The following is a 144179-nucleotide window of genomic DNA, read 5'->3' as shown; positions in this document are numbered from 1 at the left end:
CTGGAGGCAGAGACACTACCCAGAGGAGTCAGCAGAAGGAGACTGGAAGCGCTTCCCCCTCATTCGCAGCCTCGCTGGGGCCAGCCAGCCAGAGCAACGAGCTAAGCACTGTGTGGCTGAACACACTAGGGGGGCGCACCGCGATCCTGGATGCTCGAAATGCTTAGAGAAGATTGACTTCAGTGGAGGTCCCCCAGCTTGGGTCTTGAAAAATTCGCTTGTCTCCTTAAACTGTCCTCCCTGTCCAAGGTGCCTCATGCTGGTGATTTCCATTTCTCTAGGGCAGGAAAACGCTCGAGATATATATGGGAATTCGCCCTAAACCCAGTCTATCAAAGAATATTCCTGGTCCTAACAAACGACCACAGAGGCATCTCTAATGGCTCTTCACTTGGCCAGTGGACACCCCCACTAATCTATTTGGGGAGAGCACTTACTCTCTTTGTGAAGTGCTGAAAATAGTGACTCAATCATTTTTTAGTGATTGTTGCTGTTTTAATGAAGATAGTTAGTTAACCTGGCCCTGCCTGATACCCCAAAACTGCAATAGCGAGTGTTCTTTATTGATCCAGAAGAGAGTGAAATCCCATGAATTTTGCAGAGGCCAGGGGGCCGCCAAGCCAAGGCAGCAGTGTTTCTTCTCAGGAGTAGCAGAGGTCTGGGAAGGAGGCAGCCCACGCAGGCTATGCTGGCTGTGAAGTTAGTGATCGGACTCTGAGGGACTCCGACATCCCATCCAGTGTCAATAAGCACACTCATCAATTATGGGGCCCAGTGCTTTCCTAAACATTCTACACATTTCCTCTTCCTACCAACCTGTAAGGTGGGTGTTTATGTCTCTAACTGACAAGGAAACCATCATTCAAAAGGATGAAGGAATTTATCAAGGGTCACATACTAGTAAGTTCCAGAACCAAGCCTATGAGCCAGCTGTGCATCAATTCCTGTGCTTACTTCTCTGTGGCTCTGACACTATAGAGATTAAACAAATCTGGTCTTAGAGGGGAAGGCTGGCAGGAGAGAACCAAAAGGGGTGCTTAATGGACTGTGGTAGAGGGTTATTGGTGTTTTGTGGTGGTGTGGTCTGGTAACATACATGTGAGGAGGTATGAATCTGTACCCCTAAATCATACACAGACAGTGTTGTAAGTCAACCTCACCTCAACAAAATAGTAATACAATTAAAAAAAAAAAGAACTATAAACTCAAAAAGTCATCATTTTGAAGATTAAATATAAAGGTAATGACTAGAAGTGCTGTGAAAAGTTAAGAGGATAGGGCGCCCTGGTGGTACAAGGGGTTAAGATGTAGCACTATGAAGCTGTCTGCAGCCTCTGCAGCATGAGTTCAATCCCTGGCCAGGGAGCTACCCACACGGCACAGCAGACCTCTCCTGACTCGCCCTCTGCTCCCTCAGCAGTGTATTTCAGTCAGTCTGCCTGTTCTGTTCCCCGCTCTGTCTCTGGTGAATCCTCTTACCCCCACACCTCTGGCCTGTACCCCAGCTCTTGTATGCAGAAATAAATAAATCTTAAAAAAACAAAAACAAAAACAAAGGGGTGATATTTGATTATGAAAGAAGTTGGCAATTCACCAGGTGGGATGGGCAAGACCAGGTGCCAGGAAGCCTGGAGGCCAGGTGAGCCGCCTTCTGTGGCTTGCTGGCACAGTGAGGCCTGGCAGTTGAAGAGGCTGGGAAGGAACAAGAATGAAGCAGGGAAAGGCGGTGAAAGCCAGGTAAGGAGTCTGGGCAGCATCTCATAGGAAGTAGAGAGGGGGGCGTTGAAGGTCAGGGTGAGGAAAGCAGGCTTGCCCTTCTGGCCCCAAGAGTGGGTGTAGAGCAAAGCCCAGGAGTGGTGAGAAGGTTGATGAAGCAGGATCTTTAATGGTGGGTTCAGTCTCTTCTGCTCAGACACTGCTTCTCTCCGAGAAGCCAAGGTCATCCTGAGTCTCGGGGGAGGGTAAAGTGCTATGAAGCGAAGACATAGCATAGAAGCTATTTGACTGCTGAGGAAAAATAAAACAATTCTTAACTATCAAATGCAGAGCAATGTGTGCAAATGTATCTTGCATGTGATATCCATCACCTTCTCAGACTCATTATACATGGTCATTAAAAATAAATAAAATAAAATAAAAATGCTCATTAATCATTTTTTTTTTATAGGAGCATGCTTTATTTATTTGTTTGCTGGTTTGTTTGTTTGTTTTGTTTATACAAGCACTGGGTACAGTCAGAAGCGCGGGAGGGTGAGAGAATTCACCAGAGCCAGAGCGGGGAGCAGAGCAGGCAGAAGGACCGAAGTACACTGCTGAGGGGAGCAGCGGGCGGCAGGAGAGGTCTGCGCGCCATGCGGGACCCTCCTCCGGTGGCCGGGGAGCAGCCGGGGATCGAACCGGCGCCGCAGAGGCCGCGGGTAGCTTCGCAACCCAGCGCTCAACCGCTGCGCCACCGGGGAGGCCCCTCTCATTAATCATTTTTTTAAAAACTCATTAGTAGTACATATTTTCTAGTTCTTTCCATTCCTCTTCAGTGCTCAGGTATTATTTCAAATGATGACAGTGATTGTTAGCAGCAGGAAAAATACACGGCTGGGAGTTATGCTTTCAGTTTTTCATTCAAAAATGTAATTTTTTTTCCTTGAAAACGTGAATTTTCAGCCACGAGGCAAATAAGCATTGGGAAATTATTGTCACACTGTCTGAAAGTCTAGGAAACCCATTTATAGGGAGGAAGGGATTCCCTACATTTGGAGAAAACCTGGACTCCCTGGGTGGTGGTCCCCACTGTTACAATCAGTTACGATGACAGTCGATCGCTGTCACTGCACAATCACAATACAATCACTGGCGAAGTTTGTTTGTTTTCTTTTTTAAATCCTGATGCCGGATCACATGGTAGGTCAATCTTATTCCAGGTCAGTTGGATCAGAGTCTTTGGGGGTGAGACGTGGGCACCTTCCAGGCACCTCTGAAGCAGCTCACTAACCTAGGGCAACTTCCAATGTGAATCCCCTGGAGAGAGTGTTTTGACTCTCTGATGCCTGGACCTGTCCCCAGGGAGTCTACCCCAACCCCTCCACAGAGGACCTGGGCATTTGTTTAAGGTGCCCAGGTTTGTCTGCTGTGCAGCCAGGACTGAGAAGATCTGACTAAACATCCTCCCTCAGTCCAATCAGTCCCGGCAAATGAACCAACCTTAAACCTTGCCTCTTCTACATCCTCTGCTGTTCCACTTGCTGCTTCCTTCAGCCAACCATAGTAAGATGTGAGGGAACCCCGTCCCCCGCTTCCAACTTACATGTGAATTGAAATCAGCACCACCTCAAACTATCAGCTGTTTATATCTGTGCCTTTATTCCTGTATTTAATTGGGGGTGGCAAGCTCTTTAGAAAGTTAAATCACGGCCCTCCCTGGTGGCGGTGGTGCAAGGAGTGGAGCACAGCACTGTGAGGTCTGCAGCCTCTGCAGCAAGCGTTAGGTCTTTGCCAGCCAGGAGCTACCCACATGGCACAGCAGACCTCACCTCCCCCTCCTGCTGCTCCCCTCAGCAGTGTATTTCAGTAGACCTGCCTGTTCTGTTCCCACTTTTTCTGGTGAGTCCTCTGGCTTGTACCCCAGTTCTTATATGCATAAATAAATAAATCTTTAAAAAAAAAGTTAACTCACGGATTGCAAGTGGCTGTCAGAAGCAAGCAGGAAAACACCAATAAATCAGCAGGCTCTCTTCATTTGAGTGCTTCTCTCTATTCTTGGAAATCCATAGAACTTTCTCATTTGGCTCATAGGCCACCCACCTGCAGTTAACCAGGCAGGCCAGGGACAGTGACCTGGAACAATTCAGGCAGTCTTCAAATGGGAGGTTGTCCGGAGGAGCAGGCATTTGAGGAACTGCGCACCTGTGTAGTAAAAGGAGTAACAGTTCACCTTTCAACAACATGGGTTTGACCTGCGTCAGCCGTCCATTGATACGTGGCTGTTTTTTCAATAAATACAGCCAACCCTCCATACTCCACAGGTTCCAAAAATGGTGACTGGTGGGGGGAATCGTGCACGTGAATCTGCACAGAGGGCAGGCAGGCTGCAAGGGACTTCAGCGTCCTGGGGTCCAGGGAATACTGTGGCTAATTTGGGGGAAGTCAAAAGATACATGTGGATTTTCAACTGCACATGGGGTGGTTACCCTTAGTCCCTCATCATTCCAGGGTCAACTGTACCTATCAACGACCTGAGTCTGTAGGGAAGGGAAGTGGTTCTCTGACGCTAAAAAAGCAGATTCTTGCCAGGCCTGGATCCAAAGCCAGGTGTCTGTGAATCCAAAGTTCCTTCTTTTTCTACCAGTTGTATTGGTATCATGTTGAATAGGTTTACAACTACTGTGGAACCAACAATGACTTGGAATTTAGAATTTAGGGAGTTTTACAAAAGTAAATACATTACTATTTCTGCAGCAAAACCTATTAATTTTTTCACCAAAGGGATCAAGAAACTTTCCATTAGCCTTTTATCAATTCAGGGCAAGATGTCCTGCCAAATGAGGACTTTTCGGGTTTTGTGAATTACAGATAAGGGATGGTGCAGATGAATGTCAAAGGAAAGAACTGAAAGCAATAATGAACAATTATTGGACAGTGAATGTTTGTCAGACATTTTGCAAAGCACTGGGCTTGCATAAATCTCACAATAACTTGATGAAATAAGTGCTATTATTATCCCCATTCTCAAAGTCAGAAAATTGAGGCATGGACAGATTAGGCAACTTACTTAAATTCACCTGACTTCATTCAATCAAATGAGTTCATTCATTTGTTCATTCTCAGTTTAAATTAAAAGCTTCTAGTTAGAAATTTCTAGAGAATTTTCATTTCTATTGAATGGTGGACTATTTTCAGAATAAGCAACAAGCTTTGGTTTGGAAGCTTTCTAGCTTTACATTTGTCTTCTCTTTTTATTTTCTGTCTGGCTTTAGCAGCAGCAAATCCACACAAAACAACTGTGGGCTCTTCCCTTAGAGCACTGTCTTGGAAGGTTCAAGGCAAAACTCCTGCCTGATTCAAGTCATTCATCTGTTGTTATTGGACACTCACAGTGCTGGCGTTTAACCAGCATTAGATCCACTTCTGATAAAGCAGAAAACAATGTGTGAACTTTTACCAAAGTCGTTTTGTAAAATGGAAGTTGGGGGAAGTTTTTCCTTAGAAATGAGATTTGGCCACACTGTGTTTTGCCTTTCACGTTTCTCAGCTTCCTCTGGAACAAGAGCCTTTGCCTTCCTAAAGGAATCCAGTGAGACTCACAGGAGTGCTTTCTACTACCGCATGTGATATATTTTTAGGATACACTTAAAGTACTCTTAAAGTTTTATTGAAAAGCATCCATGTTCCAACAATTGTTAAAATAGGAAGTCTTGAACTGCACACCACCACTCAAAATTCTAGAAGAACAATCTGCTTTGTTTAGTTACTCTTTCATTTTTTCCCCTTCAGAACGTAAAACTATTGTGCAAAACACATACTTAACCCTAGGTGCTGTGTATTCATCTTATAATTAACTGAATTTTATATCCCAGCGAATTAGAAAATTGTTGTTTTTCCATAAATGGTTCTTTGACCGTGTGTTGCTATTTTATTATCCTGAAGTGATGAAAATATTCAGATAAAAAGAAATTCAATGGGAAGGAGGGGTTATCTATAGAAATTTAGTCTTTGGGGAACTCCAAAACACACATTTATTTTTTTTAAAAAATGTCCTTATACTGACTTGGTTTGCCCTATAACAAACACAATCTGCTACTGTCTTTTTCACAAGAGTCCCCCTGGTCTTTAATGAAGTCTAAATGTCCCCAATTCTTGTACCTGAAAAAGCCATCCATTGATGCCTCACAAATCATCACTACAGCTAGAACATTTGGCCCAAATTTTGAAAAATATTGACTACATAGTAACTCCTCAACAAACACCAGCTAAATATCAGGGTATTCCTATTAACCTCACACCACAAGCCAGGCAATGAAAGAGGTAACTTAACTAAACCTTCACCAACCAATTTTATGACCTTGAGCAAGTCACAACACTTAATTTATTTGCTTAACAAATATTCATTGACTGTTAATCCATGCCAGGTACCATCCTTCCCTCTCCCCACTCCCTGTCAGGGTACAATGGGAGACAGGTGTAGTTTCTGTTCTTCCAGACCTTATAAATAGAGAGGTACCCCGCTTGGTGTACAGCAGAATCAAGGTTGCTGGGCCACTCCCAGAGTTTCTGATTCAGTAGGTGTGTGGTAGGAGCTGAGAAATTGCATCTAACAAGTTCTCAGGTACTGGTGCTGCTGTTAGCCTAGGAACCCTATTTGAGAACCACTGCCCTAAAAGGAATATAATACAATATAATAAGTTCCACTATTATAAGCAATCTATGGGGAGAAAGTTCCTTAAACACAGTACATACAAATGGCCAATAAGCTTATGAAAAGATGCTTAATCTCACTAACCATTAGAGAAACAAATCAAAACTACAATGAGACACCTTTTCACACCCATCAGGATGGCTATTATCATAAAAATTCCAAGGGGAAGCACATTAAGAGGGGAGGAGCTTTGTCAGATATGAAAACACACACAAGCCTTGGTAATAAAAAACAGAGTACATAAAAGGAAGAATTCTTGGAACAGAATCAAAGTGCAGTAATAGACGCAAGCTATAAATTTAATATATGACAAAGGTAACATCTCCAAACAGTGGAGTAAAGAAGAACTTTTTAGTAAAATATGTTGTGGTAACTGGGGAGTCATTTGTAATAAATTGAATTGAATCCATACTCCATATCAGATAGACCCAAAATGGACCAAAGATTTCAATGTAAGTAGTTATACCTCATAGTAGTTATACCTTATAAATATCTATTAGAAGGAAATAAGGCAAGTTCCTTTTTAGTTAAGGACTAGAGAGCCTTTCTAGTTGTGATTCAAAATTCAGAGAAGATTGACGTACAACAACATAATATTGGGGGCCTCCCTTGTGGCACAAGGGGTTAAGTGTCAGCACTATGAAGCAATTTACAGCTACTGCAGCATGAGTTCAATCCCTGGCCAGGGAGCTACCCACACGGCACAGCAGACCTCTCCTGACTCGCCCTCTTCTCCCTCAGCAGTGTATTTCAGTCAGTCTGCCTGTTCTGTTCCCCGCTCTGTCCCTGGTGGATCCTCTCACGCCCACACCTCTGGCCTGTACCCCAGTTCTTCTTTACATAAATAAATAAATCTTTAAAAAAAAAAAAAAAACCACAACAAAATATTGTAAGAACACCAAAAGCAAAATCAAAGGAGAGAGCTGGACAATATTTGTAAATTATATCACAAAGGGCTTATCTCCTGCGTGTGCATGCGCACATGCTTCTAGAAATCCAAATAAAAACAAAATCTAAGGACAAAAGAGATGGAGAGCTCCTGGAAGAAAGAACTATAAATCACCATTAAACATATGAAAATACAAGCATTTTCACTTAGAAGAAGAATATAAGTGTAAACTCTACCAGAAAAGACTGAGGAGAACTAGACACCCCCTGATTTTGTTGGTTAAAAAACATACAATCCCTTCTGGAGGGAAATCTGGCAATCTACCAAAAATAAGGTATATATGTTCCCTTTGACTGAGCGATCTCTCTTCTGGGAATATATCCTCCACAATCTCCGGAAGCATGAAAGGACATATGTATACGTTTACTGAGTGTGGCATAATTTGTAAAATTTGGTGACTATAAAAAAATCCATATAATTAGCAGTTAATTACTTGTTGAATAAACGAAGACACAACCATTGGGTTGATTATTATGCAGCTACAAAAAGGCATGTGGAAGATTCCTCACTAATGTGAAGAGATCTACAAGCTAAATCATTAAGTGATGAAAGAAAGGTATAAAATATTGTATAGGGTATTTCATTGAATGCATACAGTATATTATCTTTAGTGTAAAAGAGAAGCCATACACCTATTTCTTGCATTTATCTTCAATTGTATAAAGAAACATTGGAAGCATAAATAAGAAGGTAATAAAAATGTGCTCTTTGGGATGAATAATTCATTAATACTCAATTTCTCTAACGATATTAAATAAGTTTGAGTGAGTCGTGGGTTTTTTTGTTTATTCTTCTACATCCTGAATTATTTACTTTGTTTTCAGAATCAGTTAAGGATGCATTCAGCTACAAGTAATAAAATATTTAAACAAAGAGCAGTTTCTTTCTCATTTAACAAGAAATATGGTGATAGGTAGATGGTAGACATTGGATTAGGCTGGTATTTTTATTAATTCTTTTGAACTTTCCCTCCAGACCATAATATTATTGCCTTGATTTCAAATATCACCTTCAGAAAGAGAAAAAAAAGGACCAGATAGTGTCAGCCATTTTTGATGCCTTTATCAGCAAAGCAAAAGTTTTTCCAGAGGCCCCCAATAGGCCTCGCTAATCAAGTCATTTGGGTCCCCTTGGATTCTCCTAAGTGGCTTGGACCAGTGCCTCATCACTTAGAACTGGGCACTTGCCATCTTGAGTATATTTGGGGTTCTAGTGAAAGAAATGGAGAAAAAAAGGGTAGGTACAGTTTCTCTGTTACGTTGGTAGTTTTCCTCTTAAATCATTGGTTTTCCACTAAGATAAGAGCGAGGCTTCCCAAAAAGCTGGTGGGAAGTAGGCGGACACACACAGGACGAGGCTTATTGCGGGCCCGAGTTAGTCCTTCCTTTACAGAACCCCAGTATCAGTATACGGGGGTGGTTTTGTGGTCCCACTGAGTTCCCCCAGAGGAGAAGCCTTCTGTTGCAATCTGTTGTGGAGCAGTAATGGCCAGGGGTGGGGGTGGGGGGTGCATCCGGAGAGGGGGCGATGCATAAGGAGGATGAGAGCCAGACTGTTCCATCCCCAGACGGGGTATTAACCCACCAACCCATCCCTCTTCTGACACCCCCGAACCTCAAGACCATCCACCCCATTCTTGATATCTTTAAGGCAGTGGTTTTCAAATGCCTTCGGGTAAAGATGCCGGATTTAGCAAATAAACAGACCGTGTGTCCAGGTAAGTGAATTTCATAGGATCAACAAATAAGTTGCTGGTATGAGAATATTATAAAATTGCACGTGTGCCTGAAATTCATATTAACTGAGTGGCAAACCCATCCCCACAGGATATCTGGCAATGTCCCGGGACATTTTTTTTTTTAAATCACAACTCCAGAGGCGGGTGGAGCCCAGTGATACTGTTGAACACCTTGCAGGCCAGGACACCCGCCCCCCACAGAGAATGAACTGGTCCAAAATGCTGAGATCGCTCACTCTCAGGCAAAGCCTCTTCCTCTTAGCTTCTCCAGAAAAGAAACCTCCAGACTCCTGCTTGGCATTTTGTGCCCAGGGTGAGGCACATTCATTTATTTTTAAAGTCTCAGCATGATCTATTTTTCATGGTCACAGCAAAGACTCAAACACTCTTTCTTAGTTTTCTTCTCTAGCCAATCAGCCGGCCAAGGAGCAGCTGAGCAGCATAAGGCAGCGTTTGTATGGAGCTCCAGAACCCTTGGGCCACCCTGCAAATGCCCCCTGAGTCTTTTCCTGTGCAGCCCAAACTCAGAGGCAGCCTCACAAAGCAGCCCTGAAGAGCTGGGCCGGGGGTGGAAGGAGCCCGGCCCATCTCATTCAGGGGGTTCCACCTTCCTGCCTGGGGGCGGGCTCGGGGAGCCACACACAGCTGCCCTGTTCATGAAGAGACCCTTTCTTTGCAGGCCCCGGGCGGGAGGGGAGCGGGCAGAGAAGGTGGGGATGGTGGGCCGTGGCTGTTCATCAAACAACTCTTAAAAGAACAGGCGAGGAAGGAAGCAAGGGGTGGGGAAGGCTCGGAATGTTTTCTGGTTATGAGATGTGTGTCATTTGTGGGAGGTTATTTGAGGATAATTATCCCAAGCCCTATTCACAGTTGTCCTTGAGATGAATGCCAGGACATTAGAATTCAGGAGTGATCACTCCTTTTCTGCCACTACTGGCCCATTTCTTCCCTCTGCCCCAGGAGACCCCGGGTATCACTCACGTCTGTGTAGGTACAAACAGACCAATCTACCCATCCGTGTAGACCTCGATGGTCTTCTGGAAAAAATGAGGGGAAGGGTTTTTTCCTACTTATTATTTTTTTTTAATAAGGGATATGAAAACTTAAAAAAAAAAAAAGCAAAACTATTGCTGACTCAAAGATAGAGCCTCGGGTTGCTTTGCTTTTTTTTTTTTTTTGAGAATGTAAAAATAAAAATCCATTTAGGCATTCATTAAGTCAAGCAAGATGAGTCAGGCTTTTAGTTATATAAAAGCTTGGCTTTTATGAAAAATCTGTCTTTGCAGTTCTCTGCTTGGTGGAGAAAAGAACGCTAGGAGCCTGTGCAGACAGCTTTACGGTCACTGGAGACACCCCCTTTAGACTCAGCTGTGGCCTAGCATGATCTAAAAAAGAAAACCAGGGGGTGACAGGTGGGGGAGGTGGGGGTGAGTGGATGGAGGTGGCAACCCCTGTCCCTTCTCTCATCACTCATCTTTTGTCCATTAAAGTTGCTGAATTTACTGCCAAATGTTGGTCATTTCTACTGAATTTCACTAAAGTCTATTTCTCTCATCTTTGGAGAGTATGTTGAACTAAACCAAGTTATTGTTTTTTAAATCTGATCTTATCACCCACTGTAAAAGTGGTAGAGATAGTCATGCAGTAAAATTCAGAAAATACCAAAAGTAAAAAGTGGAGAAAATATCAGTTGAACCGCACACACTTGAACCCCTCCCGGGTTGAACACTCCACGGAGACAGCCCCTGCCTTCCACCCATTTCTTCTCAGGGTCTTTCTCTGGCTCAGTTTTTTTCTAAGCTTAGTTTCTCTCAGCTTGTGATAAATAGAGTATGAATATTAATGCATGAGAACCCTATTTAAACGAGGTGGGGACAGTAGAGAATGCCCACACGTGGAACCCAGCAGGCTGTGTGCCTCCCATGGGAAGGGAGACAGCGCCTCCTGTCGTGTCTCCCGCCCCAGAGGAGGTTTTCCTGAGGTTATAAAGGGGGTTGTTAGCCTTGACTTCAGTATGTGCACCCAGGTCTTCCCATGAACACGCACCCCAATTTGCCCTTTCTATTGTTCTATTTCCAAATAAACCCATTTGTCGCTGGAAAAACTGATGCAAGGTTACTTCTTGCTTTAAAGAAATAAGAACCGTCATTTATTAAGCACTTACTACTTGCCAGATGCCTCCCTAAGCACTTTCTGTGCACAATTCCTCTTAGAAACCCAAATAATCTAATGGAGAAGATACGACTATTGTCACTCTCCCTATTACAGATGAGAAACGGAGTCACTCCCTAGCCTTGTTCCTTCTTCCATTTAATATTGAGCATGACCCTGTCTGTGTCACTCCATAGAAGCATAGTTCTAGATGTTATCCAATATTTGGGATGCTAGAGCACAGCTTACAGGCATTCACCTATCGCTGGAAGTTTGGGTTACTTTCAATCTCTTGTGATTGTGGGTAATGTTGAATGTCTTTTATTTGTGATCATAGATCAAACAATGAGCTTCTTTGAATGACACTATTTTGGGCTTTAGATATTTCTTAGGCAAGAGGTCCAAAAGTGCAAAGAGAATTGCTAAAAATGTTTTTAAGGAGTTTTACATGTAGAGAGTCACATTGATCTACAAATAGGTCCATTTCTGTGTATCAGCAATGGAAACTATTTTTGAAAACCTTTGTAGTTGATTTCTTTGGAAAATAATTTGTAGTACATTGCTTGCATTTAATTTTACTTTATAAGTAAGCAGGTCATTTTTTTTTTTTCATACATTTGTTGGTCAGACAAAAATCTCTGTTGGGGCTTTACTGTTTTCCTAGTCAATTGCAATGAATAATTAGATAGTGAATATTTTGTCACATGTCATAGCCTCAGTATTGTCCTCAAGTTGCTATTTCCCTTTAATGTTTGATTATTTTTTTCATATCACTTGAAAATGTTTACTTAAACGTCTTGGTGTTTTTCATCGTGATGTCTCTCAGCCAAAGTTCAGACATTCCTCTTTTCTCTCATAACCTGTTCTTGACACTTATGAGAGACTTCTCAGTAGTATTTATACAAATTAAGGTTCAAAATAACACAGAGAGAAAAACAACAGAACCCTTGTCAGGCTTTCCTGCAGCTGATTGCTGTGAGATAAAGATCTTAAATCACCCAGAACTGATGGGTGCAGCCAGATCCAGGCATACTTCTGGTTCCTCCATTTCCCTGGCAAATCATCCCAGCATTTAACATTTCTCATTATATGATGGTGAAAATTCGCCACTACGGCTAATTTGAGACTCTCTGTCTGCCATGTGATCTATTTGCCTTTGTTCTGTTCTCTGCAGAGACAGAACAGCCAGGGATTGTTCCTTGGGCAATTATTCCTTGTGGGGAACACTTGCCCAGAGCAGGGTGTGCTCTCAATAAATATTTCTTGATTAAGGATGATATTTAAAATCTCTAATTAGAACTATTCTCAGGTTTCCTTTCTCCTAGTTAAATGAGCTAAATAACAACTTGTTTTTAACCCTTTGGGTCATCTCTGTGTTTCTCTCTCACTGACTCCAGGGAGCTCCCTGGGCTAAGAGAGTGAAATCTGTGTTGTCCAGTCACCCCTGCTTCAGAACTCTCTCAGGGGTGGGCTGAGAGTTGCCAGGACCCAGGTTGGCCCACCAGGAAGTGGTAGAGAGCACCTTTAAGCATCTTTTTTCTCTGGAACAGATACAGGCTGAAGAAACAGGGTGGACTGGACTCAAAACTGAGCTCTCAGGCCCAGGAGTGCCAGGCACAGGCAATAACTAGTTGTGCTCACAAGTTGACATTGGATTGAAGATTAACCAGTGTCAACAAAATCAAGTTGTCATTAGCAGTGAAAATATTTATCGTTGTCACAAGACAATCAATGAATAGTCTTATATAACTCTCAGAAAGATGAACATATTTTTTTTCCCCTCCAGAACAGAGTGCATCCTGCCCATGCCCCAAATACCCTAATATTAATCGTGTTATAAGCCTGCTTCTATGTCACCTTAGATGTGAACAATCTGATGGAAGAGGTTATCATTACTTTGGAATAAAGAAGCTGTCCCCTAGAAAAAGGATAAGTTTTGATTGATATGCGGTGTTTTGCTTCAAAAGTGGTGTGTGGGCCTCCCTGGTGGTGCAAGGGGTTAAGCACTGCACTATGAAGCAATCTGCAGCTTTCGCAGCACAAGTTTGATCCCCAGGTGGCCAGAGAGCAACCCACAGGGCGCAGCAGACCTCTCCTTACTCGCCCGCTGCTCAGTCTGCCTGTTCTGTTCCCCACTCTGTCTCTGGTGAATTCTCTCACACACACCCCCACCGCCACCCCCTGCATCTCTGGCCTGTACCCCAGCTCTTGTATGCATAAATAAATAAATCTTTAAAAAAAAAAAGTGGTGATTTGGCTTGTAAATAATCAGAAGTTTCTCTTCCAATGTTTGACAACCTTAGTCATCAGTAAAATCGAATTGAGTGATGTGAGAGCTCAGATAACTCTCTCATCTCCTAAGTAAAAGCCATTCCCAACATAAGCCAAAGGAGATCAGCACCTACAATCTGGTTAGGGCTGCTTATCCACAGATGGGAAAATCTCTGTTTTTAAAAAGTTTTAAGGGGCCTCCCCAGTGGCGCAGCGGTTGAGCGCTGGGTTGTGAAGCTGCCCGCAGCCTCTGCAGCGCCGGTTCGATCCCCGGCTGCTCCCCGGCCACCGGAAGAGGGTCCCACATGGCGCGCAGACCTCTCCTGCCGCCCGCTGCTCCCCTCAGCAGTGTACTTCGGTCCTTCTGCCTGTTCTGCTCCCTGCTCTGGTGAATTCTCTCACCCTCCCGCGCTTCTGACTGTACCCAGTGCATGTACAAACAAACAAACAAATAAATAAATAAATATACATGCCTCTTTAAAAAATAAATAAAAAAAAAAAGTTTTAAAAGTAGAATCAAGGAAAAGATACATGGTATTGCCACCAAAAAGATGGCCACTAGAAAACATGTACTCAGGGCCTACCTGGTGGTGCAGCGGTTGAACACTGGGTTGCGAAGCTGCCCGCAGCCTCTGCAGCACCAGTTCGATCCCCAGCCGCTGGGTGAGTATCCCACATGGCACACAGACCTCTCCTGCCGCCCGCTGCTCCCCTCAGCAGTGTACTTCGTCAGTCTGCCTGTTCTGCTCTCCGCTCTGGCTCTGGTGAATCCTCTCACCCTCCTGCGCTTCTGACTGTACCCAGTGCTTGTATAAATAAATAAATAAAATCTAAAAAAAAGTTAGATTTTTTTAAAAAAAGAAAACATGTACTCAGAATTAATCAAACCTATAAACTTTTCAAAAGTCTTATAGCCTTAAAAACATCAATTAGTTATATATTTCTAAAGGTACTAATGATTCGTGTCGGAATATACTACTTTTTAAATAGTTATGGACTCTGAAACCAGGCCAAAAATACCACCAGTATTGACTTCAAACAAAAGCAAGCAGTTATTTCACCAGTGAAATGGGTTTATTTAGAAACAACCACAACAAAGGCAATTTGTGAAGCACAGTCTCACAGCAAGAGATACTTCACACCCTCTTCTCATAGAACAAAAGCCTGAACTAGCCTAAACCAGCTTAAATAGATTTTAGATGGGCTGTTCTAACCGAAGTTTTCACTGGAGGAAACCAGAGTTTGATATAGTCTATGGCGTTCTCGCATTGGCTGACCTGTTGCTGGGTGGAAGACACTCTCCTTCCTCTGGACAGGGAAATAGCATCACATCCTAGTCAGAGATGTGAGGCATTTTGGATCCTGAGTCCCAGGGCAAGTTATGGTTAATTAGGCAGCTTTAGGACAGCACAGGCAGGGACTTACTTGAGTTCAAAGAGGCTTCCAGGGCCTCCCTTGTGGTGCAAGGGATTAAGAACCATACAATGAAGCCATCCTCAGCCTCTGCAGCACAAGTTCGATCCCCGGCCGGTCAGGGAGCTACCCACATGGTGCAGCAGACCTGTTCTGACTCGCCCGCTGCTCCCCTCAGCAGTGTATTTCAGTCAGTCTGCCTGTTCTGCTCCCCACTCTGTCTCTGGTGAATCCTCTCACCCCCTGCATCTCTGGCCTGTACCCCAGCCCTTGTATGCATAAATAAATAAATCTTTAAAAAAAGAAGCTTCTGAGATAAGGGCAGAGAAATTTGAGGCTAATAGGGACAGTAAATTTTAGGAGACCTTGGACAGGGGTGGTAAAAAGAGAAACTCTAAGAGCTGGGAAAAGTGGCATGTCTGCCTGGAGGAGTATGGCCCCTGGGAGAAAGAGCCAATCACAAAGTAGGATGATGAGATTTTAGAATAGAGAAAAAAAGTTTAAGTACCCCTAGACATGGCCCACAACAGCTTCCTTGCCCCTCTGAAGTGTGGGGTACTGGGAGTCCTTGATTTCTCCCTTTAAATAAACTTTTCTTTACTTTCTTAAACAAAGTTTGTTTCTCTCTGCTTGCTTATCTAGAATGTCTGCAAATTTCTTTTTTTTTAAGGCTTCATGGGACAAGAATCTGTGGTGGTTCAAGGGCTAAATTAACAGTGCATACTGCCTCCCTGGTGGCGCAAGGGGTTAAGCATCAACACTATGAAGCAATCTGAAGCCTCTGCAGCATGAGACCTATTCCAGGCCAGGGAGCTACCCACATGGTGCGGTAGACCTCTCCTGTCTCGCCCACTGCTCCCCTCAGCAGTAGACCTTCGGTCAATCTGCCTGTTCTGTTCTCCACTCTGTCTCTGGTGGATCCTCTCACCCCCCGCATCTCTGGCCTGTACCCCAGCTCTTGTATGCATAAATAAATCTTTAAAAAAATAAAACAAAAAACAAAAACAGCACATACCGGAGTCAGTCCTAGTTGCCAATTGTCCCAGTGTTGTCGTCTTTGGAGTCTGTAGGTTTGAGGTGCGGGGTCCTTGGGTTTACTCTGGGAAAGGTGTCACCAGAGCTTCCATTTCAGTGACATGCGGCGAGTTCCCCAGTTTCTTAGGGCGGGTTTCTTAGGGAAAGGAACAGAAGAATAAGGGAAACTTGCATAGGCACAAGCGGGCAGGAAGAGCTGCCCCAAAGAGACAGGTTTGCTGAGAGAGGCCTGCATGGTCGCAGGCGGGCGGCCTTGAGGAGAGCGGCCTCCGCTGAGGGAGGTCAGTGAAGAGAAGCCCGGCAGGTACAGGTCACAGGCAGGCAGGAGGCTGCTGCCCTGCAGAGGGAGAGTTGGTGACAGGAAGCACCTGCATAGGCACAGGTGGGCAGAAGGACTGCTGCCCCAGAGCCTGTGCAGAGACTGCAGAGATACAGTCTTCTCTTTGGGAGGGGCCACTCCTTGTGAGCCTTCAGTTAGATGCTGATTGTGACAACCCTGCAGAATCTGAAAGGGACCCAACCAGAGATTCCACAAAGGGCTCAATCTCCATGTCTTAACTTTTGGGGTCTGTTGGGCTCAGTCTCCATATCTTCACCCTCCGCTCTGTGCTCCACACTTCCCACAGTAGTCTGATACCTGCTTGGACCGTGGGCTTTGTAATCTGAGTATTGGCACGGAAGAGTCTTGGTGTCCATGGCTGTGTCAATGGCTGTGCTAATCCCTTCTACCCCCACCACCCTGCGTGAGCCAGGGTTCTGGTCTTGGGGCGCCTCCTTTTCTGTTTTTGTGTTCCTGTCCTCATCGGAAGCACTTGCTGTGTGGCCTTAACTAAGTGACTTAAAAACTGTGATCCTTCGCTTCCTTATATAGAAAATGAGCTTCTATAGCTACACCTGTTGTTCTTATCTGCCCAGCCTCTACTTTCCCTTTGACTTCTCATAGAATCTTAATTTTCTCTTGGGTGATCACTCCCTTCTTTTTTAGTGCATGTCCCTCAGACGGAGCGAGCTTACCTCTCCCCTCCACAGGGAGACATAAGACCCAATTCTGGCCAATTACCTCCTTTTAGCCTCCTGGCCCCAGTGACTACTACTTTTGATCACGTGTCCCAAACTAAGTCACTGTGGTTTGACCCCTATTTGCTAGACCCACTGGGAAGGAGACATGATTTTCCCATTGGTGTAAACCTAAAATCGCTGGCTGCCATCTACTGTGCTATTACCTAGAATGAGCCTCCCTGAGGATAAAACCAAAAGGAAGGAAAAAGAACTTAAGGCTCTGCATTTTACCATTTCTGATGTATTTTACACTGTATTTTTCAATAGTATTGAGACACAGGGAAAACTGGGGTTATTAGGCAGTTTTAGGGACAGTGCAGGAGGGGACCTCTGAAGAATTTAGGGAGGCTTCAGAGATAAGGACAAGCAAGGGAAAGTAACCCATTCCACTAGGAAAAACAAACATCCCAGGACCAAGGACAACATTGTTAATGCTGGTCCTGGTTTCCTTCAGGTGGTAAAGGGAGGCGGAGATTGGAGAAATGGAGAGTGGTTTAATTTATGGACAACTTAGAAGGGCAGCAGTTTAACTTCAATGCAGGGATGCCCATCCAGAGGACTGGGCCATAAAGATGAAGATGTAACAAATGGGGAAAGACAGACCTGCTAGATAAGGAATGTGAAGATCCCCCGCTCAGTAGCAGATGAAGTGAGACAGCCGAGAACTAACCAATCACAGAGAGACGGGTGGGGCTTTAGGATAATTAGGGGAAGAAGGTCTATATTCCCTGAGACACGACTCCACTTGGGCTTCCTTGCCCCTCCCTGTCCTGGTTCCCTGGCCTGGGAGTCCCACTTTATTTCTGCTCTTTTTCTCCTCAATAAACTTTTTTTTCTCTAAACAAACCTGCCTCTTCTCGCTTGCTGGCCTGAGCGTCTGCGAAGTTCCTGCTGCGGCTTCGTGAGACACCAACCCGTGGGGGTCTAGTGGCCGGGGCTCAGCGCTGCCCCTGCAGCCTGGGGTCCGTTCCTGGCTGGGAGACTAGGCCTGACAAATCCGGTATCAGTATGTAATGAAAATTCTCCTTTCTTTAAACCAGTTGCAGCAGAACTCCTGCAATTGAAGTTCTGATGATTACATACCAAATATGTAAAAGGTTTGGTGTGGTGTTTGGCACATATGAAAGCTTTAATAAATATTAATGCTGTTAGGATTTCTTCCCTAAAATGGATACAAGATAAAACTAAGAAAGGGGCCTGTTTGTTTGCCTTAGTTGACTATGTTGACATTCCCCCTCCCCCTCCCAGACCCCAGTTCAATATTTGGTCAGAGACAAAGGAGTTATATGGCTTAATTAAATGTTCCATGTCACCTTCATTGGACAATCAATGTAGACCCTCTTCCCACTCAAAATACAAGATCTCCAGAGAACGCTGCTAACATTCTGTGATGTCTGCTTTATAAGCATTTCTATCGGAGGCTAGGCCTCCTCCAGATGTGCGGAGCAGGCCTTCCCAAGACATATCACTCTGGCATGTGGACTATTTTAAGATAGCATCAGTTGGATCCCTGTAGGTTCAGAAAAAACTGTTACCATTCCCCTAACTGTCACGGAGCAGCCCTGATATGGAACGGGTGGCCTGGCTGTGGGTCCTCACCCGCGCGCTTACAAGGGACTTATGAATACTCCACTGCAGGCACACACAAAAGGTTCATAAAAGGTCTATTTACAAGGGAGAAGGGAATTAAGGAAATGTACAACTCAGGGAGAAAATAGGGAAATAAAGTCTTTAACGCGTCCTACCCGATCTGCCGACCTGGAAACCCAAAGGCACTCCCCGAGCTGGCCGGATGCTGCGAGCTGGCCTAGAGCCAAAATGGGGAACCCCCCCTCAAAGCCCACGTGTCTGGCTTTATACCAACCTGGCTGCTGAACCCCACCCTCAGGTCCCAGCCACCTTCCCTTGGGTGGGGATGGGATGTGGAGTTCCCAGTGTCTTTGGCTTTGGCCTGGGGTGGGGGTGGAGTCCACAAAGCCTGTATGGGATTAGCTTTAGGACAGCCTTTTCCCCTAATAATTCCCCCCTTTCAATTTTTGCCACCATTTCCATGGTGATGAAGATGGAATATATGGATGTTGGGACACAGTCTCAGATAGTAACAGGGTGGTCCCCAGGAAAGGGGGAGGTTCCAGGTTTCCTGCCCCACCCAAGGGAGGGTGGAGCTGAGCAGAGAGAAGAAGCTGCATAGGAGACTGAGGCAGGAAGGAAGCAGGATGGAGCCAGGAGGAGCCCTGGAGGAGGCACGTGGATCCGAGACACGTGAGGAAACTGCGCTTGCCTTGTGGTCGTGGAAGGGGTGACACAGATGTGGGTGAGACCCGTGGGGAGGGGACCATGGTGGGTTTTGTCTTGATTTTGATTTTGCTCTTTCCCCTCCAGACTTGTCTGTTGTTTCTGCTCCTTTTCTGTGGGTCCCCACTGGAAGGTGCTTTAGACTGTGGCAGGCTTTGGGGCCTTGCTCTGGGCCAGTCCTGCTTGGGTGGACTTTTACCCACGAGGGGACGGGTCACTTTGGGTGCTTCATTTAGAAACTAGATTCTTTGCCTTTTCTGTGTTGTTTCCTAGTTGTATGAAAGTTCCTTCCCACTAAAGTCTCATATGTTTTGTGTTGAGGCGGCGGATGGCAGAACCCATTTAGAATAGGCAGGTTTGCGGGGTCTGGGCTGCCCCCTCCCTGCCCTGGAACATAACCACTTAAAGATTTAAGGTTATCTCCAGAAATAAACTTTCTATTAGAGGAAACTACATGGCAGGACAAAACATAAGAGTCCCATCCCCGTGTCATGGGAGTCCCTACTCCTCCTTGATACCCAGGCCCTTATCCCATTCCTGAGCTCGGGATAAAACCCCCATTTTATCCCATTTACTTCAGAAATTTCATCCATATCTGTGTAATTAGATCAGATCCACCGCCCGAGTAATGTGTCTCATGTTTATCTGGCTGCTCCTCTGACCTGAGCAGAGCCCAGGAGGGGTAGGGGACATTTCCTCTCTTTGTCTACACTGTTTATGTGGACCTTTAAATCTGGAACATCACGCTTCTCACCTTGATGAGAAAGCCTCATTCAAAGAAAAGATTCTGCATTGTAAAAAAAGTGAAAGTGATCTATTCAATCTTCCAATTTAATTACACAGGAAATGTGTCCATGAACTTGGATGTGTCCATGAACTTGGTCGTGCCCAGCCCAGACTCCACCAAAGTGTGCCAATATTCAGGCCACACCTTTTGTGGCCCAGACACTGAAATATGACAGAATCCCAAACGCAGTGTGTTAACATCAGGATTTCTTGGTGGTCAATTTGTAAAGTGACATTCCAATAGTTTAGCTGTGGGCTTTGTTACTCCACTCTCGGTGGGCTGGAGTCAGATAACCACACACAATCCTTCCTTAGAATCCTGCTTTCTGCTGCCTCAGAAATAAACAACTAGCAGTGAAGAGCTTAGACAATTAGCTGGTGTCAAGAGGACAGAAAGCAAGAAAGAACAAAGAAGTCAATTTAGACAGAGGCTTTCTCTACTTAAATGGAAGAATGACCCATTTTCCTGGATTCTTGTTAAATCACTGTTGCTTGATTATAGAGTTCTCTGAAGGCAAAGGAAACTGAGATTGAATTCTCTTCTAGAGCTGTTCTTCAGCCTCTCAGAGCAGCAGAAGAAAGGAAACTGGAAGACAAGCACCATCCTGATGCCAAAGTCCAGAGGTAGCAGCTTTTGATTTTGCATGGCAATGCCCGAGGATTCCTTCCAGGGCTTTTAACCTTTCCTTGCTGGGAGTCCTGCGTAAAGTTCGAGTATTTTTGCCAAAAATATTTTAAACTGGCCCTACTATTAAGAAAAGAGTAATAGGTTATTGGCTATCAATCTTATTTAAGAAAAGACTACTATATTAAACTAAAATATTCAATACCAATTTTAGATTCCTGGGTCTAAGTTACCTCTCCTGTTTTTGTTTTTGTTTTGTTTTTAAGATTTATTTATTTATTTATATAAGCACTGGGTACAGTCAGAAGCGTGGGAGGGTGAGAGAATTCACCAGAGCCAGAGCGGGGAGCAGAACAGGCAGACTGACGAGGTACACTGCTGAGGGGAGCAGCAGGCGCGGCAGGAGAGGTCTGTCGCGCCATGTGGGACCCTTGCCGGTAGCCGGGGATCGAACCGGCACTGCAGAGGCTGCGGGCAGCTTTGCAGCCCAGCGCTCAAACACTGTGCCACCAGGGGAGGCCTTACCTCTCCTGTTAATCCCCAAGAAGCTCCTTTTAGAATATGGGCATGAATACATAAAAAACACAAGGAAAAATAACTCAAGTGAGTTTTAGTGGCCTGGGGTTAAGGGGCTGAACTGGATTGATCTACAAGTCCTATCAGAGCAAGAGTACTGACCCTCCCCTGGCCAGCTCTCCTTTAAGCCAAGCTTTGAAACAAACCAACTCAGCACTTAATTAACCCCCCTCTTTCCTTTGACCTTTAAAATGGACTGGATTGAGTGTAACTTTCTTCCGATGAATGATAGATATATTTTCTTCTTCTATTGAATTCTACAATTCTAGGCTTGACAGTGACTCACTACCTGACACTGGCCAGCCACTTAACCTCTGTGTCTGGGTGGCTGCACTTAAAACAGAAGATGTTAACATTGACCTAAAGATTCAAGGAAGAATGACTTATTAATGATTGAAAGCACTTAGGACCTATAAAACACTATAAAAATCCCTCTTGCGATAATATTCTGATAGCATAAGTATCATAGCCAATACCACAGTAGACGCGAATCACTTTGGTGTTCTGTGAAATGTAAGCAAAAGAGGATATCCCTTATGTACCACAAGGTTTTTGCCAAAGGGCAAATACATCAAAGTAAGTGGATGATTGCGAACTTAGTTTCTACTTATTTCCTTACGGCTGTGTGATTCAAAGCTGTCTTCCTGTGTCAAAGTCTCAGGCCTGCTCATTGCCTTTGGCCTTTTTTTGAGGAAGAAGACAGAAAACAAAGTTTGTGTTCTTAAACATGTTGGAGCAGAAAATGCTAAAAGGCCAGACTATGTAGCCAGACCTGTTCAGACTCTACTGGAGTAGGTGGAAGCGCTGGGGGGAAAGGAAGTCCTGAACAAACTCCACAAATAGGTTTTATGGACTCCACCCCCACTCCAGACCAAAGAAATCTGAGAGACCAAAAATTACAAATCCCATAATGTCATCACCACCGAAGGGAGGGTTGCTGGGAACCGAGGGTGGAGTTAAGCAGCCAGGTTTGGTGTATAACCACACATGTGGGCCTTGGGCCTTGGTTTATCGCCAGTTCTCAGCATGCTATTGGGATTCCAGCTCCGCAGAACCAAATTTATCTCCCTCTTTTTCTCCCTGACCTATTTCTTCATTTTTCCTTCTTTTGTAAATAAACCCTTTACTAACATTTTTGCGTGTGCCTGAAGTTGATTCTTATTAGAAGTGCCTTTTAAACACACAGGTGAGGACCCATTTTATATTGGGGCTACCCTGTAACAGTTGAAGAAAGGACAGGCAAGTGGGTGCTCTGTCAACCACCTTGATGTTTTGGAAAATGTAGGCGAACTATATATCTAGACCAAAAGAGGCCAGGTTAAGACAACACTTTAAAAAGATGGCAGCTGGGGAAAACTGAGTCGCTACATGCAAAAGAATGAAGCTCGACTACTACCTCACACCATGCACACAAACCAACTCAAAATGGATTAAAGAACTAGACAGACATAAGACCTGAAACCATAAAATACATAGAAGGAAATATAGGGGAAACACTCCATGACATGCACATCAAAGACATCTTTACAGACACATCACCCAAAGCAGTGACAGTGAAGGCAAAAATAAACTTCTGGGACTACATCAAATTAAAGAGCTTCTGCACAGCAAAAGAGACAATAACCAAAACAAAGAGAAACCCCACCGACTGGTAGAACATTTTTGCACACAACACTAATGATAAAGGACTGATCACAAAAATCTGCAAAGAGCTGATGAGACTCAACAACAACAAAGAAAAGAATCCAGTCAAAAAATGGGCAGAAGAGCTAAAAAGAAACTTCTCTGAAGAGGAAATGCAAATGGCCAACAGGCCTATGAAAAAATGTTCAACATCACTTGCAATCAGGGAAATGCAAATCAAAACTACCATGAGATACCATCTTACACCAGTGAGAATGGCACATATTAAAAAAACTAGCAACAACAAATGTTGGCGAGGGTGTGGAGAAAAAGGAACTCTTCTGCACTGTTGGTGGGAGTGCAAACTGGTCCAACCACTATGGAGAGCTGTGTGGAGATTTCTGGACCTACTAAACATAGAGCTTCCATAGGATCCAGCAATTCCACTCCTAGGTATTTACCCAAAGGACACAGAAACATCCATTCCAAAGAGCACCTGCACCCCTATGTTTATAGCAGCACTGTTTACAATAGCTAAGCTTTGGAAACAACCCAAATGCCCAAAAATGATGACTGGATCAAGAAGATGTGGTACATATACACCATGGAATATTACTCAGCAATCAAAAAAGATAAACTCATGTCATTTACAGCATCATGGATGGAGCTGGAAGGGATCATGCTCAGCGAAATAAGCCAGAAAGAAAAAGAAAAATACTGGATGGTCTCACTCATAGCAGGAATCTAGAAAACCTAAATAAGTGACCAGGAAAAAGACTAATCAATGTAAAGTAATAATCAAAATCAACAAGCAACTATAAACCAGAGACACACTATGGGAGGGGTGATTAGGGAGGGGTGGGGAGAGGAAGGACTAGAGTCAAAATAAGGGGGGGGGGCACAATTGTTTGGGTAATATAACCAAAATGAAAATGCATACATTGTACCAAGATGAAAAATGATGTAAGTATTATATAAAATAAAATATTAAAAAAAAGAAAAAGAAAATTTTAAAATAAAAAAATAAAAAAAAAGATGGCTGCTGTAAGGGTAGATGGAAAAGTTCCCCCGACCCTCTGGGTTCTTCCCGGGTTAGTCGAGCAATCATATTAACATTGTATAAATTAGTAGGAGAAAAGAAAAAATTGAATTTCATACATATGAGAATCTACATGGACATAAATTCTAAAGTACAATAAGACCGCATGAGTGTATTTATCCTGAGCCAAGGAATGAGTAGCTAGTCCCCTCTTCCAGGAGAGAGCTGGGGGGCTTATATGACAGAACTCAGATACTCTAAGTAGATGTTTGCCCTGCAGCATCTCCAGAGATAAACTGAAATCTGAGCATTACTTCTAAGTTTTGTTCTTCTAGGCAGTTAAGTGAATGGTAACAGTCTCTCTCAAATCTGAAGCTTAAAATAATCCACATGGCAAAGTGACACGTCTGGAAGGCCTGTTCTGGCATCTTGCAGAAGCCACAGTGCCCATGGCTCTTTTTTTGACTGCTCCAAATATATACAAAGCCCCATTCTCTCCAGCCTCTACACCTCCTGGCCTATCTATACCCCTCTGAATGTTTGGAGAACTCTTCCACTTTAGTGTTTTGGGGGAAGGTAGAGTCTTTGAGTAACGTAAAAATGCAAGATCCTTGAACATAGGACTGAGGCTTGTCAGACAGAGGCACCTGCCCTGAATTTTCAAAACAGAACTAGACACAAAGAAGGTACTAGAAAGAACTCCCTTTTTGTTTTTGTTTTTTCAGAAAAGGAAAAGGCCTTCTGGATATCATCTTTGGTGAATTGTCTGTTCAGAACTAACTAAATTAATAAATGCTAAATGGGCATTTATTAATTGGGGTTTTTTTTTCTGTTGTTGAATTGTATAGATTTTTTCACCTTTTTTTTCTGTGTTTCAAGATTTTTTTAAGTTCTCTGAACTTCAGTATAATTCTTAGATGACTGACATTGTTTTAAATACCTCTGGCATCCCCTCTTTGAAATATGTTTCACCAGAACCCCATACTTCTGTGTCAGGCCTACCATTCCTACTTTCTCTGTGGTGTGATAGGTATTTGTGCCCTTGCTTTTACACCCTTTCTAGAGTGTGAATTTATTGAAAGCAGAGACATGCTTGCTTGTGCTTTATCAACAGTGAATTCCCCAGTGGCATGAGTAGGTGTTCTAATTTTGAGAATATGATTTTTAAAATTGAGTTATAATATTATAATGATAATTTTTCACATGGAATTCATGTTTTGGCAACTCTGAGATGGATAATATACTCCATTTATATTTTTCATAATTTGTAGGAGGAAAAGATGGATGTTTCAATTGTAAACCAATTTTTAAAAATCTGTTGTATTTGTTTATGGTTCCCAGGGCCCTTGAAAGGAGTAGGGTAGGGACCCCATTCTCTCCTTGTTGGAAAGGAACAGATGTGTCCCCAATAAGAACTCCCCTTTGTAACCCGGTGCTGATGTCAAAGGCTGTTGCAGGTGGCGCCCCCTGGAGGGTGTCGCAGGTGAGGATGAATAGCCCCAGGCAAAATATGGACGGTATTGGTGGAGACTCAGTTAAGAAACACAAGGGTGTTGTGTGAGTTCTTTGTATATCTTTGTGATCAGTCCCTTATCAGTTGACTGGGGTGCAAAGATTTTTTTTCCCAATCAGTGGGGTGTCTCTCTGTTTTGGTTAATGTCTCTTTTGCTGTGCAGAAGCTTTTCAGTTTGATGTAATCCCAGAAAAATATCGGATGGTTTCACTCACAGCAGGAATACAGGGGAGCCAAATAAGACATCAGTGTAAAAAAACAGGAACAGTACAAAACACAACAAAGCAAAAATGGACAATTATAAACCAGAGACATCCTGCAGGGGAGCAGGAGGGAGAGGGGCCAGAGGGAGGGAGGGAGGAGCCCAGGGGACTGAGGTGATGGTGCGCACCGGGTGCCTTGGGGAAGGAAACTCTATGGGGACTCCACCTGAGGGGTTGGGGGGAAGCAAATATTGTTTAAAAATGAACAATGATGTAAAAAATTAATATATAAAAAAAGGTTAAAAAAAAAAAAAGAAATATAAGGGAGCCTCCCTGGTGGTGCAAGGGGTTAAGATGCAACCTATGAAGCTAACCACAGTCACTGCAGCACGAGTTTGATCCCCAGCCAGGGAGATACCCACATGGTACAACGGACCCTCCTGACTTGCCCGCTGCTCCCCTCAGCAGCGTATTTCAGTCAATCTGCCTGTCCTGCTCCCCACTCTGTCTCTGGTGAATCCTCTCACCCCCCACACCTCTGGCCTGTACCCCAGCTCTCTTTTTTGCTTTGATGGGTTCACGTTCTTTGGATACATGCCTAAGAGTAGCGTTTCTGGGTCATGCAGTATTTCCATTTTTAAAGTTAAATCCAGATAATTTTGCACAGTTTACAGTCCCACCAAAAGTGTAATAGGGTTCCTCTCTCACTGCATCCTCTCCAGCACTTGTCACTGGGGGTCTTTTTAATAGATGCTATTCTTTCTCATGGGTGGAAGGTTTGTGCTTTTGATCACTGTGCTTTTGATCTGCATCTCCTTTATTAAGTGATGAGGAACATTTTTTCACATTTTAGTTGGCCTTCTGGATATCATCTTTGGTGAGTTGTCTGTTCAGAACTAACTAAATTAATAAATGCTAAATGAGCATTTATTAATTGGGTTTTTTTCCTGTTGTTGAATTGTATAGGTTTTTAAAATATATCTTAGATACTAACCTATATCTTAGATACTAACCCCTTGTCAGTTACATATCATGCAAATATTTTCTCTCATTCAGTAGGATTTTTTTTAATACTCTCCAATCCCCTGCTATGAAATTTTTTTTAATTTCAGGTAATCTCAATTGTTTATTCCCTTGCCATATGGGTCAAGTCTCCCAAAACACCTTTATCATTGTATTCATCTGTATATTTTATTGTTGCAGGTCTTAGAGTTAAATCTTTAATCCCTTTGGAATATATTTTTGTGTATGAAGTTAGAGAGTTAATACAACTTCATTTTTTTAGGTGGCTCTTCAGTTTTCACCAGACCATTTATTATAAAATTGCCCTTTCTCCATTGGATAGTCCTGGCTCCTTTAGTATAGATTAGGTACTGATAGGTATGTGGATTTATTTATTAGCTTTTAATTCTGGCCCGTTGATCCATGTGTCTATTTTTTGCCAATACCATGTATTTTTAGGATTATTGCTTTACAGTAAAGTTGCTGTAGTGATGGAAATATTTTCTAGTCCTGTGCTGTTCAGTGCAGTCACCAGTGGCCACATGTGGCTACTGAACGCTGGAAATGTGACTAAGGTGACTAAGAAACTATTTCAAATTTCATTAATTATATTTTCATCTGTTTAGAGGAGTCAAGTTTAACTAGTACTAGGTATTCGATTTATTTATCACCTTAGGCAGGATAGTGCACTTCTAGAAGAAGACAGAAGAAGTTCTTTGTGATTTTGGCTTAGGGGAAGATTACTTAGGAAACAAAAACCAAATCACAAGCCATAAGAGAAAAAGTTTGATAAATAGAACTTCAACAAAATTTAAAGACCTCTGTTATTTTGAAAATACTCATATGACAATCCTCAGACAGAGGAAATACTTGCAAAGCATATACAGACACATGTTGGAGATATTGTAGGTTCGGTTCCAGAGCAGATTCTGATTGAGCCCTGAAGTGGGGCTGGAGACTCCTCATTTCGAATAAGCTCCAAGGCGCTGCTGATGTTATTGGTCCCAGAATCACACGTATTGGCCATAAAAAAAAGAATGCAATCAATGTTTTTTTAATACCTTTGCCGGAGGGGTTTGGTACTGTATCTTTTTCAAGGAGACTGATGAAACAGTACAAGGATGGGAGGATAAACATTAATAACAAATTGGATAATCTTTCAAGATGAAGTAATTCCCTAAACAAGTCTGGCAAGTAGTAAATTAACACCGACCGCTCATCGGGTGTTACTGAATACTAGTCACTACACCCTTCTTACCTTCATTTATTCCTCTTGAAGGGGGCAGGAATGGGCACAGTGCAGGTTTTCTCTGATCTGAGCAGATGGTGTTAAAGAGGAGAGAGTCCTGGAGCCCTCGGTGACTTTTCAGGCTTTCTTGGGATTTACCAGGTACACAGCAGGCAGGGGTGCTGGGGGGCTGGGAGGCCCCCCAGCAAGTTTTCACTCTGTCTGGGCTCCCCGGCGTTCTCTGGTGGTCTCTGCTTCTCTGCTCCTCCTGATTCTGCTTCCCTTTTGCTCACGTTCTCTCTGCTGGCGTCCCCGTGACGCCGTCCTTATAAGTCCAGTCTCTCATCACAGGTGCACTCACTTACGCATGCCCACACCCCACTCCAGGCACCCGCCATCAGGCATGCATTCAGGACCGCAGATCCATCATCAAGCCTAGTGGCGGGAGGGCAGAAAAGCCTGATGCTTTTTCATTTGCCCTACACCTCTCAACAATTTAGTAAAAATGGCCATTTTCAGTCCCTCCTTAAAGGTCAAATTCTGACACTCTACATGCTAAGAGTGTGGAGACTGGATTCTTGAGTCCTACAGTCATCCACATCACACTTCTATACACAGCCCAGCGATGATCACAAACTAGGTAGAACAAGAGTCAAAAATGTTTATCAATTAAATATATAGCAAATATATATATAGCAAATATACAGTGAAAGTGGACAAATTCTTGTTGAATAAAGCGAAAATGACATGGATCTTTTCTGTTTGCTTTTTGAGGGTGTTTTTGTTCCCACCCGTCTAGTGGAGTGTGGTATCAGGATGGCTGAATTGACATTTTATCAGATCGTATGAAACTTGTTGAAGATACTGATGAAAGGATATTAGAAAATGCTTGAGCTCCTATACAACAGATACCACATAAAGCTGTTTATGGAGCCAATAGAAGAAGGCAAATATTTTGAAGAGAGGCTAAGGGCAAAATATTAAACATACACCTGATGGCAGAACTTGATTATTCCATCTATGCACAGTCATTCTGACTGAAATTGTTCATTATTCTCTATAGCTCTCATTGAAGGCCGAGCCAGTCTTCTCAGCACATCATTCATGGGCGGTAGATGAGTGACAATAAGGTAGAGATGGTCAAATTTGGCCCACCAATATGAAGTGATAGAATATTGAATGATTCCACTTTATTTCTTTATTTCTAAGCTTGTAACCATCTCTTGTCTTGTTGGATTTTTCATGTAAAGAGCATATCCTGCCTTTAATTTTTTAAAAAAGAACATGTCCTATCTTTAATTTCAATAACTTAATTTAAATTACAACATACTTAGGAATACTCTCTTTTAATATGTGGGAAATTTATATGAAGATATTTTAATTGCTCTTGAGAGATTTAAGAGGTGACTTGAGGGCCTCCACTGGTGGCGCAGGCTGAGCGCAGCATTGTGAAGCTGTCTGCAGCCACAGCGCTGGTTCGATCCCGGCCGGTGGGTGAGGCAGACCTCTCCTGTCTCGCCCGCTGCTCCCCTCAGCAGTGTATTTCATCAGTCTGCTTGTTCTGTTCCCCACTCTGTCTCTGGTGAATCCTCTCACCCTCCTGCGCATCTGGCCTGTACCCTGGTTCTTGTATAAATAAATAAATAAACCTTTAAAAAAAATAATAACAGAGTGGCTTTAAAAAAATAAAAAATGAAAGGTAACTTGAATAAGTGGAAAGGTATTCACTGGTCTTGAATAGGAAAGTTCAAAATCATAACTTTTTGATTTCTTTTAATTTATAAAATTAATTTGATCCCTTCAAGAATATTAGTAGAATATGGTTCTTAGAAATGGACTTTTTCTACAATTCACTGGGAAGTTCTGAACGGTGAAATACCTTCCAATTAAGTGTGGTAGAATGAGATTCTTTACGTTCCTTTGAAACTTCCCTAAAATGACAGCTAAGGGGGGGAAAAAAGATGTGTGAGTTCACTAGGTCAGAGATTCCAAAAATAGGAGATAAAAATAGTAGCAATTTGGGGACAATGTGAAGAGGCTGGAGGAATTAATTTCCAGAGCTGAGAAAGCTGAGTGCCAGTGTCTACAGAAATCCTGCAATGTGGAAGGAGGCTAATTCATTGATTCATGTCACAGTCCCTAGAAAGTTCAGGAATCTGAGGTACCAGGTAACTAGAAAGGGAACAGAAGAAAATAAAATGCAACTCGCAGGTGTGCCCACATGCACACACGATGGTGTTTCAAGATATTAAATGCTGTGTTTTTTTTCTGGTTGTTTCCAACTTTTGCCTTAGGTTCAGAAAGTTGAGAGCAAAATGGCTGACAGATAATTTAAAGAGGGGTGCTGGACCATCCAAGTGTAGAGCAACGGCCTGGGCTTTGAAGCCAGGAGGCCTGGGTCCAAATCCTAACGCTGCCATTGCAGGCTTGTCACCTTGCAGGGGTTAGTACATCTTCATTTTCCTTATCTGCAAAATGAAGATAATCGAAGCCCTCACCTCCCGAGGTCATCATGAGGATTCAAGGGTACAACAGTTCATGGGAAGTGTTCAGCAGGATGCCTGGAACTGCAAAACTTCAGTGAAGTTAGCTATTATTATTATTGTCATGCATCATTAGGTCCTCACCCACCTTCAGGCATATAAAATGGAAAACAGTCTTCCAGGATAGTTGTCAAAATGCAGGTGTGTTTCCTGCACCCTTGCAGGGCAGCACTTTGCCCTCACCTCAAGATAAAGGGTCAGGACTTTGGTGGACTAGACAGAGAGTTTGTCCTGTGTCTCCAGGAGTCTCCAGGGACTGATATTCAGTATGAATGTGAGCTTGAATGTGGGATGTGGCTCCATGGGACTGAGGGCAGAGCAAAGAGACGTACAGTTATGTTGGAAATGCCCTCATTTCCAAAGTTGGGGCCTGGGGTAAGAATTCATCCACATTTTTCAGGTCTGTTGTGGCCCAAGGAAGGACAGTTGGCTACCAGTTTTCTTGGAAAAGATTTTGTCATATAGACTTTCTGCCAGGCTAGAGATGGTCTGTGCCAAAAAATGCTCAGACATACCAAGATGCAGAAGCTGGGGCAACTGCAACATTGTCAAAGGGACTGTGGTTAAAAGAATCCCCCCAAACTACATAAGTCTCCCACAAGAATTAGCATTTGGAAGCTGCTGAGACTCCGATCCTTATCCTTAAAGTACCTTGGAGGTCAAGGAGCAGGGTGCACGCACCTCAAGGGAGAGATTTCCTCAAGCATAGGCCCTCCCTACCCAACAAGCTTGAACAATCTTGCACCCAAAGGTACCTGTAAGTGGGAGAACTCGCACACCCCATGGGATGGACAGAGGCCTGAAAGGAGAGCTGCATCTGCAGAGCAAAGTGGCATGAGTGTTAATATTTAGAACCCCACATAAATGAGGTCAGAAGGCTGAAACACACTCACACAAGCGTGCATATACCAGCATCTACAGGACCCAGCATGCTTTGCATCTCCCACTGTTTCCCCTCCTGGTGGATCCCAGGAAGCAGTTGGTCCAGAGGTTGGATGGGTGGGGGTGGGGATGTTAGCCTTGGATGCTGGTGGCTCCCATCAAATTGTACTCGACAGCTTACGCTCTCTTCTGTGTTTCTCCCCCCCCAAATTAAACCATTTTGTTGTTAAAATGACTTGCTGCTTCTGTTTGAGCTCAATGATGGAGATTCTTTTTGAGTGAGAACATAAAGTCACTCTTTCAATATCTTTATTTTTTTTAAAAACGATTTATTTATTTATGCATACAAGAACTGGGGCACAGGCCAGAGGTGCAGGGGGTAAGAGGATTCACCAGAGACAGAGTGGGGAGCAGAACAGGCAGATTGACCGAAGTACAGTGCTGAGGGGAGCAGAGGGTGAGACAGGAGAGGCCTGCTGTGCCATGTGGGTAGCTCCCTGGCTGGGTGGGGAATCGAACTCATGCTGCAGTGGCTGAGCACAGCTTCATAGGTTGAGTCTTAACCCCTTGTGGCACCAAAGAGACCCAGTATTTTTCTTTTTCTCTCTGGGTTATTTTGCTGAGCATGATCCTTTCCAGCTCCGTCCATGTTGCTGCCAATGGCATGAGTTTGTCTTTTTTGATTCCATTGTGTACATGCACCACATCTTCAGGGACCAGAAAAAAGACTAATTATAAAAAGTAAAAATCAAAATCAACAAGCAACTATAAACTATAGATGGGGGGAAGGATGAGGGTCAAAATAAGGGGGGGTGGCAACTGCATGGGGAATATAACCAAGATGAAAATGCACACATTGTGCAAAGATGAAAGGGGATGTGAAAAATCAAACAAACCGCCGCTCGGGCGCCGTCCTACTCCGCGTGGCCGGCAGGGGCCGCTGCAGCCCCGGGCAGGCGGCCCACGCTCCGCTCCGCGGCCTCTAGCCCCGCCCCGGCGGCCTCTAGCCCCGCCCCCGCGCCCGGCCGCCGCGGTTCCGCCTCCGCAAGGTGCGTGTCTGCCCGCGCGAGCCGGGGTCTGGCGGCCTTCGCCGCGCTGCCCGGGGTCCCGGCCGCGCGCGCGCTCCCGCGAGGATGCGCGCGCCGCGCAGAGCGGACCCTGAGCTCCGGGGCGGGGGCGGTGGCGCGCCTCCGGCGCGCATGCGCGGCCCAGCGGCTCCCCCGCGTCCCGGGCGTTCGGGGCCCGCGACCCCGGCGCGGCCCTGGCGGGGGCGGGGGCGGGGGCGGGGCCGGAGCTGGCGGGGCCGCGGGCGGGTAGGCCGCTGGGCAGGGCGCGCCCCGAGCCGAGCGCCCCTTCAGGCGGAGGCGGTGGCCCCCGGGCACGGGTGGGGGCCGCGCCGGGCCCGCGCCGTGTGCCGCCCCGGGGGTGGGGGGGTCGGGGGGGGTCGGGGGGCGGCCTGAGGGAGGGGGCGAGCCTGGGAAGGTGGCGTCTCAGGCGGTCGGAGGCTGACGCGGCCGGAGCCTGGGCCGGGCCGGTAGGCGGGGAGGCGCGACCTTTGGGTGAGGCAAGGTGAAGGCCCCGCGGCCTGGGGGGGGGGGGGGCGGGCGAGCCTGCCCGGTGGACGGTGGGGCCCGCCGCGGGGCGGTTATTTTTTGAAGATTTATTTATTTATTTGTACCAGAGCTGGGGTACAGGCCAAATGCGCGGGAGGGTGACAGGATCCACTAGAGCCAGAGCGGGGAGCAGAACAGGCAGATGGACCGAAGCCCACTGCTGAGGGGAGCAGCGGGGAGACAGGAGAGGTCTGCCGCGCCCTGTGGGTAGCTCCCTGGCCCGCCGGGGATCAGACTGGGGCTGAGAGGCTGCGGACAGCTTCGTAGTGTGGTGCTCAACCCCTTGCGCCACCAGGGAGGCCCCTGTTTAGATTTTTTAAAAAAACAGTAAGTGGGAATGTTTCCTAACACTGAAAAAGCTACACAAGGAGGAAAGAATTTTGTAGAATTTGGATTAAAATGATGACTTCAAATTGTACTATCAGCAACCCTGAAAACAGACATCTCCATCTTCAGGAGAAATAACTGAAGACATGTATTAAGCACAGATGACAGCACAAGTAATCTCGTGCAGTATTTAGGGAGCTTTTAGTAAAGTTAGGTGGTACTGGGAGCTTTAGTTTTCAGAACTGTCATCAACATTTGCTACTTGGGGGCCTTCCTCGTGGCCTGTGGGTTGAGTCTCAGCACTAGCCCTGAGAAGGCCCTCCTGGGACAGCACCGTGCCCAGAGTTCCAGCCCTGCCACCTGGAGCCAACCCACCTGCCCCGCAGACCTCTTCTCCTTCCCTCCCTCTCTCTCTCTCTCTCTCACACACACACACACACACACACACACACACACTCACTCACTCCAGTTCTTTCATGCAAAAAAAAAAAAAGCTAGTTTGGTAATTATCTGTGACAATATCTTAAAGCCTTAAATGGTCTAAGAAAATGCCCCTTGATAATTATTGAAGCTGGGTAATGAAAACAGGATTACACTTTATCTTTGTATTTGTATAAATATTTTGTAATATGTATTTTTGAAATTTTCTGTTATTAAAAAAATCAGTCTAATTTGAGAACATTTTTATCATTTTCATCATATTTTCCATCACATTTTAGAACATTTCATCATGTAGTGACACTTGTGCAACTGATAAAACTAACAAAAATTAAACAGCGGGTAAGTAGCATCTCTTGTCTCTTACTGAGGTATTCCAGATAATTAGTTTTTCCAAAGAAACTGAAGTTTGTCAGAAGCTTAGCATGCTTACACGGGTTGAAAATCATGCCAACCCATTTGCCCTGTGCCTCTGATACAGCCTGGCCTGAGGGGTGATTTTCTTGAAGGCTGGGCATCACCATAGTGTCAGAGAGCAGCCCCCACCAGAAGGGGCTTCCAGGTTGCTGTGTTCCGCTGCTGCCCACCTCCCCATCCCCAGCCAGGGTGTAGGGCGTCTTTTTGGCCCTAGAGCCCTTGGACTCTGACGTGCATTCCCTTTCTAAACAGAACTGACTCCAGGCAGACGGAGGTGCCCCAGGTTGTTCTGGAAACCAGCGCTATACCATTTCCTTAACCTTTCGTCTTCAGTATTCCAAGCTTCTTGTCCAGCCTCTTTGACTACAGCAGAGTTTCCGATGGAAATCTGGCAAAACATTTGCTTCTTGTTTTTAAGTGAGGTTTATTGAAATACAGCTTACATGCTGTAAAATCCATCATTTTTATTATACAGTTGTCTGGAGTTTTGAAAAACTACTACAAAATAAAGACAGAATTTTCCATTGCTTTTTAAAGTTTCCTGACCCTCCATGTGTGTGTTTGTGTGTGTGTGTTTTAAGCAAGCAACTTCATTTTGAAATAACTTTAGTTTTGCAGAAATGTTGCAAAAATAGTACACACTTCCCATATACTATTTATCTAATTTCCCTTAAGGGTTGCATTTTAGCTGACGGGTGTGGGAGGACCTAAACTAGGATGTGTATATTGATACAGTACTGTTAACTAATTTGCAGGCTAATTTCAGATTTTGCCAATTTCCCTACTAAAATCTCCTTTTAGATTTTTGTTACGTTTTCTCACAATAATCGTCTTGTCTGATGTTGGTATTCTGTGCAATTATGTTCAATAGGAGCTAATTTGAGCTAATGCATTTTGGAGAAAAAAAAACCTACCCACCTGCTCCTCTCATTGTATCCTATCAGTAGGTAGATGAAGTCACTACATCTTATTACTGGTGATGTTAATTAACTTTGGTAACTTGGTTAAGGTAATGTCTGGTAGGTTTTCCCACTGTCATTATTGCATAAAACTAGTAATTCCTGTATCTTTCTTATATTAGCATTTTCTTCTTGTTATTGCCGAGCAGTATTTTATTGTATGCATGAACCACAATTTGTTTACCATTTTAAAACTGATGGTCATTTGGTTTGCTTCAGTTTGGGGGCTGGCACTATCTAATAGGCCTTCATGATTTCCTGTTGAACATAATTCCACAGAGCACCAACATCAGACAAGGCTGTGTGAGCACCGTGAATCGGCATAAAAAATAAAACAACTCCATAGTTAGGTCTGAAGCCAGACAAAAACAAGAACCTTGCTTAACACACACACACACACACACACACACACACAGTCTCTCTCTCTCTCTCTCTCCCCTATCCTGGCTAATATGAAGGCTGCAGTTTCTTCCTGACCAATCGTAGCTCTGATCTCCCTTTTTGGATAAGCTTCATTAAAACATTCAGTAGGCCCGTCCTGTGTTCCTGACAGCATCCAATCCAGAGCAAAGCCCCACTTCCATTACAGTCTCCCACCTCCCCACCACACCCCGGGTCCTGTAAGAAATCCTTCACACTGCTGCTGAGCACCCCGGACCCCCTCCTCGCCCTCCCCCCAAGCCTCAGGTGTGTTCCTGGCTTTTGGCTGGAGCTCACGGACAACGGAAACACACATAATGGAAATCCTGGCTTCCACTCTAGGTGCCTTGTATCCGCTATTCATCCCCATCTCTAATTCCTTTTACTGATTTCTTGTGAATTCTTTCAGCTTTTTAAACACAAATGCAAACATGTACTGTAGTACATATTGTATCTGCTTGCTTTCTGTTACAAAACCTTATTTCCACTTGACTTTTTCCTCTATTATGTTCTGGAAATTGCTGTCAAATCAGAATATTTTTTTTCTGGATTTTTCCACATTTGCATCTGAACTTTGGTGTGATTGGGTGAAGAAATCATCTGATTGACACTGACAGGCTGCTGAGCCTCATCTGCCAGCCATTTGTCTTTAACCTCTCTGAATAACCGCTTTGCTGATACCCTCACTTCTGAAGTCAACGAGCCATCTGCTTCTAGATACTGCAGCAAGCAGAAAATCACATTTAATTAGGCTTTGTTCATTTTTTATTATAATAAAATTCACCTGACATCTGGTTTGCTCTCTAACCAATTTTAAGTGCACAGTTCAGGAGTGTTAAGTCCCTACACATGGTTGTGTCCCAGCTTCCAGAACTCCTTTATCTTGCAAGAGACCCTCTCCATCTATTATTTTTAAGTACAGTTTACACGTAGCAGAATGAATCCTTTTTTTAGCATAGAGTTCTGTGGGTGTTAAGAGACATATGTTCACCACCACCACAACCAGCATGTAGGATAACTCCCCGCTCCTCCTACACTCTGCCCCTCCTGCCCCTCAGGAATCGTTCTTCCCCATGTTGGCAGCCAATGGTACATGTAAGTGGAATCATACATATATTGTTTTTTTCTTAAAGATTTATTCATGCATACAAGGACTGGGGTACAGGGCAGAGGTGCGGGGGGTGGGAGGGTAAGAAGATTCACCAGCGACAGAGTGGGGAGCAGAACAGGCAGACTGACTGAAATACACTGCTGAGGGGAGCAGTGGGCGAGACAGGAGAGGTCTGCTGCGCCCTGTGGGTAGCTCCCTGGCTGGGGATTGAACTTGTGCTGCAGTGGCTGCTGACAGCTTGATAGTGCTGAGACTTAAACCCCTTGTGCCACCTGGGAGGCCCCATGTGTGCTTTTTTATAGCAGTCTTGTTGCATATTGTGAAAATGCCATTGTTTATTGAACTAGATTTCTGCAGGTGTAATTAAAAATGGCCTATTTAGGGGCCTCCCTGGTGGCCCAAGGGGTTAAGTCACAGCACTATGAAGCTATCCACAGCCACTGCAGCATGAGTTCAATCCCTGGCCAGGGAGCTACCCACATGGTGCAGCAGACCTCTCCTGTCTCACCTGCTGCTCCCCTCAGCAGTGTATTTCAGTAGATCTACCTGTTCTTTCCCCACTCTGTCTCTGGTGAATCCTCTCATTCCCACACCTCTGGCCTGTACCGCAGTTCTTCTGTGGATAAATAAATAAATCTTAAAAAAAAAAAAAGGCCCAGTTAGAGGAAGAATTCTAAGATCTGTTATTAAATGTTCCTATTAAGGGCATTCATTATAATATATAGATGTCTATACATATATACTAGAAGTATTACTTTTTCTGATTATTTCTCTTTGTTTTTGTGATTTTTCTAAAGTCCATCTGAAGAATTAGTACTACAAAGAAAACCTGATGAGCCCCCTCCAGGCTGTCCCAAGGAGATTCATTCCCCAGCTGTTCTGTGGACTGAAGTCTCCAGCCTATACGAGAACCAAGATTCACCTAACAATGACTCGTCCAAGTTCAGGTAGGTCTTTCTAAGCACTGTCTCCTCCGGTTACTTTGAAGGACCCGACAGTCCCACGCTTGGAGTGGAATGTCTGCATCGAAGTGGATGTTGGAAGCTTTTAGAGAAAGAGACCCAGGCTGTTCTCTTCTCCTTCAGATCAAGACAGTTCAGAGAAAGTCCATTCAGGTGTCTTGTTGCTCCTCCTGGGATTAACGTTTTCGCTATTAACATTCGATTTGTCATTTCATCCCTCACTGTCTGCACAGAAAGCTGCTGGTTGTCCGGCAGGGTCATAGGCGGGCAAATTTTCTACTGGACAGAAAGGATTTGTATCTGCCTGACAACAAGCACAGGTTAACAAATGGACTCGTAGTCTGTCCGAGTTCAGGTTTCATCTGTTATCCACAAGTAGAACATTCCTATCTCAATTGTGGAGTCTGGCGATGCTATTACCATTCATTTACATGAAAATTATTTACCATTCCCAGACCCACAAAATCACCTTCCAAATAGGAACGGTGGACTTTTGGGTGGCAGGGGAATCCTGAATGGAGTCTACCACCTTTATCTGATGGATGATCCGTGGTGGGCCTGTTCAGAGTGCGTCAATGGGGCAGTGAAAGGACAGGCGGGAACACTTTTTACCTCCTTTTCGATTTCCAGATGCTTTATCTAACACTGCAAGTCTGCTCAGGTGTCATAACCTCTCCTTCCAACCTCGGGAACAGAAAAGAAACTAAAGAATGCATTTCTACTCAGCTGCCACCCCAGTGCTGCCGGCTGTGGTGGGCCCGGGAAGTGTGTGTCTGCCCTCGGCCAAAAGTGGGCATCTGGGTTTGGTGCCTCAAAACATGCTGGTGTGTTAGGAAATGTCTTCTTCAAAAAGATTTTGCACCACATTAACGTTATTTATACCTTATGTCCTGTTTTCAAAAAACAAACTTTGAGTTGACTTTTTGTGATTATACCTAAGAGTTGCTTAAAGTCGTACCTGCCTGGCAGAGAAGGGTGTTAGACTCAGCCACTTGCTCTGCTCCGGCCTAAGCTCCGCAAGACTCAGTTCCAAGTGAGAGCCCCGATTCTTGTCCCGGAAGGAGGACACACCCCACCTTGTGATCCACATAAAATGCTCAGCACAGAGCCTGGGACTCGGTGGCCCCTCGCTGCCCCTGTTGGTCTGAGACCAGGCAGGAGGGTGCCTGGAGGTGCAAGACAAAGCTTGGGGTCCCAGAGGACAACCCACAGTCTGCGTGGAGATCACCCACTGTCGTGCTGTTCTGTGTTCAGTTCCCTTCTCTGGCGGCGGTGTCCGAAGTCTGTGGTGACATCTTGTTGGAACCTCTCTGACTGGAGCTGTAAAGGAGAAGGTCCCCACATCACCACTTTTGGGGCATGTGTTTGTCACGGGGGACGGGTTCTTCCTCCCCCCTTAGCAGCGATGAGAAGGGGAGCTAGAATTAGCCAGCTCCCCACGGGGAAGGTGAATGGAGTTAGGGTCTAGGGTCCAGTGACCCTCGGCTCAGTCCTCACACACGTGCAAGCTTGTTTCCACTTTTACGTAGGAAGACACTGTCGTCTCCTGACAGCCTGGGGAAGCTGTGCACGTCAGGCAGCCGAGGGAACTGGGAGGGCACGGTCATTCATTTGCAGGTCATGCATTTGCAGAGACAAAGGTGGAGCTGGGGTTCCAAGCAGCCAGTGCTTTGTGCCCAACCCCCTTCTCTCTTGGAAACTGTACTCACACTGTGTACCCACACGCGGGGGGCGGGGTGGCGTCTACTGCTAAGGGGATGATTTTCATTTGGGTGTCCCATCATTGCAGTCCAGGGCAAATGTCAAAGTACAGACAGTTGCTCTGGGATAGAAATGTTCACATGGTACTCTGGATTGATAGAGATTTTCTTCTCTGTTTAGATATGGCCGATTTTCGGAAGTTTTTTGCGAAAGCAAAGCACATAGTCATCCTGTCCGGGGCAGGCGTTAGTGCTGAAAGTGGGGTTCCGACTTTCAGAGGAGCCGGAGGTTATTGGCGAAAATGGCAAGCTCAGGTTAGTAATGTTTCCAGAACATTCAAAAGCTCTTCTGAATGAAGCCAAGTTTGACTTGGAACCTACACTGATGCCTGAAACCCAGAGGGGAGGTTTTGAATGAACTGACCCCCTTCATCTTGTCGCTTTGCCTCTGACTAAGCGCTGGGCGGGCTAAGCAAAGCAGCCACTGTCCTTACTCCCGAGATACCCAGAGATACTGCATCTCTTCAGATAACAACTGACTTCTTGTAGTCATTAAAACAGAATCCGAAAACCTTCATTAGCATTATTCATTCACTTTTCTATGGAGGTTTAATATGTGCGCAAAATTTCACCAATTTTTTAAAAAAGGTTTATTTATTTATGCATACAAGAGCCGGGGTACAGGCCAGAGGTGTGGGGGGGTGAGAGGATTTACCGAGACAGAGCCGGGAGCACAACAGGCAGACAGAACGGAAGCACTGCTGAGGGGAGCAACGGGCGAGACGGGAGAGGTCTGCCGCGCCATGGGGTGATTCTCGCCAGCCGAACCCACACTGCAGAGGCTGCAGACAGCTTCACAGCGCTGCACTCAACAGCCTGCGCCATCAGGGCGGCCCTATCCTTGTTTTCACATTGGGGACATTTAAACCACCTTCTCGGAAGCCCTGGGTAGTCCCAGGATTGGGACACAGGCTGGTGGAAAGGCCCCGGTGTCTGCCAACTGCATGAATCTGCAACCGACATGAACCCAGGTTCATGGGCCGCCCGTGTTCCCAAGCGTGGCACTTCTGGCCCCCCCACCCCGTCTCCTCTTTCACCGCAGGACCTGGCCACTCCTCATGCCTTTGCACGGAACCCGTCCCAGGTGTGGGAGTTCTACCACTACCGGCGGGAGGTCATGCTGACCAAGGACCCCAACCCCGGGCACCTCGCTATCGCTGAGTGCGAGGCCCGGCTGCACAAGCAGGGCCGACGGGTCATGGTCATCACCCAGAATATTGACGAGCTGCACCGAAAGGCTGGCACCAAGAACCTTCTGGAAATCCACGGTAAGGAACCATCAGAGTTTAAAACACATGTCCTGTAATTTCCTACCTTGATCCACTGAATCAAAATCTGCATTTTTGACAAGATGCCCTGGTGTCAGGTGCGCACGATACTGGAAACATCTGCGCATCTCCTTGGGGAGGGGCGTCGTGCTGCCAGACAGCTGCCCAGCAGAGCAGCGGGAAGGGGGGGCTCTGGGGCATCAGCTGCGGCTTTAGCAGGATCAAGCTTAGGAAGCTGCCGCACTTACTTTCCCTCTGTCCCCTGCACATTTCTCCCCACTGGCATCTGCATTTTAGAGTCTACAGCTTCAGTCCCAAGGCGCGCATGTCTAGTTAGGGGATTTCCGTCGGTGACCCTGTGGGAATGTTGCTTGTTCTGTGTGTACAGTGAAGCGTCTGCTTGGGCTTGTGATCACCCTGGTGAGGGAAGCTGGACACTGTTTGCTTGGAGCCCATCTCTTTTGTGTCCCAGGAACGGTCGGTCCCCTGCAAAACTAACAAGTGTCTGGGGCACCTGCCCGTGACGGTTCCGGCTGCTTTCCTCCTGTCTTTTCTCAGTTCTCTCCGGTGTCAGATGGACTGTCATTTGCATCGTATAAGATGTATAAAATGGGGCAAATGCTTACCTTATAGAGTAGTTTCAAGGATTAAATTAGGTGATATAAACATACTGAGACTTTCTTTGGTTGCTGCAGGTGCTGAGGACTCTCTTCTAATTTAGGTAGAAATAAAAGATCTCCTATCCTTTTATCAAAGTGAGGACGCCATCCACTTTAAGAAGCATCATGTTTTTAATGTGACGCTAGCAAAGAAAAAGTCTGCCTAAACTAGGATTTTTTTTATCCCTTAGACTTGGGATTATATCTTTATAGAAAAGGCTCATTAAAAACATAGATTTTTAGAAACAGTCTCACTCTAATGGATTTCAAAAAACCAACATGAGTGAAGTCAAGTGGGTAAGGTATTTCTCACCGGCTAGCTCATCTGAACTCCTTCTGGATGACTTGAGGCACCGTGTTTGTTTCACACAGAATGTCAGGCTCTGTGTCTTTAAAGGGACTAGTGACCCCACATGTCCCAAAAGGGTGCCCCCTGTTATCTCTGGGGTTCCCTTGCAAGCTGTTGACATACATTCTACATGTTAGATTTTGGTCTTTCTTGATCTTAACCAAATGGAAGATATCAATGGAAGGCTCTGGAATAACAACCGGGACTTGTTTCCTTTCAAAGGGCCTGTCAGTGGTCAGCGGTGTGGCAGCAGAAATACCCAAGGGTTGCCTTTGTGCCGTCAGGCTGCTAAGAATAACAAGCAAGTCACCATGTTTGGGTCATCTGTGTTATCCTTCAAGGGACTCTAGTGAAGCTTGACAACCTCATAACATTCATCACCTGGCCAGCAACAATTGTAGGACACAAGAGAATTTCAGGGATGTTAAGATGGGGGAAATGCCAACTGAAACTGACAGAATAGAGACATTAACTCAGGAAACTGGAGCGCCCTGGACCAGAGAGGATGTCCTCAGCAGCACTTGCCTCTCTCCTCTCAGCTCTGTTTATTCTGTGCTAACCTCACTGCTCCCTGTGGATCTGCCTCCAGCTTAGGTAGCATTTGGCAGCTCCAGGCTCTTATCTCCCTCCTCAGAAAATGAAATCTCTAGATGGCCTTGCTTGGGTCACGTACCTCCCTTTTGACAACATACTTCTAGAGGGATAGAGTGCGATGATTAGACCATTCTGGAACTTGTGCTCAGGCCTGTGTTTTGGGATGTGATTGACAGCTCCATCAGGTTGGCATGGGGTGGAGGATAGGCTCCCTGAAGAATGCTGGACAGGATGGAGCAGCGGGTCTGCTGTGGAGCATGTGCGCCAGCACAGCGCCAGGCATGTGGTAAAGGTAGCTGGGGTCATTGCTGGTTAGCCCAGTACATGGTTGCTAGTTTTAACAATTATTTTCTTCATTTATTTGTTGACTGTTTATTCATTGAGCTGCTTTTGGATGAAAGATTCCAGCTGTGTTAAGTGAAAATTGAGACTTTATAAATTGAGATGTAAACATCACAAGCTATTGGACCTTTATCAGTCATCTACCTAGGAAAGCGCTGTAGGGGCAGGAGGGGCCAGAGCAGGGTCTGTGTGACCCGAGCAGACGGTTAAAGGAGGAGTCCTGGAACCCTCGGTGGCTTTTCCGGCTTTTACTGTCATTTGACCAAGTACACGGCAGGTAGGGGAGCCAGGGGGCCGGGAGGTTGGCAGGCCTCCCAGCCCCCGGCGAATCTTCATGCTGCCTTCCTGGGCTCTCCGGCCTTCTGTCATGGTCTCATTCTCTCTCTTCCGCTTCTCTTTCATCCTGGTTCTCTTCTTGCTGCTTCCGTTTCCGTGACACCACCCTTATAAGCCCCGTCTCAGCCCAGGTGTACCCACCTCGTATGCCCACACCCCAGTCCATGCGCCCGCCATCAGGCATGCGTTCAGGACTGCAGGATCATCATCCATGCTAATGGCGGGAGGGTGGAAAAGCCTGACAATCATTTACCCTACAAGTATGCCCTCGGTTTAAGTTGGCTTCTTTTACCCACTGGCCACTTCAGTTCCCCCTGGACACCCCTCCACGGCAATCAGCGAGTTCCTTAGACAGGTGATGGGCTGCAGTGTATGTGCTGAGGGTCGTGTAGTGCTGTCTCTCCAGATGGAAAGTCATGGGGCACCTGCCCTTAGCTGTCCTGAGGGTCGGCCCATTTGCTTAAGTGAATATGTTAAAGCTAAACTATTTTGTGCTTTTTAAACATGAAGGTGATTATTCTACCATGCTAAATTCTGGTCTTGCTTAACTTGTGTTTTTCAGGTAGCTTATTTAAAACTCGATGCACCTCTTGTGGAACTGTGGCTCAGAATTACAAGAGTCCAATTTGTCCAGCTTTAGCAGGAAAGGGGTAATTACACAGCACTACAGAATAAGTCCATGTCGTTTTCTCTTTGAAGTTGAACATTGATGGTGAGGAAATCAGACATTAATATAAGATTCCCGTGGCATTTATGAGAAATAAGATTAGACCTGGTACAACCACGTGATAAAAGACATTCTTGTTCACAATTTACAATGTTAGTTTAAAACCACAGGATCTAACTATGCAATATGATCCCAACTTTGTAGCTTTGTATTCACACACACACACACCAGGTTCATATACATGAAAAGAGCGTGCAATAAAGAGTTTATGTGGGCCTCCCTGGTGGCGCAAGGGGTTAAGCACCATACTATGAAGCTAACTGCAGCCTCTGCAGCACAAGTTCAATCCCCGGCAAGCCAGGGAGCTACCCACATGCACGGCAGACCTCTCCTGTCTCACCCCCTGCTCCCCTCAGCAGTGTATTTCAGTAGTTCTGCCTGTTCTGTTCCCCACTCTGTCTCTGATGAATCCTCTCACCCCCTGCATCTCTGGCCTGTAGCCCAGCTCTTGTATGCATAAATAAATCTTTAAAAAAAAAGTTAATAGTGATAACAGTGATTACTGGAAGTGGCAGAATGAAGAGTAATTTTGATTTTTTCTTTATATCTTAATGAATTTTCAACCTTCATAAGGAGCTTTGTACCTTATTCTGCCAGGACAATATGCAAACTTATTGGGTTATATTGTTTTTTTTGTGTTCTAATTACACTGATGACTTTCTTTTCTAATGTTACTTACTTCAGTGCTCCAGAACCTGAAGCTCAAGATGCTGGAATTCCAGTTGAGAAACTTCCCCGGTGGGTAAAATACTTTGATCTGTATTTGGTGTTCCAGATTGCAAAAAAGAAAGAAAGAAAGAAAGGAAATTAGGAATCAGAATTTAAATTATTTGGTGAGATGCCTCTTAATAAATGTGCAGATGCAAAAAGCACCTCTGATGTATGAGGCCCAGGGCCAAACTGGGTTGAGGGAACTGCTTCTTTCCAGCCTCATCTGTGCTTGTGTTCTGCTGGGATCATTTGTGAGCAGGAAGGGTTCTGTGGGCAGGTAGGGTTCTGGAGTTGTGCTGAGGAGCTTATCCAGCATGCATAAAGCACAGAGACTCGCACCCTGTAACGGCCCAGGATAGCTGCTGGCATTTTCTCTTCCTCCTACTCATCAGCGTTATTAATCCAGGGCTATGGGGACAGTAAAAGGTCTTGCAAAGGTGAAATTATAGGACCAGACAGAACTTTTGGAAACAAAAAAAAAAAGAAAGATTTTTGCATCACTTTTTCAAAACCAGGTATTATAGCCCTGCTTTCAAAAGCATTCATAGAGCACTAGTTCCATGTGATGGGGATGGGGATTACCTTGAAAAAAGATGTTATATGCTCAAATAAATATGGATACTCTAATAAATTTAAAGTATATTTGCTTTACTGCAGGACTTTGCAGAGCAGTTACTATACTAAAGTATATTGCTACTCTGTACAAAGTCATGTTACTATTTCACTGGCCTATTCAACCATGGAAATTTTTATTTTTCTTAATAAGGGTTTTCTGAAATTTTGATATGAAAGAATAGTATCTGGCGTGGGGAGGTGCCTGAATAGAGATTAATACAATGAAATTGCTTGGGGAGATAATTTTACAAGGTGTATAAAAGAGGACTCAGAGGTAGCAGAGTGAAAGCTGGCAAATTTTTTGTAATGGGCCCTGGACAACGTGGCTGTAGACAGAACAAGCGAAGGTGAATCTGAGAGGAAATGAAGACTCTGAATTAATGACATTAGGGGATACTGGTGTTTAAGGAAAATCCAGGCCCAGTGTTCTTTCCAGGTCTGGGAAACTGAGCGCAGTCCTTTATGCCCATGAGCATAAAGGAGTGACTGGGAAAGAGAAAGCTGCTTAGAAAGAGATTGCGCTTGGCTGAAGCATGTTTGTCAACAAATCAACCCAGCATATCCAGGCAAAATAAAAAATGTTACAAGGACAGTAAAAGCAGGGCTTCCTCTTTAGGACAAGCTCCAGTGGGCTGGGAGGGAAAGAATACAGGATAAGAAGGATCAGAGGTGACTGGATTTGGGGCGGCCTCAGGCCTTCTCTGCCCTGCCTGCTGACCTGGCAGGGCGGGCTCGGGGCTGGGTTACCTGTAACAGTTAATGTTCTCACAAGAAAGAACGCAAAGAAACAACCTAATCTCGAAGCTCAAAGATCTAGAAAAAGAACAACAAGAAAACCCCAAAAACAGTAGAAGAAAAGAAATAATAAAAACCAAAGCAGAAATAAATGAAATTGAAACTAAAAAAACAATCCAAAAGATCAATGAAACCAAGAGCTGGTTCTTTGAAAAAATCAATAAAATAGACAAACCCCTAGCCAGGCTCACAAAGGAAAAAAGGGAGAAAGCACAAATAAACAGGATCATCAATGAAAGAGGAGAAATCACAACGGACACAGCAGAAATCAAAAGAATAATCAGTAACTACTATGAACAGTTATATGGAAACAAGTTTAACAATCTAGAGGAGATGGACAAATTCCTACAACTCTACAATCACCCAAAGCTAGATAAAGAAGAAATAGAACACCTAAACAGACCAATTACAATTAGCGAAATTGAAATGGTAATCAAAAACCTCCCCAAAAACAAAAGCCCAGGACCTGATGGATTTACAAATGAATTCTACCAAACATTCAGAGACGAATTAGTGCCTATCCTTCACAAACTCTTCCAAAAAATTGAGAAGGAAGGGACAATACCAAACACGTTCTATGAAGCCAACATTACACTAATACCAAAACCGAACAAGGACAACACAAAAAAGGAAAACTACAGGCCAATCTCCCTAATGAACACTGATGCAAAAATCCTCAATAAAATTTTAGCTATCAGAATCCAACAATGTATCCATAAGATAATTCACCACGACCAAGTTGGATTCATTCCAGGGGCACAAGGATGGTTTAACATCCGAAAATCAATCAACGTTATCCAACACATCAACAAAAAGAAATATAAAAACCATATGATAATATCAATAGATGCTGAGAAAGCTTTCGACAAAGTGCAACACCCATTCATGATAAAAGCCCTTGAAATTCTTGGGATACAAGGAACATACCTCAACATCATAAAGGCCATCTATGACAAGCCAACAGCCAGTATCATTCTCAATGGTGAAAAGCTGAAAGCAATTCCATTAAGATCTGGAACAAGACAAGGATGTCCACTCTCACCATTGCTTTTCAATATAATACTGGAAGTCCTAGCCAGGGCAATAAGACAAGAGAAAGACATCCAAGGAATCCAAATAGGAAAAGAAGAAGTCAAACTATCACTATTTGCAGACGATATGATATTATACATAGAGAACCCCAAAAACTCCACAGAAAAGCTAATTCAACTCATCAATCAGTTCAGTAAAGTGGCAGGATACAAAATCAACACGCAAAAGTCAGTAGCCTTCCTATACACAAACAATAAATCTGAAGAAGAAGAAATCAAAAAGACCATCCCTTTTGTTATTGAAACAAAAAAAATCAAATATTTGGGAATAAATCTAACAAAAGAGGTAAAGGACCTATACAAAGAAAACTATAAAACACTGTTAAAAGAAATAGAAGAAGACACAAAGAAATGGAGAGACATCCCATGCTCATGGATTGGAAGAATAAACATTATTAAAATGGCCATCCTTCCAAAAGCAATATACAGATTCAATGCTATTCCAATCAAAATTTCAATGTCATTCTTCAAAGAAATAGAACAATTATTGATGAAATTGATATGGAATCACAAAAAACCCCGAATAGCCAAAGCTCTCCTGAAAAAAAAAGAAGGGAATGGAGGCATCAGACTCCCAGACTTCAAACTATACTACAAAGCCATAATCATCAAAACTGCATGGTATTGGAACAAGAACAGACATACAGACCAATGGAATCGAATAGAAAATCCAGAAATAAACCCACAGATTTATGGTCAACTAATCTTTGACAAAGGAGCAAAGACTATGCATTGGAGCAAAGAAAGTTTGTTCAATAAATGGTGCTGGGAAAACTGGGTCGCTACATGCAAAAGAATGAAGCTTGACCACCACCTCACACCATACACAAAAATCAACTCAAAATGGATTAAAGAACTAGACATAAGACCTGAAACCATAAAATATATAGAAGGAAATATAGGCAAAACACTACGTGATTTGCACATCAAAGACATCTTTACAGACACATCACCCAAAGCAGTGATAGTGAAGGCAAAGATAAACAGCTGGGACTATATCAAATTAAAGAGCTTTTGCACAGCAAAAGAGACAATAACAAAAACAAAGAGAAACCCCACCAACTGGGAGAACATTTTTGCACCCAACACTAATGATAAAGGACTGATCACAAAAATCTGCAAAGAGCTGATGAGACTCAACAACAACAAAGAAAATAATCCAGTCAAAAAATGGGCAGAAGAGCTAAAAAGAAACTTCTCTGAAGAGGAAATGCAAATGGCCAACAGGCATATGAAAAAATGTTCAACATCACTTGTCATCAGGGAAATGCAAATCAAAACTACCATGAGATACCATCTTACACCAGTGAGAATGGCACATGTTAAAAAAACTAGCAACAACAAATGTTGGCGAGGGTGTGGAGAAAAAGGAACTCTTCTGCACTGTTGGTGGGAGTGCAAACTGGTCCAACCACTGTGGAAAGCTGTGTGGAGATTTCTGGACCTACTAAACATAGAGCTTCCATATGACCCAGCAATTCCACTCCTAGGTATTTACCCAAAGGACACAGAAACATCAATTCCAAAGAACACCTGCACCCCTATGTTTATAGCAGCACTGTTTACAATAGCTAAGCTTTGGAAACAACCCAAATGCCCAAAAATAGATGACTGGATCAAGAAGATGTGGGACATATATACCATGGAATATTACTCAGCATTCAAAAAAGATAAACACATGCAATTTGCTGCAACATGGATGGCGCTGGAAGGGATCATGCTCAGCGAAATAAGCCAAAAAGAAAAAGAAAAATACCGGATGGTCTCACTCATAGCAGGAATCTAGAAAACTTAAATAATGGACCAGGAAAATGAATAACTATAAGAAAGTGAAAATCAAAATCAACAAAAAACTATGAACCAGAGACACTTTTAGGGGGGCGGGGGCGGGAGGGGAGGGATTGGGGTCAGAATGGGGGGCTGCAATTGTATGGGGAATATAACAACAAAATTTATAAAAAAAAAAAAAAATAAAATAAAATAACCAAATATATTTCAGCAAAAAAAAAAAAAAACAGTTAATGTTCTCACAGGTGTGAAGAGGCAGGCTGCGGGGGCCTGCTGCGACCTCATGTAGTGTGGTTCGGAGAAAACCTGGACCCTGATGTTCTGGAGGCGGTTGACAGAGAGCTGGCCCTCTGTGACCTGTGTCTGGTGGTAGGTCCCACTCTGCCCCCCAACTCGGGGTGTTCTGAAACCTAGCACTGGGCTGGATTGTGGTTTCTTTCCTGCCTCCTCCCTCCCCCATTTTCCTGCTTTCCTATTCCCTCCTCTCTCTTCTCCTACTGCTCCCCTCAACTCCTCTCCACTTTTTCCTCCTTCCCTCCCTCCCCGTCTTCCATTGAGAGGGCTTGTGGTGTCCTATAGAAACACTAAAAGCAATGAATTAATCTGAACATATAAAACCCTGCCAGACGGCGCCTCCCTGATGGCACAAGGGATTAAGATGCAGCACTATGAAGCTATCTGCAGCCACTGCAGCACGAGTTCCATCCTCACCCAGGGAGCTACCCACATGACACGGCCGACCTCTCCTGTCTCGCCCGCTGCTCCCCTCAGCAGTGTGTTTCAGTCATTCTGCCTGTTCTGTTCCCCACTCTGTCTCTGGTGACTCCTCTCACCCTCCCCCTACATCTGGCCTATACCCCGGGTTCTTGTATGCACTAATAAACAAACAAACAAACATTTCTTCTCCTGATAGTGTGGTCATTTGTCCCTTTCTGTTTGCTTGCTTTGCAGGTGGGCACCTCCTCTGTGGTTTATCCTGCTGCCATGTTTGCCCCCCAGGTGTCGGCCAGAGGAGTCCCAGTGGCGGAATTTAACATGGAAATGACCCCAGCCACGAACAGATTCAGGTAATGGGATAATCAGGGTGGGAGATGGAAGGGGGTGAGCAGGTATGACACGGTCATCAGACACGCTTACCTACTCTGATTGAAAAAAAAGATTTTTCTGGGTTTTTAATTTGTTCTGTAGTTGCGTTTGTGGAAGAACATCCTATCATTAACTTTAGACTAAGGTGGCTTTTTACAGGGGATTGGCCATAGGACTTTTTGGTGTTTTAGATTCTGCAAGTTCTTCTTTGATTCCATAGACTTTGCTTCCTAAGCCCAAGAGATCCCCAACCAGAACTTCCTCACTTGCCAGTCTCAGTGTGAGGCCTGGCCCTCATGACACTAAAAAGCTTCCCAGGTGGCGCCTAGAGCAGCAGGGGTGAGGAGCACCGCTCTGAGTCTTCATTGGGATAAAAGCGTGGCACACACTCTGCAGAAGCACTTACCCACCATCCTTTTCAGCTGAGCTCGCTGGCTCTTGTCTTAGTTGTGTCAGTGGTGGGTGGGGACTAGGAAAACGTCCTTTCAAAAATTTGCCTCCTCTGTAAAACTTATACTCTGAAAACTACACAATGTTGTTGAAAGGAATAAAGAAGACCTAAATATATGGAAGGACATCAGGCGTGCATGGATTGGACAACTTAGTATCATTACGGTGGCAACAGTCCCCACGTTGATAGAGTCACGCAGGCTCTATCAAAACTGCAGCTGGCTTCTTTGTTGAAATGGACAAGGCCCCGCTGAAAGGCATATGAAAATGAATGAACAGACAAAGCAGAAAGAAGAACGGAGCTGGGAAACTTAACACTTCTCAATTTCAGAGCTTAGTACAAAGTTACAGTAACTTCAACAGCGTGGAACTGTCACAAGCAGGCACATATAGGTTATAGAATCAAATTTAAATTCCAGAAGGAAACCCTCACATTTCTGGTCGGTTGACACCAAGATGACCCAGTGAGGGAAATCAGAATCTTTGCAGCAGCAGTGCCGAGACAGCCGGAGGGGCACATGTAAAAGAACGAAGCCGAACCCTTCGTGGCGTCCCGTACAAAAATGAACATAAAATGCTTCATGGACCTAAATGTAAGAGCTACAACTACACAATTTTCATACCATCAGAGTCAATGTTTATGACTTTGGATTAGTTAAAAGCCCTCCTCTATCAAAGGCACAAGTAACAGAAAAACAAATAGGTTGGAATTCATCAAAATGTAAAACTTTTATACTTAGAGACCAAAATAAGGAAGGAGAAAGACAACACACAGAGTAGCAGAAGATATCTGCAAGTCTAGTATTTGATAAGGGACTTATATCTAGAATCTGTGAAGAATTTTCACAACGCAATAATAAAAAGACAACTCAATTTAAAAAATGTGCCAAACCCTCAAATACACATTTCTCCAAATAGATGTGCATTTGCAATACAAGCACATGGAAAACATTTTCATCCTTAATCACTAAGGAAATGTAAATCAAAACCACACAAGATGCCATTTCATAACCACTAGCCTGGCTGCAGTAATAATAAAAAAAAGAACAACAGGAAACAAGAGCTGGTGTAGCAACCGGCCCCCTCCGCATGGCTGGTAGAAAAGCAGAGGTGCCGCTGCTGTGGAAGCAGCCTGCAGTTCCTCAAATGGTTCAATACAGAGTTACCTTACAAACCAGCAGTTCCCTCCTCGGCATGCGTGTCACCAAGAGAGATGCAAATGTGTCCATGGATGTTCACAGAGCATTATATCATATATACCATCATCATAAAAAAGTAAAAACAGCACAAATGTCCATCAATTGATGATGCATCAACAAAATTTGGTTTATTCTTACAATGGAGCGTTACTCAGCCAGGAAGAGATAAGGTTACTGATGCGTGCTGAGCGTGGGCGGCCCTTGGAAACAGTGTAGGGACACCCAGACCAACCAGGCAACTCTATAGAGACTGCGGATGGGTTAGTGGTTGTCTAGCGCTGGAGCCGGGAGGACGAGGAAGTGACTGCTGATGGGTATAAATGTCCTTGTGGGTGCTGAAAATGTTTATTGCAGTGGTTGTACAACTCTGCAAATAAACGAAAAATACCATTACATGATATTACATCTTAAGTGAATAAATTATGTGCATTATAACTCAATAAAACTTACTAGCAATTAAATTGTTTTATAACTTACTGAATAATGAACATTAGGCCTCTCATATGTGTTGTGGCTCATGTGTATAGTTGCTGATTTAGCATCATCGAAAGTAAGGTCAGGGGCCTCCCTGGTGGTGCAAGGGGTTAAGCACCACACTTTGAAGCAATCTGCAGGCACTACAGCAAGAGTTCGATCCCCAGCCGGCCAGGGAGCAACCCACATGGCACAGCAGACCTCTCCTGACTCCCTTGCTGCTCCCCTCAGCGTGTATTTCAGTCCGTCTGCCTGTTCTGTTCCCCACTCTGTCTCTGGGGAGTCCTCTCACCCGCTGCATCTCTGGCCTGTACCCCAGCTCTTGTATGTATACATAAATAAATTAAAAAAAAAAAAAAAAAAAAGGGAAGGTCAGAGCCAGATAACTGAAGCCGCCTGTCTGCTGGAATCCCCAGGAGTATTATGGACTTTCTAGAAAAGGCAATAAGCTCCATCCATTTCCTTTCTTCTCCTAATGTGGTTTATTTTTAGACATTTGATTTCCAGTTTATCTCTAATGAGTATGAAGAATTAAAAGTTTGTCATTTTAAACAAATAAAAAAATACACATAGGGAAAATGAAGACTATAAAAACGCGAGTGTTTCTACAACCTAGGATCACAGTTGCACCCCCTCCTCTCATGCCCTGCGCTGACCAGCGGGAGCTGCATCTGTCGTGTCTGGGGCTGGTCATGTCTTCGTGTGAAAGGAAGTTAAACTGGGTTGTTTTTCCTGTTAAGTCGAAGAGATTTGCGGTATGTGATGTGTGTCATTACCCAAGCGGAGCCTCTGAAGCCAGGACCGGCGTCAGCTGCTACTCTTTCAACCGCAGCTCCTCAGCCTCACGTCCCGAAAGCCTGTGATGTCCCCGGCCAGACAGACGACTTGCCAGCCAGCAGCTCTGATCCACGGACAGGCTGTCGATGGCTGCCTCTGGGAGCAGCCGAGGCTGTGTGATCACTGCGTCTAGGACTTTCACTGAGCAGCAAAGCCAGCAATGCTGTTCTCTCGGCGTCCTCAGAGCTGACACTTGGGACAGAGTGGTGCTCATCTCGACAGTTTTTCAAGTGGCGTGGCTCATTTCCACACACACCTTAACAGCGGTGGAATTCTCTTGCGTCTCGTGCAGAACAGATCTTGACTGAACTGCAGTCTTATCTAGTTCGTCCTGTAGGCCAAATTCAACCACCATCTGTATTTGTAAATAATGCTGGATGGGCGCTCAGCCACGAGCGTGTGTTTATGTTTTGTCTGCGGCTGCTTTTGCACAACAGAGAGGAGTATGTGCAACAGACACCATCTGGCCTGCAGAGCCTAAAATACTTACTCTCTGACTCTTTACAGGAAAAGTTTGCTAACCCCTGCCCTAGTTAATAAGAAAACACAAAAATTCGATTAATTTTTCCTGTTACTTGTATTTTTTCCTGTTACTGATCTTCTTTATTTCCTAAAAAGGTAACAGGAATGCTGGCTGCATTTTAAACTTGCATCTCACAAGACTCCTCAGACATCACACACGTTGTTTAGATTCTTTGCTCCAATTCTAATCTAGAGGGTCCAGAAAGGTAGTCTAAGGTAAAAGTAACTTGTGTGGGGAAGAACGGGTCCCCAAAGAAAGCTGTCCACCAGTGGAGTTTAGAAATCTAGGGAATTCTTAGCTAGAAATTTTGATTATATCTCTACTCACCAAGGGGGTGAAGAGGTTACTTCTTTTAAGTTAAAGTTGTCCATGTTGGCTGGGGTGGCCCACGTCCCTGGCTGGCCTGTCAAGGGAAGGTGGCTGGCCCCCTAGGTGGTCTATCAATCGTAAAAGTCACTTAAAGCAAAAAAAAAAATAAAACAGGTACATGTGTCCTGAACTCTTTTATTCTCATTTATAGCAGAAATGTACATTCACTGTTTTGGTTTTAGTTTTTCATGTAGAGCTGACGCCCTTGAGTAGGCATCTGCTGATTGGAACTCACCTTCTGTTTCCCTTGTTTGACTCAGAGTTCCTGGAGTTGTCAAATTTCCTGATTTATAAAGTCTCCCGGCCCTTATTTTATAAAACAAAACAGACAACTAAGAAAATGAAATCCTCGGGCCCCAGTCTAGACTTCTAGAATAAGAATTCCCAGGGCAAGAGGCGTGTTTATTTGGAGATTTTACAAGTGACTGACCCAGATGGTTCTTATCATCAGGAAATTTGGGGAAACACTGGATTACAGCCTCTGGTTTTGATATTTTTCTGGTTTTCTTTTTTTTTTTTTAAAGGTTTATTTTTACTTATTTATGCATACAAGAACTGGGGTGTAGGCCAGAGGGGTGGGGGTAGAGGATTCCCCAGAGACAGAGTGGGGAGCAGAACAGGCAGACTGGCTGAAATCCACTGCTGAGGGGAGCAGCGGGCAAGTCAGGAGAGGTCTGCTGCGCCATGTGGGTTGTCCCTGGCTGGCCGGGAATCAAACTTGTGCTGCAGTGGCTGTGGACTGCTTCATAGGTTGCATCTTAACCCTTGTGCCACCAGAGAGGCCCAGTTCATGAGTTTAGAGAACAAAATCCCCTCAGTACTTGAAACAGCAGTAATCACTTGAAGAAGTACGTTTTACAAGACTTCACAGCTTTTCTAGAAAAAAGCAGTTTCCTATTAACATTGCAGCTGGCTCTATGTCTCTTATTCCAGTCTGAGGGATGACAGGGCAGAATTTTACAGGCCAACCTACATTTCACCTTCTTAATCTCAATTGTAATTCTTGGTTTGTGCTTCTAGTAGCTGTACGTACCAAGAAACCAGGAGCACATAAATCTGGGGCTGAAAGGAATTTTTTACAACACTGTCACTCAGATATTGGACCTCCCTCCAAATTATAAGCTAAAATTACATCCTAACTTTGGATCCCATTTAGTTATCTGTGGATTGACAATTCTATCCGACCCTCTTCCAGTTTTACTGAAAGCAAGAATGAACGCGCCTCCTTGCGTGGGCTCATTACTGAGTCTTCCCAAACCATTTGTTTCCTCAGAGCTACATGAATATTTCAAACGTCCCTTTTATTTGCCACCTCATACATTTTCAAATTCTGGAATAAGGCACCATTGTAAGGTTGAAACGGGTGAGAGGAACAGCTCGCTTTTGTTAATGTGGAGGAGGGCGAATGTAGGTCTGTGCCCTTGAAACTCACTCTTAGAAATGAGAACACGTGGGATCGAGGAGAACATGCAGGTTCTCGAAAGCTCTGCTTGCCTGGCTGTAATTCTGGAAGGTCCTCAAGGCACCGTAACCACTGCTGGGGTGCAGGGCTTTTGAATGGCCAGTGGCCAGCATGCTCCAGGTGGCACGAGGCATGGCAATGCCATTTGTCAGGGCTGTCCATTCATGGCCCTCTCTGTCCAGAGAGCACAGCATTGAAGGCCACTGTGTTGCATCAAGAATGATATGAGTGGCCCTCCCCGGTGGCGCAGCGGTTGTGCGCTGGGCTGCAAAGCTGCCCGCAGCCTCTGCAGCACTGGTTCGATCCCCGGCTGCTCCCCGGCCACGGAGGAGGGTCCCACATGGCGCGCAGACCTCTCCTGCCGCCCGCTGCTCCCCTCAGCAGTGTACTTCGGTCCTTCTGCCTGCTCTGTTCCCCGCTCTGGCTCTGGTGAATTCTCTCACCCTCCCGCGCTTCTGACTGTACCCAGTGCTTGCATAAATAAATAAATAAATAAATCTTTTAAAAAAAAGAATGATATGAGTGATAAATTATATTGAGCCGATGTTTTTTTCTATTTTTGAATGTGCTCAGTTGGTTTTCTTATTTGTTAATAAGAAATAATACAGTAGAAAATTCTGCTCTTGTTCTGTAGTTAAGAGTTTTTTATTTAACCACCTCCATCCCAAGTGTTTTTCCTTGAAGGAAGCAGAAATCATTGATTTTACTTCTTTTTCCTCCATCTTTGTTCTTTTGCCTTCTCCTGCCTGTAAGTCATGGCTAGTCATGAAGTCATTGGATGGTGTGAGAGGCCTATTATTGGCTTATGGCCTACATGGTGCACAAGCTAATTTTCTCTTGTCCTTTGTACATATGAATGTTGTTTTTATGTACTATATTGGTTGTTTAAAACTTGCAATTTCCAAAAAAACCCCTTGCAATTGCAATTAATACATTAGTGACCCAATCACAAAATATACTTTATCATCATGTCTCCCCTACCCCTGGCAGTAAAATTCTTATTTACAGCACATAAATTCTAGGCCATTCTTCCCTAAGCTCCCTTGCACAGACCCAACCAACAGCGAGGTGTCTTGAGTTGGCAGAAACTCACTGAAAGAACCGGGCGCAAAAAATCAAAATAGCGTTCTTGGTGAGAATCTGGATTTGGCTCCGCGAGAACTAAGCAATGTATGTCCTGCTGACGGAGTCTCGCACTTTGCTCAGAACTGCTGTCTTGTCGTCCTCTTTCAGGTTTCATTTCCAGGGGCCCTGCGGCACGACGCTTCCAGAAGCCCTGGCTCCTCACGAATCTGAAACCATTTCTTAACCGCCCGGGAAAGGAAGACATGACAGCAGGTCCACGTCCTGGGTCACGGGGAAACAGCCTCGCGGCGGGTGAGCTGGACGCTGGAAGACCTAAGAACGCCCTGAGTCTCCGGCGGCAATTCTCACCTCGTGATGGTGATGAGGGCTTATGAGGAACCACGCGAACATGGCGGCGCCGCGCAGCCGGACCCCCCCCCCCACCGCCCCCGCCCCCGCCCAGGCCGTTACCTTCTCTCTCAGGCCTGTGGTGCCTTCGCGTTCGCCGCTGCTCGTCGCCGCTGCTCGTCGTCACCGCTCTCCGCCGCTCTCTGTCGCGCTCTTCCGTCTACGGCACCGCACCACACTGCACTGCGCCACGCCACGCCACGCCACGCCACGCCACGCCACGCACGCACGCACAAGGCGCCAGGCCAGTAGGCCGAGTGCGCATGCGCAGTGGCAGGGCGGACCCGTCCGAAAACCATCTCCCCGACATCCTGGAAGGGCGCGTCGGAGAGCTGCGGGGCGCAGGCGGACTGTTTGCTATGACCATAAACCTCAGGCACCTCTGAGGGTTGATTACTGGGAGGGAAAATTTTTTCGTCGTTAGGTTAGCTAAAAATGTGATGATTCTGACTGTGTATTTACTTTTTGGGCTATAAAAAGGAGATTTTGGTCAACCCCTGACGTCTCTGATTTTGGCACAAGTTTCAGTGGAAAATAAAGTCATTCTCTATGGCAGGCGATTTATTACAGGGGCCTTTCCGGCCTTCTTTGCCTGACTTGCGTCAGAGGGGGTGGCTCACACCAGGCCCGGAGGGAAGAGGAAAAGGCCACAAGAGAAAATGAGAATGAGGAAGAAGAGTGATGCAAGTACATGGACCCCACGGACAAGTGCAGCTGCCTGAAATGCAGCCCTGAGCCCGCAGCCGCAGAAGAGAGGGAGAGGTGACTGCTTCCTTCTCAGCGTCACCAACACAGGACATACAGTCCTTCTGGGTCAGCCGAGTGTTCCCAGGCCTTGAACCCTGAAGGGAGCTTTTCCCGGGGGATTTTAAAACGTGTGCTCAAGTTACCTTGAAGCTTGGAAATAGGGGAGCGCTACAGGTCTCCCCTCACGGCCTGCTACAGCACCCCGTATCCTTGGAACGTCTGCTGTCCTAGTGCATCAAAGGCTGGGAGGGAGGGGCGGCCTTCAGTAAAATGCCGAGAAGGTCGGTCATAGGAATGGCCTCTGCATGTCATGTCACACCCTTAGCTTTTGTAGGAATAGACAAGACATAGACACATAAGACTTCGTACTCTATTTGCAAATCATACTTTTTAATAAATCCCAAAGATGCTTTGCAAGCGCAAGAGACATGTTATGACCTGTGGGGGCTCCAAAGGACCAGTCAGGTACCCTTGGGGCTCGATTCACACTTTACATGGGTGGGAAATACATAAGAAGACTTGTAATCCTTATTATGCGGTTGTTGTGCAAAAATGCCATCATTTGCTTTCGTTGTGCTTCTCAAAGTGAACTTTATGCATTTCCCACGTTAGCAGTGGCGAAGCCAGCACACCATCTGAGACTGTCATTTCTAACTGATCACCGCCCAGTTAGTTCTGAAGTCTTTGCAGCTCGTCTCACACTTGCCCTTGGATACCAGAGCTGTTTTTGTGTTTTGTCATTTTTGTTCATATATGGCTTTATTGCCTTTAAATTAGGAATTGATTCTAAATCTGAGATGAAAAGAGAAACACACAAAATTTATGTGAGGGCAAATCATTTATTCCAATGCACTATTTGCCGACCATCACCATATGATACACATCGGAAATAAACGACTGCTAAGACAAGGGCCTCACCCTCAAGACCACGAATGGCTGTGTAAATGGCTACACGACGTGGAAACGACAGTGCAAGGTACCGGGGAGTATGCAGTTAGAGATGGGCATAGTGGGGCGAGGGTAGGACGGATGTTCGGGTGCTTCTAAGACTTGAGGAGCAGTCAGTCTGGGTGGGAGTTTTTCTGAGTCTCAACAGGACTCGCACACCCGGAGTGTGTCAGTGGGGGGACCGGCACGTGCACATGCATGGCAAGTGTGAGACAGCCTGGCTTGTTCAGAGAATGCTGAGTCACTTAGTCTTGTGCAATGAGTGGGAGGTGAGGAACCCATCCCCAAGGGCCGCGGATGCCAGAACTACGGGGGGTGGTGGGGGTGGGTGCAGTCTGTCCTGCTTAGCGTCCTGGAGCTGGAACCGGGACCGGTGCGGGGGAGGAGGCCTGGCGGGGCCCCGGCGGGGCCCCGGCGGAGGCGGTGTGGTCAGGGGAGACCGCGAAAGGGCCGGAGACACATTTGTCCTGAGGGTGGATTTAGGCCTGCGGCGGGAGGTCCAGCCAGGCGGAAGGAAACGCCCCCTCCGACTAGACCACGCCCCTTCGGCTAGGGCACGCCCCCTCAACGAGACCACACCCGCGGATGGACCACGCCCCTCAGGTTAGGCCACGCCCCTCGCTCAGCGCGCGCGCCCCGCCGGTCGGTGGCCGGCGCGCGCGCCGCTGTGGGGCCTCCGCACCGGCAGGGGGCGGCAGACCGGCCGCCGCGCTTCCCACGCACGCCCCGCGCGCGGCTGCTTCCGGGGCAGAGGTCAGCCGCGGCGCCGCGCGACCATGGTGCAGCTCCGGCCGCGGGCCTCGCGCGCCCCGGCGTCGGCGTCCGCGATGGTGGACGAGGGCCAGCCCCCCTCGGAGGAGGCGGCGGAGCACGGCCTGCTGCTCGGGCAGCCCAGCAGCGGCGCGGCCGCCGAGCCGCTGGAGGACGAGGACGGCGACGGGGACGAGGGCTCCGACGACGACGCCCCGGAGGAGCTGACCTTCGCCAGCGCCCAGGCCGGCGCGCGGGAGGAGGAGAAGCGCGTGCGGGAGACGCTGCGCAGGTTCGGCCCCGCGCCGGCGGGACGCGGCCCCCCTGCACCCCCCGATCCCCCAGCCCCCCGCTGACGCGGGCGTCCCGCTCCCCCGCAGGGACCGGGCCCTCCTGAAGGAGAAGAGGAAGCGGCGCGAGGAGCTGTTCATCGAGCAGAAGGTTCGCCCCCTCGGGCCTCGCTGCAGCTGGCTCGGGGCGCAGCCCCGGCTCTGCCGAGGGGCGGCGGGGGATGCGGCCGCAGAGGGCGGGGCCCGGGTGGCCCCGCGGCAGCCTCCGGCCTCGCGAGGGGCTTCTCCGCCGCTGGTTGCGGGAGAGTTGGACCACGCCTGCCCGGCGGGGTGTGGCCGCAGAGGGACCCGTCCCGTGGGCCGGGCTGAGCCCCTTCAACCTGAAACCCGGGCGCGGGGGCGGGGGTCCAGCGGGCACCCTGCATCGGCCGGATTGAGGTTCTTGCCCAGACCCAGGGCCGCCCTTGAAATCTGTAACTTCAGAAGCAACCCGGGGCTCATTGTCATGCTCCTCGCTTATTGTTGGTTTTTAAAATCTGTTTAAGAAAAGGAAGCTCCTTCCAGATACTATTCTAGAGAAGTTAACAGCTTCACAGACCAAGTAAGTAACGGATCTTGTATTATTTACACGCACCCCTCTTTGAACTACGGCTAGAAACATTGGAAGCCACGTAACTGAGGAAATGATAAGCCCAAATTAAGAAATGACACAGATTTCAGGATTTGGTGGGAAATGTGGAGGGAATTCCTGCAGATGACGCTCGCTTCGGGCTTCCCAGCCCGCGTCTATGTAGTAAGCTGCGCAGCGGTTGCACCGCGCAGATGCTGGCGAGTAGGTGTTTTGAAATTTGCAACTAAGGCAAACAGCACCCACTTACCCACAAGCTCCTAAAGCTCAACCTGTCCCACATTTACCTGCCACCAACCTGTTCCTCCTCCTCTGCCCCCATTTCATTTAGCAGCTTTGCCATTCACTGTTTACAGCCAAATGCTCTTCTTCTGTCCCAAAGAAATACAATTAAATTTCAACTTCTAAATATTTGGAGTCTCCCCCCCCCTTAATGCTTTTATTTCAGAAGTTCATTTACTTAGTCCAGTGATTATCAGATTTTCTGTAAAAGGACTTTTCTGAAAGTCCTCGGTCCTGAATACAGTAAACACAAACGTTTATTTGGTGGCAGAGTTCCTTTTCCCCTTTCATCTTTTCAAATCAACCTTAAATGCCACCTCTTCATTCTTTTAACTTCATTCATTCACTCATTACTATAGCTTTTCTGTGCTTTTGTATAAGCGTCTCATTTTTTTTTTTTTCCGGTTTATTTTTGTCTGTCAGACCATACTTACTGAGGCTAGAGTCTTTGTGTCCATCATTATGTCTCGTGCAAACTGTGGAATTAATCCTTTGTGATTTCTCCAAATAAACTGAGGCAGGCCTACCACCCTTTCCTTTGCATTTTGGATACTCCATTAAATCACTTTTTAACTCTGTTAACCATAATAATCTGCTTTCAGAAGCCTGTTACTATGCACTCAGATTTTCAGATCTGAGATACTTGCCTCCCGTATATACTAGCTTGTTGACTGGGAGCTTGATGGCAGTGCATTCACTGGGCAAGTGGCTTCCTTTGTAAAAAAGCCTGCGAGATACAAGTTGATATTTGTCATTACAGTTAAGTGGTTTTTTTGTTTGTTTTCTTTCATAGCATAAAGAAATCACCAGGAAAACGCAAAGAAGGTATGAGCTATTTTGATTTAAATAACTTCTCACTTCAGTGTTAAGTGCCTCTTTAGATGTTTGCATTTAAATGTTACTGGCCCGCAGAAAAAGCACAGACACAGACAGAACTGACCAAGTTTAGCTTGGATTTGTTCCCTATGTGTTACTACAAACAAAAATTTGAATCTAAATTGGTATGTAATAAAGATTTAAAGGGAACTGCAATAAATGATTTATTTTTGCCTAAATGCTAAATAAGATATAATTCCTTTTTTAGTTGATTTGCAAAAGAAAAACGAATGTGATAAAGGAAGCGACTCCAAGAAAACTAAAGTGCAAAAAGTACAGTCTGTTGGGTAAGGGTTGTCTTCTTTTCATATAGGATATAAAGGTGACCTTCTGAGTATTTATGTGGAAAAAATATAAGCAGTTTCAGATAGAACCCTGTAGAAAAATCAATTTTGGTATTTATATTAAAGCATTTGTTATACTTAAATGTGAGTTTTAGGCTGTTTCTTAATAAATAGCCCTGTAAGTTAGCTTTATTCATTATCTACTTTTACAAAATTAGGATTTTTTTTTGCTATTTGAGACAATAAACAAAAATAGTTTGAAAATGCCTAGACATGTCATTAATAACTTCATTCGCTTTGACTTTTTGTATTGTTCATCAGCCAGAATAAAAGCTACTTGGCTGTAAGGCTAAAAGATCAAGATCTAAGAGATTCAAGGAAAGAGGCAGCCAAAGCCTTCATACAGAATTCTTTATATGGTCCAGGAACCAACAGAACTACAGGTACTTCCTTATAGGCGTCTTTTTCTCACTTTTTGTTGTGAATAAGACCAAGAAAGAATAAGTAATTCTCTTTTCTAGTAAACAAGTTCCTGTCTCTTGAAAACAAGAGGTTACCAGTGAAAAAAGCTGCAGCCCAATTTTTAAATAATGCTTGGGGTAAGAGCCATCTACAGTCTCCTGACTTTGGTAGTTTTATGTATGTACTGAATAATGTTCTTTTTAAAAAGAGATAATTACTCAAATAGTTATGATAGATCATTTTTATATTTTTTTAGAAATTGTTTTTGAATAGGTCGGCATAGTATGTGTATCTAATGTACACTCTAATTCAGTCAACCTAATAATTAAATTCAAAATTGTGTAACAAGTAATCTTTACTGACATTCCAGTTACATTTTGAATTTTTTGCTGGGAATTCTGTAAATAACACTACACAAAACTTTCTGTTCTAGGAACCCAGAAAAAACAAAATGCCAAGAGGTTTAAGAGACGGTGGATGTTCAGAAAGATGAAAACTTCTAAGAAGTAAATCGAAGCTAAATGTATATAAAGAGCTTGTTATTCACAGGGTTCATTTTTATGAGAGGAAAAAACCTAATAAATCATTCCTAAATCATCCTAAGTGTCATCACATGCCTTGTCTGTGAGAGCTCTGGAACAAAAACAGATTCAAACAAATTTTTTCCTTTCTTTTGTATTTATGTGATGGACACAAACAATAACCCCATAACAGTAGTAGTGTTTCTTGTATCCCTCCCTGCCACAGCCCCCATGGGTATGTGGCAGGAACGGCAGGAAAAAAGTAACATCCAGAAAAAGTCTAAACTCTGTTCTCCAATGCCTTAGTCACTCGGATGTTTTGGTGCTATTGGTGAGACTGTTTTTCAGAATGTGGTACAAGAAGTAACTGGAACAGTACGATTATCTAAAGTTCAAGTCTTTGTGTACAAAATACAGTCAACGCCACATTTGCCAAGCCAAAGGATACAGTTAGCCAGCTTTGTTCTTTTAAAGTGAGACTGGAGGTTTGCTTCACTGGCAGAGTCACGTGAAAATTTCACGTAAAGATTATTTCTTTGTCTTTCATCCACAACATCAGGTTTGACCCCAATCCAGGAAGGCCAGTACCCTGAAGGCAGTCTTAGGCTGTGGACTCATTTATGCACTCACCTAATATAGAAACTCAATTGAGACTCCAGTATCTGTAGAAGTAAATTTTTAATGGCTGGTTAATTATATCACTACATTTTTATTGCAATATAGTACTCATTTAAGCACTTAAAAATGGAAGGTGTACAAAGATTAAATTAAGACACGGTAAATTGACTAAATATTTGGTTTTTATATAAATAAAGGTCATAACCACACTGTTGACATTTAATACTGTTATAATACAACAGTTAAACTTGTGAGTCTACAACAGAAGTCCTCTGTAGTTAAACAGGAAACAAAGTTGAAAAAGACCATGTTAAAACAAAACTACTGGGACTAACAGGTCGGGATTGTAAGTAGCAACAAACATATTCACTCAGCTCCTGAGTATTTCAAGTTTTACAGTACACATTAAAATGATTTCTTCCATCAACACTATAAATTCAAACTGTCGGATGTTTATGCATTTTGCAAGTTACACTGATTGGATGCTTAGATGGGAGCAGGGGTCCGAACATCTCCCAATTTGAAGTTTACATCACCCACATGCTAACACAAACACAACTTGTTCCACTTCCTTCCCCTCTCTCCCCCCAACAAAGGCGGCAGGATTTTTTGGTTTCTTTTAGGTAATTGTTTTAAAGGATTTGTGATGATCAATTTGAACGTCTGAAATTCAGTAATATTTAACTCTTAGACAACTAAGAGGTTAAAGATGGAAAATAATTTCTCCTAACACTAAGTTAGAAAATCATTTGCATCATGCTGTAAACTAGGAAGCAATGTAAAGCGACAAAAACCTGTCCCCAGTACATAATTAAAAAAAATCTAAATTTCAAATCAGCAGAGCTGGTCTACTTCCATGTTGACTATATGCCACAATATAAGTGTGAGCTCCTTAGATGCATAGCTAATGTAGATAGTCTTCCACTGTGGCAAATGCACAGGATCCAATTCCTGATCGAGCCATCAGTCCTAGACATTGTGTGGCCTGTCCCATTGCTAGGGCAAGTGGAGGTTGCTTTGGCAGATTGTGGGTTTCTGAGGAAAAATGATTAAAAATGGAAAAAGCAGTTAGCAAGGCCATTAAAAGAACAATTAGGAAAATAATGCATTACTTACAAAATTACCAGTGCCTATACTACTCTTAAACACCTAACAAATGATCAATGTTTTGGAGCTACTACTCTGACAAGGTAATACGGGTGCTGGATATTCAACTTCAAAAAATACGCTTGTAGAATTAAGCTTTTAAAGTATTACTCAAGAACTTTTCTGTATTAGCTAAGATGGGAAAAATTCAGACCCTTATCTGATTATTTGTAGGGGGGAATAAGGAATGCTTAGTACTTCTCTTCTATTTGAGCAATGTCAGTTGACATTGAAGGAAAAAGTACCAGGTTGTCAGTGATTATTTCACTGATGGATTCTTTCCCTTCTGGGGACAGGACCCAATGAAGCTAATCATTCCATGGTATGCTGGTATTACTTGGGTTGGTTGGGAGAAAAAACACGTATAATTTCAGAGGGGTTAATTCATAATTCGTAGGTGAAAAATTTTAAAAATTGCAAGATTTAAGTTTTCATGGTCCTACATACTAGAAATTTCTTTCTCAGACATTCGCATTACCAAAATTTGTTTTTAGCAGGGTTGAAAAATGAGTTATATGGTCAAAGTAGCCAAATTTATAGATGCTGGTAACTTCTTGCATGGAGATGTGCACATTTTAAGTTTATGTAGATTCCCGACTAATAAAACTACTAATCAACCTTTCATAAGCATAGCTGACAACAAAGGCTGATAAGGCTCAGTTTCTACTCTTGGTTACCAGGATGTACTGTGGTGGGAAGCTGCTGGGGAGGATGAAACAAAAATAAAAAGGGAGCAGGTTCTCTTGAAGGTACAAGAGAAAATAAATTGGGATAAATAACAGTAAGGAAAAAGTATGCAAGAAAAGGCAAAAAGACCTGAGAAAGTGTGGTTTGAAAAGTGGCCTGTGGGTTATGGTTATTCAAGTACTGCCTGTTCTTTGGCAAAGCAGTATTTAGCTGAATTTTGGTGTTGACAGAACATTTTTTCCCAATTCTAAGCAGTTGATAGTTTATTCTGTTAACTTGAATCGATTTAATTTTTAGACAAAAGCATATGATAACAGGGAATAAACACTGAAAAAGGAAACATCCTTTCAAAGATGTCTCGCGAAGGTTCCCAGGGAAGTAACCCTGCTCTGAGGCAAGCATCCAGGGGTCTTTACAATTTTATTTTAGCCCAGGGAGGCATCTACTTGTGAGCATCTTTAAGTTTTTTTGAAACAAGGAGTCTGTAATAATTGTATACAATTAAATAGTAACTTGAAGCATAATATACAGATGAAACTATAAAATACAGCCCAGAATAAATATGCACAATACCCACTGCAATTTCATGATTCTGGAGGCATTACATTTAGTTAACGTAGTAAGTTGAAGCACTATCCATAGCTGAGCCTACGTGATATATGGCACAACATGTAAGAATATATATACCTTGGAGATGATCCTAAGTAACTTAATATTTAAAAATTTAATTCCCTCGAAGGATCCAAGATACAAAAGTGGTCCTAAGAAAACTGATCCCATTTCTTTAAAAATTCTTTCCAAGTCTGAGTTACCTAAACACAAAGCAATTAGGGCTGCACGATTACCTATCATTTCAAAAAGATTACATGTATTTTCAAAAAGATTAAAAAATTGTAAATCAGAATTTGTTCCACAATCCCAGTATTGCTACTTAGTTCTCTGACTTTTGCCATTAGAGTTAAATGAATTGTATAATCAGGGAAAATAACATATTTACCAAAGAAAATTTGCAGTACTTACTATACACAAATTCTAAACTTAATACTCTAACACCAGATACTACTATTTTAGAACTTTAGTATTAGAACTTTATTACATGATGAGTTTAACATGGATTTTCTGAATACAAAGAAAGAGAGTAAGGCACAAATAGGCGTACTTTTAATTGCTTCCTTACGTGAAGTTCCAGCCCTGCGAGCCCTTTCCTTCCTGAACATCCTCTCAGCTCTCTGTGCGGCACTGCTCGCGTCTAGCTGAAACAGCCCGAAACATACTGCTAAAAGTCCCCGTATCTAATGGTCAGACAGCACACCAGGGACTTCTAAACAGGAGTCCCATTTTACCTCTAGAATTTCACTGTACAATCAAGCGAAAAATCACATCTATCTAAATTACCTTTGAAAAGAATTGCCCAGAACTTAGAAGTTTTATGTAAACAACTAACTTGATAGTTTATATACAAATGCACACAGTGAACAGTGACAGAATTCACAGTGAAAGTGTATTTGTTTTGTAAGCAAATACTTTCATGATACTCTAGTGAGCAGCCAAAGGAATGGCCACCAAGCAGAGGAACAGCAAATTCCAGTTCCTTACTTCATGCTCACCCGTGGCTAAGCCCATTTAAAGTGCTGCTCTCCAGCCATCCCTTGTATCTGGCAAAGGCTTGAGTTTTTACGCAACGTCAGGAGTTGGTGCCGACAGGGCACTCTCAAGTCACCTCGCAGTGCCACATGCCTCATCTTACACGGCGAGAGCTGGGACAGAGAAGGCTCAGGCCAGAAACACTTACCGCACATCCACACACAACTTGTTTTCCAGCCATCCTAAGATGCAACCTAAAGTACGGTTTTGTCTCCATCTGAATCCATTTGATTGAGAATTGCAATAAATGAAGTTTTCTACACTTCAAGGTAATTTTAAAAATGTAGACACCATTTTTCTTGTAATTGTAATACAATTACCAGCACAAATAACCACCTCAAATAGCGGAGAATCTAATGGAAGGTGTGTGTCTGTCTTCACTTACCTAATATTGCACTGTTTAGAGCTGAGCACACAGGTTCTCTCTGAATTGGGTCAAGTTGATTTCCAACTGGGCTGTTCCAAGGATCTGAATAAGCTAGTAAACTGAATGCATCCTGTTGAAAACAATTTGATTTTACATTGAAACAGTTCACAGTGCTCATCTTGGTTATAAGCTGAGAAGTAAAATAGCCTTTAAGGCACTAGACTAATTTAAACCATTTATCCCTATGACGATGAGGCTATGTATGTTTTAATAGCTAGAATATGCAGCAAAGCCTACATTCTCAATAGTCTTCCCCGATTCCTGCATATGTTAATAACATATACAGAATAGTTCCCACCCATCCCCCCATACAGAAGATGTAACTCCTGTGGAAGGCTGGGCTAATACTGGTTAAGGAAAAGAGGAAGACAGAATATTCAGATGCTTTACAATTTATCTCCTATCAGAGACATGAATTTGACATTATAAAGACAGGGCCTGCCTATATATTTTCTAAAACAGATGTGGGAACTGGGTAAATTGGACATCACTGGACATCATCTTCTTGAACTCAGTTCCCTTCAGGAACATTCCATGGCTCCAACCATTCTCAACACCTTTGTTAAAGTAACTGACATACAATCTTTCTTTGAAACAACTTTTTGCCTTCCTTCTCTGAGAGGTGCATAGGATAGTGGTTTCAGGCACTGGCTTCATGTTCAAACTGCATTACTAGCTGGCAAGTGGCCTCTGGCAAGTATCAACCTCTCTGTCAGCTTCATCGTTTGTTATAATGGCATCATAATAAAGCCAATTATTTCAGGGTAATAAGAGGACTGAGCTAAGGGAAGTCAGTGATGTGACAGAAGACAGTAAATGTCTTACCATTTTGTCAAAAGTCAATGTCCCACTTCAGAGTAATGAGAGAGAAAAACAGACACAGGACACCTTCCTAACTCCAAAGACATCATGGAGGGGTGAAGAGGAAACTAAATTAGTGAATTCAAAATTACTAAAGTATGGAAGATGGAATTCCTAAGGAATACTACCTCCCTGGTAAGGCTGCTCACATCCCTCTAGTCATCGATCTAACTAGTGTTCTGAAAGCAGAAGTGGAAGACAAGCTTCCTGCTCAGTTGTAACCTTGCCCTTTCTCAAATCTGCCTCTATATCTTGACAATTACAAAAGAAGTGCCCATTAAAGCAGAACTGTGCAGCTAGTCCGAGGCTCCAGGGATTATATATGCCTCTACACAAACATATAGTTCCCCATTGTCTTACACTGCTGAGTATTTCATGCACATTAGACTTCTTCCCTCAATTATTATAATGAAAGCTGTTTGAAGATAAAAATTATTATACTACAATGCAGGAGTCAGGGCCAAGGAGCCCATGGCAATCTAAAGTCTGGATATAATTTATAGTTGGGCATCTGAATCTATTAGTTCCGCTTTAATGTATTCAACTAACTCTAGAATTTGGCTGGTTGAATCTGGCGATATGAACCCGTGAACAGAAAAAACTCCACATATAAATGGACCTGTGCGGTTCAAAGTTGCAATGTTCAAGGGTCAGCCATATTTTGAATGCCCTGCAGCTATTCATGTGTTGGGTACAGGGAAGACACTCACACACCTTCTGATTATAAAATCTAATTCTGGGCCTCCCCTGGTGGCGCAGCGGTTGAGCGCTGGGCTGCGAAGCTGCCTGCAGCCTCTGCAGCGCCGGTTCAATCCCTGGCCACTGGGTGAGGGTCCCACATGGTGCGCAGACCTCTCCTGCTGCCTGCTGCTCCCCTCAGCAGTGTACTTCGTCAGTCTGCCTGCTCTGCTCCCCGCTCTGGCTCTGGTGAATTCTCTCACCCTCCCGCACTTCTGACTGTACCCAGTACTTGTGTGAACAAATAAATAAATAAATAAATAAATAAATAAATCTTAAAAAAAAATTTTTTTTAAAAAAATTAAGAAAAATTTTAAAAATTAAAAAAATCTAATTCTTATAGTATTTAGGATATTTCGTGCATTCCACAAAGCTACTAGGTTCTTCTATTCAAATGTACCGATAGACAGTAGCCAATGTCCTTAGATATTATCCACAGACAAACACAGCGATGAGAGTCTGTATTGTGCATTGACACTGGTTGGGGCAAGGTTTCAAGTGCTGAAATGCATCACTTCATTTCATCTCCACAATAACTTTATAAGGTAAATACTATGTAATGTCCACCTTACAGAGATGTTTCCAAAGAAAGAGACTGCGTCAGTAAGAGGTTAGCTCACAGAGGCAGTTACACTTCTTTTATTAAGATTAGTTTTATCATTTTAATTTACCAATCTGATATCATGAGGAAAAAATTCTAAAATTTTGTTCTCATATTTGCGTAACTATTGAACACACCTGCCAGACACTGAGGACACAAGACAGCAATCACTAGGACCTCATCCCTGTTTCAAGGACTCAAAGACCTGTGTGGAAGGCAGACAAGTAAATATGTGGGGTGGACTGTGTCACAAGACACAATCACAGAAATGGGCTCAGTTTACATGGAAAGTGAGGCTGAGAGAGAAGGAGGAAAAGCCTGGTTGAAACCTTGTATTATGCGTTAATTCTAAAGTGCCCCCAAATCACACTAAAATGCTGAATTTTTCCCAATAAGGCAGCGGAGTTTTAAATAAAGGATATGAATTAGAATCAAATTTAGAAATATCACACAGGAACACATGAAACACAGTTTAGTAGATTGAAGCTACATAAGCAAGAAAACTAATCAAACCTCATAAAGAGGAGAAAGATTTACAGTATCCAGTTCTCAGAAGTCAACACCTAGAATTTTATCTTTCCTTACAAATGGGATGAAATCAGCGAAACAACATTAATGTTTTAAATTCATGCTGTAAAACTTAATTGGTAATGGTAACCAAAGAAATGCAAATAAGCAATTTTTTTTTAAAATATTTATTTATTTATTTATGCAAGCACTGGGTACAGTCAGAAGCGCGGGAGGGTGAGAGAATTCACCAGAGCTAGAGCCGGAGCAGAGCAGGCAGAAGGACCGAAGCACACTGCTGAGGGGAGCAGCGGGCGGCAGGAGAGGTCTGTACGCCATGTGGGACCCTCCTCCGGTGGCCGGGAAGCAGCCGGGGATCGAACCGGCGCTGCAGAGGCTGTGGGCAGCTTCGCAACCCCGCGCTCAACCGCTGCGCCACCGGGGAGGCCCCAAATAAGCAATTTTAAGATAGGACAGTAAGGGCCTCCCTGGTGGCTCAGTGGTTGAGCACTGGGCTGCAAAGCTGCCCGCAGCCTCTGCAGTGCCGGTTCGATCCCAGGCCGCCAGCGAGGGTCCCACATGGCGTGACGGACCTCTCCTGTCTCGCCCGCTGCTCCCCTCAGCAGCGTATTTCTTGGTCAGTCTGTCTGTTCTGCTCCCCACTCTGGCTCTGGTGAATTCTCTCACCCTCCCGTGCTTCTGACTGTACCCAATGCTTATATAAATAAATAAATCTTAAAAAAAAAAAGGACATTAAACTAAGCAACCAGTGTGGATTTAACGTGGTAATGCCACTGGCATATTCTTTTATTACTGTTGGTTAAGTTGGTAGAAGGTTCCTGGAAAGCAAGAGTCACAATAATTATATCATTTGACTCCATAATTCTACTTCTAGGGCTTTATTTCAATGGAATAATTTTAAAGAAGAAAGATAAAGATCTATCTGTACAAAGGTGCTTGAGAAAACATTTGAATGAAAATAAATATAACATCTAACAGCAGATTTTATATCTCAAGCTGATATAGCAACATAATAGAATATTATCATGTAGCCATTTAGAAACAATTGTAAATCAAGCATAGAAACTAGAAATAAATCTTTATGACAATAAGACAATACAAAACTATGCCTACAACAAGTAGATAAAATACATGCATATGGATTTAGGCCAAAAAAAAGTTTCTGAAATATCAGTATTATGCATTAGTTTTTATTTTAGAAAAAAATATTAGCTCAATGGGAGTAATTTCTGAGGGAGTTGTGACTTCATTTAGGTAGGAGTCCCAAACTACTTATTTTGGCTTAAAATCTGCCTCAGTATCTAGGTGGGTCTGTTTCTGCTTCCAATGCTATTAAAATATTAAAAGCTCTTGCAGGCAGGGGCTGCTCCTTCATATCTGATGCTACATCATGCCTGCAGCAAGGCCTGGCCACCCTGCATGAGTTTAATAACAGCTGCTGAGCAATTTCAGGCAGTTCCCTTGGGAGTCACTAGCAGACAACAGGAAGAGGAAAGAACATCAGGGAAAACTAGAAAAGAGGTGCAGAGAAATCCCGGGTAGCTGCAGGGCCTGCTGTCCCATTTCACCAAGAGGGGGCTACTGAGGGTGCAGTTTGCCTACGAGTCCACAACTAGGGGACACAAAATACACACAGACACTAAGGTAAAGAACTAGGTAAATGTTTCAACTTTAACCAAATTATTCCCTTTATATGTGCATAGGATTCAGAAGTCTATGTAAATCCAAAAGAAATTAAAGATTAAAAAACCTCACTAGAATCACATGTGACCTGAAAGGAATAAAAGGAAAATACTTTATAAACCTCAACTATGGCAAAAAACCTCCGACAATTTGTATGTTTGTATGTATGTTATCCTCAAATTCTGTAGTCCTGTTTTTTAGGCACTTATAACTTCTATCTGTTGCTCAGTTTATCCCTATCGGGATCAAGGGAGGGAAGCAGCCCACTGCATTCAAGTTTCAAAGCAGTTGGCATTTGCTTAGAAGTGAAGAGATGCAAAATCAAAGCCATCTACACTCTTTAGATGAATGACATCTTCACATAATTCAATAAATAATCAAGAATTGACTTCCCTGGTGGCACAAGGTTAGTAAGCACAGCACTGTGAAGCATCCGCAGCCTCTAAAGCAGGAATTCGATCCCAGGCCAGCCAGGGAGCTACCCACATGGCGCAGCAGACCTCTCCTGTCTCGCCCGCTGCTCCCCTCAGCAGTGTTTTCCAGTCAGTCTGCCTGTTCTGCTACTCACTCTGTCTCTGATGAATCCTCTCACCCCCTGCACCTCTGGCCTGTACCCCAGTTCTTGTATGCATAAATAAATCATAAAAAAAGAATTCTATTATCTTGGAGAACAGGCCTTTAGTACCATTTTCTGAGTGTCAAGCAAATTGAAATACAAGACGCAGTAAGCTGATGAAATAAAATCTTAAAATTTCAAAGACTAAGAAACGTACATTCCTTCACTGAGCTCATTTACCATAAAATTTTAACAGGATAGATGACCTAGTGTAAAAAAAAAAAAAATCTTAAAAACATTTATTTTCAAAAAGCCCCTAAAACAAGACCCCTTCAGGGAATCCTGTAAAGTCAACACCATCTGAACAATACTACTAAGATATTACTTGCTCTTTCCCCACTCATTCTCCCCCCCTCCCCCTCCCACTCATTCTTTCAAACTATTCTCAACAGTCTGAATCCAGAGGCAGGTATGAGAATCCAGCATTAAAAAACATTTGTGAAACAAAAGCATTAAAAAGTTTTGTGAAAAATGTGAAAGCAGTGCCACTTTTCTCACTTTTTCTTGTCGAAGGAAGAGTCATTTTTCATAAAAATGTTACTTATTTAATGGATTCTTATTTTAAATGAATTAATTTTCATTTTAGTTTTAATTTCTATTATGGTAAAAATCAATAAATATAAACCATATAAACAAAAACTCTTCAGATATCCTCTTAAATATTTCTTAAAAATGACTAGACATCAAAAAGATTGAAAACAGCTACTCTAAAACATTCTCAGTACCTAGCAAAGAAGCACTCAATCAATTTCCCAAGTGGACTTTAGACACCAAAGAAAACTTAGTAATAAACTTGAACATTAACCTTCTTCTTAGCAGTATGGTATTAGAAAAGGTTCTCAGAAGTTGCACAGTGATGAAAATTCCCAACCTGGTAAAATCAGTTTTCCATTAAATTCAATTTTGACTTAATAAACATTTATTGAATACCTAGGTGCTATAAGCATGAGGTATTTAAAAGGTGAAGAATTAAGTAAAAACATAATGTGCCCTCAAAGAACTTGTAATTTTATAGGGCTAATGTGAACAACCATTTTCCTAATATATGGATCTGACTTTTTAAATGAATAAGTAATTTATATAACCCACCAATTTTCTGTAGCATAAAAAAAAAAATTAATTTAACTTTCTCGGGCCTCCCCGGTGGCGCAGTGAGTTGAGTGCAGCACTGTGAAGCTGTCCGTAGCCTCTGCAGCGCCAGTTCCCTTTCCGGCCGGCTAGGGATATACCCACATGGTGTGGCAGACCTCTCCTGTCTCCCCCACTGCTCCCCTCAGCAGTGTATTTCGGTCTGTCTGCCTGTTCTGCTCCCCGCTCTGTGTCTGGTGAATCCTTTCACCCTCCGGCCTGGACCCCAATTCTTGTATGAATAAATAAATCTTAAAAAAAAATCAATTTAACTTTCTCCTTGGTAGCTCAGGGCCACCATTAAAAATAGTTGTGCTACCCAGCAATGAAATACCAAATACAGAGAATACAACTCTCTTTCCACCTGTTTTTGAAAATACAGGACTGAATGACACTGTATGTGGCTGGACTAGAGTAGGAAGGGATAGCAGGAGCCACCCCCTTTCTCGCTATACCCAAGAATCAGGCCCACAGCCACTAAGTCTCCCTCTCTCCCTTCCTTTTTCTCTCTCTTTTGTAACTTCTTTCAAAATATTCAGAACATTATACATAACAAATCAACTTTGACCCCAACCTAGGGAAGGATTCAAAAAATAATAAATGAAAAAAGCAGTGGTTGGTTTAATGGTTCAAAGGCTTATAGGGCTGGTGGAACTTTTATGAGTATGGGGAAAAAACATTTAAATAATCATAACATCTCTACAATTAACTGACAAGGTAGGGGAAACTTCCATCTTCCAATGACAGGCAAAATTTTGGTTAACTCACTCAGCTGTTTAAATTTTACCCACCTCACTATAGACATAAGTGCAGAAGAGACTTGAACATGTATTTTAACTGGCTGTGAAAGATGATGTCCAATCACCATCAACATGAGAGCTCTATATGGCACAGCCTCAACAATGTTCAAAAAATAGAAATAGTTCAAATTTATAATTTCATCAGTACACTCAAATTTCTCCTAATAACTGTGTCAATTTTATGATTCACACCCACTAAGAAAGTTAGTTGATAAAGGACACACAACGCTGCTAAGAGGCAGAAATAGGATGTAATCAGTTTTTGGTGTCAAGTTCAGTGTACTTGCAGTACAGCAGAGCTACCTAACTGTATCAGACATTTCACTCTCAGACAGACAGGAAGCCAGGGAGGAATTTATGTCCAAGTTTCCCAACAAGCATGTCTACCATTGTTCAGTGTTTTACAAAATGACATAACAGTTCCTATAAGATACACATATAAGGTTTCAAGGGAAAACAAATTTACCTTTAACATTTTTTTATTTGCCGTGTTCTTGCCACATTCCCTCCTCAGCTGCTCACTCATTGCTTGGAGCTCTCTTCCAAAGTGAATCATTCTTTCTATGGCAGCTTGACTTCCTCCACACAACTGGCGTCTTAACTGACTTGAATCAACTTCTGTAAGCAAAACAAACAAGTATTTTACTACTTATAAATGTAGTATAATGGAGAAAAGAACATAAATTCCTTATAAAAGTGCGTGTTTCATTTAGTAACCACCACCTAATATTTTATCAAAATGTGCAGATTTATTTTTAGTTTCATATGCAATTTTGCAGCTATAAGGTATACTTTCCTTAGGTCACAAGAGCCCGGAAGCCAAAAACTAGTAAGTCAGGTGACAGCCTTTCAGTGTTAGGATGTAATTGTATGAAAAGTTAAGCAAAAATCTCTAAAACTACACCAAGCAACAATTAAAAAAAAAAAACAAAAAACGAACTGCCTCTCAAGACTATTTTAAGAGACAAAGAACAGAGATGGAATAAAATGATTCCTGGACACTAAGAGAACCTAATTAGTTTAAACAGAAACACAGAAGATACCATATTGTACTAAACAAAAGGGTTATACAATACTTTTAGAAAAAATTTATACTATCCAGTAAGTCCTCAATTAACATTGTCAATAGGTTCTTGGAAACTCCGACCTTAAGCAAGTCATCATCATCTTATGATGAAACTAGATTCTCTAATAGCATTCCATTCAACACTGGTTGGGATTTGTTCTCATCATTATAATGAAACAATGTTGAACAAGACAATATTCAAGGATCTGCTGTCTATCTTGATTGATAATAGTCACTGATCAATAATTGAACTATAAATTGGTAATAACATATTAATGTTATCATTAATGAAACAGGTAATAGTAAACACTTATTAAACACTAACCTTTTGTGCTATAAGCTTTACACAGATAAACTCATTTAATCTTCACAATGATCTATGAGGCAGTTATTATTATACCCATTTTACAGATGAAGAAACTGAGGTATAAGAATGCTTAAATAACTTGTCCAAGGTTTCACAGCTAGTAAGTGGCAGTTGATGAATTCAAATCCAGGTATTCTTGCTCTATAACTCATGCTCTTAATCATTATGCTTAAATTACTCTTGAGTACAGAAATGCTGATACCTGATAGAACTATGCCTTTTTAATCAGACCCCTTGCTTGAAAAAGTAAATAAAAAGTAAAAAAGAACACATAATTTCAACAAGGTGGTTATTTAAATTTTAAAAACCCTGCATTTCTAAAGTACTTTCTTATAATCTATTTAAATAAATAACTTTTAAACTCAATGCCAAGAAATCTAATGTTGCCGTGGAAATCTGGTAAGAATTTATAAACGTCAACAATTTTCACTCTCAAATTGAAAGTTTGTTGACAGTTTAACTTTACAATTTACTACACAAGTTGTCAGCAAAGTAAAATTATACATGTTAATGTATCTTTCAGTCACATAATTTTTGCGTTGGAAGAGTAGGGTCATGCTTAAGCACCTTCTGTGTGCCAGGCACTCAACAATGCATAGTCATATATATTTACCTTAAATGAATTCAAGAAATTTGTTTGAATAGAATTTGTAAAATTTTATCTATCCTTTGACTGTTACTGAATAGTGAAGTGTAAAAACTTTTCACATCCCTAGCCCTTAATCTAAAGGATATTTAACACAAGTAAGTTAGTACCACCGCATTAGTAACAGCACTAAAGCTGAGCCAAAACTCAGTCCAGCAAAGAAACTCGTCTAATACATAACTGCAGATGGTTCCAGAAAGTAACTCTACTCTATCTAGCAACCCACTCTCACAAGAACGTTTGAGAGTATGTATCACTGTCAAATCCAATGGCACATACATCTTTATATTTGATTTATGCTCATCAGCTGTGAATCAGTACAAGTAAAAACATAACCTTGTAGTCATCATTTTTTATTAAAAATGTAAGAAATATCACTGCAGACCCATTTCGGTGTCACAATCTTCCATTTCGTGGTCATGTTTAGAGCTACCATTTAGGAAACCATTGGATGAAGTTTCTCCAACTCCATTGGAGTAGTGATCTGTTTCCATGTCTACATCATTACTGAAAATGAAAAAACAAACCTAATTTTAGAAATATCACATTTGCAGCTTAGTTTAAAATAAATTACTACTACTATGTAGCCTACTTAGAAACTGACTTCATAAGGCAATAGCAATCTGCAAAAAAGGCATTTAGTTAAATCTTAAATGTATTCAAAGCCAAAAGTTGACTAACAAATCTGTACTCCTGCAGATAAGGGAGAAAAAAAAGCACATGTACTAAAATGTAATGGTCTAATGACTTGTACATCAATATGCAGAAGTCATGCTTCAGCACATACCTGGCACTGTTTTTCACTCAGAACTGCACTTCGTCCCTTGTCAATCAACTCTCATCCCCAGATCCCCAACCCCACAACAGGATTCATTTCCAGGATAAAAGGGGAGAAACTTACTTTCAAAACAATCTACTCCTGGAACCCACTCCACCTGCCCTGATATTCAACTCACTTTTAGACTATTTCTTCCTTTATAGCCTTGAAATGTGTCCATACTACTTAAAAATATACCATCTTATAAGGTAAATAACTAATAATGTTAAAAATCACTCAGTCTCATCCTTGCATTCCTTTCTAGCACCCAACACTATTTTTCTCTCACAGGCCTTCTTACTGGCCAGAGCCTAAGAATTACTAAATCTTAATTTTTTAAATGCTGCCCTGGATACATAGGGTATTTCCAATTTCTACTCATTTCATGTTTATTATTAAATGAATAACTATGTCCCTGTAACTACTGAAAGTTGTCGATGTATGCCCTTCAGATTCAAGAATAATCTACACATCAATAAATATTTAATCTTTAAGATTTCACCTATGAAGAGCCAGCTAATGATTACATATAGGCCAGGAGCAAATACTTGACAAAAATTCAGGAAATATTTAAGCAAAAGTGACCTTTTTTCACAGAAGAGCAATGTACATCCATTTGCTGGGGAAAAAAACCAAACTCTAAACACAGGTGAAGAAAAAGTACTCTATGTACAAAGTCACAGAAGTAAACCCTGGATAATACCTTGGAGTGGGCATGTGAATTTAAGTGACTGAGTATGTGTGCAAAGGTGTACATGGATGTGCACACACTTTTATTAATAAAATCTACATCATAAAAAGACATAGATCTGTGAAAAGGGGGGTCGAATAGCGCCAAAGATTCCTTTATCAGTCAGAAAAGGTTGTTTATAATCTTGACAAACTTTGAGGATCAATAAGAAAATCAAATTTTAAAAATGAAAATGTTTAATTTGATGGAAACCTTTAGGAACACAGCTTTTAGTGATCTTAATAATAAACTGGTTTGGTTTTGTTTCTGACAATCCATTATAGCATCTGAGAAGGATTCCTGATTGAACACAATTATAAGCCTCTGCACCATGTTCTTTCTCTGTGAGAATTGGATATAATGAACTAGCATCTGCTCTCCAGGAGTGAACAGCCTACAGAAAGCTAGCCGCCACTACATCACCGAGTATCAGGCTATACCGAAAGTTACTCACAAGGAGTCACACAACATTTAGTGGGGACATAAATCAAGGAAAGCATCCTGAGAGTGGTGACATCTTTAGTTTTACAGCTTGAACAGAAACTGGGATGGAGGGGAGGGTGGGAGATGTACTTGCAAGAACACAGGTCTAGAAGGCAATGATCCTGGGAAACAGTGTCAGCTCTGCAACTTACTAGCTCTGCAACTTACCTTTAAAAACAAAGTCACTTACTTTTCTGATATTCAGCTTTACATCTGTAAAATGGTTTTAATAATTAATACCATCTTTGCCTGCTTTACATTATTGTTGTAAGAAAAGCCATTACCAACTATAAAATTATTGTTACTATTTTACAGGTTAAGGTCGTTTAAAAGCTCACTTTCTTCTTACATACTGAACACAAACAAAGAAGGATGCTGTGTCATCAACTCTTCCGCTGGGTTTGCAACCTTACCCTCAAGCAAAGATTCCTCTACCAATGATAAAGTATTAATGTAACCATAAAGCACAATAAGGTACTAAAGGTTTAACTTTCAAAATTTCCATATATAAGTTTTTACTGTAATAATATTCCAATTCTTTATTTTCCAGCATGTCATTATCTACCATGACCTGCTCAGCAAAAGACAGTCATTTTTTTTCTAATTGTTTTTCTCATACTACTTTTGTGGACTTCAAAATAACCAATACCACACAAAACCATTACTTCAGTAAATTTTTGTGACTTGAAGGATAACCTTCAAGTTCTAATTAGTTTGAAAATTGCATACACAGATTTTTACAAATGTCCCTTTCTCCAGAATCTTATTTCCGTTTTGATTCCCTGATAAAATTAGGTCCTCTCCCCACCAACAAGAAAATTTTGCACTGATGAACATTTTCAAAAAATTCAGTATGACAAAACAATTCAAGTTATGAAACCAAATCAATGTCAAACTGATAAAGAATATCCATTATTTTTATGAAGAAAAGATTACCATTCTACTGGTCCTGAACCAAACTGAGACTGAGATGCTGGATAATTTGGACTGCCTAAAATCATAACTTACTATTACACACTAGCATTGCATTAAAATGATTTTATTTCAATAGAATTCAGGCATCATGAATATTAAACTCCAGTATATCAAGGGTCAAAGTATGATGACACAGACATTTCTTTTCTCAAAGCTCTTCCAAGTCAGAGACCATGCATCACTAAATGTCTGACAACCAACAGATCCTCAATATTGTTATGTTATATATTTATTAAATGACTTCACCATCTGCTATATGCAAGCTTCTTAAAGATAAGCTCACAAAAAGTCTTCACAAAATTAGTTATTTGAACTCAGGCAAACGACTGCGCATTAATACCAAAGAAATCCCCACAGAGAAAACGTTGTTATAAACATATTGTGTGTTATCACTAGAGGTTAAATAAACTAGTATGACTTATTTGGAAACAACAAATAGCACTTATGTGATCATCTAGAGATCAGCGGTTGGCAGAAAAATAGGCATGAACAGACCTTAATTGTCCTTATAACCCCCACTATCTAGAAGTGAGCATGTTGTGGAAGAGGAAGGAACAAATAAAAGAGCCTACATGCATGAAAAGCTTTGGATTTATTCCTTAATTTTCCATTTTCTGGGTTTTGGGAACTACATGGCCCAATTTTTCAAAACTATTAATGATGATGACACCTGTAATTAGGGAGCTTATAGTAATGCAAAAGCTGGGGAAATTACTGACCTGGTGAAGTTATTAACTTGCTGTGATCTTGACATATTTATACTGTTCAGTTCTGGTACATTCAAATTGGATGACTGATGTTTACTATGGCAATATGACTGATGTGCTTTATTGGATATTACACCATTACTACAACTTTCAAAACCTAGAGAAAAGGAAAAAAAAAAAAAGTACCATATGGAAACAGAAACAAACACTAACTTAGTATAAGACAGTAATAATATAATACCCATATTCTGATTTTGTATTTAAAAATGTAGACAAGTCAATGGACTACTTAAATCATAAACAGACAAATTATTTGAAAGACTATAAAGATACTTAATTGTGAGCTATACCGATCATCCCCTTTAACATTTGTTAAAGGTTTAATTATGGCTTTTATTTAATCCTCACAATTTCCCTATCACACTAGTGCTATCATCACCCACAATTTACACATGAATCCACAGACTAAGGCTCCTAGTCTAAAGTGAGTGTAAGATATTCAAGAGGGGTAATACTCCATGAAAGGAAATAAGACAATATTTAATTACTGTTTTAGAAAGGTCATCATACAGGAGAACATACACCTTGGGGAAAACAGATTTAAAGAAACAAGCCAAGAAAGAAGACTTAAAGGATCAGAAATAAACCTGCGGAAGTGGTATCTTCAAAGCCAGAAAGAAAGGAAAGAATTTTAATGAAGAGAACACCAAAAACTTTGTCAGTCAGGTTGGTATGCAAGAAAGGGACAATAGATAATGAAGTGGGCAGGCAGATTTTTGCAAGAAGCTTGGCGGTTAAAGAATGAGATAGCAGGCTGTCCAGTTAGGTTTAGTGATTGGCGTGTTAAGATACCACCACCAGATCACCTTTACATTTACACAGCATTAAAACACATAATTACCTTTTCATTACTAAATATGTATGATTAATTTCTAGAGACAATCCAAATGTTGGCCTTAATTTATAAAGAGTTTGCTAATAACCTAAGAAACAGCTCTTTATTTCCTGGTACTGAAAACACATCCATCTCATGCACCTACAATTTTTCTTCCTGAACATATTGAGATCAAGTGTATACATGTGCAAAAAAGCAAAACAGAAAATGTCCAGATTTTATTGAATTTAATTTTGAATCAAAAATATACAGAAGGGTAAAAATTTAAAGGTAACGTCATAAGATTTAATCTCACCAGAAAAATGTGCAGTACTCCCTTTGCCTGATGCTAAATTGTGGATATTCATTCCATGGCTGGGGCTCATACTTGGACTACTAAAAGGTCGAGGACTAACAGGATAACTGTCTTGAGATTTTGGACTTCGGCCTCCCAAACATCGTACTTCACTATCTGTACCATTCACCATTTCTATAAACTGACGTACTCTAAACAAAGAAAAAGAAAAGTTTACTTAGATATCGTCAAATTGTTATTTACTTATTTATAGGAACAGATGTCTGAAAGGAAATATTTTAAGAACTTGCATGTATCAGTAAGTTTGGCCTTTACATAATATGCTAAAAATACTAAATATAGTTTCAAATACTGTGTTCCTTAGAATTTAAAATTTTCCAAAAAATAAAGTACAATGAAAAAGATTCTGCATCTCTTAATCAAGACATACTAAGAGAATGAAAATCTATCTGTAACTATAATAAAAAGAATAAAAATGGACTCCATTTTTAAAAGCTAAAGATAATCAGAAACAATAGTTGCATTTGGTAGTGCTCAAGAACATAATGCACATACAAAGCAGAGTCTTACCTTGCCACCCTGCCTCATCACATTTGCAACCTCTTAACCCAAATGGTTCACATTTAAACTTTATGCTAAAACGAATAATACTGACAATTGGCTTACAGCTGGTTTTGGTAATTAGGAAGTTAAATCTTAAAATAAATAATATTTCAGTTTTAAAGATTTACAGGACCAATTAAAAGATGCCAAGTTAGGATGACTATTATAAACATAAAACAGAACAGAAAATGTAAGTGCAAGAGAGGATATGGGAAAGTGGAGTTGTACACTGGTGGTGGGAATGTAAAATGTACAGGACCATGGAATTTAATTTCCTCAAAAAATTAAACCCAGAATTAATATATGGTCAACAATTCCACTTCTGGCTATATATATAATATATATATATGCAAAACATTTGAAAGCAGGGACTCAAACAGATATGTGTACCTCCATGTTCACAGCAGCATTATTCACAACAACCAAAAGTGGAAGCAACCCAAATGTGCTCTGACAGATAGACAAAATGTTGCATATACATACAACGGAGTATTATTCAGTTTTCAAAAGGAAGAAAATTCTGACAAATGCTACAAGATGAATTTTGAGGACGTTATGCAGAGCGAAACAAGTCAGTTAGAAAGGACAACTATTTTAAGAGTCTACTAAAAACAAGGTACACCTATAGTCAAAATCAATTCATGGAGACAAAAAAACAGAATGGTAGTTATCAGGAGCTGGGAGGAGGGAGGAAGGAGAAGTTAGTGTTTTCTGGGCATCAAGTTTCAGTTTGAGATAAAGAAAAAGTTCTGGAACTGGATGGTTGGTGATAACTGCAGAACTGTATACATAAAAAAGATAGATGTTATGTTAGGTATATTTTACTACAATTTAAAAATATGTGCCAGACTTATTACAGGTTAATTTGCAGGTAGAAAAAATAGATACCTAGCTTCTAAAAAAAATTTCACATTTTTAAATGCAGAGATAGAATGAGAGAAAAAAATGATAGCAAAAGATGACATCTGCTTATAATCCTCAACAACAAAGTATTTTAAATAACCTGTTACTTAAATGTGACATTATGAAATTATAGGTAAATATTACAAGGTATAAAAATGAAAATTATTACAAGTTGAAAATAATTTGGTTCTACATTAACGCACACATATAAGAAATGTAACATCTGTTATTAAACAAACTCACTTTAATGTAAAAAGGAGATTAGGATTTCTTTCAAGTAAACTTGGGTATAGCTGTTGTGTTGTTTCAATGGCTTCTCCCATTCTTCCTGCTAACACCAATTTCTGAATTCCTATTTAGAAAAAGAAAGCAAAAGATTAATTTTTAAAGAGCGGACACATAAATTTAATGGATCCAAAAAAAGTGTTAGTAAAAAAATATTTTTAAAAAATCTTATTTGTTTAAACAAAGTATCATTGTTTCACATCCTTGTTACTATTTTGACAGCACAGGATTTCTCCCCTTAGGTATGGTCACCGTAAGTCTCCCACCATTTAAGCAACCCCAGTCCTCCATCACAATCCACTGTGTTCCCACCTTCTCAACCTAACTCCCCCATCCTGTAATAAATCTTTAAATTATTATAATCAAGTTCCATTTCTTTTTCTAAAATCATTTTCTAGCTATCATTTGAGGGGAAATTTCTAATATTAAAAAATTAGAAAATCAATCACCTTCATTAAACTATTTAAAAAGTCACAAACATACAATAAGGAAAAAAAAAAATACCTGGGAAGCAATATTTAAGTATTAAATACTAAGATGAATGTTTGTGGCATAGACTGTGGTTTCATAGGTACATAATTCTCTTTATACTTATCAAGTTGTATACTTTAAATATGTACAGCTTTTAATGTCAATCATACCTCAATAAAGTGGTCAAAACAGGAAGCATTGAAGAGATAATATTCAAGATGTCTGATTAAGTATGATAACCTTTGAGCCCAACACTAAAGAATGCTAGCACCGGTATATGATACAAATTCAACAGATTCTCATTCAGCATTCCCTCTATGTCAGAAATTTGTTAAATTAGGTGAAGATACAAAATGAGTAACTGATCACCACCTCGTTTGCCAGAGCTTATAACATAGTGAGAAAGATAAGCATACAATCAGTTACAACACAACTGTAATCAGTGTTATTATAGCAGTTTGATCTATAAAAAAAATTATTTTCATCTATCGTGATTTCACCCATCATGTTTTGTTTGGTCGTATCCTCCCGAATGGACTAACCACACCAATTTAGGATGGCTAACTGTGGAACAGTTATCAAGTTGGTTTGCCCTGGTTTGAAAAGACTTTATAGCTCTGGCCCTAAGCACTGGGGCCTAGTAATAAATATTTAAGATCAATACAATCTTAAAGTTAGATACAACTAAAATGGAAAAATATTTATTCTTCCACATATTATCTCCACTAACATATCAATACCACTTTACAATTAAAAAAATATATATAGTATTAAATGTTTACTTCCTGAAAACTCAAACATTTTAAGGAAAAAATGGTAAGCATTTCTTAAAAAAAAAATTCCCCCAAATTATCTTTCTACATTCAAAACATTGATACAGTCCTATGTTAAATTTTAAAGGTGACCTTCAAAAACATCAATGAAAATAAATTTTGGAGGTATCCATTTTAAATTTATTTGAAATTTTAATTAAAAAAAATTTCTACAAATCAATGTAACCAAATCTGTAATCTGAAAACAAGTGTTAGCCATGCACCACAGTGTCCTTACTTTGTCTATTCTTAATGGAAGCTAATTCTTCTAGAACGGTCTGGTCTGTAGATCTGGCAAAGGCCTCTGCTGTGGCACAGTACCCATGGTGGACTAAATAAGATGAAACCATTCTTAAAAAAAAGAAACACACATCTTTTAGTCAAGAGAATACATACTTCATACTGTAACTTACATAAACAAGATCTACTCCACTGCTCTAAAACCTATTCCCTTGAAACAATTAAAGCTTAATAACGTCAAGTTTAAGCTTAGTCCTAAAAAATCATTCTGTAGTCTTCATGTAGTATACTTACAAAAAGTAACTGCGAATGTTATGTTGAAACTATTCTCTCTAAAAATAAATATTACCGGAGAATCAAGGACATGAAATGATTTTCTGTGATTCTTGGATCTTACCCTTCCCAAGCCTTTCTCCACTATTTCTAATTCTTACATATTTTATCCCGCTAACCTAATTTCTATTTCACCTTTTTTATATGACCTAGGGTGTTAGTATTTTGTAAAATAAAGTAGTATGAAATAGAGCAGATTAACCCTGTGTTCCAGAATTCATCCACTTTCTTCATTCACCAGTTATATGAGACAGGATTACAAGGTGTGAACACAAGAAATATTAAGGCGTTACCCTGAGAGAGAATCCTCCACAACAAAGTTTATGAAGGTAATAATACTTATCAATGAGTCGGTCTTGTAAAACAAAATTAATTAGTATGGCTGTGCAAAGGAGATTAATTAGTCAAATATGGTTTACATGCAAGTGGCCATTACATCCAAAGAACAAGATTTATTTTTTAAAAAGTGACCAAGTAGTTAAAACAGGGATTTATATCTAGCCACAAAATGATAAAAACCTGTTGATTCAAAACAACATTAACTCAAACAACCAATATACCAAAATGCAACTTTTAAACCAAACCTACCTCCACCAGGCACTAGTAAAAGCCAGTCAGAAAATGACAGGAAGCAGTGGGTTCAGGAAAGGGGGGACTGAGGAGGGAGGGGGGAAACTTTCTAAGAAATAAGATCTTTCTTTTTCATTTCATCCAACTGTTCAAATTTAAGAAGAAAATCTTAAGGAAGAGGAAAATCTTTTAAAATGAATCTCCCAGGAGGTCATGGTGAATGTCAATTTTGTGCAGAATGGGGTAGGGTGGCAGCCCTCACTGAACTACGCCCACAGGATTAAAATAAATAATGTTTCCTCTAACTACGACCTACCGTGATCATGACGCGCAGTAGCAACCACTTCTGTAGCACTGAGTTTGTAACCACAAGACAGCAATCTATCCTACCTAGCTGTAACTCTTGGCAATTATGGCATTCCTGAGTCAGGGTTCACTGTTCTTTCAACTGTGCTACACAAAATTACTATTATCAAGGCTTTGTAACTTAATCTGTTAACAGTAACTCTAGGGAAGAAGCGTATTTTCAAAATCAGTGTGTCTTCTCCAAAAATATAAATACATTTTATTAGATTTTTTTAAATTTTACTGTGCCTAAATGATGGTGTCTGAAGCCTTTGCTATTTTCTTGGGTTATATAACAGTAGTGAAAATAACTATTTAACTTACTAGTATTTATTTAGTTTTTAAGCTTATACGATTTGAGGCTATAAGAACTACCATTCAGTCCCACTGACACACAGGTGTCAACTTGAGCCTTTCCGCAATGGTATAATGTAGAAAGTAGACTGCCATGAGACTTTAATTTTCCTGCTGACTTCCATGATGAAACTTTACTTTTTCATAAAAAGTTCCTCAATAACTGCTCACATTGGCAGCACATACACTAATATTGGAAGGACACAAGAAATTAGCATGGCGCCTGAACAAGGATGACACACAAATTTGTGTGAAGTGTTCCATATTATTTAACTTCCAAAACATTTTGAAGATGTCTTGCAACATAGTTGTGCTGTATGTGCATTAAAAAGCGTATTCAAAATTATATTTAGAGGAGTAACAAATTCCACTCTGTATATTTAAGGGTTAAAAAAAAACCTCCCCAATAAAACATCTTGAGAATTTTTGGTAAAGATGGAGGTAAATAAAGGTTATTCACTTTAAAGTACTTTTACTAACATTTTTTATTTGTTCTGCTGCTGCCTGAATCCTCCACCACGGAATAAATACTAAATCCTAAATATTTACCCTCTATTTAGGAAAACTAAATCCATATTCATTGTTCTTCAGTCTTCATTCCCTTTTTCTTTTAGCATACATAAGCAAATGGTACTAATAATAATTAGTTAAGGTTTTAAAAAATTCCTGAGGCTGAAAGTTTTGGTCAGATATCCTTACATAAGACAATTACAACTCTTTGAATCTACAAGATAATATTAAGCAAAAAAGTAGTAATAAATATTTGCTTATAGGATAAACAAAAACAGTTGACATTATTCTAACAGAGTAAAATTAGCCAAATCCTAAATTGTGAAATACACATATCAAGTCTGCATTTCAATATTTACAGGATTATTTTGTTGTTTGTTATATTTATGTTCACACAACCTGTGAACTACTGAACAGTACAGTCAAGTTCATGTCTAAAAACCACAGATCCTGAATAACACAATCTAAATTATCTTTCCAAATTTCTTTTGCACTGACACTGTTAATAGCTGTATCATGTCTCCTATGAAAAAGATTAAATCCTACCATTAGGGACAGGAAATGAATTAACCTAAACTAAGCCATCTAGTGTCACTTAGTGTGCCACCAAATCAGACATTATTTTTAATTGTTTAGATTTATTTTTATAGAAATTAAAATACGAGCAATACATTAAAATCATTAGGTTATAAATTAGAAGATTAAAAATCTTCAGCAAATATTCTTTTATACCAAAAGAACAAGATGTTTTTTATAAGTATACTCTTGAATAACGTCAATTCAAATTTCTTCACTTACTTCTGGATCATGGTCTGCCACTCTCCTTCTCGATCTCCAATAGGAAAGCGGTCTATCTGAGCCTGTATTTTGGTTCTCCACTCTCGCATGTAGTCTTCTATATCAAACACGAAAGGATGTTGCCCAAAATTGGCATCAACAACTTCTCCTGGAGTTTGGAGTCCCACAGTTGGATATAAATTTGGCTGCGAAACAACATATTCCACTAAGCATTTTATGTTAAAGGCTTATTCATGCTTCCAAATGCTGTTTTTATGATAACAAAACTACAAATTTACTTCATGAATATTTTAAAATCTCAAACAAAAGCTAGTAGAGGAAGATAAAGCAAATTATCTAACATACATAATATCCTGAATGAAAAACATCACTACCAGTAATCTAATCACAAGAACCTAAACCACCTATTTTTTCAGAAACCGTGTGGTGCCACTTAGATAATAAATTAACACATAATTCTTAGTCTTAAGAATGCGTTGCATATAGTAAGAAATTCAAATGTAAACACGCAAAACAGGTTTATTCTTGTTATCTTAAGCTTTTCTAGAAACTTCATGTGAAAGCAGATTATCACAGATACAAACCTAACCAGTTCCACATTAATTTCATTTATCTGTGTATCTGAGATACATGTAAAAATGGATGGTGTGGGGCCTCCCTGGTCGCGCAGCGGTTGAGCGCTGGGTTGCAAAGCTGCCCGCAGCCTCTGCAGCGCCGGTTCGATCCCCGGCTGCTCCCCGACCACCGGAGGAGGGTCCCACATGGCACGCAGACCTCTCCTGCCTCCCTGCCACCCGCTGCTCCCCTCAGCAGTGTACTTCGGTCCTTCTGCCTGCTCTGCTCCCTGCTCTGGCTCTGGTGAATTCTCTCACCCTCCCGCACTTCTGACTGTACCCTGTGCTTGTATAAATAAATAAATCAATCTTTAAAAATAAAATAAAGACATCTGCCAAATTTCTAATCCTATTAAAAAAAGGATGGTGATGAGAACTTAATTGTCATTAAAGTGGGAATTCTCTATATTAAAAAGACTCAAATGTAAATATTTTAAGAAAAAATAGGCTTAAGCATTTAATTTTATAAAGAAATGCTGTTAGATAAAGTCCAAGATTTCAAGACTAAGCAGTCAAGTTTAACAGCTTTGACTACACAAAAAATACAAAAGTTCTCCTTTTGGTCTGTCACTAGGTATCATATCTGAAGAGGGAATGAACTACTGAATGTCTACTGACAGAGCTTAATCATCATATATAATAATCCTAATCAAGTAATTATTATATACACACAAAGAAACAGAAATTGAGGATTAGGAAATTAATGAACTTGCTCACATTCATTCTGTACTATGGTATACGTGGGACAGGAATACAAATCTAACACCAAACTCCTTAAATCTGATACCAAATTTAAGTTCAATTTTTCTCCTCCTAATTCCAAATCCTACTTCATCTTTAGTCCTGTGCTTATGCCTATTTCTTTGCTAAGGCTTACTAGTCTGTATTTTCAGCACAAAATCAGGTAAAGACTAAAAGGGGATTATTTGTATGCACATATAAGATAAATAGTTATCACAAAAAATAAAAAATGTGTTCAAATTCAACTCATCAACCAAGCAGCCAAAGTACTTAACAAAGGAGTTAAGTACTGTGTCAAAATATTAAGAAATATAATCAAGCTGGATTAGAGAAATAATGCAATGTATGTATGCAAATATATTAATTATTAATAATGAACAAAATGAACAGGTCATGGAACGTTAAGCTGAAAACAAGTGAGATATATATTAAAACCTCATTTCACCAATGAGAAAACTCAGGCCTAAAGAACTGAAGAGATTTATACAAAAGCGTAAAAAATATAAATGACATACATAAAAACAAAAACATGTCTCTCCACCTCCAGCAGAATATTCTTTGCATTAAAATCCCTTATAAAATTATAATTTTGTTTTTCACTGTAGTTACTAATACTTACTATATAGTACTTACTACTTTATGTACTAGACAGTGATAAATATTGTTTTTACGAAAAGTAAATTCATACAGTATAAAATAAATTATACATTTTAAAACAAAAGTATATAAAGCCAAAAACTCTTAATAAAGCTAACACCAGAGTTAAAAGGCAATTCTGTCCATTAAGCAGTTTATGATTCTGACATTCAGCTCTGTCCAGAGGCTTTTAAAATGGCTTGCTGGGGCCTCCCCAGTGGCGCAAGGGATTAAGAGGCAACCTATGAAACTATGCACAGCCACTGCAGCACGAGTTCGATCCCAGACCAGGGAGATACCCACATGGCGAGGCAGACCTCTTCTGTCTCACCCACTGCTCCCCTCAGCAGTCTATTTTGGTCAGTCTGCCTGTTCTGCTCCCTGTTCTGTCTCTGGTGAATCCTTTCACCCTCCCGCACCTCTGGCCTGTACCTCAGTTCTTATTTCAGTGAATCCACCTGTTCTCCCACTCTGTCTCTGGTGAATCCTCTCAACGGACCCCTCCCACCTCTGGTCTAGACCTCACTTCTCATATGCATCAATAAGTAAAAATAAATCTTTGAAAAAAACAAGGCTTGCTAGTCTGTATTTTCTTGACAAATTAAAAAAAGATATACTTATCAACACTGTAAAAGAAAATCAACCTACTGGAACACTCTGATAAAACTATGAACAGTTTAAAATTTGTCACAAAACATGCCACAAATGTCCAGACAAATGGACTTTACAGAAGAAAAACACCTGCCACACATTTAAGGATTAATATTCCAAACATACTATATCACACACAGGAGGTTAGGAGGTTAAAGATTACTAATTCAATTTTTAAAAAAGATTTATTTATTTATTTATTTATTTATACATACAAGCACTGGGTACAGTCAGAAGCGCGGGAGGGTGAGAGAAGCGCAGAGCAGGCAGACTGACGAAGTACACTGCTGAGGGGAGCAGCGGGCGGCAGGAGAGGTCTGCGCGCCATGTGGGACCCTTGCCCGGCAGCTGGGGATCGAATCGGTGCTGCAGAAGCCGCAGGCAGCTTCGCAACCCAGCACTCAACCGCTGCGCCACCGGGGAGGCCCCTAATTCAGATTTTTTAAGTGACAACAGATACAAGCAATTTGAAGAAATATGACAATAAAAATATGGAGACTCAATTTTTTAAAAAAAGCAAAATAAATTAAGAAGTTTGGGACTCCCTGGTGGTGCAAGGGGTTAAGATGCAACCTATGAAGTTGTCCGCAGCCACTGCAGCCAGCCAGGGAGCAACCCATATGGCGCAGCAGACCTCTCCTGACTTGCCCACTGCTCCCCTCAACAGTGTGCTTCAGTCAGTCTGCATGTTCTGTTCCCCACTCTGTCTCTGGTGAATCTTCTCACCCCCTGCACCTCTGGCCTGTGCCCCGGCTCTTGTATGCATAAATAAATCCTTTAAAAAAAAAGAAGTTTTTAAACATCAGGTTAAGAAAAAATCAAGAGTGCCAGTGTTAACAAAGGTTGAGAAAATAAGCCCTCCTGTCCACTGTAAACAGAAATGCAAATTAATAACCTTTTAAGAGAGAAATTTAGCAAAATGTATTAAAATTCATAATACAATTTTACTTGTAGACATTTAATCAAAGAAAAACAAACATGTACTAAGATATAGGTCCCACAGCATTATTTGTAATAGCAAATAAAAAATTAGAAAGAATGTCCACTCACAGATGACATTATCTACCACATTCATTAAAGACTAGACTACAATAATTTCCAGATAAACGATTCTCAGTGTATCTAAAATAAAACACTGCCAGTTAAATCTCTGATAGGCCATAGAGTATAAGATGCACTCCCACTTCATACATATTAAAAAATGATAAAGTGTGCATCTTAGAACTGTATATCATACAATAAGATAAAAACAAAAGGATATGCATAATATTTGTATACTGACACAGAAAGATGTATAATAAATATTACTAAAGAAAGCAGGCTATGGAATAATAAACTATGATGCCATCTTTTCTGTAAGTATTTAAATAATGAACATACTGGCTGATAGAAGCTTAGAAAGAGATGGGAGGGTATATACTCAAGTTAACAGAATATATCTAAAAAGTCTGGAATATTGAGGAACTTTTTTTGCACATTTCTGTACTAATAAACACTTCTTTAATTACTTAGAATATTTAACACTACATATTATTTCTATAATCAGAAAGTGTTAAAAATAATTAAGTTTATTTGGGTTTAGGCTCAATGAAAAATAAATAAATTTTTATACCACTTATTCAACCTCAAAACTGAAGAATTTGAGCTCTGCCTGTTGTCAGCCTTTAGGTTATCTCTGAAAATGGCTCATTAGTCACTTGACCCCGACAACCCTACAAAGGCATGCAAACCAAATCTTCAGGTTCATTCTAAGAAGACTGGTGAAACTGCCCAGGCTACCTCCATGTTCAAAAAGCCACCGAGTATCTGAAGGACGTCACTCTACAGAGCAGAACGTGCCATTCTGTCTTTACAAAGGTGGAGTTGCTAATGTGCCCAGGCCAAACGGTGGGGCTGGAGGCAGGGTCAGTGGACTCAAGAGTGCTGAATTTTTACTACACATGCTTATAAATGCAGAGTAATGCTGAACTTTAGGGTTTAGATGTAGATTCCCTGGTCACTGCGCATGTGTGACCAGTGCAGGGGAGCAAAGCCCACAGTGAGCTTTTCCTGCCACAGTGAGAAGACCTTTATTGGAAAAAGAGCATATTGTTCCTAAACCAAAAGAGGAGGCTGCATAAAAGAAAAAAAGACATCCCAGAAGAAACTGAACAAACAAAAACATATGGCCTGTGATTAAGTTCAATGTAAAAGAAATGTAAATAAAAGTAAGAGCAGGGGATAAAAAGCTAAAGAATTTGAGTGAAAGGATTAAGGACATTAACCCTTAACTTTTTTAAAAAAATTAGCAACTTTAATTTGCTAGATTTCTAAAAATAGAGTAAAACAATTTAGTGGTTTTCAGCATACTCAGTCGTGAACCATGACCACTATCCATCACCAAATTCCAAAGAGTGGCCCTGTACTGATAAGCAGTCACTCCCCATTTGCCAATCCCCTGACAACCACTAATCTACTTTCTCTCTTCTAGACATTTCATATACATAGAATTATATATGTGTGGTCTTTTGTAACTGACTTCTTTCATTTAGTATAAACCTTTGAATGTTCAACCATGTTGCATGTAAGCATGTACCCAGATTATGAATTTGTTATTTTCCAGAAGCAGTTTCTAAATTAAAAAAAATCCTATAGAATTAGACAGAAGAATAATTTGTCTTTAAGATATCAGAAAAACAGATCACTGCAATTTTACTAACCTATGAAAGATACAGTGTTTTACTAAACACTGTTCAAAAGGCAAATACAGACAATAAATTCATATTCTCAATAGCATAGTTTTCCTCTAAAGGATTTTTCTAGAAAATGGAAATAAATTATGTATCTATAAAAAGTATATTTCAAACCAGTTTAAGGAACTAGAGTAGAGAGTAGCAGCCTTCTAAGTCATAATAGCTTCCATAACAAAAGGAATTTACCTAATCCCAAACTGCATTACTTTATAGATGGACACTTCTCAAATTGGTAAGCTGACTTGAAGATTACTCTGAAAACGACTGATGGTTCCCCAGCTTTATGGACACCCTATGTCCTGTCACAGGTATGATGCAGTCTACTAGGCAAAATTGCTTTTTTTCTGTAAATATACTCTCTACAAGGATTTAATGCTGCAACTAGTTAGTGAGCGTATAGGTGCAGAATATATAAACACTTGTTTCATGGTGCCCTTTTTAAGTAGAAGAATATGATACATGTGGAAGTCCCAGAGATGTCACTCATAAAACTTAACAGGTCTCAGAACCACTACAGTAAAAGGAAATTCATAACCACAACCATAACCACATTAGCCACTGTTACAAAGTTAAATACACCCCTTGATAATTACAGACAGGAAAAAAACAAACTGATGATTCTAAAGCAGGACAAAAATGAATTAGAAGGCAATACAAAAATATTTAACCAGCTAAGCTTTTTCCAAATACTCACCAGTCTATCTACCAAAGAGAAACAAAAACTAAAACAAAAAAATATTTGCTCTTTCTGCCAAGTTGATTTTACATGCCTAATGCCACAAAATGGAGGGAACCACCCTGCCTGGCTACTAAGCCCTTTAACCAATTTCAAACGGAAAGAGTCTTATCAAAACCTCTGCAACGGTCATGAACACATCAACCTACCTACCATGTTCCACACCTATACTCCATCACCCCCTCATGTGGTTTCTCCAAAGCCTAACCCCTCCACTTAAGTTGATTCCATCCCTACCATCTACTCAAAGGCAGTCACCATGTTGCTTTTCCTCTCTGTATTAACATCATCTTTTTTGCTTGCTACTGAATCATTCTCATCAGCAAACATCTTGCTAGATGTAACCCAGAATGTAGGTAAAACCTACATTCTACCACCAGTAATGTCCTATTTCTTTATTCCCCGCTGTTCTCAAAAACCATCAGTGTCCATATTCTATAATTCCTGTCTTCCTACTCTTTTAAAGCACTTTCAATTTGTATTTCTCCATTATTCTGTTGAAAATTCTTGTAAAGGTCACTGGTGTCCCCCACTTTGCTAAATCCACTTGTCAATCTTTAGTCCTTAGCTTATGTGATGTATCACATTTGATAAGGCATTTGACACAGTTATTCCTTCCTTTTGATAAACTTTCATTAGGTTTTGGAGACCTCCAATTTCTTTTCCTCCAAAAAAGCTCACATGCTTATTACTGAGCCAGGTACAGAAGCACTCCAGCAGAAAACAAAACAGTGATGTTTTCAGTGTGATATGGTAAGATGCTACTGATCTTGATACGTCAGGACTATGCATGCTGTCTCATCTTACACAGCCAGCTTGGTTCTTCTCCAATATCTCCTCTTGAATTGTACCTGATTTTATTACCAGTTTTATTCCAAAATCCATTGTGGTTTTGCTTCTTAGCTGAGAATCGCTTGATCCTAAGTCTTGTTCTTAAGTCTTCCTCCTACCTCACTGATTGCTGCTTCTCAATTTTCCTTTGCTGGTTTGTCTTCTCTCAAAATCGTCATGTCCCAGAACTCATTTGGTTCCATTTCTCGTCTCTGCCTGTACACACACTTCCTTATTGACCTCATCCCAGTATTAGGATTTTAGACACTAAAATGCCACTGACCCACAAATTTTTTTCTTCAGTCCAGATCTCTTTCAGTGCTTGAATAACCATCTGCATATCTGACAATTCCATTTAAATTATCCAATTATCAGATTACCTGCCTCAAAATTTGCTCTACCCCTATATACTCTTAGCAACACCAGTAAGTGACATCTCCATTCTTTCAATTCCTCAAGCCAAAAAATTCTGAAGTCAGATCCTGTTTCTCACAGTTTCACATCCAGTCCATCATGAAAGTTCTCCTGGTTCTGATTTATTTGTATCCATTTTACTTTTTAATCCATGTGGGAATCTTCTTGGTATCAATATAAGACAAATCCTAAGACTACTTCTTCAAAATGATACTTGTTTCATCACTGCTTTTAAATAATGCTTCTTGATGAGCAATTTTGACTTACAGTCTCCGAATTTTGGTAAATTTAGCAAAATTGTTTTCTATTATACCATGGATTTCTTTTTTCTGAGTATTAATAATCTGTAAGATTGGGTCTCTATCCCCTGCCTCTAAGTTAGAAATTCTACCATTGCTCTCAAAACATCTCTGAAACTGGAACGTGCTCTATCAATGGCATCTTATATCTGATCAGGCAGTTGTCATGGAACAGCTGTTACTGGTGTGAATCTGGAAGAATGAGCTAACTGAAAAGTGTCTTTTTTTTTTTTCTCCCCCCTGGTTTAACAGCTGGATAATAGCAACCTCCCAAGACATTTTTGTCAACAGGTCACTTAGGACTAAGTGAGAAAGGACTATCAGAGTTCTGGTTGTTTTTCAGAACTCTGAAGTTTGGTTCACCCCTTCTGATATTAAAAAAAAAAGTGATAGTATCGAGATATGAAAAAAGGTGATGAGCTTAGAAAAAAAAGCCAGAGACCTAACGGAGAACCTGAGAGATGTTCTTGATAACACAGAAGACATCACGCAGAAAACCACAGACATCAACTCGAAAACAGTTTAAAATAAAAGACTGGACTCTGAACATGAAGTTAGGGAATACCTAAACCAAATGTGTACTGCTTATTTCATCTTTTTCAGGTGTTCAACAGTGATTAAAAATTTGTTTACAGGTCCTCCCCGGTGGCGAAGTGGTTGAGCGCTGGGTTGCGAAGCTGCCCGCAGCCTCTGTAGTGCCGGTTCGATCCCTGGCTGCTCCCCGGCCACCGAAGGAGGGTCCCACATGGCGCGCAGACCTCTCCTGCCGCCCGCTGCTCCCCTCAGCAGTGTACTTCGGTCCTTCTGCCTGCTCTGCTCCCCGCTCTGGCGAATTCTCTCACCCTCCCACGCTTCTGACTGTACCCAGTGCTTGTATAAATAAACAAACAAACAAATAAATAAATAGATAAATAAATCTTTAAAAAAAATTGTTTACATAACCATAAGAGGTCATTCAGTGGTGTAAAATAAAACTCCAAATGATAAGAAAGCACTGTACTACTAGTTTTTTTCCCCTTTAGTGCTATATATGGTACGTATTACAACTGATCGTCATGGATTTGTTCAGTAAGGTACCCAGACTCAAAACACTTTTCACACTTCTTGTGAGGCAAGTCACCACCACCTACCTGAATTTCTACAATTAACCTCCACAGAGGTCTGCTTGCTAACCTTACTCCCTCCTGTAACATACTTTTCAACCCAATAGTCAGTGATCCTTTAAGAGCTGAAGTCATATCATGATAACTGAAACTCCCCAATGTCTTTGCATTTGACTCAAAGCAAATGAGTCCTTTCAACGGCCCTCCAGGTCTAGATGATCTAGCTCATTCTCCCGTCATTGTTCCTCACTCCTCTTCTCTTCCCTGCCTTCCTTGTGCTTCTCTACCATACATCACACTATTCTGATACGCTCCTACATTACGTACCTCTCCGTCCCCCAACTGTTCCCTCTTCCTGGAGCACTCTTGCTCAACCTATCTATTTCATTAACTTTCTCACTTCAACTTATTGCTCAAGTCTTACCTTGAGCAAAGGCAAGCAAATGTGCCATGTTTTACCTTTGGTACTTCCACACTCTATTTGTCTTTCTTTAAAAGTATTGCAAAACTGGGGCCTCCCTGGTGGCGCAAGGGGTTAAGCACTGCACTATGAAGCAATCTGCAGCCTCTGCAGCATGAGTTCAATCCCCGGCCGGTCAGGGAGAAACCCACATGTCAAGGCAGACCTCTTTTGTCTCGCCTGCTGCTCCCCTCAGCAGTGTCTTTCGGTCAGTCTGCCTGTTCTGTTCCCCACTCTGTCTCTGTTGAGTCCTCTAACCCCCCTACATCTCTGGCCTGCACCCCAGCTCTTATATGCATAAATAAATAAATCTTTGAAAAAAAAATATTTCAAAACTTTTAAAACATTATGATGTACTTACTCTTCATGTATTCCTTATTCTCTAAATTCCCCTAACCCTGTAAGAAGACATATGCGTCCCCCTGTCTTCCTGAATGGTGTATCCCAAGCTAAGAACTGGTCAACACAGTAGGCATTCAATATATGCTGAATGACTAGAAAGCTCTATAGCCACTTGCTGAACAGTCTAGTAACACCAAGAAAACATATTTCAAATGAATGCATACTGACATTTACAAAGGTACATTTTAAGTAATCATTTTTATTTATTTTTCAGTTATCACAAAATTCCAATGCAATTTGGGGCTGAATTTTTGAAGGTCCACACCAAGGATGACTGGGAAAAGGGTTAATTCTATGAGTGACATATAAACTCAATAAGTAACAGCAAGATTGCACTCTAAACATGTTTCTTTATACTTCCTTTAATTAAATATGAAATGTCACTTTTTAAAAGAAACTAATGTCTTACCGGTAGGTCTGTGAAAGCAATACCTACAAAAAAAAAAAAAAAAAGGCATTAGAAGCTCCTTTTCAAAGGCAGACTATGATGACAAGCTGAATTTCTAACTAAAAATAAAGGAAAGAATGGTAAAAGGGAAAAAATAAAAGCTAAATATAAAATAACAAGACTAACTTTTTCTCAATAATACTATCCTAGGTCTGAGTAAATATTGTCCCCTCTAAGATCATCAGTTTCATTAGTAATGCACTAATTTTATTTCTGGGCTCCTTCTATACTCTTTAGGATTTCTGAAATGGTTAAATACATCTTCAAAGTTATGCCAGGAGCCACATAAGAAAGTTGATTGTAAAATAGTTATATTTGATTTTTGACTGACACCCAAGGTATTTTATCCAATCTTACATTTAATCATCTTCACCCGGACTTAGCTTTTAAATAACTGTATTGGGGGGGGGAGAAGACAAGGGAGGACTTTTTTGTTAAAAAAAATATATAGTACAATTTATTTTTCAAGAAATTACTTTTAATGTTTAAAAGTACATTCTTAAATAACTTTGGACTCTGGGAGGAAAAAATCAATTCTTCCTTCAAAGGATAAAAATATATACAGTTGGACCTCCCCAGTGGCGCAGCGGGTTGAGCGCAGCGCTGTGAAGCTGTCTCATAGCCTCTGCAGTGCGGGTTCGATTCCCTGCTGGCCAGGGAGACACCCACACGGCGCAGCAGACCTCTCCTGCCTCACCCGCTGCTCCCCTCAGCAATGTATTTCAGTCAGTCTATCTGCCCTGTTCCCCGCTCTGGCTCTAGTGAATCCTCTCACCCTCCCGCACCTCTGGCCTGTACTCCAGTTCTTGTATAAATAAAAATAAATCTTAAAAAAAAATTATACAATTGAAAATCTCTTGAATGTCCTCTGACAGTAATTTCACAACACAGTCATGTTCCAAACACTCTTGAGCAATGAGATGTCACTGGAATAAGACTACTGGCATCCCAAGGGACACTTTAATAATTTCTACTCAAATATTCAAATGTATTAAAACTTATTTGAAAATAAGCTAGTAAAAAAATATTGCTCATTCATGTTTAAAAAGACTGAGCTCTGGAATAACAAAAGAAGATGTCATCGGTCAATCAGTTAATCTCAAGTCTTTCAATCTAAAAACACATTAAAATAAAACAAAATGGAAGAACCACATCATCATCACCTCCTTTGGTATTAAACAGCATCTGAAAAATGAAGGCATTTCCATTATATTATCTTTAAGGTCTCTTCTGAATTGATATTCTATGATTCTATGATTGTGCAATACAATCAGAAAACACAACTGGCTGACTCTCGATATTAAAGTAATAAATTTAAAAGACAAACTGACTATATCTACTATATGTATATATATATTTAAAAAGTGTATAAAATAGTGCTTTGTCCTATAGTTTAAAAAAAAAAAAACACCTATAAATTCATTTGGCTTGTCAAAAGAAAAAGTAAAGTTGGAGACTCTCATCCCCAACATTCTGATTGTTTTTACCTTCATTAATAAGTAGAAAGGAAAGTAATTGTATGAAGAATAAAGTTTAGAAACTTTATTCTAAAAATTTAAGTAAACTAAAAAAGATACAGAAAATAGAGAGCATTTTAATAAAAATAATGCCATACATGTCTTTACCGGTAATTTTTCACAACATAGCCGACTTACAAATTTTCTTTAAAGATGTTTACTCATAACAAATATTGTCTAGGGCCTCCCTGGCGGTGCAGCGGTTGAGCACTGGGTTGTGAAGCTGCCCGCAGCCTCTGCAGCACCGGTTCGATCCCCGGCTGCTCCCCGGCCACCGAAGGAGGGTCCCACATGGCGCGCAGACCTCTCCTGCCGCCTGCTGCTCCCCTCAGCAGTGTACTTCGGTCCTTCTGCCTGCTCTGCTCCCCGCTCTGACTCTGGTGAATTCTCTCACCCTCCCGCGCTTCTGACTGTACCCAGTGCTTGTATAAAATAAATAAATAAATCTTTAAAAAAAAAAAAAAAGTATATTCAGAGTTGTACAACCATTACCACAATCTAATTTAAAAAAAAAATTGTCTAAACTTATATTGTTTTAACTAAAATAATTTTTCATCAGTAATTAATGAAATCCTTACTCTTTAGCAAACATTATTAAAAAAATCCAATTTAATTCTATACATTAACACTTTTGAACACAGTCAAACATAGCTACCACAAGCTATTCATACTCAGACTACAAAATATGCCACTTCAACAAACAGACATAATTTTTACACAGAAAATATTTTTTATATTTCTAATTTCGCAATTTATCAAGGAAGGCACTTTTTGAAGTGATCTTTAATTGATGAATGATATTCAACAAATATGTCAAAAAAATTCCAATTAACCTAGATATTGAAATGTTTCTCCTTTAATTATTTTCCCAAATAAAACCCTTTCTTTCTCTCTACATGGTAGATATCTATTTCAAAAACCTTTATGAGACTGAAAACTAAAGACGCCTATCTGCTTTTGGACAGAAATTCTCTACTTTGAGAAGTAAAAGGTAAGAGTAGCTGAATAATATATTATCTTCTAGATGCCAGAATGCGGACTAGAGGTAAGCATACTTCTTTTGTAAAGTGCTAAATAGCAAATATACTCTGCTCTTGGACATCCAGTCTGTGTCACAACTACTCACTTCTACCACTAAGTAGGAAACAGTAATAAATGAACGGAATAGCTATGTTCCAATGAAACTTGACCCATGGGCTGTAGCTTCTTGGCTCTATTCTAGAGGAATCATTTCTGCTCACCAATGTTTTACCACTGCATCCCAGGCCAAAAGTCTGGTACACAACATATAGTGAGTACTCACTGTGTACCCGGCAATGCTCTAAGAGGTTTGCATACTCCGGTTTCAGTTTATCTAACAACCTTAATAAGGTATGTATTACAGTGATCTTATTTTACAAAGTAAAGAAACTGCAACACCGAAGTATTAAGTAACATGCATAACAGCACAAGTTGTAAGTGAGGAGACAAACCCCGGCAACTAAATAACCCATCTTAATGTTATACACCCTGATCTATATGCTTAATAAATATTATATTTATGAATTAATAATACAAATGCTTCATGTTAATTAGAATGTGATTACATCATTAGGTAATCGCTTTTAATATTTGTTTTAATAAAGTGCCACTGTTTTACATCCTTGTTAATTATTTTCAGAGTATGTGATTTCTCTCTTCTAGTGTATTCTCCCTCTACCACAGCTCTCCCTCCTCCTAAGCACTCACAGTCCTCACCATCACAGTCTAATGTGTTCTCCCTGCAACTCCTTTCACTCTACCCTTACCCCTCCTGGATACATCGGATCTATGGTCAGCTTCAAGGTTTAGGCTCTTATAAAGCATTTTTTTAAAAAAAGCTTTCTTATTTAAAAAAAATTTCAATTTAAATGTTTGTGAAAATCTAATAGGAAAAAAGATAAAATCACATTACTATGATCTTCCCATTTCCCCAAATAAAATTCTCAAGGTTAAACATTAAAAAAAACTTTAAAAAAAATTTTGGTTTTAAAATGTCATCTTTTACACTTCTGAATCAAAGGTCATACTAAAAAATCAGCTTTCTCCTGGTTTAATTTAAGATATCTTGAGTAAGATAAGATATCCAAATTAAGTGCTTGGTATGTCAGAATATTATCAAACAAACTGTATCCTTCTGGAAACTAGATGGTCACAACAATCAAATCACAAATATACGGGCCTCCCCGGTGGCGCAGCGGTTGAGCGCTGGGTTGTGAAGCTGCCCGCGGCCTCTGCAGCGCCGGTTCGATCCCCGGCTGCTCCCCGGCCACCGGAGGAGGGTCCCACATGGCGCGCAGACCTCTCCTGCCGCGCCCGCTGCTCCCCTCAGCAGTGTACTTCGGTCCTTCTGCCTGCTCTGCTCTGCTCCCCGCTCTGGCTCTGGTGAATTCTCTCACCCTCCCGCGCTTCTGACTGTACCCAGTGCTTGTATAAAATAAATAAATCTTAAAAAAAAAAAATTATTAAAAAAAAAATCACAAATATACATGTAATTTGCACGGCACCCTTAATCAATGTATCATTATACCAATGAGGCTGCAAGGGTCTTCTGTGGACTTGGGATAGCCTTTAAGTCAGATAAAACATAGGGCTTCAAATTCAACACTAATGGATGGAAAAGTTCTAAGCTAAATATACACATGAAAAAGACACTAACTTTTTACCAGGTATGTCAAGACACTAAAGAATGGCTATTACCAATGTAGCTAGAAATTTAGGATTTACGACTATGAAAAAAAGAACAGCATTTAATGTTGTATTAAAAAACATATACATGTCTAAGCATACTATTTGCAGTCGGATTTTTAAATACTATTTATCAACAAAACAGGTTACTTAGCTTTTGCTTTTCATTTATCAGAAAAAATTTGCTATGAATAGGACTTTTCAGACAGTAAACGTATTTTAAAGCCTTTTTATTTTAAAGCATCAGACTTAGTAATCTTTACTTTTAGTAATGCTAAAAACAAAACAAAATTAAAAACTTTCTAAGAACAGGGGAATATACCTATCAAACTAATTTAAAATTTAAACTGCTATGGGAGGGCCTCCCTGGTGGCGCAAGGGGTTAAGATGCAACCTATAAAGCTGTTGGCAGCCACTGCAGCATGAGTTTGATCCCTAGCCAGGGAGCTACCCACATGGTGCAGCAGACCTCTCCTGACTCACTCGCTGCTCCCCTCAGCAGTGTATTGCAGTCGATCTGCCTGTTCCGTTCCCCACTCTGTCTCTGGTGAATCCTCTCATCTCCCACACCTCTGGCCTGTACCCCAGTTCTTGCATGCATAAATAAATAAATCTTTAAAAAAAATATAAAGTGCTATGGGAACACACTCAACTAAAAAATCTAATTTTCTATTAGTCTGATAATATATAGGTTTCTTCATGCTTTTATGGATCTATTTATTTCTTATTAGCCACTTATCTTTCATTTATAGAAGTTCGATTATTACCTGCTTAACTCTGCTCCCTTTCACAAAACTAGAAGTCCCTTCCCTTTGTTATAAAGCCCCAAGGTGAACTGAAAACTGACAAGGGTCTTTTTGGTACCTGTTACCTAAAGAACTGCATCATACTGTGAAGTGTTATATTCAAAGCAAAGCAGAAAACAGATTTCTTTCTATTACTATCATAATATAAGACCACGAATCTATTTTTCTAGTTACTCCTATAACTATGATACAAAGTAGCCAGAATACAAATTTTCACATTTCTTCAACATTCACCTGGAAAGAACAAAGAAACCATATCCACAGTCATTTATCTATAAAGGAGAACCACAAAAAAATATGACTACCACACTACAAGTACAATAATCACAACATTTGGTTATTTTACATGCAATACACTATCTTAGTACCTAAACTATGTCCATTCTTGGTGTAGAAGCAGGTATTGTTGATAAGATTAACACAACAGCCAATTACATCACCAGTCGTGAAAGTTGGTCCATAAGGCTGTCCCGTTCCAGAAGAACAAAATGAATGTCCATCATCCCCATGGTAACCATATGAATGTTTATCCCAGCCTAAAAAGAAAATTCCAGTATATTTCAATGAAAAGTAAGTGTCTTCTTTAATACATTTAATTCACCACAATTAGAACAACAAAAGCCAACTGGTGCAATAGACAGTATAAATATAAAATTCCCAAATGTACATTTACATTCTCAATAACTATACCACGTATTTTCTTTTATTAAGCTACTGTTTAAAATATTCAACAAAAATAAATTTATCACACAGAAAAAACACTAAATCATGAATTAAACAGAGGACTCCCACAGAAAATCAAACACCAGGACACATTTCCCATGCATACTACCTTTGTTAATATATCTAAAGGATAAACACACATATTCCCCCCACACACATACACAGAGTTTAATATAAAATAGAAGATTACATCCCAATTCAAATAGCAAATTTTTAAGGCTATGATTAAAATAAAAAATAGTCAATTTGTGGGTCATACCATAACACCAATCTACAAATATTTTTGTATCGTAAAGACTTACAAGCACACATATTTTATTAGTTCTTCTACGGTTTTTCATTAATTAAAGCCCTCTTCCAAGTATTATTTTAACCAAAAAGGTACACTGGAAATATGCCCAAGATAACATATCTAATCACGATTAGGTGACAGATACACTGGCTTGTTTTTATTTTGTTTTAAAGGCACATCAAGTACTTATATTAGTCATTTTGCTTTTATTTTCAGCACCCCCCTCAAATTAACATTTAACATCAGCAAACAGAATCTAGAAAATATAATCTAAGAATCATTTCCTTCTGATTAATGGCCTCAGGAAACAATTCCGCCATCTCAAGTCATATCTCCTTTAGTTTACTTTTAGTATCAGCTATTATTGTTATTAAATAACTGAATATTAAACAACTGAAGTAGGTTATTAAACCATAATATTAAACTGAAGAAGTAGGTTAAAAGTCAGCACTGTGTTGGGTAGCAAACAGAACCAACTGAAGCTGAAATGATTATGTACTGGAAGTTAAAAAATAAAATAAAACAAAAACAAGTAGAAAAAACTGCATAGCTATGTTATATTTTGCTAAAAGCATTACATTTATTAAAACCATTCAAGTGTCCACTCTGAACTCACAAAATAGATTAAAAATACAGAAAAATCAATGTATCTAATCAATGTATTCAAGTTATTACTTGAAATTCTAATCAAAAGCCACAAGACTGTACTATGATTCAATTATAAGTGTACCTGGTAGTCTATTCATATTCACTCCTTGAGCAGAAAGACCAATTCCCATGTAACTGTTAAAAAACAGAAAAATTAGAAAGAAAAGCTTGTTATACTAGTCATATAAATTCACAATAAATACCTATATTAATCATTCATAAATATACCCAAAGCATTAGTAATGCTTAGGCACTACCAATAGCTATGAAAATTTCAACTCATGGACACATTATTTAGGATTAAGACTGCTCACAAAAAAGTACACAGGAATTTGTGGAAGCCAAAAGTAATGTTAAGTAAAAAAACAAATGAGTTTCCAAATGGACACAGTAAAAACCCAGACTACAAACCAAAAAAAAAAAAGACACACAAAACTTGTATTTGGGAAAAATACCAAATTCCTAAAAGCAGCTGAAACAGTTAATAAATTCACACTAAAAATGTGTACCACAGGATATTTACAAACTGATTTTCTGTAAGTATTTGCACAAAGTGACAAAACTGACCTAAACCTGGGACTCTTAATAATCATTTATGAAACTAAGAGAACAAAATAATCTCCACAAAAGAACTTCAGAGGAACAGGTAATTACTAAGGTATGCAATCATTTTTAAAACTTAAAAAATAGGGCCTCCCTGGTGGCACAAGGGGTTAAGCACAGCACTATGAAGCTATCTGCAGCCACTGCAGCAGGAGTTCAATCCCTGGCCAGCCAGGGAGATACCCACATGGCACAGCAGACCTCTCCTGACTTGCCTGCTACTCCACTCAGCAGTGTGTTTCAGCCAGTCTGCCTGTTCTGTTCCCCACTCTGTGTCTGGTGAATCCTCTCATTCCCTTCACTTCTGGCCCGTACCCCAGTTCTTGTATGCATAAATAAATCTTAAAAAAAAAAAAAAAAACCTTTCAAAATATTAATAGCAAAACCTAATAGGTAGCTCTAAAAAGGAAAAATATAAAGTAATCTACTTTATTTAACTAAATAAAACTAAATAAAAGAGCAAATGGAATCTAGTTTGTTAAAAGGTTGACTATGATTTTATGGAGATTTAAAAATGGCACTTGACAAATCTCTACTACCATCCCTAATGGGGATCTTAAATTGTTAACCTTGTTTTGAAAGCTTTAGATAGTAAGAAAACTAAACAGTATAAACATCAGAAGATATAAATTTTTTTTTTTTGGGTAGTTGATACAATTACAGATATAGAAGACTAAAGAATCTCCTAAAAAGCTTTTAGAATTAATTAGATATTTTGGCAAAGTGAATGGGTATAAGAAAAACAATCTCTCTTCCAGTAAAAACCAGCTACAGAATAGAAGTGTACAGAGACCACAAAACAATAATAAAGATATGAAAGCTCAAAATCAGTACATTAAAAGCCATAAATAAATAGGTATACTATGAACCTGGATAATCTAACAGCATGGAAATGGCAATCTTATAAATTAATACACACCATGTAATACAATCCAAGACAGATTCTCATTGAATTTTTTAAAACTGGAAAAGATGATTTTAAAGTTCACATATGAAAATACAGAATTCTGATCAAGACAAAAAATTTAAAAAGTGTAACTCTGTGTTTGTCATATTAGGCATTAAAACTTCAGCTCTCTGCCATCATGAGAGTAGTGTTACTACCAAGAGCATGTGCTGAGTGAGACAAGGATGACAAACATTAAGAACCAACACTTACATGACTAGTCAAGATGGCTCAGTAAGTGTGTATTTTAATTCAGCTCCTTTGCTCCAGAAACAACAGAAAGCAAGTATTTCAGAAAGCAAGCAGGCAAGAAACAAAACAGATTTAATAAGGCACAACAAGACACTCTGAGACACAATACAAAGTTATAAGCAGGGGTACAAAAGTCATAAGCAGGGATGCAGCTGTGGACCTGTGGACTTCTGGGTCTATGACCACTCAGCAGTGACTCAGTTTCCTGTGCTGTGGAAACAAGGACTGAAAACGCTTCCCAAGAGGAGCCCTAGCCATACTCATGGTGTAAAGTCAAAGACTAGACTAGGTTTTCCTCCTGAAAGGGTGCTAAGGTACCAGGTGTTGCCTTGGCTAACTGTCATTTTACATCATGCTCTCCTTAAGGCAAAAGGAAGAAGAGCAATCTCAAGACCAGAATTTGAATCAAGCTGCCGAAAGGATCAGTGACTACAGACAGAAGTCCATATCACCATATTACCATGACAGAAGAGCCAACAGAAACCCTACGAGAGATGTGGCTGTAAGATGAAGAGTTAAAAAGCAAGTACAAACCATAGTAAGTATAAAAAAACACAGATGTGGAAAATGAAGAAAGAATTTTTAACTATCCAACTGAAAATGAGATTACAGAAACAAAATTCTAAAGTATGCCAAAAATGTATCAATGGGCATTAATTCACTTTAGATCACATCACTCAGTGGACAGTATGGCAAAAAATATTGAAAGTATATTTAGGATATGTAAAAGAAAAAAATCACTACCACTAAAAAATAATGTAGTAGAACACTAGTATTTACTGAGATAATTTACTAAACATAATCCACAACTGAAAAATACATTATTGAATTGAAAGTACACAGAAAACAAAAATAAATTCAGACTTGGCACACAGTAAGAACATCAATAAGACATAATCACATAATCTTAAAGGTTTCCATAGAGAAAAGTCAGGTTACCTCTCAAGGAACAACAGAATGACAATAAGCTTCAACCAAGCAACAGCTGATGAGAGTAAACAATGGCAAATATTTAAAGTATTGAGGGTTAAGAGCAATCAACCTAGTACATTAGTTCCAAAGCATCTTTCAAGAATGAGGACAAAATAAGATCTTTAAGACACACAAAAAAGCTAAAACTTTACTGTTTACAGACCCTCAAAAAAAAAAAAAAAACCCTTTTAAAACTGTTTGAGGATATATTTTAGTGGGAAGACAAGTGAAAACACAAAGATGTCAAAACAATCCAAAAGGGTAAGGAAAGTTGTTTTAACAAAGAGTGATAAAACTAATATTCATATGGAAAGAAGTGAACCGTATGTATGAGACCTTTACCTCATACAATATACAAAACTCAACTGAAAATGGCCCTAATTATAAAAGGTAAAACTATAAAGCTTCTAAAGGAAGAAATGTAAGAGTATCTTAACAACCTGGGGATCAAGCAAACATTTATTAGGACATAGAAATCAGTAACTACACAATAATAAACTCATAAATTAGACTTACATCAAAATTAAAACTCATCAAAGGATATAAGAAAATTCAACTTTTTTTGAATGAAAGACCTGGATAATTCACAAAATAAGACACTGCATACAACCAAGAAGCACATGAAACTGCTACATGCTAGAAACACTTTCAGATACCATTACAGACTTAGAAATTTAAAATAGCTGTGTTTCCAAGAACACAGCTCAGTAAGAACGTTCATACTTTGTTGGTGAGAATGTAAAACAGTACAACTTTGGAATAATGACTAGCAGTTTCTCATAAGACTGAACATGTACCTGTTCCCAAGATCCAGTGTTTCCACACACGAGGAAAGAAAAGTATCTATCCATCCAAAGATTTGTACAAATATGTTTGAAACAGCTTTCTTCATATTAGAGAAAAGCCTGAAGCAGCCTAGGTATCTATCAACAAATGAACAGGTACACAAACTATGGTATAATCTACTTAGCAGTAAAAAGGAAAAAAATTACTACTACAGACAACACAGATGATCTCAAAAAATGTTAGAGTGGATCAAAGTCTTCCAACATAAGTTATGCCATATTATGACCCCTTTTATAGCATGTCTGGATGAGGCAAATTTTATGGCAGAAAAATAAAAAAACATTGGTCACTTCTGTGAAGGCAGAGACAGGGCTAGACTGGGAAAGAGCATGAAGGAACTTTTTTTTTTAAAGATTTATTTATGCATACAAGAAATGGGGTACAGGCCAGAGGTGTTGGGGCTGGGGGGTGAGAGGATTCACCAGAGACAGAGTGGGGAGCAGAACAGGCAGGCTGACTGAAACACACTGCTGAGGGGAGCAGCGGGCAAGTCAGGAGAGGTCTGCTGCGCCATGTGGGTAGCTCCCTGGCCGGGGATCTAACTTGTGCTGCAGTGGCTGCAGATAGCTTCATAGGTTGTCTTAACCCTTTGCGCCACCAGAGAGGCCCAACATTTCTGAGGATAATAGTGATGACTGGTCTATATGATAGACGTTTGCATTTCACAGGTGTGTGCATCTGCAACTCACATTTCACTGTATATAAATTTTATCAGGATAGAAAAATAGAGCAGTGAACAAACATCAAATTCTAGTCACTATGCATGTGATAGTTAAGAATGAAATACAATTGCTTTGAAATGGATCAAAAAAAACCACAATAAAACTGTTTTATGCATGTTAAGTGGTTAAGAAATACATAAATATGGCACTTTACACTCTTGAAAAAGACCCTAACTTGATATGGGGAAGTGGATGACAGAAGGATTGCAATTTGAGTTACTGTGTAGTGGAAGGACAGTCACTGGAAAGGGGGAAGTCTGTACTGCAGATGTGGGTGGCTATGGCTCATAACACAACCAAGATAACTGGTTTGGGGTATGACCCATAAAAATAAGCTCAAGTTGTTACTAGAAACAATACATTTTATCATAAAAGGCTCAAGCCATGAAGGAAATACAAGAAAGTACACACAACAGAGTTGTGTATACCAAACAACGGAGTTCTAAAATATTTAAAGCTAAAACTTGCAAAATTAACGGGGGAAATACATACCTTTACACTAATGGTCAGAGACTTAAGTAACCGACTTTCAATTACGGATGGAACAAATAGAAGAGCAACAAAGACAAAACTCGGACACACCAGTAAGCCCACCAGCACTATCACACATATATTCAGAAATCTTCGTCAATGGCAGAAGAAAACACATGCTTCAGAAGGACATGCTGAAGATTCCCTAGGACATATTAGGCCATAAAATAATACTCAGTAAAATTAAATTAACTAAAATTACCCAAGGTATATTCTCCAACTACAAGGAAATTAAAGTAGAAATCACAACAGAAGAAAACTTAGAAAGTACACAAATATATAGAAACCAAATAACACACTGCTAAAAACACCAAAAAAAGCCAGTATGACTGATGAAAAAAAAAAAAAATCAATGCAAACCAGAAAATATTTATATACAAATGAGAAGGAAGATACAATACACTAAAACTAGGGGTTTGCAACTAAAGAAGTACTGTCAGAAAAATTAGTAACTACAAATGCCTATATTTAAAAAAAAATAGAAACTATGATTATTAGTCTGAATTTCTACCTTGGGAAACTAGAAAAAGAACAAACGAATAAACTCAAACCAGACAACAAAAAGGAAATAATAAACAAGAGAAATAAATGAGACCAGTCAAACAAAAGATCAATGAACCCAAAAAAGTCGATTCCACTAACCCAGACAGACTCAAATTACTGAAAATCAGAAACAAAAGGGATATTACTACTACCTTATAAAAAGGTTAAAAGTTAATGAAAAGGGCTATAAAAAACTACCATGAACAAGTTTATAGCAACGAATTACAAAATAGATTTGTAAATAGACAAATTTCTAGAAACACGTAAACTACAGAAAATGAAATGCAAACTTAAAAACTTCCCACATAGAGAAGTCCACACTCAGATGACTTCACTGTTGAGTTCTACCAAAGATATAATGAAAAATTATCACCACTCCGTCTCCAGATTGGAAAGAAGAAAACGTCCTCGAGTCACAAATAATATAATTGCGTATATTAAAAAAAAATTGCCTTACCAAATAGCTACTGAAATAAACAAATTCAGTAAGACTGCAGGATACAAAATCAAAATGAAAAATCAATTTTATTTCTACACACCAACAATTTGAAAATGAAAAAAAAAATTAATTTAAGAAAAACAATTTCATTTATAACAGAATTAAAAAGAACAAGATACAGAGAAATAAATCTAACCAAAGAACTACAAGACTTCAGTACTAAAAACTGTAAAACATTGTCGAAGAAATTAAAGATGACCTAATAAATGGAAAGACAATTATGTTGATGGATTGGAAGAAAATTAAGATGGCAAGACTTTCTAATTAATCTTGAGATTCAAGGCAATCCATATTAAAAGTCTAATGATTTTCTACAGAAACTGACAAATTGATGCTAAAATTCATATGGTAATGCAATGACTGGACCAGGAAAGCCAACAGTTTTGGGGGAAAAAAAACCACCAAAAACACAACAAAATCACACTTCCTCATTTAAAAACCCACTATAGACCTACAGTAATCAGAGTTAAGGCAAATGATCTCTCCAGTCTTACCACTGCTTCTTTGCATGGTACTCAGTAAATCCACTAATTCTGTTCTCAAAAAAACAAAAAAAACAAAAAAACAAAAACAAAAAGAAAGTCACATCACTGACTTAAGAGTAAACATATTTATTAGTGAAAAAGAATTGAGTCCAGAAATTAATCCTTAAGTTATGGCCAACTGCTTTTGACAAGAGTAAGACAATTCAATTTAATATTTTCAATAAGTAATGTTAGGATGGAATAAAGAAGGTGGATTACTATATCCCACCACCTACTAAAAACATGGATTACAGAACTAAGAGGAAGAGCTAAAACTATAAACTCAAACAAAAAACATTAGAATAAACCATCATGACACAAAAAAAAGCACAAGCAACAAAAGAGAAACTAGAGTTCATAAAAATGTAAAACTTTTGTGCTTGAAAGCATATATATATATTGTGAAAATATAAGGAAAATAAAAGACAACCTACTAAAGAAATGATAAGCAAATCAGAAAGGTGATAGGGGCTTCTATCCAGAATATACAAACAACTCAACTACTCAACAATTAAAAAAAAAAACCATCCAGAAAGTAAACTAAGGATTTGTTTTTTTTTTTTATTTTTATTTTATTTTTATTTATTTTATTATTTTTTTTTTATAAATTTTATTGTTATATTCCCCATACAACTGCAGCCCCCCCATTCTGACCCCAATCCCTCCCGCCCCCGCCCCCCTAAAAGTGTCTCTGGTTCATAGTTTTTTGTTGATTTTGATTTTCACTTTCTTATAGTTATTCATTTTCCTGGTCCCTTATTTAAGTTTTCTAGATTCCTGCTATGAGTGAGACCATCCGGTATTTTTCTTTTTCTTTTTGGCTTATTTCGCTGAGCATGATCCCTTCCAGCGCCATCCATGTTGCTGCAAATTGCATGTGCTTATCTTTTTTGAATGCTGAGTAATATTCCATGGTGTATATGTACCACATCTTCTTGATCCAGTCATCTATTTTTGGGCATTTGGGTTGTTTCCAAAGCTTAGCTATTGTAAACAGTGCTGCTATAAACATAGGGGTGCAGGTGTTCTTTGGAATTGATGTTTCTGTGTCCTTTGGGTAAATACCTAGGAGTGGAATTGCTGGATCCTATGGAAGCTCTATGTTTAGTAGGTCCAGAAATCTCCACACAGCTTTCCACAGTGGTTGGACCAGTTTGCACTCCCACCAACAGTGCAGAAGAGTTCCTTTTTCTCCACACCCTCGCCAACATTTGTTGTTGCTAGTTTTTTTACTATGTGCTATTCTCACTGGTGTAAGATGGTATCTCATGGTAGTTTTGATTTGCATTTCCCTGATGACAAGTGATGTTGAACATTTTTTCATATGGGACTACATCAAATTAAAGAGCTTTTGCACAGCAAAAGAGACAATAACAAAAACAAAGAGAAACCCCACCAACTGGGAGAACATTTTTGCACCCAACACTAATGATAAAGGACTGATCACAAAAATCTGCAAAGAGCTGATGAGACTCAACAACAACAAAGAAAATAATCCAGTCAAAAAATGGGCAGAAGAGCTTAAAAGAAACTTCTCTGAAGAGTAAACTAAGGATTTGAATGGGCATTTCTCTCCAAAGACACACTGCCAATAAGCATGTTAAAAGATGCTCAAAATCATTTGTCATTAAGGAAAAGCAAATCAAAACTATAGTAACATCTCACTATTCCACACACATCAGAATGATTAGAATCAGGAAAATGTTGACAAGATATGGAGAATTTAGAACTTTCATCACTGGCAGCAATGTAAAATAGCACAGTCCCCCCCTTTGGAAAAGCCTGGAAGTTCCTAGAAATGGTAATCATAAGCACTTCCACAGGATCCAGGAACTCAACTTTGAAGAATTATCCAAGAGAAATGAAAACATACATCCACACAAAAAGGTTAAATGTTTGTAACAGCATTATTCATAATAGCCAAGAAAGTTTTCCCACCAGGTAAATCCAAAGGAAAAAAATAGGTGATTGCCTATGAACTGGGAGGAGTGACTGCTAATATCATAGGATTTCTTAGCTAAATGGTAAGACTTACACAATTCTGTGAATATACTAAAAACTTTTAGAGGTACATCTCCAAAAAAAGGGGGCAGAAGTTAGGAACACCTCAATACAGTGAATGGTGCCATTTTTCCCACCCACACCCACTCCAAGCCCTCCTGAACTACAACTCCCAGCAGGTCATTAACCAAACTTCCAGAAGGGGGTCAACTAGGAAGAAGTGAAGTGGATATATGCTGTGGGTGAATCAAAAGAGGGGTAGAGGGGCCCCCCCTGGTGTCGCAGGCGGTTGAGCACAGCGCTGTGAAGCTGTCTACAGCCTCTGCAGCGTGGCAGACCTCTCCTGTCTCTCCCGCTGCTCCCCTCAGCAGTGTACTTTGTCAGTTTGCCTGTTCTGCTCCCTGCTCTGTCTCTGGTGAATCCTCTCACCCTCCCGCACCTCTGGCCTGTACCCCGATTCTTGTATGTGTGAATAAATCAACCTTAAAAAAAAAAAGAGGGGTAGAGGTTCATGTGATAAAGACACTCGGAAGAAACACACCCAGAAGAGACATGTGGATAAGAGACATGCAGACAAGCTGATCCTGGGATCTCGGGCTTTTGGCAGAGACAATGGCAGCCATATTCTTGACCTGATGGATTGAGTAGCGCCTTTTGTGTTTTGGTTCTCTCCTGTTACAGTTCTCTGGGTTCAGCCTAATACCTTTCTTATGGTTACCTATTAGAAAGTGCTTTGGACTCATGGCAAGCTTTCAGGCCACCTCAGCCACCCCATTTTGGACTGAACCTCTCTGGCTGGGCATTTGCCCAAAAGCAAATGGGTAATTTAAAAAACTTTATTGAGAATTTATTATTTGAAATCCTTCTCCCACACATGGGGCTCGCTCACTCCACACCAATTGTATTAAAGATCTTTTACACCAGGAGTCTGCTTTCTTTGTCAGAGCATATAGGCCTTAACAGATTGGAATCCCTGTGGACTCCTCAGTCGCAGGCTTACAAAATTACCAAACTGGATGTTTTTTTTTTAAGATTTATTTATGCATACAAGAACTGGGGTACAGGCCAGAGATGCAGGGGGTGTAGATAAGAGGATTCACGAGAGACAGTGTATGGAGCAGAATAGGCGGATCGACTGAAATATACTGCTGAGGGGAGCAGCGGGCGATACACGAGAGGTCTGCTATGCCATGTGGTAGCTCCCTGACCGGGGATGGAACCCGTGCTGCAGTGGCGATAGCTTGATAGTGCTGTCTTTAACCCCTGCACCACCAGGGAGGCCCCCCAAACTGGATGCTTTTAAGGGTGAATCTCTATGACATTTGAATTATCTCAATAAATCTCATTAAAAAATAAACGAGGACTTCTAGTTCCAGTTAGAATACATAAGGAGGGCCCCCCTTAAGCACAGGGGTTAAATTAAATCTCAGCACTATCACTGAGATGGCCTGAGTCAATCCGGCCAGGAAACAAATCCACAAGGCACGGTAGACCTCTCTTTCACCCACTGCTCCCTTCAGCAGCATATTTCAGTAAATCTGCCTGTTCTGCCCCCCACTTTGTCTCTGGTGAATCCTCTCACCCTCTGGCCCATACCCCAGTTCTTCTACGCAAAAAAAATAAATAAATAAATAAATAAATAAATAAATAAATAAAATTAAGGACCCTGGAATTTGTCACTCCCATCCCCACAAGGAAAAAAGATAATTAAGAAATAACTTCTTAGATTCATCAGAAAACTTGAGTTTGACGACAGCTTAGAGTAGAAAAATTTGTAATGCAAGGTCTCGCAGGACAAGCACCAGAGGTGGGGGTAGGGATTATTAATAAATCTTAACAGCTATGGAAGTTTCCAGACATCTATGATGGGATCAGAAAAGATTATCAGTCAGAGGTGGGGATAGAGAACCACCCACCTGCCCCAGAGGCAGTAGGTGTTACAAAGGGAGAAATCACTATAGAAGAACACCCCCTGCCCTGTACAATGCAGGTCTTGTTTCTTAAGGCTGCTCAAGTGTCTATGCAGCTCTTTCTTAACCCCTTTCACAACTATAGCAATCCTGTCTACGTGGGTCTATGCTGGCATTTCTTTTTCCTTTTTCTCTTTTCCTTAGTAAACTCGCTGTGTGCTGATAAATGGGAACGTCTGCTGTAGTCTTTCTCAGAGGGACACAAGACCCTCACCCACTGAATCCCATCATCTGAACCTCAAAAAGTTGACATGGAAATTAAAGAGACAAGTGAATACAGCAAATGAGAACTTACCAGGAGGAGGAACTGCTGAAGGCAGTAACTAGTCGGATTATGGTAAAGGAAATTGGCAAATGTTAGCGTGTAAACTGAACTGAGTTTTAAAACTCCCAGGTAACCAGTCTTAGAGGGGCCCTGGCACACAGTCATTTGTTTTATCTCCAGGAGCTTCACCAGGACATCATAAAGGGAAAAAGTCTCCTTCAGTTCCGGGTACCAGACAGGGAAAAGTAGTCACACTGAGATTCGCCAGAGTAATCCTCTTTCACAAAGACCTGCTTTCAAGGAAAACTGCCTTATCAGAGCCTGATCTGACCTAAATGAATGGCAATGAGATAATCCCAGCCCCCATTATCTTTGGGATGGAAGTAAGGGTTTAGGGAAGGGGAAATGGAAGAGATTTAAAACTCTCCTAAAGAACACATCCCAGGTACTTTACCGAAGCCACAAAACACTAACATTTCACCATGAGATTATCTAATACCTTCTTTATTCAATACCTATCATATCAACAGTGTAATGACAGCAGATTATAACTGAGTTACAGGACAGTTACAGGTCTGCAATAACTGTTAAGTGGTAAAGTGGATTTAAAAAGAGACCACATTCATTGTAAATATCTATTGCAAACTCTAGGGCACATACTAATAAAACTTTTTTAAAGCATAATTGATAAAACCGGAAAGAAAAAAAAGTGATCAAAAATGTTCAATTACAAACCAAAAAAGGAAGATTTTTTTTAAAAAGAAGCAACAAAGAGCAAATAGAAAACAGTAACAGTAAATAACTTAGATATCAACTCAACTATAACAATGGTCACTTTCAGTGACAAACTGACAAAATGGATAAAAATGACAAGACCCAAATACATACTGTCTATAAGAAACCCACTTTAAATCCACATAGCGCCAAATAAAGACACAGACAGATTAAAAGTAAAGAAAGAGAAATATATACCATGCTAACACTACTCAAAAGAAAGTTAGACTAGAAATATTAATTTCAAACGAAGCAGATTTCTGAAACAGAAAAACTGTTATGGATAAAAGCAGGTAACACATAATAAAGTGAATTTCTGAATAAGAGTACAAAATCCTTAATGTGCATGTATCAAATAGTGTCAAAAGTATGAGGCAAAAACTGATAGAATTGCAGAGGCAAGTAGCTGAATTATAACTATAAACATCAACAAACCAGGCAGAGAATCAGTAATGATACAGTCAAACTAAACAGCACCATCAACAGCTGGACTTCACTGACATTTACAGAATAATTCACCCAATGACAAAACACACCTGTTTCTCAAGGTCACAAAACATTCACCAAGACACCAAACATTCTGGACCCTAAGACACACCTTTACCAATATTTTTAAATACTACAAAGTCTGATCTCAGATGATAATAGAATTAACTAGAAATCAGTAACAAAGATGGGGGGGGGATCCAAATATTTGGAGATTAAACATCACACTTGTGATTAACACATGGGTCAAAAAAAAAGTCTATTTATTTGTTTGTTTATTTGCACTTTAAAAGGACAGGTTTTGTAGGAAAAGGAAAGGAGAAAATGGCACTTGCACAAATGCGAAAGGGAAGAAAGAGCTGCTGCTGCTGCCTTGCCAAAGGAAAAGGTTTGAAAAGAAACACCTGCATAGTCACAGGTGGGCAGGCACATTGCCAAAAAAGAAGTCTAAAGAGAAATTTCTAAATATTCTTGTGAACTAAATGAAAATTAAAAAAACATTAAAATTTAGGTGATGCAGCAAAAAAAAAAAAAAAAAACTACACAGAAAGTTACAGCACTGAATATAATCACCTAAAATCAATAATTTAGCTTCCACTTCAAGAAACGAATACAAATATAAACCTAAAACAAGCAGAAGAAATAATAAAAACTAGCACAGAAACTTATGAAATTGTAACAGGATAATCCCCAGAGGAAGGGGAGGTTCCAACGTCCTTGTGCCACCCTAAGGAAGGGTGCTGGGCAGGCAGGTAAAGCCAGAAGAGTCTGGAAAGACAGAGAAAGAGTGGAGAAGGAATTAGACTGGAAGAGAGAGGCACATGGAGCTGAGAAACATGTAAAGAACTTGCACGGGCTTGCTGGCCTTGGACTTGTACCAGGGACTTCAGGGACATGGAGGGAGACACTTGAAAAGAGACAGAGACATGGGTGAGAAAGCTGTGGGGAGGCTGACAAATGGCAGCCTTTATTTTCACTTGGGTTTTGATTTTGCTCTTTTCCTTCCAGACTTGTCTGTCCCCTTCTGCCCCTGAGACTTATGGCAAGCTTTCAGGCCTCCGTGCCTTGTTTTGGGTCAACCCTGCTTGGCGGGGCGTTTACCCATGAGGGGAAGGGTAACATTAGGTGTTAATTGGAAATTATTTTAAACTACATTCTTCTCTTTCTTCTGTCACACACTAACTGTATTAAAGTTCCTTTCTATTGATGGTCTTATGCACGAGAGCATGTTTGTCTTTCCACAGCAGATGGCAGAACCTATTTAGATTACATAGGTTTGGGAGTCATGGGTTTCCCCCTCATTCTGACCACTAATAAAATAAAAAACAGAAAATCAATTAAACTATTTGAAAGATCAATAGAATTAATAAACTTCTAGCTAACTTAAGTAAGGAGAGAAAAGACACAATTTAATATCAGAATGAAAGAAATCAATTACTAACAATAATATCACTATTGATCCCATGGACACAAAAGGGATAAAGGAATATTATAAACAGTTCTGTGCTCACAAATTTAATAATTCAGGTTTAAAGGGTCAATTTCTTTAAGGACCAAGACTCACAAATAGACAAGATATTCTGAATATTCCTCTATATTGAAAAAAAAAAAAAACTAAAAAAAAAAACCTGAATTAATAACAGCTTTCCCAAAAGGGAAACATCCATGCTTAGATGGTTTAATTGGTGACTCATATAAAACATTTAGGGAGGAAATGATACTGCTCTCTACAATCTCTTCCAGAAAACACAAGTAACAGGAACACTGCCTCTATCATTTTATGAGGTTACTATTATCCTAAAAGTAGAACTGGATAAGATTACCAACATGAAAGGAAAACTATAGACCATTATCTCTCATCAATATAGATGTAAAAAAGAAACCACAACAATATAATAGCAGATTTAATCCAATGATGTGTAAGAGAAACAATACAACCAAGAGGAATTTATTCAATATATGCTAAGCTGCTTCGATATTTGAAAATCAATTAATATAAGCCCTTTATTTCATCGATAGGCTAAAGAAGAAAACTGATGCGATTGTAACAACAGATGCATAAAAGGGCACTTGACACACACTCTTTTTTTTCATAATTAAAACACTCAGTGAACTAGGAAGAGGGGAAGTTTCCTAACTTGACACAGAACATTCCACAACACCCCTACTATAGCTAACATCATACTCAATGGCAAGAAACTAGATACTTTCCCCCAAGACTGGGGACAGGCAAAAATATCTCCTGTGCTACCACTACTGCTCAACACCGTAATGGAAAATGGAAAACCTAGTAGAGCAATGAAAATTAAAGATAAATTGAAAAGAAAGAAACAGAACTCTGCTGCTGACAAGAATGTCTATATGGAAAATTCCTAAGAATAGACAAAAAAAAAAAATCTTGGAACTAGTAAGTGATTCTATCAAGAATGGTGCTCTAATGCTAATACACAAGTCAAACACTAGTTCCTACACACCAAGAATGAACAAATGGAATGTGAGATTAAAAACACACCACCATTTACATTAGCAACAAGAAAAATACTTATGTATAAACCTAACGAACGACATATGTATAACTTATGATGATTAACACAGAAACTTTCATTTAAAAAAATAAAAGAAAAACTAAGTAAATGAAGAGATATTTCATGTTCGTGGGTAAGATGGCTCAAAATTCTACCAGTATCATCTTTTCACAAACTGATTTACAGATATAATCCCAATCAAATTCCCAGCATATTACTTTTTATGGGTATAAACAAACTGATTCCAAACTTTATATGGGAAGTTGAAAAATCCAGACTAATCAATACTGAAGGAGAACAAAGGAAAAAAAAAAAAACTGATACTATCTGATTTATAGACATATTGTAAATATATAGTGTTTTTTTAACCTTTTAAAACTTTTTAAAATTTTTTACATCACTGTTCATTTTTAAACGTTTGCTTCCCCCTTCCCACCCCCTCAGGTGGAGTCCCCATAGAGTTTTCTTCCCCAGTGCACCTGTGCACTATCACCTCAGTCCCCTGTGCGCCTCCCTCCCTCCCTCTGATCCCTCTCCTTCCTGCTCCCCTGCAGGATGTCTCTGGTTTATAATTGTCAGTTTTTGCTTTGTTGTGTTTTGTGCTGTTATTTTTTTTACACTGTTGTCTTTTTTGGTTCCCCTATATTCCTGCGATAAGTGAAACCATCCGATATTTTTCTTTTTCCTTCTGAATTATTTCACTGAGCATAATTCCTGCTAGCTCCATCCACGTTGCTGTGAATGGCATGAGTTTATAAAGAGACAGTATTTAAACAGTATGAGTTTGGAAAAAGTAGACAAACAGATCAATGGAAATGAATCAAGACATCAGAAATAGATCCACAAAAACACAGTAACATTTCTGGCCTAGGGCTTCCCATATGTCCCTGCATGGCATGGGTAGGTTCTGTGAGTACAAAAACTTCTTTCTTATTTCCTCTGGAGGCTGTAACAATTTCACCTTATCACATGAACATTCTTGGAACTGCCACTATTAACATACAAAAGAAAGAAATCCAGGAATATATACAGCCAATATTACAAACTAGTAATCATTACATGACTACCTAAGCCAGTTTAATTACTAACTTAGAGCATTTTGACTTCTTGTCTGTGATACAAAACCCGTTCCGATTATAATGCTACGCTGACAGCCAAGTACCTATCTCTGTCTACGGTACCACCCCTTCCCTGTGCCCACGAAAGCACAAGGATCACAGAGAACAAAAATTAACAGGATCTACTTCTTGCGTCTTTTCCAGAGTCCACAATAATATAAATCAACTCTTCAATTGAGTACTTCTCCCATTACTTCTAAAAGAACTACATAAAAACACAAATTAAGGCCTGACTATGTTGACTAAGATGGTCCTCAAGTAACAATTCATTTATCCTGCCTTTTAAGTAATAATTAAGATAAAACTCTAAGATCAACAAAAGCAGAATACTACACTCTTAAAGAGTTCTTCCAATAACTCTTTGTCAAACAACTTCATCTGTAGTTAATTACAAGCTAACATAACTTGGTTTTCTGACATTTTAAAGTAGTTATAATATCAAATATAGGGTAATGAAAGAACTTATCGGTTATATGTAAATTCATATACTGTTTTTCAACTCACAGGCACTAAATTACTTATGACAAAGTGACTTTTTTTTTTTAAAACGATGTATTTATTTATGCATACGAGAACTGGGGTACAGGCCAGAGGTGTGGGGGTGGGAGCCGGGGCGGGGGGTGGGCAGTGAGAGGATTCACCAGAGACAGAGTGGGGAGCATAACAGGCAGCCTGACTGAAATACACTGCTGAGGGGAGCAGCGGGCGAGACAGGAGAGGTCTGCTGCACCACGTGGGTTGCTCCCTGGCCGGCCAGGGGATCAAACTCGGGCTGCAGAGGCTGTGGACAGCTTCACAGGTTGCGTCTTAACCCCCTGTGCCACCAGGGAGGCCCCGATTCTGTACTTTCTAAATCACAAAGATAAAATTACTGGGATGGAGTTCTAACCAGCCTATGTATGTATCCATCCCCAAAGAGTTACTATTATCATTTTAAACTTATCAGGTACTCCTCCTGAAAACCCTACCAAATAGCTAAGAAAAGTCAGAGTGTGGGACCAACCGACCATTTCTCCTCATTTTGGAGCACTTACTTTCACCTAAGTGATTCCAGCAGCAGGCACATAGCAAACACTCAATATATCTGAGATTCAAAACAATCTTTTATCTGGTTCTGAAAAACACAAATTAAGGCCTGGCTATGTTTACTAAGATGGTCTTCAAGTAACAATTCATTTATCCTCCCTGAAATATGATTTTAAATAATACATTCATGATGACAAAGCTAAACAACCTTATGGTTTTGGTGCAAGATTATTGGTATCTAGGGATATTATTAAAATGGGATTTTCTCTCTAAACTTTCAATTAAACTCAAATTAAGGTAAAAGTATAGGTAGTGATACACATACAAATAATATGTTTTTTAAATCTTTATGTGATGCAAATACACCTTAAAACATTTTTCTTTCTTAGACTATACCAGTAACCTCAACTACTAGATTGCTCTTCTAACTTACCAAATCTATAATTTTCTGTCCTGCTTCAACCACACAATTCAACTTTTCTCTCTAAACAACTGACTACAGGGCCTCCCTGTGGTGCAAGGGGTTAAGACAAAACCTACAAAGCTGTCCACAGCCACTGCAGCACGAGTTTGATCCCTGGCCAGGGAACAACCCACATGTCGCAGCAGACCTCTCCTGTCGCGCCCGCTGCTCCCCTCAGCAGTGTATTTCAGTCAGGCTGCCTGTTCTGCTCCCCACTCTGTCTCTGGTGAATCCTCTCACACACCCCCACACCTCCGGCCTATACCCCAGTTCTTGTACGCCTAAATAAATCTTAAAAAAAAAAAAAAAAAAAAAAAACTGATTACACAGAGTAAAACAGTACTATGGATGTAAACTGATGGAACATCAAATTCATAGTTTTAAATCTCATAGTTCCTTAATACTTTTACTTTGATGAATGGATATTTACTAAGTTAACTACATATGCATGGGGCAATGTAGTTTTAAGCTGGAGGAAGATATTAATAAATCTGTTCTCATGGAACGAACACGCTAATGGGAAAGACAGATATTAAATAATTAAAAATATGATGAAAAGCTATGAGGGGGGAGTAAAAGTGCAATGTAAGTAGACAACAGATGAACCTAATATAGATTGAGGTATAAGAATTGTCAAGACGAGTTCTGGAAATTGATTTATGTTCCAATTAATTGCATAGCCCATTCTACATTCCAATTCCAGCCCTCAGAAAAGGAACTCACCTCTCCAGTCTCTCTTGGACTCACTCCTGATTCCTTCCTCTCTATTTATATGTTTCTCCCACCCAAACCAGGTTGGATACATCTTTTTGAAGTTAATTTGGTCATTTGTACCAGTAATTCTACTTCAAGGAATTTTTCCTAAAGAAATTTTTTCATGCATAAAAATTATAATTACAAAGGAATTAGAAACTACCTACATGCCAATAAAATAGCTATGGGTTGCCTCAATAAAGCACAACAATCTACAGCACAGCCAAAAGCAAAACAAAAAAGTTGAGAGCTTTTATTCTCATGGGAAAATGCTTAACCATGTAAGAAATAGTCATAAATATGTAAATGAGCATATAAATAGGATAAAAACTAAGAACACACAAGTATCTTTACAATATAAAAGTATATATAAAAAATGGAAGGAATGAGTTGAATTATAAATAGCAATTATACAAGATTAAATCGCCTTCCTCACATTTTTCTGTACTTCGAATGTTTCAAATGGTAGTATATTATTTTTCTAAATGGATGGTAAAATGTTGTTTCCCACACAGCAAGACAACTAAGCACTGCACTGACTGCATCGTCTCCACTCCTTGTCTCTCAGCCTTTAACTCACGACATTCACTTCCATTCCCATTCTGTTACAAGGATTAACCACCTCCTAAAAGACAAACCCAGGAATACCTCAGTTCTTTTAATTGACTTCTTTGACTTCTAACATACAGCATTCTCTGGGATCTTTCTCTGACCATTTTGCCTCAGAATCTTTAGCTCTATGCTCTCCTCCCATACAGCCTACAAAACGGTGTTTCAAGAGTCCATCCTAAACCTCTCCTTTTTTTTTTTTAATACTACATATTTGGATGATTGTATAAATTCCCAAGGCTTCAATAAGTAATATGCTGTCTCCAAAAATCAACCTTCAGCTCTGTTCTCATAAATTCCACGTATGTTAGTCAAAGACCTACTATCAAATACTCATCTGGATATCTCACAGCAATTCAAACTTTATTCTCATCATCTGCAACTTCAAGGCAGCACTTTGTTCCAGTATTTGTTATTTTGTTGAGTCACAGCACCATCTATCTAATCAACATCCAAGCCAGAATCCTCAAGTCATCTTCAATCATTTCTCTCTCAGCAGCCACCCTGCCACTCTCACCACCTGATCAACTTTTTATGGCTTACAGTCCTAAGTAGCTAAGGAATCTACGTCCCTCCCTAAACAGATTAAGACCTCAATTTAAAATCGTAATGCCCAACAGTCTCAGACTTCTCTATTTTTCCGTTTAGCCATCAAAGTCACATCTCTGAAATGCACATCCCATCATTATCAATCCTTGCCAACAATAAATACATACCCTTCCCACCCAATACTGTCTTTTTAAAACAGTTATCACTGCCTTACTCACAGACTGAAGGCTCCCCACTATGTAGTTCCCTAGCTAACACATTGTTTGTTCGATGCCTTTGTTCAATATTCTGTGTTTTAATTTGCCACTTAAAGCTAATCAAAACTACTATATATACTACTATACTACTATATATATTATATACTACTACTATTCTCATTCATACTACTCTAGTAGTCAAAATCTTATCTTGTAAAGCCAATCAAATACTATTTCCTTTATAAATCTATTTCTTTGAGCTAGAATTAATCATTCCTCAGTTCATATATGCTCTTACACTTAAGTACTTAGAGTATATTAATCGAGAGTTATTTGTATGTCTGCTCCTTGTTCTGCCCCACTGGTACCCAAAAACACTGAATTCGGTATTCCTGAGGACAAGGACCCACAATTCAGTTCACTCAATGTGTTTATTGAGTTTCTACTAAATGTCCTCTACTACAAACTATCCTCTACCAGGATTAGACAGAGTTGAATAAAAATAATTTCTTATTTATACTCACACAGCTGCTGACATCATACATTAACATGTTCAATATATGTTTGTTAAGCTAACATATTGTTTGCTTGATGTCCTTTGTTCAATATTCCATCTGTGTTTTCATTTGGAACTTAAAGCTCTTCAAAACTAAAAGGAAAGGTCTTTTATTTCTTTTCCACTCCCCCAAGAAATGCTCCAGAAAGTCAGCATGCATAGAAAGAATATTCTGAAGTCTGCACTTTATTATCAGAAGAATTTAAGGAATAAGAGATTGGATTAACTTTGCCAGTTCTTCCTGATTTGCTGTCAGAGTAACATCAATATTTTGTTTAAAGAGCTAAAGATACAACTCACAATAACTTGTAATTCTAAAAATTTTCAAATAAAAAATTTATTATCTCTCACATTTAGGATTAACTGTATGTGGAGACTGCTTCTGTTAGTATGCATAATTTAAAAGTTGAATGAAATTCCTGAAACTGAAAGTACATTCGTAGAAACAGATTACTTTTAGAAATTCATCTTGGCAGTCAACAAAAGTTAACAAGAATGTAAAGTAGACATATATCCTTTAAGTATGTCTCCTAAAAAGAAAGTCATACAGATAAAGTGATATAAATTTTTTATTGCAAATGCATTTGAAATTTATTCCTAAATTAACAGCAAAATTTGGAAAGACGAAAAAATGTTCATGTCAATTATGATGAGGATAGTGCAAATCAAAATCACAGTAAGATACCACCTCACTCCCACAGAATGACCTCTTCTCTCTCTCTCTCTCTCTCTCTCTCTCTCACACACACATACACACACACACACACACACACACACACCCAAAAACCAGAAACAAACGTTGTGAAGGTGTGGAGAAACAGGAACCCCTGTACCATATTGGCAAGAATGCAAACTGGACCAGCTCTCATGGAAAACAGTATGGCGTTTACTCAAAATATTAAAAACAGATCTACCACATGACCCAGCAATTCCACTCCTAGTACCCAAAGAATACAAAAACACTAATTCAAAGGGATGTATGGGCTATGTTCATTGCACCACTAATTATAATAGCCAAGTTATCTATGGAAACAATCGAAGTGCCCAATAGCAGAGGAGTAGATTAAGAAGATGTAGTCTATATACAATGAAACATGACTCGGCTACAAAAATCGATGCATTCCTGCCTCTTGCGACAACATGGATGGAACTGCAGGGGATTATGCTTGTGACGTAAGTCAGGAGAAAAACAAATACCAGATGACAAAACTCAACCAAACCCTAGAACTGTAACTATGGAATTGGGACTATTCGTGAGGGAGGGGAAGGATGGGCGAAGGGGAGAATGGTCCCAGTGGACAGCAAGTGTCTTGGAGGGGGGTTTGGTGTGCTAACATACATCTGAGGAAATGTTCCCCTAAATCATATGCATTGTTCTAAATCCATCTTACCTCGATAAAAAAGAAGTAAAAATTTCAGAAAGGCTATTTAGTCCTAATAAATTAAGCTTATCTTGTTTAGGTGATAAACATATAACAAGCATCACAGTTTCTTCCCAAGGAGGACCTAGTAACAACACACAACAGCTCTTGCCATTTCATGAGAAAACTTGTTGGAGTGACAATTTCTCTTTAAAATCTGAGATATTAGATTTAACTACCCGTCCTAAACATACTGTTTAAAAGATAATTCATATTTAAATTAAATATAATAAACTCTCAGAGGACCAAATACTGCTGCAAATGAAAGGTAACAGGCACTCTTTATGGTCCATTTTTACAAGGACATTAGGATTTAGGAAGCAATTTTTGTATCACTTCACACAGCTCAATACATCACCAAAAATAACATTTCTTGGCCCAAATTAGTAATATGACTAGCCCTTTTTGCATAAAGGAATTGTTCTTCCCTAGAACTTTTTAAAAATTACCAGGGATTAGTAAAATATGACCAAAGAAATAACAGTATTCTCCAAGAATCTACAGGAGGTAAGTATTTTTCTCATCCATTCATTTATTCATCCATATGAATGTTAGCCATAAATTAAGTATTGCAGTAACAGAAATATATCTTAATTCCTAATCACTGAATTTGTAGCCATATACCACCAGTAAGCAAACAATTAAACAGTATAGACAGAATTACAATCTGCCCAACTTGTAAAGAAAGTATAGAAAGGTCAAAATCCACCCCCCCCCTTTTTAAAAAGATTTATTTATTTATTTATATAAGCACTGGGTACAGTCAGAAGCGCGGGAGGGTGAGAGAATTCACCAGAGCCAGAGCGGGGAGCAGAACAGGCAGAAGGACTGAAGCACACTGCTGAGGGGAGCAGCGGGCGGCCGGAGAGGTCTGCGCGCCACGTGGGACCCTCCCCTGGCGGCCGGGGATTGAACCAGTGCTGCAGAGGCTGCGGGCAGTGTTGCAGCCCAGCGCTCAACCGCTGAGCCACCGGGGAGGCCCAAAATCCCCTCTATAGGAGCAGAAAAGTGACATAAAAAAAGGTATCTTTAAACTAGTATTTGCAGAATACCTAGTTAAACTAGGCACAGGTGGCAAGGAGCCAGAGAAGATTGCTATAAAGTGGAATAAAAGAGACTGCATCTAGAGCTAGAAATGTGAGCCAGCACAGAAGGTCAGAGAACTACAGGGTATGTTACGAGTGAAAGGCAAGTGAGAATTAGGGATTCTTCAACACATTAGTCACTAGAGAAATGTAAATTAAAGCAAGAAATCACTGGATACCTACTATAATGGCTTAAAATTTTTAACAAGAAAACCTGACAATACCAAGTCTCACCAAAGAAGCAGAGCAACTGGAACTCTCATACACTGCTGATGGAAATGTGAACTAGTCGGGCTACTTTGGTAAACAATCTAGCAATTTCCTATAATGATAAAAATGTACTTAATTTATGATGCAGCAATCCCACATCCAGATAATTACCAAAGTGAAAAGAAAACTCTTATTAATACAAAAACTTACATAAATGTTTATACTGCCAAAAACTAGAAACAACCCCAGTGGGCAAGTGCTGCGGTTCATTCATTAATATGCCACTTTAGAAAGGACAAAACTAGAGAGACAGAAAGCCAATCAATGGTTCCCAGGAGCAGTCACGGAAAGGAAGGTCTACAAAGGGGCAGGGAGGAATGTGAGGGTGATGGAACTGTTCTGTCTACTGACTGTGGTGACAGTCACAAGACATTACACAGCAGTCAAAACTCACCGACCTAAACACTAAAAACAAAAAAATTTTACTACACTTGAAATACACCTTGCTTTTTAAATTAAGGGAAAAAAAGAATGAGGGATCCTGGCAAGAGACGAGACTGGAACATCATAGAGCTACTCACATCATAAAGAATCCTGCTAAGAAGTTTTAGATTTTATCCTCAAAGTGTAACAGGGTGGTCCCCAGGAAAGGGGGAGGTTCCCTGCCCCACCCAAGGGAGGGTGGAGCTGAGCAGAAAGAAGAGAAGCTGCAGAAGAGACTGAGGAAGGAAGCTGGATGGAGCCAGGAGACCTGGAGGAGGCGCATGGAGCCTAGAGACACGTGAAGAAACTGCGCTTGCCTTTTGGTCGTGGACGGGGTGACACAGATGTGGGTGAGACCCGTGGGGAGGTGACCATGGCAGCTTTTATCTTGATGTTGATTTTGCTCTTTTCCTTCCGGGCTTGTCCGGTTGTTTGTGACCCTTTTCTGGGGGTCCCCACTGGAAGATGCTTTAGACTTGTAGCAGGCTTTGGGGCCTTGTTCTGGGCCGATCCCATATGGATGGAGTTTTACCCACGAGGGGACGGGTAACTCTGGATGCTTCATTTAGAAACTAGACTCTTTGCCTTACCTGTATTGTTTCCTAGTTGTATTAAAGTTTCTTCCCATCAAAGTCTCCTATGTTTTGTGTTGATGCGGCGGATGGCAGAACCCATTTAGAATAAGCAGGTTTGCGGGGCTTGGGCTGCCCCTCTCCCTGTCCTATAACAGATTTGGCGTCCAACGTGATTTAGGACAGAGCCATCCGTGGTTAGTCAGCCCCAAATTATCTCAAAAGGGGGTACACACAATTCAGTTCGGTATTAGAAAAAGACACTAACAGTTATAGACTGGAGTGAGAGCAAAAAAGGGAGCACTGGGAGGCCAATGAACAAATCACCTCACTAATTTAGGGGCTAAATTACCAAGACCTAAATAAGACAGAGGCAGTAGAGACGGATAGAGCAAGTTAAATTTAGGCAGGAAATTCTCAAGTTTCTAGCAAAGGTGAAACCACTAACCAAACTGGTTTTGAGGAAATGATTCTAAGGAAACTAAATTTAAATACTTGTGGAACATTTAAACGCAAGCTTCTGATCAGATTCTCAGCTCAAGGGAATAACCTGAGATGTAGTTTTAGATATGAGATTCAGTGGCTATTTGCAGGCAAAGATACCATAAGTAGAATGAAAGGCAAAAGGAACCCAGCATTATGGGACTGATGATACAATTTGAATTAAAAAAAAAACAGCTTAACAATTTGAATAAAATTTGAATAAAAAAACCTAAAAACTAGTTTAACAGCAATAAGAGTTAGGAATGGTTACACTAATGTGCTTAGTCTAACCTGGGATCTCTCAACCATATCACTGGCATCTATGACTTCATCTTTAGGTTGATTACCCTGGGAAAACTGAACTAGTCAAATAAAAAGTTATCAATGAATTCCAAGATTTCATTTTCTATTTCCATATTGAAGACACTGAGAATATTCAGCAAATAAAAAAGGGATAATCCAATACGTACACTTACTAAACCCAGAAGAAACATTAAAGAGGGTTAAATGATTCATTTCAAAAACAAATCAATTTACATACCCTCATAACTTTATCTTGATAGCTGGATAAATGACTCTATAGTTGCTATAAAGAAATCTCTGACCAGATGAAGTTATTAGGATACCCTAAGACAGAGCCAGTGAGTCTAGGTAATTATTTCTTAACCAAAGCTATACACCAACATCTGCCTATCTTGCCCAAACTCTACATCTGAATATGATGATTTAGGAACTTCTGGGCTAAGGCCCAAACTATTGTATTTTTAACTGTCCCATAACTGACTCAGGCATATGTATACATATGCACGCATGCCCACACGTGCGCACACACACCACATCCCAAGTTGAAAAGTGATTATGAAAAGGTTGATTAAAGATCTACAAGGAGTTCTAAGATTCTGAAGCACATCCTAATCCCTAGGAACTGCCTCCAATTCAGAATATAAACATACACATTTCCCTGATCTAAGCCTAAAATTCTGAGTCCCAACTCCCATAAAATACCTATGAATCACCTTTTTTGGCTTTGGTTAACCAGCTTTGAGAACACTAATTAACTTCATCAGAATTCAGAAGAAGGCAAAGTCAGAAAAAACTTGGAAAATGAGTCACTATCTATTGTTTAATTCCAAACCTCTGTTTTAATAACAACCCTATTAGAAAAATTTCACCAACTCAAGCAAGCTTAGCTTCAACTAATATTTAAGCAAAACCAAATCCAACCTGCTCTACTGGAATAGGCAGATTCCACTTTTCCAATTACCAAAATTTCCAGGATTCCAATTTTCCAATTACATAATAAACATTATGAATCAAAACAAAAGTAATTATCCAAGAATAACAAATTATTTTCCCACCAAAATTTAAACTTACCCATCTCTTCCTTTACTGACAATTTTTACTTCAAAATAATAAATCCCACAGGCTGCTGGTATAGGATGTGTGGCTCGAACTGATGCTGCATCTTTTGGGGTTTTGCCATGACCTGCATATAAAACAGGAAGGAAAAAAAACCTAATGAGACGTTCAAATGAAAAATCTTAAAACATGCTTCCATCAGTACAAATATCTAAAGACTTCAATGAAATATTTATCATCACAATATAGTAAGCAAATATAGCCCCTCAGCTATGGAATTTTACACATTATTACTAGTTTTAATAAAATTTCAGAATCTGAAACGTAGCAATAATCCTTTGTGCAAATCCAAGGAACCTAGCAATAATCCTTTGTGCAAATTAAAGTGTTTTGGCATATACTATATATATATATATATATATATATATATATTTTAAAGATTTATTTATTGGGCCTCCCCTGGTGGCGCAGTGGTTGCGCGCTGGGCTGCGAAGCTGCCCACAGCATTTGCAGCACCGGTTCGATACCCAGCCACTGGTGAGTGTCCCACATGGTGCGCAGACCTCTCCTGCCGCACCCGCTGCTCCCCTCAGCAGTGTGTTTCGTCGGTCTGCCTGTTCTGTTCCCCGCACTGGCTCTGATGAATTCTCTCACCCACCCGTGCTTCCGACTGTGCCCAGTGATTGTACAAATAAATCTTTTAGAAAAAAAAGGGGGGGGGTTATTTATTTATGCATACAAGAGCTGGGGTACAGGCCAGAGATGTGGGGGGGGGGGTGAGAGGATTCACCAGAGACAGAGTGGGGAACAGAACAGGCAAATTGACCGAAGTACACTGCCGAGGGGAGCAGTGGGCAAGTCAGGAGAGGTCTGCTGCGCCATGTGGGTTGCTCCCAGGCTGGCCGGGAATCAGACTCGCACTGAGTGGCCGCGGATTGGTTCATAGGTTGTGTCTTAACCCTTGCGCCACCAGGGAGGCCCCTATACTATATTTTTAAAAAGAAAAAAATAAAGGCTGCATTTGGAGAACATGACAAGAACGTGGTCTTAAATTTGTTAGGTATAAATTGGCATATTATTTATAAAACCCCTAAACATTCTTACCACATGGCTTACTTTTCATATCAGAAGTATCTACATTACAAGTACATTTTTTAAGTGAATTTATAGAATTAGTTTTAATAGGCAAAACAGCTTTCTTACTTTAAGAATTTACATTTTTGTTCTTTGATCATCATTATTAATTCTATACAAAGGATGATCATAATCAGTTACAACCTACTGAGCACATAACTAATCTCCAGCTTTCCTTTAAGAAACAGTAATGATTTTATTATTTTATTTCTTAAAGAAAAATTATAATGGCACTTAAAACTTTTTAAATTAACTAGTCCTCAAGTCTGATCACTTCACTCCCAATTACCTCCTCTGCCCCAGGCACAGGTATAAATAACCTTGAAAGCTACCATCTGAACAAAATCAAGTGAACAAGAGAAAATATACCCACGAAACCACAGAAAATAAAGACAAAAGTTGAAAGAGCATTCAGAAAATACCCTGTGAGACAAATCTCAATCTCCAAAAGAACCTTATGAGAAACAACAGTCTAAATCACTAGTTAGGTGTTCTAGTTAGCTAGGCTTCCCCTAATACAAACTTATGTCGTTATGTCACTCCTGCTATAACGCCACCCTTCATAGGTAGCAGAAGTCTCCTTCTCCAATTTATCTTATTTGTTTTAAAACTAAATACCTTCTTTTATTTAAGTCAAAAATTATATCTTACCTATACAATAACCAGAACACACCAATGAGATCATTATCTTTCTTTACCACACACTTCATCAAATCACCAATGCATACCCTATCATTAAACGGTTTGTACCTCCAATGCCAACTAGCACATGTTCACAAGACCCAAGAGAAAACGGAATAAACTCAGTCACTTTTCCCCCAGATCATGAAAACTTGTGTCCATAGACATGTTATGGGCATCACAACTTCTCAGCCTGATGACCACCTGAAGTTGATAAATCTGGTTAGAAAGATGAAAAGTGAAGCAGCAATACGTAGACACCCCTAAAAGTTCTTTAATATGTGTAGGTTATATATCTACACGGAGCTACATAGAAGAAAAAAATAACAGCACAAATCTGCAGAATGACACTATTTTTTAAAAATAGACATTTAATAAATTACGGCTTCAGAGAAACATCTTTCTTCTGTAAATAACTGAGTTGCCTGGGGAAAGGTTATGTAAACTAAATGCATTTTTAAAATTTAGATAAAAACAGATCCCCCCAAAAAACCAAACCCCAAACAGAAGTCCTAACTTTTATTACTGGCTTTAGCTTTTTGGGAAGGGAAGTAACCAAAACATTTAGGGAAAAGGTAATTTCAAGATATACTTAGTAATAATGATAATAGCATACATTTACTACTACATCAAAGACATTGCTCTGAGGGCATCATAGCACTCAAAAACAATCCACAAAACAGGTGTATTTGTTATCATTTCATAGTTGAGGAAACTAAGCAAAGATAGAGAAACTAGCACTGCTGGGTGAGAATTCCAAACCGGGAATTGTGGTGGAATTTAAATCAAGAAACCTGACCCAGTGGGTGCTCTGAACCCACTGGAAGGATTCTGTTACAATGAGTATTCTGGGAGCATTTCACATTTACTCTCATTTCCTATTCTAACTACCTCTGTGGGAAAAGACAAAATATCAAGAGCAAATAATCTCTTAAAGCATTAGGTGCTTTAATACAGATTTTTCTCATTCAACATCTGTGAGACAGGTAAAATTCAACCTCATTTTAAGAATGCAGAAATTGTTACGCAGATTCAAAATTAGCAGAACCATGTGTTAAATCCATGTATGAACTAAAATCTACATTTTCCCATTATCCAAAAGTAACTATGAAGAACGACACAATCATAAACCTGTAAGATGCAGTGCCATTTATTCACCATGCTCTACAGAGACACTACAGATTCTGGGTTAAATGGATTTATATTTAAATTAAGTTAAAATACCTAAGAAAAAGTAGAGTTTTAAAACTTACAGGATTCATACTATTTCTCAGGTGAGGCTAGAATTATCAAAAGGCCCATTTCCAACAATGCTCATGTAGCAGAAAGTTTATCACCTGAAACTCTGTAGTGATCAAAAACAAACAACAAATCACGTACACACGGTAGTGGCAAAAGTAAGTTCTGGTAGCCATGCTGAGGCGATCAGCACCATCCAAGTGTACATTTTCAGCTTCACAGTCTTCAAGGCTAAATGCTACTTCTATGGCTCAAGAAGAAAATGAATTTTTATTTCTTCAGAACTTAACACTAGCAAGGTTAGTTCTTTCCACCCAATCTGTTGACTGCATTTAGGTGAAATGGAAGGTTCTGAACAAAGTCTACTCTCTGTCCTCTTCCAGTGTCCCACCTGTAGCCACCAATTACTTTTCCAGAAGTATAAATCAGCCCTCCTGGTACCACTGTCCCTCAATACAACTAAAATATCTCCTTAAAACCCTCCCATTCGGTGTAGGAAAAAAAGAGAAACTTCCCGAAAACTTTGTTTGACCTCGCTCTCCCTTTCCATTCCCTACCATCTTCTTTTGGATCCAGCCACATTCCCCCCATTTCAGTTCCTCACATTCACCAGGCCACAGTGTCTTGCCCATGTACACCAGGTCCTCACAGGTTTTCTTCAAAATTGTTTCATTATGTTGATGAGGGAAACAATGACGGGGGGGGGGGGAATTGATTTCTGGGGGCCGCTGTTTGTGTGGAATCTGCGTGTACCCCCACTTTCACATGGCTGTCCTCGGGATACTCTGATTTCCTCCACCATCCCGAGGCTGTGCATGTTAGGGTCACTGCTGGGCCTGGCCTGCCCCCACCGCGTGAACGTGGGAGTGCACCCTGGGGTAGAAGGGCTTCCTGTGCAGGGTGCTTCCCACCGCGGGCCCTGAGCTGACACGAGTTAGTCGGAATATGAATACATGAATACAAATGACTGCTGAACGTTAGCAGTGTTTGGGGTCTTTATTTAGATTAGCAATGTTTCCGTGACCAGTTTCCAAGCGAGGACTTAAGGTGGTCCCTCTGCTGACAGAAAGCTCCACCCACCCTTCCCTCGCAGCCTGACTTGGTCCCTCTCATCCTCTAGATCTCAGCTCGAGCTTTACTTCTCAACTCCTTCTCTAGCCTCTCTGACTTAGTCTAACCTCCTTTTTATCTCTCCTCATAGTAACAAGTACCTTTTCCATACAACATTAACACACACTTACTTGTGATTATTGTTTTGCATTTTTGGCCCTAGACTTTGTTGTCAATTACTTTCACTCTAACTTTAACCATTCCCCTCCCGGAACCACACTCTGGATTCTGACATAACCTGAAATATTTCATCTTAGAAATATTAAATGCTAATAAAGTCTGTTATTCTACACATATTAGCTCACATGCACTTGACAAATTTAAGAACGATGCCAGTATAATAAAGCCATTTAGGGGCCTCCCAGGTGGTGCAAGGGGTTAAGACGCAACCTATGAAGCTATCCCCAGCCAGGGAGCTACCCACACGGCGCAGCAGACCTCTCCTATCTCACTCACTGCTCCCCTCAGCATATCAGTCATTCCTCCTGTTCTGCTCCCCACTCTGTCTCTGGTGAATACTCTCCCCCCCACCCCCGCACCTCTGGCCTGTATCCTACTTCTTGTATGCATAAATAAATAAATCTTTAAAAAAAAAATAAAGTCATTTAGTTCCTATCTTCGTTTTGCCCAGTAAATCGATGAACTAAAAGAAAAAATCTTAGCAATATACAAAAGGTCCTAAGTGAAAAGCACCGGGAATCCTACAGAAGTACATTCCCGTAGTGCCCACTGTCCAGGAGCTTCAGAACTGACACTCTGGCTGCGAGGTTGGCCATCTGGGGAAAATTCAAATGCAGTACAGATTAAAGGTGTTAAGGTATTTTCTCTGCTTTTATCAGTAAGGACTCACGCACCTCCTGCATATTTACTTATACTTTTGGTTATGATTCGATACTATTTTATTTTGTGGACTGAACCATTCCACTTTAGCCATTAGGAGTTTTTCCAGTTGGCTTCTCTGATTCTCTGAAATACCTGCATTGTGGTTTTTTGGTTTTGTTTGTTACTTCCTGGCACCACAGCTGGAGGCTTGTCTTATGTATTTTCTATCTCAGTCCTAAAATCAGCCATTTCTTCAAGAAGCCTTAGCTCCTTTCACTGGTATTTACTGACATCAGAACAAAGACAGAAGTGGTAGGTATATACCTGGTTACTGGGGTGTCACTGCTTTTAGGCCCTCGCATCAATCACGGCTAGGAAATGGATGCATGCACAGTATAGATGTGTACGAACATGTCTGTATTTCTGTACGTAACCATGTGTGTCTACACTAAGCTAAACAAAGGCTCACACTGATGTCTCCAACTCTAATCCATGACCACTTGGACCATCCCCCCCCCCCCCCCCCCCGCCTTTTGCTTACCTGTAAAATTCCACTAGAACAAGTTGAAAACCTGGCTCCCATCATCCAGGATTCCCTGTCCATGCATCTATTGCTCAATACGAGTACACATGCATGGCAGTATCAGGATTGTGAACTACTATGCCCATGGGACACAACTTTATCAACTACGATTCAGGGTTTATGCAGAATCTTTCATCTTTAGTTTTCCTGATTTATTTCCAAAGCCGCATAGGTCAGCACCTGACCCCACCTCTTCTCTGAGATTGTTTCTTTTATTTGTAACTCAGATTGTTCTGTCACGTTCTTCATTCTAGCCTGGAATTTCCACCTCCCTCTTACATTTTTTTTTAAAATTTTATACATTAATATTCACTCTTTATGCTATAAAATTCCATGGGTTCAATAAATACGTAGTATTATGTATCCACCCACACGACAGTATCTTACTTTCTCTGCCCTAAAAAAAATCCCCCATGCTTTGCCTATTTTACCATCTCTCCCTCCCTCCAAAACCTTAATAACTACTCTTTTCACAATCTCTATAGTTTGGCTTTTTCCAGAATATCATATAATTGAAATCATACAATACATAAGCTCTTCAGACTAGCTTGTTTTACTCAGCAATATGCACTTAAGATCCAAATGTGTCTTCAGAGAAGGATCATTCATTTCCTTTCTATCACTGAATAATATTCAATTGTATGGCTGCACTACTCTTCATCCATTCACCTACTGAAAGACATCTTGGCAGCTTCTTGCTTGCGCTGATGATGAGAAAAATTGCCATAAACAATCATGTGCAGGTTTCTGTGTGAGTGTAAGTTTTCAAACTGGCTGGGTAAATTACCTAGCAACTATGTTTAGCTATCAGAAACCGCCAAACCCATCTTCCAAGGTGGCTATAGCATTTTGCATGCCACCAGCAGTGTATGAAGTTTCTTGTTGCTCTGTACCCTCACCAGCAATGAGCACTATGAGCTTTTTCTTAGACTATAGTCATTCTAATGCTAAAGGTACACATTTTTGTTTTGCTCAAAAAAAAGAAAGAAAGAAAGAAAGAAAGAAAGAAAGAAAGAAAGAAAGAAAGAAAGAAAGAAAGAAAAAGAAAAAATGGTAAAAACAGCTAAACCCTGATGGAGATTTTTTTATCTGAATTAAACCACTGTCAAGCAGATATGACTTTAAGAAGGAAACCTGAACCCCAAATCAAAAGCTGCAAAGGACCAGACTGTGCCTATACCTGTGACACTGGGCATAAATGCCAGTGGAATTTACCGGGGTTTGTGTTTTATTAGCATTGTTCTCCTCTGCCGTGCTCTGGTCACAAAGTCACACAGGTCTCAAGTGGTCTTCTCTAGCCCTATTTTCTCCCACAAGACCTATTATTTTTAGTGTGCAATGCTGCGGAAAACAGGAGGCTGTCCCAGCAACAAATTCTGGAAGTACAGCAGGTGAGTGTACATCTCCCTCTAGGATGTACCGCCTATCCTCTCCGCTGTCTGCAGACAGCAGTCTACATTTCCTGTTCAACATCAAGGAACGCCAAATCCCTAACCTCTCCCCTACCTTTCTTCTTCTAGGACTGACTAGAAAAGGTAATCACTTAGAAATTCAATATCCCTGACTTGCCTCCTGTGCCTAACTTTTCATCACACCCAACCAGCAAAACCTCAAGTTTATATCAATAATATAATCCACCTTCCCTACTCCTGCAGTGCATAATTGGCTTCACCTAAATAAAGTCCCACAATTGGGCCTCCTTGGTGATGCAGGTCGTTGAGCGCAGCGCTGTGAAGCTGTCCGCAGCCTCTGCAGTGCAGGTTCGATCCCGGCCGGCCTCAGAGCAACCTACATGGTGAGCAGATCTCCCCGACTCGCCCGCTGTTCCCCTCAGCAGCGTATTTCAGTCAGCCTGCCTGTTCTGTTCCCCACTCTGTCTTTGGTGAGTCCTCTCACCCTTCCGCACATCTGGCCTGTACCCTGGTTCTTGTATAAATAAAAATAAATTTTAAAAAATAAAGTCCCACAATTCTTGCAGTCACCACTATGAACTGTCCTCAGACTTCAGGGCCTCCCTGGTGGTGCAAAGGATTAAGTCTCAGCACTAAGAAGCTATCCACAGCCACTGCAGCACCAGTTCGATCCCCAGTCAGGGAGCTACCCACATGGTGCAGCAGACCTCTCTCCTGACTCGCCCGCTGTCCCCTCAGTAGTGGATTTCAGTCAGTCTGCCTGTTCTGCTCCCCACTCTGTCTCTGGTGAATCCTCTCACACACATACACACCCACACCTCTGGCCTACACCCCAGCTCTTATATGCATAAATAAATCTTTAAAAAAAAAAAAGAGATTATACTCCAAAAGCTTTAATCAGCTTTTTTCCTATTCCCACATTCAATGGTTAGTCTACCTTTTCATCATTCCCTTTAACCTTTCAGTTCTCTACTAGAACTCACTGAACAAAAATTACCTTGCCTACTTTATCAAAAATGGGGCTTAAACAGGCCACCATTATATAGGATCATGTTCTACTACTTCCTTCTTTCCTATTACCAAAAGCTCTGTCTCCACACCTGTCTCCGCCCCGTCCACTGCTAGCAGAGGAATGCACACACTCCTTTCCTCGTCAGGACTTCCAGCCTGCGCTCCTGAACCGTGCTCCTCCCTTTCAGCTCTCACTGTCAGCTTTACCAGCTTCTATTCTCATCCTTTACGTCTTTACCATCCTTCCCTTCACTCTGTAAGGCCAGTGTCCCCAAAATATATACATTTTCATAAATCATGCGCCTCTGTGCAATAAAGCACTGTCAGAAGTGCTCTGAGGCTGATGGCAAGTATGATTTTTTTTTAACTTCAAGGTAATAAAAACTGGTATCGTTACTATCTTATTTATTTGTTCAAATATATGTCAAATTTTGTAGACATTTGTTGGGACTCCATTACCTGGACTAAGAGAATAGCTTTAGCGTTACTCCACGGTCAAAGCAAAATGAGACTTACTTAGAAATGATACAACGGTCTGCAGCACAGTATTTCCCAAAGGGGTTTTAAAGATAATCTTTATTATGTAGATTTTTATTTTATATTCTGAGATCAGACGCTAATCTTCAGGTAAAATGTAATTCCACTATCAGTCATTAAAGAAAAAAAATCCTGCCTTAACTTGTGTCCTCCTCTAGGTCGTCTAGATCTTCATCTCTCTCTCAAAAGTAATCTATGTCGATATCCCTTCTGCTTGGTCCCTTCTCCTTACTGATTTTTTTGTCACCCCACCCCACCCCATTCAAACTGCTCTCTCAGTGTTACAATGATCTAGTTTCCAAATCCAATGAAAAATTTTTGTCCCTACCCCATTAAATCCATCTGTTCCATGTGACACAAAAGATCACTTCCTCATTTCTGCTATTCCTCTGCTTGGCTTCTGTGACACCGAAGGCTGCCCAAGTACTTCCTGAACTGTTTCTTCTTGGGGGGCACTCAGTCTTTTAATGTTGGTGTAGCTCAAGGGTCTACCTCTGGCGCCCTGCTCTTCTCTAGACATAAGCATTCCTTGTTCTGAGCTTCAAATACCACCTAGGAGATTTTCAAATCAGTCACGACTTAGACTATCCCTGAGCCAAGGTCAATCACAGCACACGCTAACCCTTCCTAGAAGAAACTGCCTCACACACTCTTCCCACTAACAGAGGTGGGACTTAGCCTATTCTTACATTGGATGGACGTTTTATAGACCATAACCACCCCTACACCTTTACAGCCGATTCAACATAGGTCAGCAACTGATGTGAAAGGCGCCAATTCACACCACAGTCCATGGTGAAAACCGGCCCAACTGAACGTGATGGCGACGAGCTAGGTCGATCTGATCTGATCAGTCTCTCGGGAATCTGAAACAGGGAGAAGCGCTAGGCGTTCAGCAAGGGGGAAAAGAAAACCACCAGAAACCAGTGACTGTCGCCGGGTCACCTGAACTCTAGTCATGAACTACAGCTGCTGGACTGACTTAAAGACATCTTCACTTAAGACCTATTCCTGTTTCTTCAGCCTCTCCCGGTTTCCATGAAGTCACAACTCCTGGCTAAGAGTCTCGTGTTTACTTATCTTCCGAATTATACCGTAATCCTCCCTTGCAATCAGGATCTGGTTCATGGTTCACTGCAAGAACAAAGCTAGAAATCCACTGACTGCTCTCTCTATCCTGTCAGCATTACTGTACAACTATCCCAAGTGTGTCTGCTCTTCTCCACCCCGACCACTGATTCAGGTCCTTATTCTCATGTGGTCTACGGCAAGAGTCTTGGACTGAGTCTGCTATTTCTAGTCTTGTACCCCTTGAATCTATCTTCAAATTAGTTGTATGATGTGACAAAAAATGCAAATATGAGCCAGTCACTTTCTATTTAAAATTCTTTCATCATTCCTTGTCTATATCTATATCCTTATCTATATCTATATCAAATATTCTAGAAGGCCTCTTTCAATCTTTTTCCAGTTGTTCCTCATCCCACTCCAAAAATGTCAACTGCTTGCCAAGACAAACATATATAAAAACGCTCTCATCTATGTTTTTTCATTTGTAATGTCCATCCTCTCCTCTTCCCCTATATCATCTTTTCAGACTGAACCTTGGCCTCATCCCCTCCTGGAAACTGTCCCCGACCCACCAATTTCATCCTTTCCAGTGTCCAGGACTCTTCCAAAGTCTTCTAACACTTCCCTTACTGTACATTTATGTCCACAGAGTTCTTTAAGTCCAAAGACAATAAATACTTATTCATGCGAGTTCCCAGAATGTGGTACAAAGTAAACATTCACTAAAAGCTTGTTGAATAAATCAAAGAATGATAGTAAGTTATCATTACCACTGTTGTGTAAGTATGACTACTAGTGTCACTGAATTCTTGCAGTTAATTGGTATTTTTAAAGCTGAATGTCCCCAAATTTTGACAAAGGGATCCCTGAGAAAAGCTCAGTTTGGCTTTACATTCCTTGATTTTACGAAACATTGCTGTATCACTCCCATAATCTTAAAAGACCTTTGTTTTGGTAGGCAAGCAAAAAATTGCTGAGATTTGTTTACCTTTAAGAAGTATAAGAAAGTAGACAAGCAATTGCATTCAGGAAGTATTAAAGGCCTAGTGACTGGTGATATTGAGGGGGAGAGGGTGTTGGACATCCCCAAAGTGCAACTTATCCGGCTACTGTTCATGGTTCAAATAAAAAGTGCAATTTACTATTTCATTGCTTTCACAACTTTCACTTATCTTTTGTTTCTTCTAAGCAAACCTAGATCAGCAAGATCAAGGTGTCTGGACTTTTTCCACGGCATTAGTGTGTTCCAGGTAACACAAACCCCTGAGGAAACACTTTCAATATCAACTAATCTTCTGAAAGTTCTAAATGTATCACTAGATTTTACATATTTGAGATAATTAAGTCTCACGCAAATTGAAATAGGCGATACAGCATAGTGGCAAGAGTACTAAATTTAGAAACTGTGAAAATTAACTTCCAATCCTGGCTCACTTGTGACTAGGAAAATCTAAGCTCCAGGTGCTCCCACTTTCTCATATCTAAAATGAGAACTGCACCACCAAACCCACTGAATATGTACACGGTGTACCTGTAAGTATCAAAATGTTTTGTAATGTAAAATGTTTTGTAATGTAAACTGCTTTGTAATGTAAACAGTGGTAACCTCACAAATATCTAATGCAATCTGTAACTGTCATATTCATTAAATGCTTTAAATCAGAATAGAGTTACCATTACAAGTAAGTCTAAACTTAATCACATTTGTATTTATTCCAAGCTGACAAGAATCTTAAAAATAAAAGGGGCCATCCCCAGTGCTTGAGTAGCTGGGATGTGACTGCTAAGCAAAAGGTCCTTTTAAATTTTAACATACAGTATGCACATCATCCTGCTAGTCCTCTGCAATCCAATCAGCATTGCTGCATGGCTGGCACTACTTAATATTAATCCCTTCAAAGCATGAAAGGAACTGTACTGCTTCCAAAAACAGCAGTTCCAACTTAGAATAACATCTTTAAAAGAGAGTAAGTTCACAACAAAAGAAACCAAGATATTTCTACTTCAAGGATAAGGAAAACCCTCATCTTCTGGAAAATAATTATTACTGACCCTTTTGAAATTCTGAAATATGCAAAAATACTTTATTTTTAATGTAAAAGTATCCATACTGCTTAGGTAAAAATCAACACAGCACATTTAGGGTAATTATAATCCACTCCTCTTTTTTTTTTTTTTTTTTACTTCAAAGTTTTATTTCCACTACCTGTGACACTTCCCCTTTGCTCTTTTCCCCTGCTACTTGGACAGAGTTGCCTAGCACATTTGGTGTGGTCCACTCAGAAGGGACAAAGAAAAACAACAGGAAAAAAAAAAAAACACATTAAAATAACAAGACAAGAGGAAGAGGCAGTAGAAGGGAAAAAAAGAAACTGTTTATGACCAAGGGGAAGGGAGAGACAAAGGGGGAGACAGAAAGAGGGAGAGGAGAAAGAGATTACCAGCAGCGAAATCTGGCCTTCCAGAAATCCTGGTTTATGTTTATAAAAGTTAATGTTTCCAGAAAGTGAATGTGAGTATTACACAACAGAAAGTAATAAAGAGGCCAACAGGAATAACTGAGACAGCAGTGTCATAAATACTCCAAACCCCGAGCAATTTCACAGAAGCATACACTTTCCTGACCCAATCACCAGCTTCATGTAGGAGGAGGGAGAGAACTAATGAAGCCATGTTACGGTACTCAATCCTATGTAATCATGAGTCTGAGATAGCATGAGAACGCAGAGCTGGAAATTTCCTTTACCAACCACTCCGTTCAAGTCCCTCATCACTCAGAGGAAGCCACTCGAGGCCCGGTTTTAAATCTTACACCAAAAATCACACACGATGGCTGGACTCAGGAAAGCTAGGACTCTCTGTTCAATAATCTTCCCTATCTCCAGGTTCTAAAAGGTAATTATTAACTATCAGGTGTAAATTTAAAATAAAGTTCTGTCAAGTCTAGCAAACGGGTTCTGGTAGCCAGAGCAGAAGTAAACAGTGCGTAACACAGCACCGTTTACACAAATTAAAAAACAAAACTTAAACAACAGCCTTCACAGCGTATCAACCAAATGTCCTAACTTAACACCGAAGTTCAAGATTTAAAATTTTCAGCCATTTAGACTGAGGAGCGTAACTTTCCAGACTGAAAGTCCCTCTGGTGATGTACGGGTACAACTGAGGACTATTCAACCAGGCCTATTTCCTTGCCTGATTCTTTGCAGCCAAGCCATTACTTAGATTTCTGTTGCCATTCTCCTGATTAAATAGCAATTCATTTATCAAGTTTCTACTCAAGTTTCAGTCCTACACACTTCAAGAAGTTTACCACCGTGCTGCTTATTCCCTCTACTACAAGTCATCGGGATCTGATCAAGACCCTCCTCTTGCAGCCAATCAAGACGGGGCTGCTTGAACAGAAAAGCTCCTGCTTCAGGTTTGGGGCCTAAAAAAACACTGGATCTGTTTCCGGCCAGACGGATATCTTATTTTTTCCCCCAGACCAGTAAACTTGCAGGGCGCTATTAATTTGGGCTGCAAAGACTCCCACGTACATTTCCAAGCCCGCACACACAAGTGATCCGCTGGACGCTCGGTCGGAGCGCAGGAGAGGCAGGCGGGGTCTGCGCGCCTGGGCTTTTTTTCAACCGCAGGTGTGAAAACACAAGGCAATCTTCTTCAGAACACTAACATTTTCAAACCCTTTTTCTCGGCGAGACTCCACATCATGCCACCCCAAAAGCCTGTCCAGCCCACACGGGTAGGCTCCGGCCCCCCTGGGAACGCGCACACGCCGAGTCTCGCCTCCCACCCCCCCACCCGGCTGCTGGCACCCGCACCCCGACGGCGAACTTGTCCTCCTCCTCCCCGCAGACCATCCCTGGCCTAATTTTGGATAAAATCCTCCACTGATCACTCCTCCCCCTGCACAGCCCTGCTCTCCCTTAATTAGAAATCCTACCTCAGGGCCGTGCCTCCCCCCGCGGAAGGGGGAACGCCTGACCCCCCATCACCTGCGGAACAATGTGCCCCGAGTCGGCGCCCCTGGGCCGCTGCCCCGAGCCCTGAGCCTCGCCTCCCCGGGAAGTCAGGCGGCGAGCGCGTCCTGTCACCCCGACTCCCCCAGGGGTCCGGCCCGGGCCTGCGAGCGCCGAGCCCCGACACCGAGGGGCGCAGCCGGGCCCGGAGCGGCGGAGCCGGCGGCGGGGCCCCCGAGGCCCCGGCCGGGGGGGGGGGTCGGCGCCCCACGGCCCGCGCGCCCCGCACCTTTGTAGTGCACCCGCAGGTTGTTCTGCGAGAGGCCGATGTAGCTGAACTTGTCCTTCGGGCTCCAGGACCGCGGCAGCGGCGTCTCCTGCTCGTCCACGGCCGGGTAGAGGCGCCTGAGGCGCCGCTGCAGCTCCTTCTCCTGCTCGTTCAGGGCCGAGTCCCCGTGCGGGAAGGGCGCCGCGGCGCTGCTGCCCGCCGCCAGGGCCGGGGCCGGGGCCGGGGTCGGCGCCGGGGCCGGGGCGCCCGCGGCCGGGCCGGGGCCCGCGGCGAGGCCCGGGGGCGCGGGGGGCGCGCCGGCGGGGGCGGCCGCCGCGGCGGGCGGGGGCGGCGGCGGCGGCGGGGCGGCGGCGGCCGGGGGCGGCGGCGGCGGCGGCGGGTGCAGGAGCAGCGCGGCCGCCGCGGCCCCCAGGCCGCCGCCCCCGCCCGCGCCGCCGCCGGGCGAGCCGGCCGGGGAGGCGCCGATGCTGGCGGCCGCGGGCGCGGGCAGCGCGACTCCGGGGCCGGGGGCCACGGCGGGCGGCGGCGGCGGCTGCTGCTGGGGCGGCGGCGGCGGCCCGGACATCCCGGCCGCGACTCAGCCTGCGGCCCCGCGCCTCTCGCTCCTCCTGCGCGGCCTCCCGGGCGCTGTGGCCGCGGCCGCCGGCTCCAGGCGCCCGTCCGCCCGCCCCGGAAGCAGCGCGGGCCGCGCGCCGGGGGAGCGCGGCGGTTGGGGGCGAGGCCGGCGGGCGCGCGGCGGGCCCGGGGCGCCGGGGGCAGCGGGCGGGCGCGGGCGGGCGCGGAGGCGGGGGGCGGCGGGGAGGGCGCGCTGGCGGCCGCCGGGCCGCTGCTCTGGCGGCTGCTCCCGGCGGGCGGGCGGGCGGCGGGCGGGCGGCGGGCGGGTCGGGCCGGCGCGAGACGCTGCGCGCGGGCGGCGCTGGGCGAGGGGGCGGGGACGGAGGCGCGAGCGCGGCGCGAGGGGCGGGGGCGCGCGGGCGGCCGCGGCGCTGAGGCGCTGAGGCGACGGGCGGCCGCGGCGCTGAGGCGCTGAGGCGGCGGGCGCGGACCCCCTGGGGCCGGGCCCGCCGCCGCTCGCGGGCGGGACTCGGGGCGCCCCGCGCGGGGCCCCCCCCCGAGGCCCCGGCCTCCTCCTCCTCCGCCCCCTCCTCCCCCGCCCGCCGCCGCGGCCCTCCCCGGGAGAATCTCCTCCTACTTTACTTCTTTTTGTTGTCGACGCCCCACCTCCCGCCGCGGGGTTCTCGCCCGAACGCGGCGCGGCCGC

General features: G+C 41.1%; 3 protein-coding genes across 4 annotated transcripts; 2 read left to right on the top strand and 1 right to left on the bottom strand.

Annotated features, from left to right (window-relative positions):
* Nucleotides 1–37457: 37457 nt before the first annotated feature.
* On the top strand, nt 37458–56488 carry SIRT5 (sirtuin 5; the record flags this gene model as incomplete). Of its 2 annotated transcripts, XM_084227864.1 has the most annotated exons (8): nt 37458–37572; nt 39469–39602; nt 40390–40615; nt 43458–43545; nt 44307–44360; nt 48868–48991; nt 49574–49689; nt 56256–56488. In XM_084227864.1, 8 exons carry the CDS (start codon nt 37458–37460, stop codon nt 56329–56331), a joined length of 933 nt encoding a protein of 310 aa, XP_084083990.1. In that variant the 3' UTR covers nt 56332–56488. The 2 variants fall into 2 exon arrangements, with proteins under 2 accessions (XP_084083990.1, XP_084083991.1); XM_084227865.1 differs by lacking the exon at nt 44307–44360.
* A 2450-nt stretch (nt 56489–58938) lies between these two features.
* On the top strand, nt 58939–62272 carry NOL7 (nucleolar protein 7; the record flags this gene model as incomplete). Its single annotated transcript, XM_084256884.1, has 8 exons — nt 58939–59232; nt 59321–59381; nt 59776–59831; nt 60934–60965; nt 61225–61303; nt 61622–61743; nt 61822–61899; nt 62196–62272. The coding sequence occupies exons 1-8, from the start codon at nt 58967–58969 to the stop codon at nt 62270–62272; spliced, it is 771 nt and encodes a 256-aa protein (XP_084113010.1). The 5' UTR covers nt 58939–58966.
* A 1533-nt stretch (nt 62273–63805) lies between these two features.
* Nucleotides 63806–143483, bottom strand: RANBP9 (RAN binding protein 9; the record flags this gene model as incomplete). Its single annotated transcript, XM_084228647.1, has 14 exons — nt 63806–63936; nt 66764–66875; nt 74227–74378; nt 76225–76346; nt 79564–79708; nt 80742–80932; nt 82491–82599; nt 84054–84166; nt 86966–87150; nt 96994–97016; nt 102430–102597; nt 103807–103859; nt 129083–129194; nt 142919–143483. 14 exons carry the CDS (start codon nt 143481–143483, stop codon nt 63806–63808), a joined length of 2181 nt encoding a protein of 726 aa, XP_084084773.1.
* Between the last annotated feature and the right edge of the window lie 696 nt (nt 143484–144179).

Source organism: Talpa europaea, assembly GCF_964194135.1.
Source record: "Talpa europaea genome assembly, chromosome: 2".
NCBI classification, from domain to species: domain Eukaryota; kingdom Metazoa; phylum Chordata; class Mammalia; order Eulipotyphla; family Talpidae; genus Talpa; species Talpa europaea.
This window is presented reverse-complemented; position numbering and strand designations above follow the sequence as displayed.